The 144,179-nt window shown below is 41.4% G+C and overlaps 2 protein-coding genes across 3 annotated transcripts; one reads left to right on the top strand and one right to left on the bottom strand.

Moving 5' to 3' along the window:
- Positions 1–26,193: 26,193 nt before the first annotated feature.
- si:ch211-125o16.4 (neuroblast differentiation-associated protein AHNAK) lies at positions 26,194–59,513 on the top strand. 2 transcript variants are annotated; one of them, XM_052011299.1, is made up of 7 exons: positions 26,194–26,311; positions 40,842–40,880; positions 42,049–42,205; positions 45,720–45,877; positions 46,008–46,560; positions 52,040–53,521; positions 54,770–59,513. In XM_052011299.1, the coding sequence occupies exons 2-7, from the start codon at positions 40,878–40,880 to the stop codon at positions 57,961–57,963; spliced, it is 5,547 nt and encodes a 1,848-aa protein (XP_051867259.1). In that variant the 5' UTR covers positions 26,194–26,311; positions 40,842–40,877; the 3' UTR covers positions 57,964–59,513. The 2 variants fall into 2 exon arrangements, with proteins under 2 accessions (XP_051867259.1, XP_051867258.1); XM_052011298.1 differs by having other exon boundaries at positions 52,040–59,513.
- A 189-nt stretch (positions 59,514–59,702) lies between these two features.
- edaradd (EDAR-associated death domain) lies at positions 59,703–124,435 on the bottom strand. Its single transcript, XM_052011335.1, has 6 exons — positions 124,306–124,435; positions 76,097–76,149; positions 74,037–74,085; positions 69,628–69,707; positions 63,732–63,783; positions 59,703–60,662 (listed from the first exon to the last, which is right to left on the bottom strand). Exons 1-6 carry the CDS (start codon positions 124,430–124,432, stop codon positions 60,274–60,276), a joined length of 750 nt encoding a protein of 249 aa, XP_051867295.1. The 5' UTR covers positions 124,433–124,435; the 3' UTR covers positions 59,703–60,273.
- Between the last annotated feature and the right edge of the window lie 19,744 nt (positions 124,436–144,179).

Here is a 144,179-nt window from a genome sequence, read left to right as displayed (position 1 = left end):
AATCATAAACTAAACATAAATTATACCCAATTTTTACAAGACAGAACACAATCAGAACAAAACAAAAGTCCATTGTAGTGCAAGGTGATCAGAATGTTCCTATACTATAGCGATTAGGGTTGTGCTGGTTGGTTCAAGAACTGAATGGTTGAAGAGAAGTAGCTGTTATTGAACTTGGTGGTGTGGGACTTGAGGCTTCTGTACCTGCTGCCTGATGGTAGCTGTGAGAAGATGGAATGGCCTGGATGGTGGGGATCTTTGATGATAGATGTTGCCTTCTTGAGGCAGCACCTGCTATAACCCAGCTATATCCCAAGTACTCTCTGACAGTGAACTGTTCACAACACTGAGAAACATATAACATATAAACCCAGGCCCACTACATTCTTTGAGTCATTTTGTTTCGTTGTATCTGGGCTTTCTCCAAAAGTTAGTTCTACCTTATGCCTGCCCAGGAGCTCTGTTTCCATGTCAGACAGCTGTGCCATCTTTCTGTGCAATCTAACCGGCTGATACTGTGTAGTTTGAATGCGTTGTGGCAACAGGTGGAGAAGCTCTTAGCAAAAAAGATTTTTTTTTCAATTTCTATTCTATTTTCGTAGAACGTGTATGCTGCTTGTGTGTTTTTGTCAGCTGTTGCTCATTTGAAAATTGTTAATAGAAGATTCCGAGTTCAAATTTCACTCCAGAAACTTGAGCACAGAAATCCAAGGGTGCCACCTTCCAGATGATTAATTAAATCAAGATCTTGTTGGCCAGCTCTCCCACATGGGTATAAAACATTGCTTGACAATATTTCAAAGAGGAGCTGAGGATTTACCTTTGGTGTCCTGGCCATTATTTATCCTTGCTCAACATTTTTAAAATCCAGATTATCCAGACTCTGCCACATTGCTGCTTTGGGAACTTGCTCTGTGCAAATTACCTGCTGCATTTCCCACATTTACCACACTTCAAAGCACACTATTGCCTTCAAAGTACCTTGGGACATTCTTAAAGGGTTGTGAAAAGTGCTACATCAATGCAAGTATTTCATTCTTTCCTCTTTAGGACTTGAAATATCAACTAGTCTTACCTTGACAGGCTGGAATGCTGCTGAGTAATGTTCTCAACACACTGATGTAAAATTTGTGTAAATCTAGTTCTGCACATAATCTGATGTCACAAACCTATCAGCTGTGGCTAAAATATACAAGAAACAGGAAATGTCAAAGCAACACGATTTATTTTCCAAGGACCTGCATTCCAAAGACGTACAGGTTAGGAAGTTGTGGACATGCTATGTTGATGCTGGAAGCGTGGCAACACTTGCGGGCTGCCCCCAGAACACTCTACGCAAAGATGCATTTCACTGTGTGTTTCAATGTACGTGTGACTAATCAAGATAGCTTATCTTATTATTAGTGAATGGACAAGTGCAGAAATAGTGTCCTTGTGATAATAACCATCCTAATCACACAATTTTTATACAACTATCCAAATTCTGTAGGAAATTGCTTAGGATTCTGTTTCCTGTGGGGAAATAAAGCAGATTGAAGCACTTCTTTTGCTCATTCAGATCCATGGCTGTAAGTCTGTGCCAGGAAACATGCAATTATTGAGGAGGATGGCCAACAAATAAGGTAACTGAAGGTTATTTCCCCTTTAGTCTTGCCCAACCTCTTAAAGTTTTGAAATCCAGTGAAACAAGAGTGGCGTTACACCCAGCATATGTGATAAACTGTAATATACCTGGTCTTTTTAAGAATTAGGTATGATTCTGAATCTCTCCTGTGCTTGAGGCAAAAAGGAGCTACGTAGGATTATTACTGTGGCTAGCAATGTGATGCTGCATACCAAGTTCAGAAACAATCAAACCTAATTGATTATCTGTTTTGACAACAAAAATTAATAAGAGATCAGAATTCCTTCATGACTGGTGACTTTGGCCATATTCTCTTATTTTGTGTCATGATTAAAACAATAGTCAATGCGGAGAGGAAAAGAGTTGCACTTATATTTTTTTATGAGCTGCTTTCTTGAACCACTGCCTCTTTTGGGGCAGGTATGACCTGTACAACGAGGACAGGTTGCACTTGAATCCCAGGGGGACCAATATCCTGGCGGGGAGGTTTGCTAAGGCTACTGGGGAGAGTTTAAACTAGAATTGTTGGGGGGTGGGATCTGAACTGGAGAGACTGGGGAAGAGGTGTTTGGCTCTCAAATAGAGAAAGCTTGTAGTAGGTACGAGAGGGAGGATAGGCAGGTGATAGAGAAGGGACGTGTTCAGATCGGTTTGAGATGTGTCTATTTTAATGCAAGGAGTATTGTGAACAAGGCAGATGAGCTAAGAGCTTGGATAAATACTTGGAGCTACGATGTGGTGGCCATTACAGAAAATTGGATGGCTCAGGGACTGGAATGGTTACTTCAAGTGCCGGGTTTTAGATGTTTCGGAAAGGACAGGGAGGGAGGCAAAAGAAGTGGGGGAGTGGCACTGTTGATCAGAGAGAGTGTCACGGCTGCAGAAAAGGTGGATGTCATGGAGGGACTGTTTATGGAGTCTCTGTGGGTGGAGATTAGGAACAGGAAGGGGTCAATAACTTTACTGGGTTTTTTTATAGGCCGCCCAATAGTAACAGGGATATTGAGGAACAGATAGGGAAGCAGAATCCTAGAAGGGTGTGAGAATAACAGAGTTGTTGTGATGGGAGATTTTAATTTCCCAAACATCGACTGGCATCTCCAGACAGTGAGGGGTTTGGATGGGGTGGGGTTTGTTAAGTGTGTTCAGGAAGGATTCTTGACACAATATGTAGATAAGCCTACAAGAGGAGAGGCTGTGATTGATTTGGTATTGGGAAATGAACCTGGTCAGGTGTCAGATCTCTCAGTGGGAGAGCATTTTGGAGATAGTGATCATAATTCTATCTCCTTTACAATAGCATTGGAGAGAGATAGGAACAGACAGACTAGAAAGGCGTTTACTTGGACGAAAGGGAATTATGAGGCTCTCGGGCAGGAAATTGGAAGCTTAAATTGGGAACAAATGTTCTTAGGGAAAAGTACAGAAGAAATGTGGCAAATATTCAGGGGATATTTGTGTGGAGTTCTGCATAGGCATGTTCCAATGAGACGGGAGTCACGAGGGGATACAGGAACCGTGGTGTACGAAGGCTATAATGAATCTAGTCAAAAGGAAAAGAAAAGCTTACAAAAGGTACAGAGAGCTAGGTAACGTTAGAGATCTGGAAGAGTATAAGGCTAACAAGAAAGAGCTTAAGAAGGAGATTAGGAGAGCCAGAAGGGGACATGAGAAGGCCTTGGCGGGCAGGATTAAGGAAAACCCCAAGGCGTTCTACAAGTATGTGAAGAGCAAGAGGATAAGATGCGAAAGAATAGGGCCTATCAAGTGCAGCAGTGGGAAAGTGTGTATGGATCTGGAAGAAATAGCAGAGGTACTTAATGAATACTTTACATCAGTATTTACTACGGAAAAAGATCTGGGTGATTGTAGTGAGGACTTGTAGCAGGCTGAAAAGCTTGAGCATGTAGATATTAGGAAAGAGAAGGTGCTGAAACCTTTGGAAAGCATCAAGTTGGATAAGTCGCTGGGACCGGATGAGATGTACCCTAGGCTGCTGTGGGAGGCGAGGGAGGAGATTGTGGAGCCTCTGATGATGATCTTTACATCATCAATGGAGACAGGAGAGGTTCCAGAAGATTGGAGAGTTGTGGATGTTGTTCCCTTAGTCAAGAAAGGGAGTAGAGATGGCCCAGGAAATTATAGACCAGTGAGTCTTACCTCAGTGGTTGGTAAGCTGATGGAGAAGGTCCTGAGAAGCAGGATTTATGAACATTTGGAGAGGTATAATATGATTAGGAATAGTCAGCATGGCTTTGTCAAGGGTAGGTCCTGCCTTAGAATCCTAATTGAATTTTTTGAGGACGTGACGAAACACATCAATGAAGGGAGAACAGTAGATGTAGTGTATATGGATTTCAGCAAGGCATTTGATAAGGTACCCCATGCAAGGCTTATTGAGAAAGTAAGGAGGCATGGGATCCAAGGGGACATTGCAATGTGGATCCATAACTGGCTGGCCCACAGAAGGCAAAGATTGGCTGTGGAAGGGTCGTATTCTGCATGGATGTCGGTGACCAGTGGTGTACCTCAGGGATCTGTTCTGGGACCCTTACTCTTTGTGATTTTTATAAATGACCTGGATGAGGAAGTGGAGGGATGGGTTAGTAAGTTTGCGGATGACACAAAGGTTGGATGTCTTGTGTATAGTATAGAGGGCTGTCAGAGGTTACAGCGGGACATAGGATGCAAAGTTGGGCTGAGAAGTGGCAGATGCAGTTCAACCCAGTGGTTGATTTTGGTAGGTCAAATATGATGGCAGAGTATAGTATTAATGGTAGGACTCTTGGAAGTGTGGAGGATCAGAGGGATCTTGGGGTTCGAGTCCATAGGATGCTCAAAGCAGCTGCACAGGTTGGCTCTGTGGTTAAGAAGGCATATGGTCTATTGTCCTTCATCAATCGTGGAATTGAATTTAGGAGCCGAGAGGTATTGTTGCAGCTATATAGGACCCTGGTCAGACCCCACTTGGAGTACTGTGCTCAGTTCTGGTGGCCTCACTACAGGAAGGATGTGGAAGCCATAGAAAGGGTGCAGAGGAGATTTACAAGGATGCTGCCTGGAATGCGGAGCATGCCTTATGAAAGCAGGTTGAGGGAACTCAGCCTTTTCTCCTTGGAGTGACGGAGGATGAGGGGGGACCTGATAGAGGTGTATAAGATGATGAGAGGTATTGATTGGGTAGATCGTCAGAGGCTTTTCCCCAGGGCTGAAATGGTTGCCACAAGAGGACATAGGTTTAAGGTGCTGGGGAGTAGGTATAGAGGAGATGTCAGGGGTAAGTTTTTTACTCAGAGAGTGGTGAGTGCGTGGAATGGGCTACTGGCAACGGTGGTGGAGGCGGATACGATAGGGTCTTTTAAGAGACTGTTGGATAGGTACATGGAGCTGGGTAAAATAGGGGGCTATGGGTAAGCCTAGTAATTTCTAAGGTAGGGACATGTTCAGCACAGCTTTGTGGGCTGAAGGGCCTGAATTGTGCTGTAGGTTTTCTATGTTTCTATGTTTCTACGTTTCACTGCAGTTTTCCCGGTGAAGGAATTCCCAGAGCGCTGTTGGCTGGGAAGTTTAAGGAGATAGAAGCAGCAATGATTATTTCCAAATGAGCATGCATTTGATTTGGAGAGGAACTTGTAGGGGGTGGTGACCCCATGTTCCTGCTGCCCTTGTCCTTCCATGTGGGTGAAGATACTGCTTTGGAGGGGCTATTGGGGTAATCTTGGCAAATAGCTGCAGTTAATTTGGTATTTGGTATATACTGTAACCACAATGCGTTGGTGGTGGAGGGAATGAATGTTTAGGGTGGTGGATGGGGTGCCAATCAAGCAGGCTGCTTTGTATGGTGTCAAGTTTCTCTGGTGTTGGATTTGCACTCATCCAGGCATTGAAAGGTATTCCATTACCCTCTCGATTCGCTTTTTTATGACCTTAGGACATGCCAAAGCATTGTGCTATCAATGAAAAGATTTTAAAATGAGGTCCCATTTGTAATGTAGGAAATGTGGCATTTTACAGTCTCGCTCACACACTGGTTCCCACTCACTCATACACCCGCAATCACACTCATATTTTCCAATATGCCTGGGCCATCCTGATGCAGGGTCTCGAACCGAAATGTCAATCATCCCATTTCCTCCACAGATGCTGCCTGACCTGCTGAGTTCCTCCAGCAGATTGATTTTTGCTCTGGATTCCAGCATCTGCAGTCTCTTGTGTCTCCAGGCTCGCATTCACACTGATAACATGCTCAGACATAAATACATAAACATTTCCTTCCATATGTCTATGCCACAAGTGCATCTGTGCGCCACACAAATGCACACTCACACAAATGGGCATAGCAGAGATCATTAGTTCCTGATCAGGAAACATACCTTTTTCTATTTTATCTACCTTAGACTGACATAGATCCCAATCACAAAGCTTCTGCACTAAACTAACTCACTTCAAAGAATATATTGAACTCAGGAGATTGAGGTTTACCAGGATGCTGCCTGGAATAGAGGGTATAAGCTATAAAGGAGAGGTTGGACAAACTTGGGTTGTTTTCTCTAGAGCACCGGAGGCTGAGGGGAGACTTGATAGAGGTTTATAAAGTTATGAGAGGCATAGATAGGGTAGATATGTCCATTATTAGAGGACATGCATTTAAGGTGAGAAGGGGTAAGTATAAAGGAGATGTGTGGGTCAAGTTTTTTTTACACAGAGTGGTAGGTGCCTGGAAAAAGGGGGGAGTGGTGGAAGCAGATACGACAGTAGTATTTAAAGAACTGTTGGATAGACACATGAATATTCAGGGAATGGAGGGATATGGATCATGTACAGGCACAACATTGTGGGCCGAAGGGCCTGTACTGTGCTGTAATGTTTTATGTAAAAGAGATTTAGTTTAATTCGGCATCATGTTCAGTGCAGACATTGTGGGCCAAAGGACCTGTTCCTGTTCCTGTGATGTACTGTTCTATGTTCTTTGTTCATGAAATTAATACTTTGCTCAGAACTAAGACGGTATATATAATGGTTTTCTAAGGATACAGCTGGACATTGATCAGCTGGAAAGTTGGGCAGAGCGGTGGCAGATGGAATTTAACCCATACAAGTGTGAGTTAATGCATTTTGGATAGTCAAATTCTGGTAGGACATGTGAAGTAAATGACAGGGAGTTAAGGAGCATTGATGTACAGAGGGACCTTGGGATGCAAGTCCATAACTCGCTGAAAATGGTGACACATGTGGACAGGGTACTGAAGAAGGCATATAAAGAGTTGAACATCATGTTGCAGCTGTACAAGTCATTGGTTAAATTGCATTTGGAGTATTGTGTGCAGTTCTGGTTTCAACACTACAAGTAGAATTTGATAGCGATAGAGTGCAGAGCCATTCACTTGGATGTCGGTGGCATGGAGGGCTATAGTTGCACTGCATGGACCTGCACTGCACTTTCTCTGTAACTGTAACACTTTCTTCTGCATTCTGTTATTGTTCTTCCCTTGTACTCCTTGATGTACTGATGGAATGAAATGATCTGTATGGATGGCATGCAAAACAAAGTTTTTCACTATACCTTGGTACATGCGACAATATTGTACCAATTTACCAATCAGGTGCAACCCAAAAGATGTGAAAGGAGAGATTGGAGAGGCTGGGTTTATTCTTACCGGAACATAGGAAGCTGAGGGGTCACCTGAGATGTCTATAAACTTATGAGGGATGAGGCAAGTTTAGCTAGTCAGTGTCTTTCTCCCCAAGACAGCGGAGTCGACAGGTAGAGGGCACAGGCATAAGGTGAGAAGGGAAAAACTTAAAGGATATTTGAGGGTAGGTTTTTCCACACAGGGTAGTGGTGATCTGGAACGAGCTCACATGGTAGAGGCAGATACAATTACGGTGTTTAAAAGGTATTTGGATAGGTACTTAGATAGGAAAGGCATAGAGGGATGCTGGGCTAATGTTGGCAAATTGGGTTAGCATGGATAGGCAGAGATGAGGTGGACCAAAAAGCCTGTTTCTGTGCAATATTGTTCTATGACCATTAGGCTTGAGGTGTGTTTGTGAGCTCTGGATTACTGTTTTGGTTTCTTCTAGATGAATGAATGCTTGGCAATATTGGGTGTGGACTGAACAGATATAAAGGCTACTACTAGATTAATGTGTTTTGGGGAGTCCTACTTGTGTATTTTGCTGTATTCTTCTGTGAATATATTACTGATAATAGCTGCATAAATACTCCCACATGTCAAACTCCTTCCTTATTTTATTGTTGACTGGCCTGACTGTAAGATTTCTGTGGCTGCAGTCTCAGGTGACCAAATGTTTAAGGCGTCTCTCTAGTTACCAAAGAGAACAAAAACATTTCTGGCATCCAGCAGTGCACCACTCCCAGAAACTCTTTATGGAATGAGAAACTTAGTAACAATTGTATCTAATTTCTGATTTAGGTTATCCGAAGATTAAGTACCTTACTATTTCATTGGCCAACTAACTGGCTTCAGTGCACAATGTTCACATCAAGCCCCACTCATAGGGAAAGATCACACTGGAGGCTATAAGTACATAATAGTCACTAATTAATCTAACAAGGAATTTAGAAGCTGCTGCTTTATCCAGAGAGTGGCTGGAATGTGGAACTTGTTATCACAAGCAGCAGGAGAGGCAATACACTCTTAAAAGACTCTGTAGTTAAACTGATAGAGCTCAAGTGAGAGGAGGTTTCTATACAGCTGACACAACACTGTTGAGGCTGGATGGCTGCTCTCACTCACTGCCCATATTCCACCTAGTTCCACGTAAAAGAGACTGGATTTACTCACTGCAGCTTGTCAGGTAGCTGTGTCAAAGAATGCAGTAATTTTCTATGTGCATGAGTCATAATGTATGAGCAATATGACAGGACTCAGGAACAGTTAGGGAACACCCTTATCCATATTGCAATAATCCAGTCGACCCATATTTACCACAGTCATTTGTTAAACAATTTGCATCCTGTTGCCCGGGTGAAGAGGATGGGAGGTGACAAATCTCCAGCAATATCACAGAGAACATTGGGTCGTACAGCACAGAAACAGGCCCTTTGGCTCACTATATCCATGTCGACCATTTTACTTATCTGCACTAGTCCCAATTACCCGTGTTCGGTCTGTAGCCACCTATGCCTTGGTGATAGTGCTCGTCCAGATGCTTAACTATTGTGAGAGTACCTGCCACCATTACCTCCTCTCAAGCAGTGCATCCCAGATTCCATTCACTTTCTGTGTGAGAAAATTCCCCCTCAGATCCCCCCTAAACCTCCTTCCTCTCACCTTGTACCCCATCTTTCTTTAGATAGCCCACCAAGGGAAAATAATTTTTACTATCTATTCTATCTATTCTTGTATAAGTCCATCAGGTCACCCCTCAGCCTCCTCCATTTCAGGGGAAAAAGTCTCAGCCTATCTAATCTCTCCTTATAACTGCAATGTTCCAATCCTGACAACATTCTGGTGAATCTCATCTGCACTCTCCCCAATGCAATCACATCCTTCTCATAGTGTGGCAACCAGAACTGCACGCAATATACCAGGTGTGGCCTAACCAATGTTTTATAAAGTTGTAAAATGAAGTCCCTCCTCTTATATTCTGTGCCAGACTGATGAAGGCAAGCATCCCATGTGCCTTCTTCACCACTCTATCTACCTGTGTTGCCACTATTAGGAATTACGGTCTCTCTGTTCATCAATATTCCCTAGGGCTCCAGCATTTACTGTGTATGTCTTACCCTTATATGACATTCCAAAATGCATCACTTCACACCTGTCTGGATTAAATTTCTATTACTCTGCTTAACTTTCCTGCCGATCAATATCATGCTATAGCCTAAGACAATCATTCTCACTATGTACAACACCACAAATCTTTGTGTCATCTGCAAAATTTCTAATCATATCTCTGATATTCACATTCAAGTTGTTCATGTGGATCACAAACATCCAGAGTCCCAGCACTGATCCACTTGGCACACTACTGGTCACAGACATCCAATCAGAAGAGTATCCCTCCATCACTGCTCTCTACCTCCTTTTACAAACCAATTTTGGATCCAATTTATCAGCTTGCCTTGAATGCCATGGGCTCTAACCTTTTGGACCAGCTTACCGTGCGCCATCTAGGGCCTTGTCAAAGATCTTTCGATAGTCCATGTAGGCAACATCTACCGCACTGCCCTCACTAATACACATATTTACCTCTTCAGGAAATGCAATCAAATTAGTGAAACACGATTCCCCATGAACAAAGACACACTGACTATCCCTAATCAATCCCTGCCTTTTCAACCATAAATAAATCCTAGAATTTCTTCCAGTAATTTCCCTACCACTGAAGTAAGACTCACTGGTCTGTAGTTACCTGGTTTATCCCTGCTGTCTTTTGAATAAAGGAACAACATTAACTATCCTCCATTCACCTGATACCTCACCTGTGGCAAATGAAGATGCAAAACAATCTCCATCAGGATGCCATTTATCTCCTCCCTTGCCTCCCATTGCAGTCTGGGATAGATCACATCAAGCCCTGTGGATTTGTACAGCCTTAATTGTTCCAAGACATCCAATACCTCCTCTTTCTTAATGCTAATGTGCCCTAGAACATCCACGTCCCTCTCCCAATGATGAGAGGTATTCATTAAAGACTTTACCCACATCCCCTGGCTCCATGCACAGATTGCCCCTTTGATTCCTGAGGAGACCCATTCTTTCCCTGTTACCCCCTTGCTCCTAATATACTTATAAAATGCCTTGGGATTCTCCATAATCTTGTCTGTCAGTGATATTTTGTGGCCCCCCCTCTTTGCCCTCCTAATTTCTTTTTTAAGTTCTCTCCTGCACTCTTATATAGTCCTCAAGGGTTTCTCCTGTTTTCTGTCACCCTATACCTGCCTTTTTCATTTTAATTTCTTTATCAAACCCTTGATATCCCTTGTTATCCGGGGTTCTTTAATCTTGCTATCCTTTCCTTTCAGCCTTAAGGGAACACATAGGCTCTGAACTCTCACCATCTGACTTTTAAAAGACTTCCACTTGTTGGAAGTTGTTCTACCCACAAGCAGCTGCTCCCAATGTACGTTTGCTAGTCCTGTTATTGAAATTGGCCTCTCCCCACCCCTATTAAGGACCTTAACTTCTAGGCCATCCTTATCCCTTTCCATAATTGCCTTAAACCTTGCAGGATTATGATCACTATTCCCAAATTTCTCCCTCACTGACACTTCCTGGCCTTATTTCCCAAGACTGGCTTCAGTACAGCCCCATCTTTGTTATCATTCAGTATCCTGACAGGCACATGGGCATTAGGAGTGCCTGACTTTGTGACTTCTCCCTTGTGGTTGAGGACAAGAGGTAGTCTCCCATTGGTCTCGGATTTGATAGGCATGGCCTAGACAGGAAATTTTCCAAGTGAGAAATATGGATGCAAATGATCTGAGAGACCTTATAATTAAGCAGCTCATGTTTGGGATGGCACAGTGGTGCAGCGATCCAGATTCTATTCTGACCTTTGGTATTGTTCTTGTGGAGTTTGCACGTTCTCCCTGGGATGCCATGGGTTTCCTCTGGGTGTTCTGGTTTCCATCCACTTCTGAAAGACATGCTGTCTGGCAGGTAAATTGCCCACTCTAAACTACCCTTAATATATAAGTAAGTGGTAGAATCTGGAGAGATTTGATGGGAATGCAGGGAGAACAGGTTATAAGAAAAATTAGTGGGGGAAATGGGATTGTTCTGTGAGCTAGCATAGATTCAATGGGCTGAATAGTCTCCTATGTCATAAGGGAATAGGGAAAATTTTCACCCCTGTAGTCTTTGCATTCAATGAGTTATCCTTTTCAAGTTTTGCCACTTTCAAAGCAACTCCACCACCAGACACCTGTCCCCTCCACTCCCCTCTCAGCATTTTGAAGAGACCATTCCCTTCTTGACTCCATGGTCTGCTTTTCCATCTCCACTTCCCTTCTCATAGCTCTCCCCCACATAAGTGCAGGTGATGCAACATCTGTCCTTTCCCTCTTCACTTCCCACCATTCAGGGACCCGAGCTGTCCTTCCGTACTTGCCCTTATTCCTATCCATTGGACTGCATTCGGTATTCATGACATATTTTCATCTTCATTGGAGAAATCACACACCGCTTGAGTGACTGCTTTGCAGAGCACCTGTGTTCAGTCCACACAGGTAACACTGAGCTTCCAGTTGACTGCCACTTTAATTCTCCATCCCACTCCCACTCTGACCTATCAGTCTCTGACCTACCTTGTTACAATGAGGCCCAGTGTCAAATTCAGGAAGAGTAATGCATGTTGCAGCTTCCAGTCTCTATATCCCAGACACAAATTCTACACTTTCAGGTAACTCGCTTTCTCAGTCCTTATGTGTACCAGCCAATCCACCTGTGATAAAGGCTCAGGTTTTTCCCTCTCCAAAAGCATTTAGTGTGGTAGATGTAGAACAGGCGTTTCCATGTGGAGGAGATAAAAGTCAGAAGCCGTAAATATAAGGTAGCTACTAATAAATTTAATATAGAATTCTGGTAAAACTTATTTACATAGAGAGTGGTAAGAATGGTACTGACTACACAAGGAGTGATTGATTGTGAACAGTATGGGTGCACTTAAGGGGAAGCTCGATGATTATGTGTGGTAGCAAAGGTCATGCTGATGAGATTAGATGAAGCGGTGGGGATGGGGCGGCAGTGGTGGGGCATTAGGAGGCCAGTGCAGATGGGCTGACAAGGCCATATTACCCAATCCTGTGCTGTACATTTTAGGTGCTTAACCAGACAGTGAATGCAGGGAGTGAGAGTTAATTGACCAGTCACCCTTTGACCACTCTTGTAATTCCTCAAAGCAATGGTCACTAAAACCCAACAGTAGGTCATCGCCCTTGGTTACAGATGCTGGACTTGTAGAGAATAACATGAAATGTAAAGGTCTTTCTCCCTAGTTATCCAGAAGTACCTTTACTGTGCACGTTGCTTTGCTCTCAATAGGACTCACATAATTAATAAAAGAAAGCGATTGGCACGCAGGCAGTTTAAAAGGCAAAAAAAAACAACTTCGGCGGTTTCATTTTCGGGTTGTTTCGGTGGACTTCGGACTTCGGAGCAGCTAAGTTTTTTTTCTCTAAATGGGAATAGTGGGGCAAGACTGCAGGCGCGTGACGTAAGCGTTTAGCACGCAAGCAGTTTAAAAAGCAAACCGCCATATCCAGCGGGCAGCGTTTGGAGTGGGCAGCGGAGTGAGAGGGAGCAGAGTGATTGGGCTTTGGCTCAACGGGCTTAGGCGTAAAGGGGCAAGGCGGGTGAGTAGCTGGTAGGTAAAGGTAAGGTTTACCTGTTACCTGTTATTATAAATTTTAAGTAGGATAAAACTAGGTAGGGAAAGAATTAGTTCAGATGGAGGACATGGTGGTGTGCTGCAGATGCTTGATGTGGGAGCTAGTGGACCCCGCTGTGGTGCATGGTGACCACATCTGCAGTAAGTGCTGGAGGCTGGAGGAACCTCAGCTCAGAACTGATGAGCTGGAGTTACAGCTTCAAACAATGCGAAGCATCAGGGAGGGAGAGAGTTATGCAGATACTGTGCAATGGGAGACAGTCACCCCCCCTTAGAGCAGGTACTTCTAGGGTCCAGGAAGCAGATAGAAGGGTGACTGTCAGGGGAGAGAAAGAGAAAAAGAAAGGGAACAGGCAGATAGAGCAGAGGACCCTGGAGGCTGTTCCCCTCAGTAACAGGTTTTCCGCTTTGGATGCTGTTGAGGGAGATGACCTGCAGGGATCAAGCAGCAGTAGCCAGGTTTCTGGCACTGGGACCAGTCCTGCTGCTCAGAAGGGAAGGGAGGAGAAGAGGAGGGCAGTAGTGATAGGGGACTCGATCGTCAGGGGAACAGATAGGAGGTTCTGTGGAAGTGAGCATGAATCCTGGATAGTATGTTGCCTCTCAGGTGCCAGGGTCCGGGATGGCTACGATCAGGTCCACAGTATTCTTGAGCGGGAGGGAGAACAGCCAGAAGTCGTGGTACATGTTGGTACCAACGACATAGGTAGGAAGAGGGATGAGGTCCTGAAAAGTGCATTTAGGGAGCTAGGCAGAAGGCTGAAGAACAGGACCTCGAGGGTAGCAAAATCAGGATTGCTGCCAGTGCCACGTGATAGTGAAGGTAAGGATAGGAGGAGATGGCAGATGAATGCATGGCTGAGGGTTTGATGCAGGAGGGAACATTTTAGATTTTTGGATCATTGGGATCTCTTCTGGGGAAGGTCGGACGTGTACAGAGAGGACAGGTTACACCTGAACCTGAGGGGGGGCCAATATCCTTGCGGCCAGGTTTGCTAGGGTGGTTCGGGAGGGTTTAAACTAGTTTGCGAGGGGGAAGGGAACCAGAGGAGTAGGTCAGAGGAAGAAGTGGATGGGGAAAAGTCAGATCTAACATGTAGAGAGGCTTTGAGGAAGGAGAAGCAGAATACAGGCTATAAAAGTAGAAAGGTGGATGGGCTAAAGTGCATTTACTTAAATGCAAGAAGAATCAGGAATAAGGGTGATGAACTGAGAGCTTGGATTAGTACATGGGACTATGATATTGTAGCTATTACAGAGACATGGCTGACATCAGGGCAGGAATGGATATTGAATATTCCTGGATTTCAGTGTTTTAAAAGGGATGGGGGGGGAGGGGGAGGGGTGGCGTTACCGGTCAGGGATACTATTACAGCTGCAGAAAGGGTGGATAATGTAGAAGGATCCTCTCTAGAGTCAGTATGGGTGGAAGTTAGGAACAAGAAAGGAGCAGTTATAGGCCTCCCGGTAGCGGCAGGGATACTGAGGAGCAGATTGGGAGGCAGATTTTGGAAAGGTGCAAGAACAACAGCATTGTTATCATGGGAGACTTCAACTTCCCAAATATTGATTGGCACCTTCACAGTGCCAAAGGTTTACACAGGGCGCAGTTTGTTATGTGTGTCCAAGACGGATTCCTGTCACAGTATGTTGACAGGCCGACTAGAGGGAATGCCATATTAGATCTAGTTTTAGGTAATGAACTGGGTCAGGTGACAGATCTCTCGGTGGGTGTGCATTTGGGGGACAGTGACCACTGCTCCCCAACCTTTAGCATTGTCATGGACAAGGATAGGAGCAAAGAGGACGGGAAGATATTTAATTGGGGAAGGGCAAATTATGAGGCTCTAAGGCTAGAACTTGAGAGTGTAAACTGGGATGACATTTTTGAAGGGAAATGTACTATGGAGATGTGGTCGATGTTCAGGGATCTTTTGCAGGATGTTAGGGATAAATTTGTCATGGTGAGGCAGAGAAAGAATGCAAGGTGAAGGAACCATGGGTGACAAGAGAGGTGGAACAACTAGTTAGGAAGAAGAAGGCAGCATACATAAGGTGTAAGCGGCAAGAATCAGATAGGGCTCATGAGGAATATAGAGCAGCAAGGAAGGAACTTAAGAAAGGGCTGAGGAGAGCAAGAAGGGGACATGAAAAGTCTTTGGCGAGTAGGGTTAAGGAGAATCCCAAGGCTTTTTTCACGTACGTGTAGAGCAGAAGGATGAAGAGAGTAAAGGTACGACCGATTAGAGACAAAGGTGGGAAGATGTGCCTGGAAGCTGTGGAAGTGGGTGAGGTTCTCAATGAATACTTCTCTTCAGTATTCACCAAAGAGAGGGGCCTTGATGACACTGAGGACAGTGTTGGTAAGGTTAATGTTCTAGAACATGTAGATATCAAGAGAGAGGATGTGTTGGAGCTGTTAGAAAATATTGGGAAAGATAAGTCCCCGGGCCTGATGGAATATTCCCCAGGCTGCTCCGCGAGGCGAGGGAGGAGATTGCTGAGCCGTTGGCTAGGATCTTTGAGTCCTCGTTGTCCATGGGAATGGTACCGGATGATTGGAGGGTGGCGAATGTTGTCCCCTTATTCAAGAAAGGTAGTAGGGATAGTCCAGGGAATTACAGACCAGTGAGCCTTATGTCTGTGGTGGGCAAGCTGTTGGAAAGGATTCCAAGAGATAGGATCTATGAGCATTTAGAGAATCATAGACTGATTAGGGATAGCCAGCATGGCTTTGTGAAGGGAAGATCACGTCTCACAAGCCTGATAGGGTTATTTGAGGAGGTGACCAAGAAGATTGATGAGGGTAGTGCAGTAGATGTGGTCTACATGGATTTTAGTAAGGCGTTTGACAGGGTTCCACATGGTAGACTTCTTCAGAAGGTCAGAGGGCATGGGATCAAGGGAAGCTTGGCTGTGTGGATTCAGAATTGGCTTGCCTGTAGAAAACAGAGGATTGTGGTGGAGGGAGTGCATTCGGATTGGAGGGCTGTGACTAGTGGTGTCCCACAAGGATCGGTTCTGGGACCTCTACTTTTCGTGATATTTATTAATGACTTGGATGAGGGGGTAGAAGGGTGGGTTAGCAAGTTTGCAGATGACATAAAGGTCGGTGGTGTTGTGGATAGTGTGGAGGACTGTTGAATATTGCAGAGGGATATTGATAGGATGCAGAGAAGTGGCAGATGGAGTGTGAGGTCGCACACTTTGGAAGGACAAACTCCAAGGCGGAGTACAAGGTTAATGGAAGGATTCTGGGTAGTGTGGAGGAGCAGAGGGATCTGGGGGTTCATATCCACAGATCACTGAAAGTTGCCTCACAGGTGGATAGGGTAGTTAAGAAAGCTTACGGGATGTTAGCTTTCATAAGTCGTGGGATCGAGTTTAAGAACCGCGAGGTAATGATGCAGCTCTACAAAACTCTGGTTAGACCACACTTGGAGTACTGTGTCCAGTTCTGGTCACCTCATTATAGGAAGGATGTGGAAGCGTTGGAAAGGGTGCAGAAGAGATTTACCAGGATGCTGCCTGGATTGGAGAGTATGGATTATGAGGAAAGACTAAGGGAGCTAGGGCTTTACTCTTTGGAGAGAAGGAGGATGAGAGGAGACATGATAGAGGTATACAAAATATTAAGAGGAATAGATAGAGTAGCCAGCCCAGTGCCTCTTTCCCAGGGCACCAATGCTCAATACAAGAGGGCATGGCTTTAAAGTAACGGGTGGGAAGTTCAAGGGAGATATCAGAGGGAGGTTTTTCACCCAGAGAGTGGTTGGTGCATGGAATGTGCTACCTGGGGTGGTGGTGGAGGCAGATACACTGGTCAAGTTCAAGAGATTGTTAGATAAGCATACGGAGGAATTTAAAATAGGGGGATATGTGGGAGGAAGGGGTTAGATAGTCTTAGGCGTGGTTTAAAGGTCGGCACAACATGGTGCTGTATTGTTCTATGGTTCTAAATACAATAATCCTGCTTTTGCAATTTAGACAAAAATGAGATTGTTCTGATCCAGTTTGCAGACATACCTGGGATGTCGTTTAAGGAAGGGATTGTGCTGAATTTTGATACCCAAAGACAACAACACAAGTAGACACGGGTACAGCGAGAGCTTGTCAATGAGGACTCTTGGCTGGACACTGCAACTCAACGTAAAAGGAAAAGAGCTGGTGACATCCTGTTGGAATTGTTACTTTAGCAGACAAGTCCTTGGGATTCCTGTCCTACTCAGTTTTTATAATCAAAGTCCATAATAGGAACAGAATTTTCCTGGAACTTGGAAGACCAGTCTTTCATGATAGTTTTTGATATTTAAATGCAACAGACTCTGGTTTGGTTTCTTGCTAAAATTTACTCCTGAAATTAAAAGAACAAGGTCAGGCATTGTTACACCATTGTCTTTATCAGCAGTTGATAACACATATACTTCTCAGCCAGAAGATTCTGGGCTTGGGTGTGCCAGACTTGAGTACAAACATCTAGGACGATTACAATGAAGAAGAGCAGAAAATGCTATTTCTTTAAGAACAGATATTTAGCCAAGGATCTGTTTGCCTTTTGGCTGTACGCAAGGATTGCATGGCATTGTTTGAAAGAAAAGAAGGGAGTAACCTCAGTCACAACACACAGGACTGATGAAGGGTCTCGACCCGAAACGTCGACTGTTCATTTCCCTCCAGAGATGCTGCCTGACCTGTTGAGTTCCTCCAGCATTTTGTGTGTGTGTTGCTCCAGATTCCAGCATCTGCAGGTATCTCTTGTGCCTGAGTAATCCCAGTCACCTGGCCAATATTATTCCTCAATTAACACCATATAATAAAAATCATTCTCATTTTGCCATTCAGGTCATGCTCTGTGCAACTTGGTACGTTTCCTACAACAGTGACAAACATTTAAAAACCACTTCATTGACAGTAAATGACTTAGGGCAACCTAACACTTGAATGTTCTACATATAATAGAAGACTTCCTTTGTGTATTCATAGCTTAGTCTTAAGGTATGTTTGGCTGTGGTCTGCCAGCACATTTGCTTCATTCTTGCACATCAATCTCTGTAATGCACAATGAAACAGGAAGGATATTTTTTCTCTTGATTTTCATTCTTGATTTTAGAACATAGAACATTACAACACAGTACAGGCCCTTTGGCCCACAATGTTGTGCTGACATTTTATCCTGCTCTAAGATCTATCTAACCCTTCCCTCCCACATAGCCCTCCATTTCTCTATCATTCATGTGTCTGTCTAAGAGTCTCTTAAATGTCCCTAATCTATCTGCCCCCACAACCTCTGCCAGCAGTGCGTTCCACGCACCAACCACTCTCTGTGTAAAAAACATATCTCTGACATCCCCCTAGTACCTTCCTCCAATCACCTTAAAATTATGCCCCTTTGTGTTAGCCATTTTCACTTGGGGAGAAAGTCTCTGACTGTCCACTCGATCTATGCCTCTTATCATCTTGTACACCTCTATCGAGTCACCTCTCATCCTCCTTCTCTCCAAAGAGAAAAGCCCTTGCTCACTCAACCTATCCTCATAAGACATGCTCTCCAATGCAGGCAGCATCCTGGTAAATCTCCTCTACACCCTCTCTAAAGTTTCCAAATCCTTCCTATAATGAGGTGACCAGAACTGAACACAATACTCGAAGTGTAGTCCAACCAGAGTTCTATAGAACTGCAACATTACCTCGCGGCTCTTGAACTCAATACCCCGACTAATGAAGGCCAACACACCATATGCCTTCTTAACAACCCTATCGATCTGTGCGGCAACCTTGAGGGACCTATGGATGTGAACCCCAAGATCCCCCTGTTCCTCCACACTGCTAAGAGCCCTGCCATTAACCTTGTATTCTGCCTTCAAATTAGATCTTCCAAAGTGTAACACTTCACACTTAACTGGGTTAAACTCCATCTGCCACTTCACTGCCCAGCTCTGCATCCTATCAATGTGCTGTTGTAATCTACAGCAACCTTCTACAATATCCACAACACCACTAACCTTCATGTCATCATCAAACTTACTAACCCACCCCTCCACATCCTCATCCAAATCATTGTTAAAAGTCACAAAGAGCAGGGGTCCCAGAACAGATCCCTGTGGAACACCACAGGTCACCGACCTCCAGGCAGAATATACTCCATCTACCACCACCCTCTGTCTTCTATGGGTGAATCATCATATTATTTTATAATACTATTTGCTCAGTGTCAAATTTAATTGGCAGCAGTGCATTCACTTGTCTGGGCCCCAAACTCTAGAGTTTCCTTTCTGAATATTTCCATCTCTCCAACCCTCTTTTGACTTTAGTGTCACCTCTTTAACAATTGGTCATATCCTTTCCTGATATAGTTTCAGTATCAGTTTTTATTTTATTAAGTGTCTGGAGATATTTTCCCTCTGTTTAAAGTGCTGTATAAATACAAGTTGCTGTTGGTTTTTACTCTCCTGAAGACACTTCATCGTCATTGACTCCCAAGTAAACTGTCTGAAGACATTGTTGATGAAGCAAGATGATTTTATTGACAAGTTGAGAGGAGGAACCAACGCAACGTCAACCCAACAGGTAACCCATGACAAGAGGCACCAACTATCAACAAGAAGCTACAGTAGGTTTAAGAAAAACCCTTGTGTAATGAAAATATTTTAAAATTTGTTCCCTGTTCTTTTCTGATTCAGCAGCAAGAGGTATTCACAAAGGAGACACTAGACGTGTTAAAGGTTATAAAGAAACTACTTTTATTCGGATGATATAAAAACTACTCATTAACCACTTCAAAAACGACAGAACGATGGAATACAAAGAATACTTATCAACCACTCAGTGAATTGATCTACACAGTGCTAGAGGGAACCCAGGTGTTTGATAGTCACTTCCACTTTCTCTCTCTCTCTCTCTCTCTTTCTCTCTCGACTCCAGCCTCAGGCGAGAGTACCCCTGCACAAAGAAGTAGCCCCTTTCCATACCTTTAAAACCCCTTCCTCTAGTACCTTCCCATGGGTATGATACCTAGTCCTGCACATCATTTTCCTTTCCCAGATGAGCATGTTTTTCATCATTTTCTACTCTCAAGGCTGTGGACTGGTACCCTTTTACTTTCTCAAGACATTCCCACATTCCAAGCTAACACCATTTTGTCTTACGACCATCATTTTGTGTTACACATTTTTGCATATACCAAGGAGGAATCAAATATGATTTCCGGCAAATTGTATGGTGGTATAGTGGTTAGTGTAACTCTATTACTGCGCCAGCAACCCGGGTTCAATTCCCACCGCTGTCTATAAGGAGTTTGTACATTCTCCCCGTGACCTGCATGGGTTTCCTCTGGGTGCCTCCGGTTTCCTCCCACATTCCAAATATGTTTGGGTTAGGAAGTTGTGGGCATGATATGTTGGTGCCAGAAGCGTGGTGACATTTGCGGGCTGACCCCAGACAATGTGTGTTTCGATGTACATATGACTAATAAAGAAATCTTATCTTTCCTTACACCTTGCCAGGGAATTCTTGTACAGGAGTGCAGTACCTGGCTTTGCCTCTCCCTCAGACCACCTGTGCTGAGGTTATACTGAACTCTGTTCCCATGACCTCCCAATATCCTAAGGTTCTGGACCTACCTGCAACTTGCTGCCAGTTCAAGTATGCCTCTCCCCTCCTGCATTTCCTCACTTCATCACTTGACTGAGCTCAGATATCTCTGTACAATAAATGCTCAACAAACTAAGCAATGAGAAAAAGCTGAAGAATAATACTAGAAACTGGATAGAACTGCAAATTCCACGGGATAGAAGGAAGAGAAATGTTTTGCTAATAGGTTGGGTCTTCAGTGGAGACATCAACATTGTTTGTGCTGTTATCTAACAGCTGAATCCCACTGCAACACTTGTTTCCTCCTCTCCTCCCTGACCAACAACTGGGAGCCCACCAAAGAAATCTTGGAAAGATCACTGTGGTCCAGATGAACTCCTTGAGTTAGTGGATCCTACAAGTCTCAACTGGCAATCCCATTGGTCAAATAAATCCTGTTCACCTGCTTAGCAAATTCTTTAATGTAGTTTGTTTTTAAAAAATAAAGCTGACTTTATTTTGTCAGTGTTTCAAGCGTTTGTTGCCAATGCGATTTGTTTGTTGTAATGCAGTTCTCCAGTCTCAGAGGCACTTTCTTTAAACACCTTTGATGGGTAACATTTCTGTCATTACAGATGTGTTGTGTAACAGTACAATGTAAAATTATCCATAGGATTATATGGTGTGTTTAGGATTCTCTGCTAAGCTGCTGTTGCTAGGTGTGGCAATAGTTTGCATTTTTATTTATAGTAACAGAATGTGGTTGAATGAATTTTTGCCCCATTTGCTTTGGAGAATTACACAGACCTTTAACTTCTCAGAATTGTTCACTTATTTGGCCCTTCTCATGTGAATCCATCCTGTTTCATTAATCAGAAGAGTTGTAAAATTGAAGGAACTTCAGCAGAGGGAGGCCACTTGGCCATCATTCAGGTTCCTAGCTCCTCATTTAATACAGCTACTGTAACAACCACATCCCTGTTTGTACATCCACTGGCGGTACTTCATTGTGGGTAAAGCGCTGCAGGACAATCTAATCTCATGAATGATGCATCTCTGGGCATCTATCTCTCTTAGCTCCATTCTACTCCTGTACTCTTTTCTCTCTGTCTGATCTGATTCCCTCATTCTTTTTTGTCCTTTTCTGGTCCTTTAATTTTTTTTTTCTCTTTTCACGGGTATCAAACTGAAATTTCCAACCAGCGGTGGAATGGAAACTCTTCGGTTAACAGTAACACACAGAAGAAGCTCTGTGTTTTGTTCATTCCATTGCAGAAATCAAAGGAAACGCTAATATTTTTTTCCAAAACTAAACTTTAGTTTATGAATACAGAATAGTACATGGCTGTTTATACATTAATGGTGTTGTCAAGTCTAATCATTTATAGTGTCATCAAGATCATGCATTCGATGTACAAAACACCAATGCCATTCACGTGGCCTCTGTGAATAACGCACCCTTCAAATGTTTGAAAGGTTGATATACTGGACTCAGCCACCTGGTGTCTTGTGGCAGCAGGACCTTAGATTACAGTCCTTACCCACAAAGCTTTTATATCAGCTGCACTAAGTGTCCCTTAGCCTGGAATGTACCAGGCGGTAGCATTCCCTTATGGACATCTCGCACTGGAAGACCAACAAGTTTCGAACAGACCAAGGTGTGTCTTTCAGCAAGCTGTTGATCTTCCAGCAGCATTTGATGTTTGTTTTGGTATGGTTCCCTGGGAACAGCCCATAGATCAGAGAGGCCTCTGTTACACAGGTGCTTGGAATGGACCTCGATAGGGACTATTGTATCCTTTTTCAGACTTTCACAAATGCACAGTCTAGAAAGAGGTGGTCTCATGCTCATCGCAGCCGTCTCGAGAGCAGTTTGCATTGGGAGTGAGACTCTGAGCAAGGGAAATTCCATTGCGGGCATGTGGAATATATAATTCTTGGAATTTGCAAATGTATCCACTGAGATGATTATCAGGACTGCCCTCCCAAGTTTCTCACATAACTTTCAACATCTGGTGAATGGCATCCCTGGGCTGCAGAATGTGCAGCAGGCTTGGAGGGAAGTTCAGCATGTACCCAGCAGCAGAATCTTGTCACACACAACCTGTAATTACCAGGATTGCCTTACAAACTCCCAAGTTCTTCCCCAGGAGTGCAATGAGAATATACACCTGCCATCAATTTAGTTTTAAAACCTATTGCAAGATGTACACATTCCACAGTACTGAAACAAAAAGGTGGCATGAAAAGAATGGAGTGGGGGCAGGGACAGATGGTGTTGGTAGGTTGCGGAGATCTCTTTCAATTTAATCACAGGACATAAGACTCAATGTACTGCTGAGCTATGAGGAACGTGAATATTTCAGATTTGATTTGGGTAGTGGTAAGATATCTTACCTGCATCAAACAAAGCCCATGTAATTAAGATTAGTATCTTTTGATCCAAGGTAGCAAAAAATATGATTTAGGCTGTTTTCTGTTGCAGGATGGCAGGTGACCAAATAGCACACAGAAATAACAGAACTTTTACTCACAATTAATAATCCTTTAGAAGAAGGTGTAGTACTAGGGCACTGACAGGTGGGTTATGTAATATGTTGTGATAACTTCAGAACTTAAGATCTTAAAGGAAAAGTAGAAAAATACTTAGAAATCAAAACAATAATGAATATCCTTCACGGATTTTAAAAGTGAAATTCTTGCTAGATCAACCTCATTGAATTCTTGGAAGCAGTAATAGAGCAGATCAGAGTATTACAGAAATAAAATTTACCCAGATATCAAAAAAACCCTTGATAAGGGGCAACTAAATGCAGAGAGTGGGTTCAAGCAGCAGTTTGGGCAGCTTCGAGTCAGAATGGAGAGACTAGGGGAAAAGGATGTCCTATGAGATTAGGAGAAGTTTAAAGTGGGGTCAGACATCAGTGTTACACCATAATCATTTAATGGAATCAAATCACAAAAATTGTGGATGGCACTAAATTGCTTGGTGTGAGGTTCAGGGAGTTTTGTGAGGGGTGCAGTGGGGGTGAAAATAAGAACCAAGGAGATCTTCAACAAATTACACAAAGTCATGAATAAAGTTAGTAAGTGAACTTCAAAGATATTTGTAATGTATAGCATTTTGATAAGAAAGGAATTAGGAGACCGCATATTAGGCTTGATCATCCAATCTACAGACTGGTACTTAATTGAGTAATTGCTGGGAGTTACCTTTGCTTGTAGTCGGGATGTGGTCAGATGGGCGGAGTCACCTTCTGACTGCCCATTCCCTGATAAATTTGGCCCCTTGCCGTGCACCCAGGAGCTGGAATCTCTCAGCCTTTGCATCAGCAGATAGCCTCAGCCATTCAGATATCCTGCTCCACCAAGAAGTTTCAGCACAACTGAATGGTGTGAGACCTCTGGTTGAGTGAGATCCAAGAAGAACCAGATCTCTGTCTCTTTCTCTGTATGGCTCCACTTTGGCTCTGTCGGAGTCTCTGGGCTGCTGGTGCAGAGGACTTGGTTGACATTGCTCATGTAATTGTTTAACCAAAATACCAGCCAACAACGCAGAAGTATTTGGCTCTAATTTTTTTTAACATATTTTAAATACATTTCATACTCCTGATTTCTCTCAGATGACTGACATAAAAACCTCAGTGACATTTCTCAGCTGTGTTCTTGTCTGAGGCAGAGGGCAGGTATGAGGCCCACTGCCATCCCAAAAACAGACATGGCTGAGAAACATCACCAAGTATTTCCATGTCAATCACCTATGAAGAGATGGAAGTGATGTCATCAGCACACCTGAGGTCAGGTCAGATGACTACTCCCACATTCTGATGAACAGCATTGCCCTGGCGAACTCGGCTAAGGGTTTGGCAGGTTTGTCAAAGTGTGCTGAGCAGTGCACATGGTGTCTGCAACTTCCTTGTGATCAGTGGGCAAAGATCAGGACAGATTATCTGGCCCATTCACATTACTTGGTAAATTTGAATATAAGTGTTTTTTTTAGGAACAAAATGATCTTAGAGTACAATTGTACACATTTCTAAGAGCAGCACACAGGTTAATGAGGCAAAAATTAGCAAGAGGGGGTTGCTTTTGAGGAATAGTATTGAAAAGTAGAAATGATATGCTAACCTAAGTACATCATTGGTTAGCTTACACTAAGTACTGGGTACATTGCTGGTTGCCAAATTATACAAAGGAATCGAGGTATTGGTGAGGGTCCATCAGATCTGCAGAATGGTAGCTGAAATTATATCTGTCAGCAATGGATAGAATGGGTTGTGCCTCCTGAGAAGAGAAAGATGTTAAATAAAAGAAAGGGCAGAGGGGCTTGTGAATAAATGTGGCCTTGTTGCAGGTTCTGGCCTATCTGTTTCCATGACAACAAGGGAAAGATGTTGCTCACATACAGGATGATGGTTACTGCCTCTTACATCTCCGTGGCCTTTTTTAAATGGACAGACCAACTTGAACCTTATTAGGCCATAATCTGGATCAAAACAAAAAAAAATAAGCAAAATTGCTTTGGGTTGGGAATTTACTTCAGATTTCATAATAGGAGCAGGAGTAGGCTACTTGGCCCCTCAAGTCTGTCCCGCTATTTAATATGATCATGTTTGATCTGCCCTAGGACTTGTTTGCTCTTCTGTGCTTCTTCCCTGTAGCCCTCAATTCCCCGACCTTTCAAAATGTTACCCTCTTCCTCTTCAACTACCTGAACAGCGCTAGCCTCCACAACTCTCCAGGGTAGATAATTCCAGAGATTCACTACTTTCTTTGAGAATTCTTAACATTCATCGGTCAAGATTTAATTGCCTGTTGTTGTGCAGGGACTCATGTGATTAAGCTGACTCTGGACTTGGGTTTTAGTAAACAGTAATCTAAATTTGCAAATAAAAGTCATTTTACTCAAATTCTTCTGATAATGGTATTTAACACTTGCAGGGTGGGAGACAGGAACCAGCCACAGTTAAGTTTCAAGTGCTGAGGGTGAGTGATCAGGCCTCTGTAGGTCAGGCAGCAGGAACGTTTCTGCCAGCACTGCCTATGTAAGAGTATTCAGTTCACTTCGGGAAAGCTTCCAAGAGCTCTGGAATAACATTACCATGGAGTATACTTCAGGTCATTCTGTCATTCATTAAGATCATTGCTAATTTTTAAACTCAGCCCCACATTGCTGCAATAAGCACTTACACATTGATTCCAAATAATGATCAGGGAAGACATCCCACCTGATTCTTTTCCCCCTGCTGAGCCTGGAACATTTTCGACCTGTTGGGTTCATTTACCCTTGCAGTGAGGGAGTGTAGAAACAATTGCTTCGTAACAAGCAATTGCTTCGTAACTAGTGTAACAATTGCTTCGGGCCAGAAATTTCCATATCAGGTGCTTTGTCAAGTATATTCTCTGGTAATTTTATTCCAGAGCTTGTAAAGTTTTCCTTAAGTGAACTATGTGAAAGAAGAATCTTGCTGTCCAGTGGGAATAGACAAATTAACTGTTGTGTTTTCAGAAGTTGCCTATGTTATGTTGAATTCCTCAATGACTAAACCAGAGTACGTGTATCTGTGTGTGTCCAGGCCCCTCCTTGAGGGGATTTAAAAACACACCTACCCAGTGTACTTTCTGATAAACCTGTTGGATGACTTTCGAAGTTGATAGAGACGGCAGGTAAAGAGCGTTACTGGTCCAGAGCACCTGCAGCATTGGAAGGAACAACACCCTACAGCGGAGGAGAACTTAGTGCTGTGACTGCAGCAGGTAAGAGACTTTTTTGTACCCAATGAAATCTTGTACTTTAGGTGAATATTGACCCCATATCATTCAGTAACTACTAAAGAAATGTGTCATAGCTGGCATGTAAAAGATTTTTTCTTATGACTGTAAAGGCAAATAGTTTTTATCTTAACTTTGGACTGTTTTAATTCTGGCTTGGGTTCAGTAGCAAACTGGTTGAATACCTCATTATCTGGTGTTCTGTCCATTCACTGACTAGGTTGACCTATTTGATTCCTTTGCCAAAGTAAGGGTGGGGATTTAATATTTCCAAGTTGTAGTGGTGATCTGTTGGAACAGAAATTAGTTACTTGTTAATCTATTTAAGCAGAAAGACAGAAAGGAAATAATTTACTATGCCTTATAGTTTCATAACCATAAAATTGATATAACCTGCAATACCAAAGTCTGTGGAAATAGTTTTAAGGTAGGGCAAGTTTCATCATCTTATATTAGTTTGGGAGAGATGAGGTGGATGTAAATGTCTCACAAGTGGCCGAGAAATATATTGTTAACCTAACAAGTGGTGGCATTACTTAATACAACATGAACAAAAAACAAGCTATTGGAGGAACTCAGTGGGTCAGGCAGCATCTGTGGAGACAAAGGGATAGTCAGCATTTCAGGTCGAGACCCTGTATCAGAACTCCTGCCTGACTCGTTGAGTTCTTCCAGCAGCTTGTTTTTTGCTCTGGATTCCAGCACTGGCAGTCTCTTACATCTCTATTAATACAACATGACTTTGTTTTTATTTTATTTTCCCTTATGCCTGCTGATTTGGTCCCTGTTCTTCCTCAGATGGATGATTATGTGTTCTCTAGACATCTATTTGTTGGTGATAAAATGAACATTAAGAATTCCACTTTCTATTTTGGGGCAAGTGCTACACATATAAGCTACCCTGTCAATGCAGACCCAGGATTGAAGCTGGAATTTTTTTTACCTATCTGTTATTTATTGAGTTTGCCTGCCCACTACCATGTAAGTCTACACTAAGAGCATACATGAGTGTGCCCAGATGTTATCCTGAGTTGTTTTCAAATTGACAAGAAAATCCATCAACAGTTTTGTCAACTAACTCTTTTGAAATAAACCTAAGTGAAGAATTAGTTAGTTTGAAGGGAGAAAGACTGAGACTGAGAGCTCCATGTTCCATGAAGTATAATTGTTTCTGCATTGCATGAACCCCAGAATCCGCAGCAAGCCTGGAAAGCAATGAGACTAGCTTAAAATTGGAGGTGAATGTGTCGTATTGTAAGACGGTCTTTAATGCAGTTTGTAGTATTATCTATAATTTATACAAATGGAGACAGATTTCCATACAAATTGGCCTGTTCCGAAACAGAGAGAGTGATTGGAAAAATTATAGCACCATTAAAAAAGACAAACCAAATATAACTTTGATATATACAGGCAACTTAAAATTCAAACCTCTGAAATAGGCTAGGCAACAATGAAACTAGCCCCAGGGATAAACCAATATATGCTATTGCCTTTCAAGTTTAAAAATAGCACACATACCTAAAGCAAACCCCATACACAGGATTGTTAAATTAAATATTCCTGAACCATCAGTCTGGGTATAATTTACCCAGCCTCGGAAGCAAGGCCCCTAATTACTAAGCATGACAGCTTTTTCAACAACACCTACCCTCCTTGTATGAAACAGGATATTTAGCCTGAGCTCTCTAACCTGAGTCTGGAGTGGATAAAGGCAAGTGGAATTGGACTAAGGGAATAAAGACTTGGGTCAGATCAAAGTGAGGCTAATAATCTCGGATGATGAGAATAACAAACACAAGAAGGACAATTGCCCTGCAACCTGCAAATTGGCTCCCCAATGTATTTATGTAATTATAACTACACGTGATAGAGCTCTTTATAGGACAGATAGAGAATAACCTTGATAATTAAATGGATTTCTCACTTATTTGGAGATTAGCAGCATTGGTTAGAAACACAACCTTTATCCGAAGTGCTAAATGCCCTTCTACATTTCAGTTCCCTTGACTTTTGTAAGCACAGTAGAATACTCAGCTGCTATTATGATGCATATTGCCTCCTGCTATTGACAACAGGGAAATTTCTTCTCCACATCTTTCTTTTTCAAAAAATTTGCAGTCCTGTAGCAATATTAACTTTAATAATAATGTCATAACTGTATCTTAACTTTGCAGTAACTGCTGATGATATTCAGATGGTTTTATGTTAAAACTTCCAATGATAGGGTAGAGGTCTTCTGTGGGAACTGTGCTATCATTAGTTGTATCCACAGAGCAATGGTGGGTCAATCTACAGTGAAACAATGAAACTAGCCCCAGGGATAAACCAATATATGCTATTGCCTTTCAAGTTTAAAAATAGCACACATACCTAAAGCAAACCCCATACACAGGATTGTTAAATTAAATATTCCTGAACCATCAGTCTGGGTATAATTTACCCAGCCTCGGAAGCAAGGCCCCTAATTACTAAGCATGACAGCTTTTTCAACAACACCTACCCTCCTTGTATGAAACAGGATATTTAGCCTGAGCTCTCTAACCTGAGTCTGGAGTGGATAAAGGCAAGTGGAATTGGACTAAGGGAATAAAGACTTGGGTCAGATCAAAGTGAGGCTAATAATCTCGGATGATGAGAATAACAAACACAAGAAGGACAATTGCCCTGCAACCTGCAAATTGGCTCCCCAATGTATTTATGTAATTATAACTACACGTGATAGAGCTCTTTATAGGACAGATAGAGAATAACCTTGATAATTAAATGGATTTCTCACTTATTTGGAGATTAGCAGCATTGGTTAGAACACAACCTTTATCCGAAGTGCTAAATGCCCTTCTACATTTCAGTTCCCTTGACTTTTGTAAGCACAGTAGAATACTCAGCTGCTATTATGATGCATATTGCCTCCTGCTATTGACAACAGGGAAATTTCTTCTCCACATCTTTCTTTTTCAAAAAATTTGCAGTCCTGTAGCAATATTAACTTTAATAATAATGTCATAACTGTATCTTAACTTTGCAGTAACTGCTGATGATATTCAGATGGTTTTATGTTAAAACTTCCAATGATAGGGTAGAGGTCTTCTGTGGGAACTGTGCTATCATTAGTTGTATCCACAGAGCAATGGTGGGTCAATCTACAGAAATTGTCTGGTTAATGGGAGGAGTATAGTGGATGGAAAACCTTTGATATTGTATCACACGGGTGGCCACTGCAGGCAAGTAAAACTGGTTGGATGGGAAGAAACAAAGTTGGAACAAAGTGCAGTTTTCCAGTGTAGTTGGTAATGGAGTCTAATGGGATCCAAACTTACAGGCAATGTCAAAATTAGAGCCATTGGACAAATGACTTAAGAACAATAGGAAACTGGAAGAGCATGCGAATAAGAGAATGGTGAAATTGTCAAAAAGTGGCAGGTGTCAATTAGACAGCCATAAAAAAAGGAAAACTACTGAGGCAAAAGGTGACTAAAAATTGTATTGGTAAATCAATATAAAACTTTAAGCACCCAACAGTAGGAATAGGAACTTCTGTGCTTCACGGAACTGGAAGAGTGCTCAGGCGATAGATTCACTAGGATGGTACCTGGGATAAAGAAACATAAAATAGTGAGGTACATTCGATAAATCAAGAAAAGTGAAAATAAAGTGTGATTTGATGAAGGTGTTTAAAATCACACAGGAATGTGATTCTTTGAGGTTACTTCCAATAACTAAAGGGAACAGAATGATGAGGATGAGAACATAAGAACAATGATGGTACCTATCAAGACCATGAGCTATCATAAAGTACTTTATGATGATTTTTGCAGTATAAGTTACAACTATGGCAGCCAATTTCCAAATAGCAAGCTGCTAAGGAATGCATTGTTATAGTTTGTTGAGGAATACTATTGGACAGGGTATCAGGGACAGCACTCTGTGAAAAAGTGCATTGGGATTTTTTTTACATCCACCTGGGGGCTTTGGTTTAAAATCTAATCCAAAATACAGCACCCCTGACATTATTGTAGTGCAGATTTTGGAGCACTAGATACTGGGTGAATTGTTCCACTGGAGGGAAAAGGCTGATTGAATTAGAAAGGGGCTTCCAGTCATTATTCAGCTTTTCTTCTAATGTAATATTACAAATAGTTCAGTTTATTGATAAAGTGTGATCTGAATGCTCCATGTATTAATGGCTACAAAGAGAACTATTATGCCAAAATACAAGGTTAAAGCATTTAGAGAGCTCACGTATTAGTAAAATACTTAATTTTTTAATTTGTTTGTTTTTCCAGGCAATAATTGATACTGTAAACTTTTCTATGTATGTTAGAAAGATAATTGCTATGGTTAATGCAGTCATTTGGGAGTTGTGAGTCAGTTAAATGATGTTTCTTTCTCTCCACTCTCTGTGCACATCTCACCCTGGAATGTCTTCACAATGGATGCACTCAGCATTTGCGGGTGGTGCAACAGTAATGCAGCTCACATAGCTGAGACTGAGCAAGAGATGGTCTTGTAACAAGTAGGCAAACTGTGACCTTCAGGCTGGGAGCCAAGCTGTGACTGTGTTTACTTAGGATCTTGGAGTTTATTGCCTTAATTCTCTCTCTTTTTGGCTTAAGTAAAGGTAGCAAACTGAACCTTGCCACAAGAAGAAAAGAAATAGGAGCAAGTGGGCCATTTAGTCCTTTGAGACTGCTTCTCTAGTCAATAAGAACAGTTATATTTTACTTCAACATTACTTCCTAAAGTTTCCCCATATTCCTTGGTTCCCACAGTATTAAATAATCTGTTGTTCTCTCTCTCTTAAATATGCTCGATGTCTGACAATAGACATTGGGGTAAAAAAATTCCAAGGATTCAGAGAGACATAGGATCTCAGAATAATTATGGTGCAGTAGAAAGCCATTTGTCTTATCATGAATGGGTTTGCTCTCTACCAGATCAACTCTCTAGTTCCTTTCTCTGCAGCCTTTCAAATTTTTCTCCACCTCTTAGAGGCCACAATGGAACATCATCTGTAGGTGGTGCATTCCAGATTCCAATACACACTGCTAAAGAAAAGCTTTTCCTCATGTCACCCTTAATTCTCTTCCCCTTTATTTTATATCTGTGACCTCCGGTCCTCAACCCCTCTACCAAAGGGAACAGTTTCCCTCTGTCTAGACCCATCACCATTTTATATACTTGTATTGAATCTCCTTTAGCCTTCTCTTCTCAAAAGGAAATAGACTCTGACTCTCTAATCAATCCTTTTAATTACAATCCTTCATCTCACGAACCATTCTCGTAAATCTTTTCCGGGCTCACTCCAATTCCTTCACATCATTCATCTAATGTGCTGACCGAAATGAACACAATACTCCAGCTGACGCTGGACCGGTCTTTTATTAAGGTTCAGCATGACTTCCCTGCTTTTATACACCATGCCTCTATTATTAAAACCCATAATTGTGTGCGCCTTATTAACTTCTTTCTCAACCTGATCTGCCACTTAATTTTCTGCACACATACCCCAGGTATCCTGCACCCCTTCTAGAACTGTATGCTTTATTCTATATCCTCCCCTCATTCTCCCTACCAAAATGCATCACCTCGCATTTCTCCACATTAAACTTCATCCGCCACTGTCTGTCCATTTAAATCCTACTGTAATTTATTACTACCATTTTCACAAAACTGCCAAGTTTTGAAGCATCCTTAAATTTAGAAATTGTGGCTTGCAATCCCAAGTCCAGGTAATTAATATAGCCCAAAAAGCAATGACCCAAGCACCAGTCCCTGGGAAATTCTTTTATTCATCTTCATCCAGTCTGAAAAACAACCATTCACTAATCCCCCGCCATCCAAGGAACCCCAGTTTTGTGTAATATCCTCATTAAATAAGTGTTTAAAATATAAATACACTCCATTGTCTACCCTGAAGGTCTCAACCTCAAAAAACTGACACATGTGTCAAACACAATTTCCTTTCACTAATCAATGTTGACTTTGCGCAGTATTATTATGACTCACTGGGTGCTTTATTGTTATTCCTCCAATAAAAGATTCCAGCCTTTGATCAAAAACTGATGTGTCAACTTCGATAACACTCCTTAGATTCAAATCCCATTTCACAGACATGAGCACAAAGATCTAGATGCCACTCTGGTGAATTATTAAGTGATTGCTGCATTGTAGGCAGTTCTGCCTTTTGAGTGAGACATTAAATTGAGGCACTGTTAATCTCTCAGGTGAACATAAAAGATCCCATGGCATAACTTTGAAGAACAGGGGAGTTCTCCCTGACATTTAGGCCAATATTAATCCTTCTGGCAACATTACCAAATGATCATTACGTCACAATCACAAAGCTGTTTGCAGGAACTCAGTGCTCAAATTGGTTACAGCATTTCCTGTATTGTCTCAGTGATCGCAATTCAAAAGTATTTCATAACTTGCCAAGTCCTTTGGGACATCCTAGATGGGATTAGCAGGCCATTTTATAAACTCAAGTCATTCTCTCTTTCCTTTGGAGCCTGGCCAACTGGCCTATTTTATCTCTTCAGTGGCTGGGTAATGTTGCCATCTTCCAATCTATGGTGATCGTTCTAGTATCTGGGAAATTCAGTAGGATCATTAGGAGTTCATCCACATTGTTTTGGCTACTTCTTTCAAAAATACTTGTCTGAAGGAGCTGGTTCGGGGGAGCTGTATGGATTTTAGTCTCATTGACCTCTCCAGAACCATTTCCTTTCCTAACACTAATTTCTACAACTTCCTCATTCTAAGCATACTCTTGGTTCTCCACAACATCTGGAGTGTTTTTTTGTCTTCTCCCATGCAGACAATTACCAATCATTAATTTAATCTCTTTATTCCCCATTACAATTTCTCTTGCCTCTGCATGTATGAAACCTAAGTTTAATTTTGCTTCAATTTCCTGTTTACACACCTATTGAAGCTTCTGTAATTTTTATATATATCTTTTGCTGATTTACCTGTCAATTTCATATTTTCCCTCTTTATCAATTTCTAGGTCATTGTTTGGGGAATTCAAACTTCCTCCCAACGCTTAGGCTTATTATAACATCTGGCAGAACATTAATGCTGGAATTCAGATTTAAAACAGAATGTTAACCTTTTGTAATTAAATTTACCAGTTGCCACAGTGGGGCATAAACTTGCGTCTCTGATTATTAGTCTTGTAACAAACTGCTAGGGTACTGTACCCTAGTCCACAATGATCTGCCTTATGTACTACACTTGATATCTAAAACATCCTATGATACTGAATGATTAATTTTTAGAAATACAAAAAAGTTACGCTATGCTGTGTTTCTGCTACAGAATGTATTCTAGCCTGTCTGCATCAAGTAAGAGACCAGAAAAGATTACAATATCGACACCTAACCACTGACTGCAGCTTTAAACTTAGTGTTCTGCCGCTGTGGAAAACACGGATAAACATGTTGAATTTCAGAATTCCAAGAGGCAGCCTTTTTCACTGAGTGTGGGCTTGTGAAGATGTCGACTGTTCATTTCCCTCCATAGATGCTGCCTGACCTGCTGAGTTCCTCCAGCATTTTATGTATGTTGTTCCAGATTCCAGCATCTGCAGAAACTCTTGTGTCTCAGTGTTTTTCCAGTCTCTTGCTCAAGGACCAACTGGAAACATGCTGGATGGTCGGGTTCTGTGCATAAAATAATATCTAAAATGGTAATTACATCTACCTGCTTCAGGCAAAAAAAGAAATCTGTTTCCAACCCCCTTCCCCCGACACCACTTTCCCCAGTGAATTTAGTTCCTTCAAATGGGTCAATGTTGCCAGTGGGCACAAAGTGGTAAAACCAATGAGAATTTTGGTGGGGACTGGGTGGGGGTGTGAAGAATGTGGGAGGGTGGAAGACTATCCACTGACCTAGTACAAATGATGGTTTTGGTTGTTGGGAGCCAATTATCTCAGCCTCTGGATATCATTGCCAGAAATCTTCAGGGCAGTATCCTGAGAACTTATGGCCAGTACATCCAAGAAGGTGAGGCACACTAGCCTCTCCAAAGCTGGATAAGGAGCATGAATATCTAGAAAATTGCTTAGGCTCTTGAAGTATTGGTATTGGTATTGGTTTATTATTGTCACTTGTACCGAGGTACAGTGAAAAACTTGTCTTGCATACTGATTGTACAGGTCAATTCATTACACAGTGCAGTTACATTGAGTGCAGTGCAGTTACATTTAACTGTTTTTTCCATACAAAAGGCTGGAGGAACACAGGAGGTCAGGCAGCGGGTCAATGTTGGCAGTTACCATGAGGATTGTCCTCTGAAACATCACAGTTCCTTGAATTAGAATGGATTCATAAAAAAGATGGGAAAAAAAATAAACACTCGCCATTGTATCTGCCCCTTCACATTCCTCTCAGAATGTCCCAATATTTGTGACAGCTAATCAACTGAATTTTAAATTTGTGACGTAGGAGACCTGGCAGCCAATGCATGCACGTCACGCTCCCACAAGCATCAATTGATCTGGATTTCTATTTTAATAAATTTGATTGAGAGATAAATATTGGCTGGAACACTAAGGATATCTCCACTCATAATCTTCAAAATAGTGCCATGGGATATCTTCCATTTACTTGAAAGAGCAGGCAGGGCCTCAACCTAATTCCGGATCCAAGAGATGGCCCCTCTGAACATGCAGCATTCCTTCAGTACTGCACTGAAGTATCAGTACAGATTTTGTCTAAGAATCTTCTGGCTTGGGTGGAATGCCATCAACTGATTAGAGAAGTACAAGGTCTGAGGCTAGAGTGAGGTAGTTTTAGGTAAATTTACTGAAGTATACAAAGAATTATTAAATCCTATACGTGGATAAGATGAACCCTGATTGTTCGTTCCAACTGGACTTAGAAAGTGGGACCAGCGGATGCAAGCTGAAACCAGCAACTGATAAGTTTAGAACTGATAACCAAGAAAAGTTCTTTACTCAGTAAGGACAATAATCTGCCAGTGAAGTAGTAAAATAAAACATTTGGCTAAATGATACGATGGAAATTTAGTTTATTAAGTGGGTGAATTTCCATGGTTGAGTGATCTTCTCTCATCCCTGATTCGCTGCTTCCTTTATTTGAATTCCCAAGGAGAATCCAGTCAAGTAGCAAAGTGCCACTGTGCAGTACAATCAGGTCTTTCAGACTCTGCTATTCGATAAGGCTTCCCAACAAAACAAACAAGACTTACTCCACATGTTGATGTAGGGCAGGAAAGAATGCTGTAAATCTCGTTACACAGGCGACATTCTTCTCCTTTTAACAAACAATCTCAGATCCCTTTCAGCAACACTGGATTATATACCAATCATTTTCCTTCTTCTCTGCAGGCAGTCCCTTGAAATTGAGGATATGCGTTGATTGTACAGATTAATAGATTAATAATATTTTTCTTTGATTGGAACACAGTGAAAAATGAAAATTGGGGAAGAACTGTGAACAGGGGGCAGTTCATTTTCTATGTTCATGAGGTTTTAGCATTTTTCCCAATTTTCTTTTTCATTGTGTGTATTTACGCTATGATGCATCACCAGAATGATCATTCTTTAACTTATTGAGTCACTGTACAAAAAGAAACATGATTTAATTTGAAGATTTAGGATTAACAATTACATTTGAAATTAAACACCCCAGAATTAATTAAAGAGCAGAGTATTTGGTTGTAGATTAGATTAGAACATTGAAATGGCTAATAGCTTCTTTAATGTAAAATGAAGGATCTGGCTGTTTATTCTATCATTAGCTTCCAGTATTGTTCAAAAATAAATTTCCTTGTTTAGAATATGTGAACTTCTATCATATAAAATCATCCTCGTTGGTGGAAAGATGATCCATGAAACAGATTCCTAGGGAAAGTCATTGATTTGATTGCCATCTAGAAGTGAGTTGGATTGACAACATCACTTCTTTGCTTTGTTTCAGGACAGGCAACAGAAGGAAGTTAATGCCCCAAAAAAGAAGGTATCAATTGATGTTGGCATTAAGAGGAAGAAATTCCATGGGCTGGGATGATAAACAGTTCACACTTTGGACACTTTTATGCTCCTATGGATTTAATGCAAACAGACACAATTTTTCCTTGTGTTTCCTTAAACTTGTCTAGCTCCATACCTTCATCTTGTGTGTGTAAACCCCTTTATACAGAGATGATGGGCAGATGGAAGCCAGAGGGGGAGGGGATTAGAGAACCAGAAGGTTTAGTGTGTGTGTGATAGGCAGATAGAAGCAGGCAGGGGAGAGGAATGAAACTGGGTGATGGGCAGAAGCAGGAGAGAGGAGAGAGAAAGGAGCACAGGGAATGTGGGTTACCTGAAGTTAGAAAATTCGATGTTCAAATTATTCTACTCAGGTGCAATATGAGGTGCTGTTCATCTCACGTTTGGCCTCACCCTGATGATTGTTAATGTTTTCAGGCCTCACTTTTGGGAATGTGAAAGGATGCAGGCTGATTAGGTGTTAACACCTTACAATGTGATGTTCTCTGACAACAAGCTATTGCTATGGGGATGAAGAACCTGGACAATTGAAGGGGTCACCAGTGGCAATGGAGAAGAAGTCAGTGCAGTGTACAATCATGTCCGCTGATTTATGTAACAGGAGAGATCCAGTACAAGCTGTGTAAAATTCTGAGCAAAATATTTCCTGAATATTAGAATTTGGGCCAAATTAGAAGGAATTGTCATTGCAAAATTTATGTGCACACTTGTTCTCATAGGCAATTATACAACTTCATTATTTTAACATCTCTGGTAAGCAAAATAGGTTAATAGCAGCAGTAAAATAACACCAGCAATAGTAGTTGGTTGAGTCATAATCACAGAGGGAGACAGCACGGAAACAGGCCCTCCAGCCCACTGAGTCCATGCTGACCACCAGGCATCCATTTTTGTACTAATCCTACCCTAACATTTTATTCTCCCCACATTCCCAGGTCCCCCATCCCCATCAGATTCTACTACTTATCTATAATCTATAACTTACAATGGCCAATTAACCTACCAACCCACACATTTTTGAGATGTTGGAGGAAACTGGAGCAACCAGGAAAACTCCACATTGTCACAGGGAGAAGGTGCAAATCTACACATACAGAACTGGAGTTTAGGATTGAACTTGGTTCACTGGAGCTGTGAGACAGCAGCTCTACTGGCTGCATCGCTGTGCTGCCCAGTGTGATCATAATTCCTTTCTTCATTGCTTTTGATTGTGCAGCTTCAATAGTATCTCACAACATTGACACCAAGGTCTTTTATTGGCCAACGGTACCCAAGGTTCTACATTAATGCTATGTTTTATTTGCACTTCATCAGTGCACACAACCCAATACAAAAATGGTGATAAATATAAATGGATAATATAGAATTGGCCGCTGACTGTACACTTTGCCAGCCTCCGCAGATGCTACTTGACCAGCTGAGCTCTTTCAGCGTTCTGTGTTTGTTCCTAAACCTTGCCAGATTTCCTGTTTCTTCTTCCTGTCAACCAAACAGGCAACTAATGTACAAAGGAGTAACTTTTCTTTTGTTGTTCTTTGTCTACCAGTTTCTACTGCTGAAGTCCACGCTACATCAATGTAAAGTTGATGATTGGGACAGGGGAGACATAAGAGACTGCAGCTGCTGAAGGAGCTCAAAGGGTTGAGCAGGCAGCTGCAGGGGCTGGGGGAGGAATTGTTGAGAATTCGGGGTCGAAATGCTGCAATCAACTTAAAGTTGATGATAGTTTCCTGACTTGGCTCTTGCTCGCTAATGTAAGGCCTCAGTGTGGCTTGGAGACAGAGACAGGCTGGTGGGTGATAGTGGAACCAGATAAGGGGGGGGATGAAGGGCAGGTGGATCCGGGTGGTGGATGGGATGGGATTGGAAAGGTGAGCCAAGAGAGAGGAAGGAAGGAACCCAGGTGATAAGTATGAGGGTGATGGGCAGAATAAATCAGTGGGAGAGGGTGAAGAGTCTAGGTATATTGGGGGGGGGGGGGGGGAAAAAGGGGAGGGATGGAAAAGGAGATGGAACCTGCAAGGACAGGTGGGAGTGGGAAAGGAACACAGGGAGCGTGGGTTACCTGAAAGTTAAAAGTTCAGTGTTCGTACTACACTATATGTACGCCTATCTACGCAAATCCTATTTACCTGCATTTGGCCCATATCCCTCCATTCCTTTCCTATCCAGGGATCTTTCCAAATGTTTTTTAAATGCTGTAATTGTACCTACCTCCACCACCTCCTCTGGTGGCATGTTCCATATACCCACCACCCTCTGTGTGGGACAAACTTTCCCCTCAGGTCTTCTTTAAATATTTTCCCTCTCATCCTAAGCCTATGTCCTTTAGTTTCAGGCTCCTCTACCCCGACTATCTTCTATGCCCCTCATTATTTTATAAACCTTTTTAAGGTCACCCCTCAGCCTCCTGTGCTTCAGTGAGAACAATCCTAGCCTAATCCAATCTCTCCTTGTAACTACAAATCCTCCATTCCAGGTAGCATCCTGGTAAATCTCTTCCGCACTGTTCTAGCGCTACTCATTTCACCTGTTTAAATCACAGATCAATTTTTTGTATCCCTACCATCAACTTACCTGGATAAGTTAATGTACCTCAGATAGACTCAAAAAATGCTGAAAACACTCAGCAGGTGAGGCAGATTCTGTCGAGAGATGAACAGTTAATGTTTTGGGTTTGTCAATCATAGCTCGTTCATCTTCATAGCATATCTCAGTGTTGGGATCAATCTCAGAGGCTTTCATGATCTGCATAGGTCAGTTATTCACAGAATTAATCTGCCTCATCATCTGGTGATCCCATCTGCTTTTCAACAGCCTCCTCTTTCCCTTTTAAAATCTTTTGAATGGGAGTTAAACCATGGTCCTATTTGCTCTCTCAGGTTTAGGTGTCATTAGTTAATTAGTTTAGGCCGAAGGGCCTGTTCTCTGTGCCGTCCTGTCCTATGTTCTATGTAAAAGAACCCAAGGCAACCATTTTAACGAAAGGGCATTATCATCAGATGACCTGACTAATATTTACTTCCTAAAATAGATTATCTGGTAGGTTTAGGGTTAGGGTTAGATTTGTGGGAGCTTGTTATGCACTGCTGTATTCCAAGTTTGCAACAATAACTACATTTTAGACAAACATAATTGGCCTGTACAGACTGTCCCTGGGTAATGAATGGGTTCCATTTTTACAGATATCCATAAGTCAATAGTCCATAAGTAGGAAAATACACGAAAGTCACCTGATATGGTAACCATATTTCCACAGTATTGTAGTGAATGACATCAAAAGCACCTAAGATTAATAAGAAAGTAGAATTACTACAAGTGGAGAGAGAGAGAGGAAACTAGTTCTGCTGTTTATAGGAACCAAGATATTTACATATGTTGGACTTCTGAATATAATAATATTATGGGAGCTCATTCATACATAGGCCTCCATAAGTCAGGCGTTTGTAACGTGGGGACAGCCTGTAATGTGCTGAAGACATCGTGAAAGGGATTATGTTTTATATTAAAGTTCATGTATTTCATTTACCTTTTTACTAATGTCCCAGGTGATATATATTGAACAGATGAAAGCTGTTATTGTTTACATTAAGAAATCATTTAAAACTGATAGAGATATATTTGCACTGTCTAGTTCAAAATGTTACCACAATCAGTATTTCTCACCTCTAAAAATACTGTGTACCTGTGCATCAGCATTTAATTGTGAGCAAGCCATTGTCAATGTAGTACTGCCACCCAGTGGACCATGAAGTATAACACTGCTTCTCTGAGAACAGATAAATCCAAGGTGCTATCCATTCTTCCCTCCACTCCTGAGTAAATTAACATTCCCATTCTGATAGCCATAATCCAGTGTTCACTCTCCTTCCATCAAATTTAAATTGTTTCTCTCTACGGACAGAGGATATTGGAATGCTCTGTTATCAAATTAGTACGTCCTGGTTATTAAAAACAGCGAGACCTTGTACAATCATGGGTTAGTGGGAGGAAAGTTAATGTAAACCTGAGCTTTCCTTTACAAACTGTAGTTGGTAGAATTTAAACCCTCAATAATGACGAGAAAATCAGAGGTCTTAATATGCATTGGAGAACAGACATGATCCATGAGAAATGAATAATAAAAAATGTCTTGATTTGGATAGTAGATGCAGAACTGAAGTATGATGGTTTAAAATTAATCAGTTTGCAGGAAATCCGGAGGTTGGACTTCTTTTAATCTAAAGGTGGGTGAATTTACAGCAAATACAATGCAATCAAACTGCTAGACCATGTGAGGTTCACATGTGATATCCCCAACAGGCAAATAGCTCAATGATAATCAGCATTTAAACTCACCTTTGAAGAAATGCCACAAAGTACCAGAAGGCAACTGATAGTTGTGGAATGAATCAATAGCTTCAGGAAAATAGGGAGGAGTTTGGAAGCAAAATAATTAGATGTGATGTTTTTAAATAATGGACAAGATTTCATTCTGTTTTTCTGTCTTCAAGGATTTATGTTGGAAGAGAAGCGACTGAGATGATAAAATGGTATGTATCATTTACAAGGCAACCACCAAAGTATTATTGAAGATATAGGTTTGTTATTTGTCTGATAATTCTGATACTTTCTGTAGTCCATTGATTCACACCCTGTATTTTTCAGCAAAAGTCCTTCTGATTTATATTTTCACCCATATACTAATGGTAGAAAGATATCCCTCACCAAATAAAAGTCACAATAATGAGAGCCCTCCTTCACTGGCATATCATGGTTAAATTGTTTGTTCTATACATTCAACTCATTGCAGTAATTCTTCAACGCTGTTTTGAACACAACTCCCAAACCTTTTTTCTCTGAGTAGGACAAAGGAAGTTGATGCAAGGAGGCTACACTGCCTCTGATTTCCCATGCAAACTACACACCATTTTGGATTGTATGTTTATTGCTGCTTCTTCATGGCTGATAGGGTCAAAATCACCCAGGGACAATGAAAGCATTAATATAAGATGCACAAATATGTGGTTAAGGTGTTGGACTTAAGATCCAATGGACGTATGTCTGCGTGGATTCAAACCCCACTCCTGCTATTAGGATTTTTAGGGCAGGCATGGTAGTGTAGCGGTTAGCGTAATGCTATTACAGCGCCAGGGACCCGGGTTCAATTCTGGCCTCTGTCTGTAAGGAGTTTGTATGTTCTCCTCATGTCTGTGTGTGAGTCCTCTGGGTGCTCCAGTTTCCTCCCACATTCCAAAGACGTACGGGTTAGGAAGTTGTGGGCATGCTATATTGGCGCTGGAAGCATGGCGACACTTGTGGGCTGCCCCTAGAACACTCCAGGCATAAGATACATTTCACTGTGTTTCATATGACTAATAAAGTTACCTTATCTTATAATATGATTACCAGTTAACCAGAATGAGATGCCAGGTTTATTCTTTCTCGCACTATAGGCACAGATTACGGGCGGGGTGGGAATGGGAGTAGGCATTTTGTATATAACTTCCCCTTCCTATCCCTCCGCTCCAACCTTTATAACCATTGACACCATGAAGTGAGATTTGGAGTGGGGCTGGAGGTGGGGGAGGGGGATTATTTCTCTTTCAAACTGTGGACCATAAGCAAAAATACTCATTTTACTGATGATCATTGGATGAACGGTTTTACTTTCAAAGGATCACTGCAAGCACTTACATCTGATCTTTCTTCTTAAACTAGAATTTCAGCATGGACACTGGCACGGCAGTTGTTCTGCCAAGGAGTGAAGGGGCTCTCTCTGATGATCTTACCCTTACTGACTCACCTGGCGGAGGTGTTATAATTGGGGACATACAGCAAGACTCACCAGTTGCAAGAATTGGTACCCTGAAGAAAGGTAATTGTTTTTAAATGTGTGACAATATGAGTAGCGAGGTAGCCTACAAAACAAAACTAAGTCATTGCAATGGGAAGGAAACATTTAAAGAAAAAACACATTAGTCTTTTGGTTGGCGGTGTGCCTGTTTTCAGGTTCAAAATAGGTACTTGTGTTCAATATGTCCAGTAGGACAGATGCACACAGTCCCTTCCTCAGGATGCCATAGAATGTAGCTTCATTGCCTTGTGTTCTTTTTATCATAATGCTATTGTATTTCTATGGTGGAAAGGCTTTGGGTTCAGGAGATGAATCCGCTGGTCCAGTTGAGTTTCTGGTCAATGGTGACCCTCAGGATGTTGATGATTTTGGACTTAGTGATGATAATGCCTTTGGATATCAAGGGTAGCTGTGTAGACTGTCTTATTGAAGATGGTGATTTTGTGGTAGAAATGTTATTTATTATTTGTCACTTATCAGCCCATGCCTGAGCTGTACTGTGGAATGAAACTGAACATTCTGATGGAAGGAAGGTCATGGCTGACCCTAGAACACTGCCTTGAGGAACACCAGCAGTGATGTCCTGCAGCTGGGATGATTGACTTTCAACAAAGACAACCATCATCCTTAGTACAAGATATGACTTCAACCATTGGAGTTTGTCCCCTTGATGTCCAGTTTTACTAGGTCATCTTAATGTCACACTCAGCCGATTGCTGCCTGGATGTCACCGTACTTTTTAATTTCAGCTTTTTGGTCCATTTTTGGACCAAAGGTGTGATGAGATCTGGAGCCAAGTAGTCCTGGCAAAAACCAAACGGGGATCTGTAAGGAGGTTATTGATGAGTAAGTGCTACTTGATAGGATTATCAATGACGCCTTCCATAACTTTGCTGATGATTGACAGTAGACTAGCTCAGTGGTAATTTGCTGGATTGAATCTACCCTGCATTTTATGATCAGGACATACCTGGTTCCACTTTGTTGGGTAAATCTCTGTTGTTACTGCACTGGAACAACTAGGCCAGAGGTGGAGTCAGTCCTGGAGCAGATATCTTCACTTCTTGTCTCCATAGCCTTAACTGTATCCAGTGCTCACAGCTATTGCTTAATATTACATGAAGAATATAGAACATAAGAAGTAGAAGGAGGACAAGGACATTAAATCCCTCACTCCTGATCTGCCATCAATCAGATCATAATATCGTGGCCACTCATTTACCTCAGTGCCACTTTCTGGGAATGGGAAGGGGAGTTAAAATAGCATGCCAACCAAAAGCTCACAATGGCCATTACAAACAGAGGGCAGATGCTCTGTGAACCAGTTGCCTTATCTTGTCGATGTAGAGGAGGCCATATTAGGAGCATCAAATGAGATTGGATGAGGTGCACTTGAATCTTTGCCTCACTTGGAATGGGTGTTAAGGTCCCTGGATGGTGGTGAAGGAGGAGGTGTAGAAACAAGCGATGCACTTTCTGTGGTTGCAGGGGAGCATGCCATCGTGTAGGGAGAGATGAGTGGGGAGGGAGTAGTGGACCAGGGAGTCACAGGGAGAGTAGTCCCTGCAGAAAGGGGTGGGAGGGAATTTCAGATATCCTGGAATGGAAGGCCTCACTTTGAGGATGGGAATGTTCTTGGAGCTTCTTCCTTTTGTTATTTGTTTAATTGTCCACCACCATTCATGACTGGCTGTGGTAGACTTACAGAATTTTGCTTTGATTTGTAGGCTGTGAGATTGCTTTTCACTGCCTATTGATTGCTGTTTTTCTGTTTAACATATACATAGTTCTGTTTATCAGCTTCACCAGGTTGGCAACTCCTGCATGCATCAGTGAACTAGGGTTGATTCCCTGGTTTGATTGCAATGGTGGGGTAAGGAATAGGCCAGAACAGGAGGTTACAGATTTTGGTGTACATTTATGGGCTACACTGTCTCATGGATGCCCAGTTTTGAGCTGCCAGATTTGCTCCATCTACCTCCTTAGTAATATTATAGTGTCATTTGACATGATGGTGGGTGCCTTTGGTATGAAAATGGGACTTTATCTCCGCAAGAACCTCTACCAATGCTGTCATAGACAGAATAATCTGCAATAAGAAGACAGCTGAGGATAAGGCCAAATAGGTTCATTCCATGAGACACAAGAGACTGCAGATGCTGGAATCTGGAGCAAAAAATAAATTGTTGGAACAATTCAGTGGGTGAAGCAGCATCTGTGAAGGCTAAGGATTGGTCAAGGTTTCTTGTCAAGACCCTGCATCTTATTCCTCACATTCCTTTGCTCACTATTTGTTGTGGACCCGATCTAGTGGCCTTTGGTGCTCCTACCAAGTCACTTTTATTGATGGACACCGAAGACCCCATCCATAGTACACTCTGTGCCTTTGCTACTTTCAGTGCTTCTTCCAACATGGGCAAGCAAGAGTTCCTCAGGGCTGCAAGGCCCAATGAATTCTACTGCTTGATCAATATCCTTACTTTTATCATAAGCTCAGAAGTGGGGATGTCCGCTGACAGCATAATATTCCATTTGATTCACAACACCTCAACAAATGAAGCAATTCATGTCTGCACACAGCAAGTCCTGGACCACAATAAGTTAATGGGTGATAAGTGACAGTTGGCTTCTACACACAAAAGCACCAGGCAAAGTCCATCTCCAAAAAGAGAGAATCTAATCACCTGCTCTTTCTAATCAATAGCCTAGTTATTATTGATTAGAAACTCAAGTGGACCAACCACATAAATACCGCAGGTCTGGGACTGGATTTCCTGCAGCAAGTGACTCATCTCTTGACTCCCCGAGGCCTATCTAGACAAGTAAGGAGAGATGGAATACTCTTCACTCGTCTGAATGAATACACTGCCAACAATTCTCAAGAAGCTCAACGACATCCAGGACAAAGCAATCCACTTGATTGGCACCTGGGCAACCACCCTAAACATTCATTTCCTCCACCAGCACACAGTAGCTGCGGTGTGGATCATCTACAAAATGCACTGTGGTTACTTGCCCAGGCTACTTTGACAGCCTCTCCTAAAGCTGGGATGTCTACCGCCAAGGGAGACAGTTCATGGGATGACAGTAATGGCGTCTGCTCCTACTTAACCCAATAAATGCTTGAGAAGTATCAACTAACTGCAATAATCTCTAAATGTTGTTATTAACTTCCATAAGCCTTGATTCAAATGGACTATAAGCATATGTAAAATTAAAATAATAAAATATATCATTCCCTTTCTCTTGAGTTACCTTCTGCTCTTCATTGTCATTTTCCAGTCACTGCATGAGTTTCAATGCTTTCCTAAAATTAAAGACTGCTTGATAAGCTTCATGTTATGTAATGATTATGCATTTGTGTAAAGTATTGAGCAACGTGTCACAGTGTATGCTAATGCTGGTGTTTTTGTTTCCGTATTAATTTTTTAAACAAATATAATTAACAAATATATTTTAAGATTTTAGAGAGATGTGGTACATGTTAATGTCACTCAAATATATTTAAACAAAACTTACCATTATTATTTTGTAGGTGATCAACTGAGTGCAGTAACAATACATTTTGACAACCTAAACAGTGAAGAGGTTGGCAAAATACTGAAATATACTGAACCATACAAAACAAGTCTAAAACTGAATGCAAAAGGTGAAGTCAGAAGTCCAGATTATGGATTAACAAGTTCTTACATGGTAAAAATTCCTAATTGCTTTTGATCTATACATATATTCAGTTTATGAATAAATTATTTATATCCTTAAGCAAATCAGAATTCTGTATGTTTACATTAAAATCACATTAAGAGTTATTCTGTCCTTTCAGGGAAGTGGTGATCAAACATATTTAAAGTTGTACAACAGCAAGATCAAGCCCCATCTTAAGCTAGCAAACACAGGTACTGGTGTTAGTGGCCCAGGTATCAATGGAAAAACACCTTCAATTGACATAAGTGGACCCAAGAATTTTTCTCCTAACTTTGATGTGAACCTAAAGGCTTCACCAACTATTGATGTGGAAACCCCTAGCTTTGATATCAATGGTCCACACGGTAAAATACAACTGACTGATGTTAAACCTTCGAAGATTGGAGCAGGATCGATAACCTCAGATTTTGATATTAAATCGCCAAAAGGGGCCATTAAGACGCCAAATATGGAATTCAAAGGTCCAAGTTTTGAAATGCCATCATCAAATTTGAAGACTGACGTAGATGAACCTGGGATTGAGGTTAAATCTCCAAGAGGGGGTTTTGATGTCAATATGGCAAATGCAAAGCTACAAGGACCAAAGTTTGAAACTCCCTCAGCCAATTTCAATGGACCAAATATCTCAGCACTTGATATGGATCAAAACCTGAAAGCACCAAAAGTCAAAGGTAACAATGAATTTTCTCCAGATTTAAAAACATGTCCTAACATTCCTATCTTGCATTAAATACATGTAATGAAGGAAATAATGGGTAAATAAATCATGAAAAATTGCCATTAGTCAGTACAGCTAAACATACAATTCAGTAAGGAAGGTTGGTTGCACACCACTTTGGAAATTTGGTTCCATTGAAGACAGCCTTTTAAAGTGCTATTCAGTGATAAAAGATCTGATAAGGATTTGGATGCTAATCTTTTAAAACCTAGTGTTAATTAGTGGATTGCATTATTACTAAAGCATTACTACAAAAGGCCAAAGAAAGATGAAGAACATGAGTTAGAAATTGAAATTGTTGATTTGGAATAGGTAATGTTAAAAAAAAACTTTAATTTGTATAAGAAACTAATCTACAGTACTGTGGTTGAGGTAAACTCTGAACAGCATTATAGCTCGAGCAAATTCCTGTTTAATATTAAGTTTCGAAATTGATCTTTTTCTGACCAATTGGACCTGATACATCAACACCAGGTACTTGTAATGAACTAAAGCTGGTCCTTGCCAATTTATTCGAAAATCATATAGGTGTAACTAGAGCGAGAACGAGAGTGGGAAGCAGTATGAAAAGGTCGGCCCGTTGTTTTTCTTGTTGCTCTGGTGAGTTGATAGGCCTGTTGATTAGCTAATTGGATAATTAGGCAGCAGCTGCCAATAAAAAGAAGTTAGGGTCAAGTGAAGCGGCCATTGTGTGAGTGGACAGTGTTAGAGTGAGGAGCTGAGGCTTTGGCTAAAGAAGCTTCGGCGTGAAGAGGCGGAGTAGGTGAGCAGAGGCTTCTCGTAGGTTCTCTTTCTTTAACTGTTATTTGTAATTTTCTTTGTATAGAACAGTGGGAATGGCAGTCAGGGCAGAAGTATGCTCCTCCTGTAGGATGTGGGAAATCAGGGAGACCTCCAGTGTCCCTGATGACTACACCCGCAGGAAGTGCGTCCATCTGCAGCTCCTTACAGACCGCGTTAGGGAGCTGGAGCTGCAGCTGGATGAACTCCGGATCATTCGACAAGCAGAGGAGATGATAGATAGGAGTTACCAGGAGGCAGTTACATCTAGGATGCGGGATGTAGGTAGTTGTGTGACTGTTAGGGGAGGGAAAAGCAATAGGCAGTCGGTACAGGATACCCCAGTGACCATTTCCCTGGATAACCAGTATATCATTTTGGATGCTGTTGGGGGGGATGAATCACCAGCGGAGAGCCACAGCAGCCAGGTCTCTGGTGTGGAGTCTGGCTCTGTGGCTCAGAAGGGAAGGGGGGGGGGGGAAGAGGAGTGCAATAGCGATAGGCGATTTGTTGGTTAGGGGGACAGACAAGAGATTCTGTGGACAAGAACGAGACTCCCAGATGTTATGTTGCCTCCCAGGTGCCAGGGTCAGGGGCATCTCAGATCGAGTGCACAGCATTTTTACGGGGGAGGGTGAGCAGTCAGAAGTTGTGGTGCACATTGGCACCAACAACATAGATAAGGGATGAGGTCCTGAAGAGCGATTATTGGGGTTTAGGAAGGAAGCTAAAAAGCAGGATCTCAAGGGTAGCAATCTCTGGATTGCTGCCTGTGCTATATGCCAGGGAGGGAAAGAACAGGAAGATATGGAAATTAATTAGTGGTTGGAGAGTTGGTGCAAGGGACAGGGGTTCAGATTTGTGGATCATTGGGATCTCCTCTGGGGTAGGTACGACCTGTACGAAAGGGACGGGTTACACCTGAACTGGAGAGGGACGAATATCCTTGCGGGCAGGTTTGCTAGAGCTGTTGGGAAGGGTTTAAACTAGGTTGGCGGTGGATGGAAACTGGAGTGTTAGATTAGAAGATGGATCAGTTGGTGTAGAAGTAGATGCGATGTGTACAGAGAAGGTGAGGAAGGATAGGCAGGGGACGGGGCATAAATGCAATCAGTTAGATGGGTTGAAACGTGTTTCTCTTAATGTGAGAAGTGTTAAGAATAAGGGTGATGAACTGAAAGCATGGTCAGTACATGGAATTACGATGTTGTGGCCATTACAGAGACTTGGCTGTCTTGAGGGCAGGAGTGGCTGTCTGAGGTTCCGGGGTTTAGATGTTTCAAAAGAGATAGGGAAGGGGGTAGAAGGGGTGGTGGGGTGCGGCATTGCTAATCAGGGATAATATCACAGCTGTAGGAAGGGAGGACATCATAGAAGGATCATCTCTTGAGCCTTTGTGCGTGGAAGTCTGAAACAGGAAGGGAGTGATCACTCTCTTGAGAATATTCTTTCGGCCCCCAAATAGCCATTGGGACACTGAGAGCAGGTAAGTAGGCAGATTTTGGAAAGGTGCAAAAATAACAGGGTTGCTATCATGGGTGACTTCAACTTCCTTAATACTGATTGGCACCTCCTTAGTGCAAAAGGTTTAGATGGGGCAGAATTTGTTAAGTATGTACAGGAAGGATTCCTGAAATAGTATGTAGACAGGCCAACTAGAGGAGAGGCTATGCTGGATCTGGTGTTCAGCAATGAACCTGGTCAGGAGAAAGACCTCCCGGTGGTCTAGCATTTTGGGGAAAGTGATCATAACTCCCTGACCTTTAACATAGTCATGGACAAAGATAGGAGCAGACATTATGGGAAAATATTTAATTGGGGGAGGGCAAATTATGATGGTATTAGGCAAGAACTTGGGAGTGTAAACTGGGAACTGATGTTCTCTGGTAAACGTTCCGCAGAACATGGAGGTTGCTTAGGGACCACTTACATGGGGTTCTAGATAGGTTTGTCCTGCTGAGATAAGGAAAGAATGGTAGGGTGAAGGAACCATGGTTAACAAGAGAGGTGGAAGTTTCTTCAAGAGAAAGAAGGAAGCATATTTAAGGTTTAGGATGTAAAACTCAGGGCTCTTGGGAGTTATAAGGTAGCCAGTAAGTAGCTTAAGAAGGGACTTAGGAGAGCTAGAAGGGGCCATGAGAAGGCCTTAGCAAGTAGGGTTAAGGAAAACCCTAAGGCATTCTACATGTATGTGAGAAACAAGAGGATGACCAGGATGAGGGTAGGACTGCTCAGGGGTAAGGGGGGGGGGAAATATGTCTGGAGGCGAAGGAGGTAGGGGAGGTCCTGAATGAATATTTTGCTTCAGTATTCACTAGGGAGAGGGATTTAGGTGAATATGAGGTTAGCGTAGAACAGACTAATGTGTTGGAAATGTCGAGGTTAAGAAAGAAGCAGTTGTTGGAGCTACTAAAAAGCATTAGGATAGACAAGTCCCGGGGGTTGGACAGGATATACTCCAGGTTACTATGGGAAGCAAGGGAAGAGATTGCTGGAGCATTAACGTGATCTTTGAGTCCTCGCTGGCCACAGGAGTGGTACCAGAAGATTGGAGGATGGCAAATGTTGTTCCATTGTTCAAGAAAGGTTAAAGGGATAATCCCGGGAATTATAGACTAGTGAGTCTAACATCACTGGTGGGCAAACTATTGGAGAGGACAGGACAGGATTTATGAGCATTTGGAGAAGCATAGTTTTATTAGGGATAGTCAACATGGCTTTGTGAAGGGCAGGTAATGCCTCACGAGCCTAATAGAGTTTTTGCGGAAGTGACAACACAAATTGATGAAGGTAGTGTGTTGGATGTGGTACACATAGATTTTAGCAAGGTGTTTGACAAGGTCCGCCATGGTAGACTCATTCAGAAAGTCATGAGGTATGGGATCCATGGAAAATTGGCTGTGTGGATTCAAAATTGGCTTGCCCACAGAAGGCAGAGGGTGGTTGTAGAAGGGGTGTATTCGACCTGGAGGTTAGTGACTAGTGATGTTCCTCAGGGATCTGTTCTGGGACCCCCTGCCTTTGTGAATATTTATAAATGCTTTGGATGAGGAAGTGGAAGGATGGGTTGGTAAGTTTTCAGATGACATGAAGGTTGGTGGTGTAGTAGATAGTGAAGAAGGTTGTAACGGGATTTAGATAGGATGCAGAGCTGGGCAGAGAAGTGGCAGATGGAGTTCAATCCAGAGAAGTGTGAAGTGATACAGTTTGGATGAACAAACTTGAAGGCAGAGTACATGGTTAATGGCAAGATTCTTAGCAGTGTGAAGGAACAGAGAGATCTTGGGGTCCAAGTACATAGATCCCTTGAAGTTGCTGCACAAGTGGATAGGGTGGTTAAGTGGGCAATGGTGTGCTGGCCTTCATTAGCTGGAGGATTCAGTTCAGGAGCCGAGAGGTAATGTTGCTGCTCTACAAGACTTTGGTTAGACCACACTTGGAATATTGTGTTCAGTTCTGGTCACCACGTTATAGGAAGGATGTGGAAGCTTTGGAGATGGTGCAGAGGAGATTTACAAGGATGCTACCTGGGTTAGAGAGCATATCTTATGAGGATAGGTTGAGCGAGTTAGGGCTTTTCTTTTTGGAGCGACGGAGGATGAGAGGAGACTTGATAGAGGTGTATAAGATTATGAGAGGCATAGACAGAGTGGACAGCCAGCATCTTTTCCCCAGGGGGGCAATGGCCAATGCTGGAGGTCACCCATTTAAGGTCCATGGAGGGAAGTTCAGGGGAGATGTCAGAGGCAGAGTCATTTAAGAGACAATTAGATAGGCACATGGACGAAAGAAAAATAGAGGGTTATGGAAGGTGAAGTAGAGGGGGGATAGACTGAATGGGGGTAAGGTTTATATAGGTTGGCACAACTTCATGGGCTGAAGGGCCTGTACTGTGTTATACTATTCTATGTTCTATGTTTAAGAATGTAAAATTTGTCTGCCCTTTCAAATTTAGAATTGAGAGAACCTGTAGAATTTCAATACTACAATAAAAATGCTAGAAGCTAATGTGTGTGTTCAAATGTTTAAGGGTACGTAAAAAGTCATAAACAACAGCTATTGATAACCTGGGCCCAAAAGAGATATAGTGATTAATATTCTAGAGGGTCTACTTAATGGAATATCAATACACCATCTTCCTGTGAAGAAAATTGGAATTAGCAGGCTGAGTTACGGAGAGGCCTTCAAGGCAAGTGCAATTTGATTATACTAGGGATTAACTAAAATTTACAAAGCTGCATTCTTCACCTTTCAGCAAACATTTTATCTACTGGTGGCAAAATGATCAAGATTTTAGTCATTACAAAATACACCAATACTAAATATCCCCAAAATTAAATGTCCCCCTAAAAATACCAAGAAATAAAATTGCTACTACTCTTTCAGCAACAGGTGCAATTTATAGGTTCCAATTTTAACCTCAGGATAAAATGAACAAACAGGAAATTAGACACAAAGCAAATATTCAATTTCTGATACAAAAGCTACAGGTGGTTCAGAAGAGAAAAGAACTACTGACATAGACATTTCAGTAACCATGATGAGTGCAAATTGTGCAATAATGACATAGGAACATGAAGCTTTAACTGCAAAAGAGTCATAATATTAAAAATATCTTTAATTAACATGTCAAAAAATTATTTCTCTTTCAGATGTTGACCTCAGTTTATCAACACCAAATATAGATCTTGAAGCTCCAAATATCGAAACTGATGACTTTGGTGCAGCAGGTAAAATAAGGTTCCCAAAATTTAAGAAACCCACATTTTCACTCTCTGGAAATAAACCAAAGGGGCCTGAAGTGGATGTGTCTACACCAGAGATGAAGGCAGGTTTAAAGACTCCTGATGTGGACCTCAAAGGTGAAGTGGATCTTCCTGAAGCAAAGGGGAAATGGAAAATGCCGAGCTTGCAAATGCCCTCCTTTGGATTATCTGGACCTAAAGGACCAGATGTGGATTTTGATGGTTCAGTAAAAGCACCCAGTGTTGACGTGTCAGGTCCAGATCTTAAGGGAAATTTTGAAACTCCAGATATTGACATGAAACTTCCAAAAGGGGAAATAGATGCAAACTTGCCAGATGCAGAACTTACAGGAGGAAAGTTTAAATTACCCGGAGTAAAGTGGCCAAGCAGTAAAGTGTCATTGTCAGGCCCTGATAAAGGACTGAACCTACCAAAAGGTCAGATAGATCTTTCTGCTCCTGACATTCAGGGGGATATCAGAGGTCCCAGCTTTGATGGCAAAGGCCCAAATATTGACATTAATGCTCCAAAAGTTGATGTGCCAGATGCAAAGGCAAAGTTCAAATTGCCAAGCTTTCATATGCCTTCATTTGGTTTTTCTGGACCCAAAGCTCCAGATCTGGATGTTGATGGTTCCCTGAAAGGCCCTAGTATGGATGTGTCAGGTCCAAATATTAAAGGGAATTTTGAAACTCCAGATATTGATTTAAATCTTCCAAAAGGAGACGTTGATATCAACATCCCCAATGCAGAAATTCAGAAACCGACATTTAAAATGCCAAAGTTTAAAAAGCCAAGTGCAAATCTGTCAGCTCCAGACACCAGCCTTAATTTAAAAGCACCAAAAGTGACAGGCGATTTAGATGCAAAACTGAAGAAACCCAATTTAGAAATGTCAGGAATTGAAGGACCTGATGTGAATTTAGGCGGTAATCTTAACATTCCTGATGTAGATATTTCAGCTCCAGACCTTAAAGCAGGAATTGCATCTGCTGGTATAGGTTTTAATAAGCCCAAAATTGACGCAGATTATGATATGCCTGACATGAATCTTGAAGTTCCTGAGGTAAAACTGAAAGGCCCAGGCCTAAAGAAACCTTCACTCAACATGTCTGGAGCAAATGTTTCAGTTCCAGAAATAGACCTAAACTTATCAAAACCAAAGTTAGATTTCTCTGCTCCAAAAGTGCAAGGAGATTTCAAAGGTCCAAACATTGACATAAATGCTCCAAATGTAGATGGCTTTGGTACAGAAGGAAAATTTAAGTTCCCAAAATTTAAGAAACCCACATTTTCACTCTCTGGAAATAAACCAAAGGGGCCCGAACTGGACGTGTCTACACCGGAGGTGAAGGCAGATTTAAAGACTCCTGATGTGGACCTCAAAGGTGAAGTGGATCTTCCTGAAGCAAAGGGGAAATGGAAAATGCCGAGCTTGCAAATGCCCTCCTTTGGATTATCTGGACCCAAAGGACCAGATGTGGATTTTGATGGTTCAGTAAAAGCACCCAATGTTGATGTGTCAGGTCCAGATCTTAAGGGAAATTTTGAAACTCCCGAAGTCGACTTGAAGCTTCCAAGAGGGGAAATAGATGCAAACTTGCCAGATGCAGAACTTACAGGAGGAAAGTTTAAATTGCCCAGAGTAAAGTGGCCAAGCAGTAAACAGTCATTGTCGGGCCCTGATAAAGGACTGAACCTACCAAAAGGTCAGATAGATCTTTCTGGTCCTGACGTTCAGGGGGATATCAGTGGTCCCAGCTTTGATGGCAAAGGCCCAAATATTGACATTAATGCTCCAAAAGTTGATGTGCCTGATGCAAAGGCAAAGTTCAAAATGCCAAGCTTTCATATGCCTTCATTTGGTTTTTCTGGACCCAAAGCTCCAGATCTGGATGTTGATGGCCCTAGTATGGATGTGTCAGGTCCAAATATTAAAGGGAATTTTGAAACTCCAGATGTTGACTTAAATCTTCCAAAAGGAGACGTTGATATCAACATCCCCAATGCAGAAATTCAGAAACCGACATTCAAAATGCCAAAGTTTAAAAAGCCAAAAGCTCCAGACATCAGCCTTAATTTAAAAGCACCAAAAGTGACAGGCGATTTGGATGCAGAACTGAAGAAACCCAATTTAGAAATGTCAGGAATTGAAGGGCCTGATGTGAATTTAGGCGGTAATCTTAACATTCCTGATGTAGATATTTCAGCTCCAGACCTTAAAGCAGGAATTGCATCTGCTGGTATAGGTTTTAATAAGCCCAAAACTGGTGCAGATTATGATATGCCTGACATGAATCTTGAAGTTCCTGAGGTAAAACTGAAAGGCCCAGGCCTAAAGAAACCTTCACTCAACATGTCTGGAGCAAATGTTTCAGTTCCAGAAATAGACCTAAACTTATCAAAACCAAAGTTTGATCTCTCTGCTCCAAAAGTGCAAGGAGATTTCAAAGGTCCAAACATTGACATAAATGCTCCAAACGTAGATGGCTTTGGTACAGAAGGAAAATTCAAGTTCCCAAAATTTAAGAAACCCACATTTTCACTCTCTGGAAATAAACCAAAGGGGCCCGAGCTGGACGTGTCTACACCGGAGGTGAAGGCAGATTTAAAGACTCCTGATGTGGACCTCAAAGGTGAAGTGGATCTTCCTGAAGCAAAGGGGAAATGGAAAATGCCGAGCTTGCAAATGCCCTCCTTTGGATTACCTGGACCCAAAGGACCAGATGTGGATTTTGATGGTTCAGTAAAAGCACCCAATGTTGATGTATCAGGTCCAGATCTTAAGGGAAATTTTGAAACTCCCGAAGTAGACTTGAAGCTTCCAAGAGGGGAAATAGATGCAAACTTGCCAGATGCAGAATTTACAGGAGGAAAGTTTAAATTACCCGGAATAAAGTGGCCAAGCAGTAAACCATCATTGTCAGGTCCTGATAAAGGACTGAACCTACCAAAAGGTCAGATAGATCTTTCTGCTCCTGACATTCAGGGGGATATCAGAGGTCCCAGCCTTGATCTCAAAGGCCCAAATATTGAGGTTGATGCTCCAAATGTTGATGTGCCGGATGCAAAGGCAAAGTTCAAAATGCCAAGCTTAAAGCTTCCTTCATTTGGTTTTTCTCGACCCAAGGGACCAGACGTGGACTTTGATGGTTCTGTAAAAGCACCCAGCGTTGATGTGTCAGGTCCAGATCTTAAGGGAAATTTTGAAACTCCCGAAGTTGACTTGAAGCTTCCAAGAGGGGAAATAGATGCAAACTTGCCAGATGCAGAACTTACAGGAGGAAAGTTTAAATTACCCGGAATAAAGTGGCCAAGCAGTAAAGTGTCATTGTCGGGTCCTGATGAAGGACTGAACCTACCAAAAGGTCAGATAGATCTTTCTGGTCCTGACGTTCAGGGGGATATAATAGGCCCCAGCCTCGATCTCAAAGGCCCAAATATTGACGTTGATGCTCCAAATGTTGATATGCCAGATGCAAAGGCAAAGTTCAAAATGCCAAGCTTAACGCTTCCTTCATTTGGTTTTTCTGGACCCAAAGCTCCAGATCTGGATGTTGATGGCCCTAGTGTGGACGTGTCAGGTCCAAATATTAAAGGGAATTTTGAAACTCCAGATGTTGACTTAAATCTTCCAAAAGGAGATGTTGATATCAACATCTCCAATGCAGAAATTCAGAAACCGACATTTAAAATGCCAAAGTTTAAAAAGCCAAAAGCTCCAGACATCAGCCTTAATTTAAAAGCACCAAAAGTGACAGGCGATTTAGATGCAGAACTGAAGAAACCCAATTTAGAAATGTCAGGAATTGAAGGACCTGATGTAAATTTAGGCGGTAATCTTAACATTCCTGATGTAGATATTTCAGCTCCAGACCTTAAAGCAGGAATTGCATCTGCTGGTATAGGTTTTAATAAGCCCAAAACTGGCGCAGATTATGATATGCCTGACATGAATCTTGAAGTTCCTGAGGTAAAACTGAAAGGCCCAGGCCTAAAGAAACCTTCACTCAACATGTCTGGAGCAAATGTTTCAGTTCCAGAAATAGACCTAAACTTATCAAAACCAAAGTTTGATCTCTCTGCTCCAAAAGTGCAAGGAGATTTCAAAGGTCCAAACATTGACATAAATGCTCCAAACGTAGATGGCTTTGGTACAGAAGGAAAATTTAAGTTCCCAAAATTTAAGAAACCCACATTTTCACTCTCTGGAAATAAACCAAAGGGGCCCGAGCTGGACGTGTCTACACCGGAGGTGAAGGCAGATTTAAAGACTCCTGATGTGGACCTCAAAGGTGAAGTGGATCTTCCTGAAGCAAAGGGGAAATGGAAAATGCCGAGCTTGCAAATGCCCTCCTTTGGATCACCTGGACCCAAAGGACCAGATGTTGATTTTGATGGTTCAGTAAAAGTACCCAATGTTGATGTGTCAGGTCCAGATCTTAAGGGAAATTTTGAAACTCCCGAAGTCGACTTGAAGCTTCCAAGAGGGGAAATAGATGCAAACTTGCCAGATGCAGAACTTACAGGAGGAAAGTTTAAATTACCTGGAGTAAAGTGGCCAAGCAGTAAACTGTCATTGTCGGGTCCTGATGAAGGACTGACCCTACCAAAAGGTCAGATAGATCTTTCTGGTCCTGATCTTCAGGGGGATATCAAAGGTCCCAGTATTGATATGAAAGCAGAAAAAATTGACATCAATGCTCCAAATATTGGTGTTCCTGAAGCAAAATCAAAGTTTAAAATGCCAAAAGTTGAATTGCCTTCCATCCGAATGTCTGGTCCCAAAGCACCTGACCTGGATATTGATGGTTCAGTAAAAGTGCCTGGTGTTGATGTGTCAAGTCCTAAAATTAAGGGGAATTATGAATCTCCAGACTTTGGAATGGAAGTTTCAAATGGAGACATGGATATTCAAATCCCACAGGCAGATCTGAATAAACAACATTTTGCAACACCATCAGTCAACATGCCTAGCACAAAGGGGTCAAGTCCAGATGCTAACTTCAGTCTGAAAACACCAACAGTAACAAGTGGAAAATTGATGGTTCCAACGTTCAAAGAGCCCAATTTGGAAAATTCAGGAATTGAAGGACCTTCTGTAAATGTAGGTGGTAATCTGAAAGTTCCTAAGGCTGATATATCAGCTCCATCTCTTAAGGGAGGTATAGACCTTAAAAAGCCTAAAACTGGTGTAGGTTTTGATATGCCTGATGTGAACCTTGAAGTTCCTGATATAAGTGCAAAAGGCACAGGTTTGAAGAAGCCTTCGCTCAATGTGTCTCCAGGAAATGTGGACCTCAATCTACCTACAGCAAATATAAAAGGAGGTGCAGGTATTGATACAGCATTTCAAGAAAAAGAACTGAAGGGAGCAAACATAGGTGTTAAAGATACAAAATTTAGTGTTAGTTCTCCAAATCTGAATGGTGAATTCCGTGAAGTTGCTGTTGATGTGAGCACACCAATTCCTTCTGCTCAACTGAATGTTCCCAAACTGAAAGTAGGTACAGATGAGAATGTCAACATGCAGAATAAATTTCCAAGAGAAACATTTAAAGTTAGGTCATCCTCTGTATCTGATCTTGATGATACAACTGCACAGGGAAAATATGATGCCAATTTACAAGCAAAATCTTCCAGCACAATAAATGTCAATGATAACTCAATAAGTAAAAAAAGTAAGTTCAAATTCTCAAAATTATTTAATTTTAATCATAAATCAAAGGGATCAGTTGATTTCACAAAGGCCAGGGAAGCAACTTCTTCTGGGACATTTACATCAAAGTCTCTATTCCCAGAGCTTGAATTTTCTGTGTCGAATGACTGAGGATAAATTGTTTCTGTTACTATTAAGGCATGATTCATTTCAGCAACAGATACACAATCCTTTTAAATCAGCTTCAGTAAATAGAAATAATCTTTGATATTTTTCTACAATACTATTGTATTCAGTTAGACTTAATAAAAACAAAAACATTATTAAATTCAGAATGGCAGTAAATTGGGCTATTCTGGAATACTGACTTTTTTTTTATGGATTCACATTCAATGTATGTAACAGACACAGTGGTGCAGCTGGTAGAGCTGCTTCCTCACAACAATAATGAGCCCAGGTTCTATCCTAACCTTCGATGCTGTCTGTATAGAGTTTGCAAGTTCTCCCTGTGACCACGTGACTTTCCTCCAGATGCTCAGGTGTCTTCCCTCATCTAAAAGACATGCAGGTTGGTGGGTGAATTGGGGACTCCATATTTCCGCTTGTGTGTAGGTGAGTGAGTTGATGGGAATGTGGGAAGAATAAGATGGATGCTCTGTGGTTAGTGCGGTCCTGGTAGGCCAAATTGACCGTTTTTGTGCTGTAGGATTCTATGACTCCATTTCTGGCATTTTGGTGGGCTATAGCATGAGACTTGCATGAAAGGATGTTTACTTAATGAACGTATATGTATAGGTAACCCCCTGGAGAAATACATCATGGAAAAAATTGCTTCTGGAATCACACTGATTCCCTACTTCCATCCTTATCTTTGGAGATTAGGTCTTTTTCAGTCTTTTTTTCCCCCAGGATCTTTTGCTTATTCTTTTACCAAATTTTTGTGGCGATAGATATGTAGAACCCTCTGAAAAAGACCCAAACTCCAAAGAGATGAGTCATAGAATCATTCAGAGAAGGCTACATATCAATCAGAATAAACCTTAGTAGAAGTTTAAAAAAAGAACTAAAACAGTAAGACATTCAAATCAATTCTGACATTCTCTGAAGGTTATATTTCTAAACTAGGAACCTGCTTGAAAACATATTTCAACTTCCACAGTCTCCTAAAATTTTGCAATTTGTTTTATTAACATGACTGGAGCCTAAAATTATACACATCACATAGAACATAGAAAATCTACAGCACAATTCAGGCCATTTGGCCCACAAAGCTGTGCCAAACATATTTAATGTGAACTTTGAGCAAAGGTTCACTTCATCAAACTTACATGTAATATAAGTGACTGTACCAGGTAATAACATACGGGATAAGCTAAAGATATCTACTTAAAATAGAGAAGTATATATGTATAGATCAGGAGTGTACAGGGTTTACTTAATTCTTCAATATCAGATTCATTGTATAAAATAGCTTTTAAAGTTTTGAAAAGGTAAACTTTGAAATATATTAAATGGTCTTGAATAGTCAGTACTATGTGTTAAATGTTATTGTTTTATTCTAACATAAAAGACTCCATTTTATTGAAGTAAAAATGCAATAAGGATATTTATGGGAATATTAATATTAACTATCCATTGGGATAATTAGCTTTGTCGGTCTCTTTGATTATCATATTTTGTACTCAGTTTTAATATGTTGCCTGCACTTTATCTGTACATTCTTAAGTGGATAATATAAAGGTTTTTCTTCAAATTTTGTTCTGAATTCATTGATCTATTACTTCATGGAAGTGTTTCTGAAAATGAGTGTCGCAATGCAGGGGATTAATGTTAAACTGAAAATGGGGCAGTTTTGAAGAGCCACTTCATATTACAGATTTCTGTCATACTTTTTGCAACAAGTACACAAAATCTTCACAACCATCTTACTTTCATTGGTTTCAAATGTCAGATTTTTAGATGCATCAAGAATTCCCTCTGATAGGTTTTTAAGTTACGTTGACATGATTGTGTTGATGTGCTTTCAAAGTTCTATGCATTGATGCAAAATGACAGGAAATACGCACTTTCAGTCTTTCATGTTATAGTTTAAAACAAGCAGCAAAACAAAGTTCTAAGCAGAAAGGTAACATTTTAATCCATTAAGACTTAAAAATATTCCCAAAATTTCTCAGACCCAAACAAACAAATACATTCAGCCTTACCAGAAATTCAGCCTGTTTGAACTGCCCTGATGTTTCCAATGTAAAATGAGCTATATTTTTAATGGGTAAAGAAACACTCAGAGCTGCAGAGGAATAGACAGACACACAAATACACACAATTCTTTCAGCCTTCCTATTGCTTCCTCAATTCTATCTATCACTGTGTAATATTCCCCCTAAAGTTTTAGCACTGAGCAGTAAAAAGCACCAAAACATCAGAGATTTGTCTACATATGTTTGACACAAGTTGACAGAAGAAAAAACTTTTAACTTTGTTTTATTTTGTATGCCACTGTTTAGGCCACTCTTTCTCTACCCATGCCTCCAGCACTTTCAATACATCTACCCTCTTGTAAAACTTGCACAGGTCAATCAGCTGTGCTACAGTTCGGTCACTGTTCTTCAGCAAGAACTCTAAAGTTGGACTTTGTTGTTTCTGCTCCAAGAAACACAGTTCGTCATAGGTCATGCCCCATTTGCTGGCAAAGTTCCTCCAGTTTTTGATGGTTGGGTGGTGTGGATCCAGCTTTAACCTCAGTGTGTATAGCAAATCTTCATCATTCATCATGTCACCAATGCAAGGAGGAGGAGTGATGCATTTTGAAGTTAACAATGAGTTTCTGCATGTTTCTAAACAATATGTGCACGATTTACTGTCTTTCATATCTGCAAATGAGAAGTGGAGAGTAGCTTTAGAAAACTGCTCATCACTTAACATTGCCTAGTGCTTGCACTTATCACTGAAAATACCATATATGAAATAATATCTGCTGGAAAGTGTGCATCCACTGAAAACAAAATTGAGTGATTTCTGAAATACCCTTCAAACATGAATATCTAACAGGCACACAACATTTAGGCTTGAACACAAACAATAGTTAATAGGACACCTATTAAACCCATGCTACTGGGTTTAGGGAGGGATTTTCAGCTTGCCATAGCATTGTCCAAACCATAAGGTGATTCTTAGCCTTCCTGGTGCCTCCTCTTGGTTTTGGAAAAACAATCACTCATGGCATTCTGGCAATCTGCCATTTTATGTCGATATTTCCACAACCATGGTAACAACATATCTTAAGAGATTCACAGCTTCTCATGTCACTCAAGGAGGACAAAGATCCAAATGTAAGAAATAAGAAACAGAAAACAATAGTAGGAGCAGGCCCTAAAAGTCTGCCCCAGCATTCAATAAGATCATGGCTGATTCAATCTTGGCCTCACCAACACTTTCTCGCTCTCTCCCAATACTCCAATTCCCTTGTAGTTTAAAAGTTTGTCAAACTTGTCCTTGAATACATTCAATGACTCTGCCTCCTCAGCTCATGCAGTCATAGATTCAAGCAGCACAGAAATGGGCCCTTCAGCCCACTGAGTCCGTGCTGACCATCAAGCACCCATATACACTAATCCTATGCTAATCCAATATTATTCTCGACACATTCCCATCAAATCTCCCTAGATTGTACAGCTCTCCTACACACTAGTGACACTTGGGTCACTGGAGCTGTAAGGCAGCAATTCTACTAGCTGCTCCACTGCACCAACCTAACCAGCTCAATAGTGTAGAAAATTCCAGCGAGATAAAAGCTTCCAAGGGAAGAAATTCCTCCTTATTTCTATCTCAACTGGTTAACCCCTTATTCTGAAACTATCACCTCTAGTTCTAGCTACCTTTAGACAGGGAAATATTCTTTCAGCATCCAATCTGTCAATCTCCCTCACAATTTTGCATTTCAATAAGATCACCTCTCATTCTACTGTACTCCAATGAGTATTGGCTCACTACAGAGTCAATCCTTACTGCATTGCTCAACCCTTTCACCCTAAGATCAACCGAGAGAACCTCCTCTGCACTGCTTTCAACGCAAATACATACTTCATTAAATATTAAGTGTAAAACCCCAGCCAAACACACCAGAGCCACATGAAAACACACTAGATATCAGGAAAGCAACCTCAAGACTGTAAATATACCCCAGAATCCAGGAAGATAGGCCACATTATATAAATCATAGAAATAATACAATTGAAAAAGGCCAGATGACCTTCAAGCTGTGCCAGTCAATGAATAGCGCTCTAGCCAAAACCCACCTTCTAATGTCAGGTCAGTAGCCTGCAGGTCATGGTTCTTCACTTACACATCTAAGTACCATTTAAATGTGACGTGTGTCTATCTCTACCACCCCATGATGCAGTGAGTTTCAGACCCATATCATCTGTCGAATGAACAAAGTTTTCTTCATCTCTGCTCTAGCTTATCCAATCTTTCCTCATAGCTACAACTTACTAGTTCTGGCAACATCTTCCTAAGTCTCTTCTACAACCACATCTACCTTATAAAGCAGAGAGTAGAACTACTGTATATGCAATACTCAAGTTGTTGTCTAACAAGCTTTGTATACAGTTCTAGCGTAACCTCCTCGCTCTCATATTCAGAGCCTACTCCTGAAAATGCCTGAATTTGCAGCAGGACTGGAAAGAGGGCTTGCCGTGTCTGGATCCTTGCCAAAGTTCCAGCCCTCTTTTCCTTATCCCACATTCTCCAGCAACCTGAACTTCAAGTCAATAGATGTGGCAAACACCCTCCTTCCCATAAATCTAAAATATTTCAAAAATATTTGGACCTATTATACTTTGAAGCAGCTCACCAAGGAAGTCTATCTGTACAAAGCTTCCCTCATTTTTCTTTAAAACACTGACATCGAAAATTACAGATAGGCAATCAACATTCCACCCAATGTACTGTATCTGTTGAGGGGATACCAGCAGTTGCGGAGAAAAGAAAGCAAAGAAGGAGAAAATCAATTATATTGATAGAAAAAATAAATATAACCTAACACTTTTAGTTCTCATCCACTTTTTAGTGACTGGTTTTTCAAGTATCTTGTACTGTGAATGCATATAGAGGCTCAAATGGGATAAGGAAACTGAATGTGTCAGAATATTTCATCAATGGTAACAATAGTAAGCAAAATAATCTGTACATTATAGATTGATTACCCCCATCCTATTGTAATCCAAAGTGCATCACATGCTTTGTAGGCCAATCGCATACCTGAAGTTTCTGTGAGTATGAACATTGCTGGTTCTCAAGGGCCTCTGTCATGAACTCTGAAGTTACGCAAGACTTTGCCATGGCTTCCAATTGGTGCATACATGTCTGACATTGAGAGAAGTATGGAGATCTGGTTGACATGGGTGGGTGACTGTGCATGTGCTTCCAATGTTGGGGCAAATGCACATGCACCATTTGAAATATGAAAGGTCTTGGGAACCACATTTGAAAAGGTCTGAGTTTTCAAGCAACATCAATATACAATATGTTGTTATTGCCCTGAACATTGTTGCAGCCTACCTCTCTAGTGGCACCCAAAGCCACTGCTAGAAGGAGAAAGTTGCTGCACACTCCAGGACACAGGAGTTAAGACTTTATACATGATTTCTCTGGTTTATCCAGTACATGGTTTATCCAATTTCTCTGGAACTTTGGATCCAGAGAACAATGAAGAAAAGTAGTGCAAGCAACCCAAGAACTGAGTAGCGAAAAATAAAAGATTAAAAACCTGAAACTGCAGAAGAAATAATGAGGATGACAGCTAGTTTAAACAAAACTTTGTTTATACTTTTAGTGTAATGTTTGTCAAATTACATTTGATAATGTGGCACTCTATTTCAATCTGAATAAAAATGGGTTTTTAGTTATGACTATGGAATTATAAAATTGGTTCATTTTACCTTCTTCTGATAAACATTCTCCTTCAATGTATTGACTCTCATTCTCTTCAGGCTGAATGAAATTACAGAACAGTGAAGTTAGTATTATGGTAAGAGTATACAAAATGGATTTGTAGTTTGGGGAAGAATACTTAAACAAAAGAATACAAATGCATTGTTTCACAGATATCTTTCTTTCAACATGCATGTGTGAGATCAGACCAGCTGTAATTTATTGACACACAAGATCCACTGCATTCAAATCACTGCAAACAAATTGTCATCTGTGAGTAAATCACTCCTTAAAAAAAATGCAAGGGACATTTTCAATAATAACGTTGGGATACTGGGGAATTCTCCATTTCATACAAGTCAGCTTAAATAAATAATGTTTGTACAAAAATGTGGTTTCATCCAATTATCACTTATAACTTTTTTTATTCTTCAACCTATTCCACAAGCAGTCTAATTTCATGCAATTTGTACCTCAATTCTTCTGTGCAGCAGTCAAAAATCTGACATTGTGTTGACAAAAATGGTGTTAACAATTTTCAGGGGAGCCATTTCTGAATGAGTTAACAACACTCATTAATAACATATAGACATTTTGGTGCAAGAATTGTACTTACCCCAGTGCTGTTTTTCTGACTTTCAGCTCACTCAATTGACAATAACAGTTGTGCAAAGCCCAAAGTTAGTTTCTGATAAGATTTTCAACTACATTGATCTGTAACTCAACTGTTGCTGTTCACTCATGGAAGAATCAGTTTCTAATCACACTGAATGCTCAAAATAAATGTTATTTAAAGGGTCAGATGCATCAGTCCTGCAGTCATCTCTGCCAAACAAACATCAATTTGATTGACCCGATTTATGATCCGAGTAACCATAATCCCTCACATTTCCAGTCAAAATTAAGTAGTCAGAAACAACAGATGAAAATGCTATACAAAATCCTGCAAAACAAAAGTGGTTCCATCTTCATCAGGTGAGAATTAAGTAAAAAAAAAGAAAAAATTGACAAACTGGTTGGTACGCAAGGAAGGAAGTTGCCAGAATGGCGTTTGTAAGTGCCTATGTTATTAATGTATGTCTGCACTTTTTGGATTCCTGCATTGCAGCCAAATGCCTTTTTCAAGTGTGAATGAAAAGATTGCATTTATCAAAATGGAATGTCTCTCACTCTTCTTGACTTCTGCAATGCAAGAGTCCTGAGGCAAGGTTTCTGAGAATGAGGGCAACCTTGAATTCCACTGTGAGAGCAATGTAGGCACTTATCTTGTTTGCTACTAGATTTTTTTTTGCAAGGAGGCTCCTTCTCCATACATGGTTCTTCAGAAATTTGGACCATTCCTCTGCCCCTGTGAGTATTTTGCCATCATTTCAGGATGCACATAACTTGTCAACACTCTCTAGTAATCAAACACAGGCTGGTTGTATTTGAGCGAGATCCTTTAAGAGGTACTTTCTAATGTTAGTGCTATGATGAAGAGTGCTACAAATGGAGGAAATTTGCCATCTAATGTCTGCTATTCCTGAAACAGAGTGGAATCACACAAGGCAGCTTGCTAACTCTGTTTCAGAACTGGTGCTAATGAAGTATGTCATTTTTAGTAAAAGATTTTTGAAACAGCATTAGGAAGATTGTTAATGCTGTTTTAATGCCAGAAAAGTGGCATGGACATATTTCTAGGCCATGACCTTTATCTTTGTTGTTTCCAAACATTGCCCTCTGCTGATGTTAACTTTATGTTATTAAATCATGAGAGAAATTTTGATTCACCTTCCTGTGGCAAATGCTGCTTGTAAAATAAATGCAGGTATTCCCTGATTTGTAAAAGGATTGCATTCCTGAAGGACTGTTTTGTTAAGCGAAAATTTATAAATTGAAATGTGTGGTTGATGGTTCGTGTGCGCTCGGTGGGCCAAAGATTCCGTGCTGAACCCTTTCATATACCAAGTGAAACATACAAAAACCTTAGTGGTGTTGACAGGGTGGATGTGGAGAGGATGTTTCCTCACTTGGGAAAACATGAAACTCAGAGTCACTGTCTCAGAATCCAGGCTCACCTATTTAAACAGAGATCTGTGAGTTTTTGGAACTCACCTCCTCAAAGGCCAGTGGAACCAGAATCTTTTTTGAGGAGATTCTTGATAAGCAAGAGGGCAAATGGTTACCACGAGTAGGTGGAATGCAGAGTTGGGGTTGTAATTAGATTAGCCATGATCTCACTGAATGGCAGGGCAGGGTTCAAGGGTCAAGTAGTCTATTTTTGCACCTAATTTGTAACTTCTTACCTAAGTGGTAATGGTGGCTTTGCATGGTGTGGCAGCGGGAACAGCGGGAACTAGTGTTCAGATACTGATTGTGGTGATGAATCAGAGTCTGATAGAGTTTTTGACATTGATGTTGGAGAATGTCCCTGTTTACCATTTTTGGGTGGCTGATGAGCAAGACTTGATGGAACTTATTTGATAAAGTTTCTTGTAACAAAGCACAGCAATTTCTATCATGTGGCCTTATTTAGTAATGCTGAGACTCATACTGTCCTTCAAGATGGCAATCTCTTTCTCAGTGTAGAAAAACGCCTCTGAAATCCTTTTTATAGTTAGTTGTTTTGGTGGTGATACTGCTGCATTGGTGGCTTCTTGTTCCTCTTATGATCACTGTTGCTGAAGCTTGTACAAATCCTTATCTGTAAACTCTTCACCATGAAATTTTGATAACTTTTCCATGGCATTCCACGTTATTTCATTAAACTCGGCCTCATTTGCCAACTTGCCAATGTCTTCTTGGAGAACTTGCAGATTTAAAAACCCATGGGAGTTGTGTATGTACTCTTGTTATGATTTCTTTCATTTGCCATCTATTAATGCATTGTTTACATCATCCCAGGAAGCACTGATATAGCTTATAGCTACCTTGATATTGTACCTCTCACAGATTTCCAAAATGATGGGTTTGTCATTGCCACTAAACTCCAAATGACTTGACTCATTATACGCTGCCGGTATGAACCCTGAACACAGTGATGGTATTCTGGTCCATGGTTTGTAATAATGAAATGGTGTTAGGGAACAGAAACACAACCTGAATGTTATCAGCATCACCTTCAATGCTGAAGGGATATCTGGTGGTGTTACTGATGTTGGGCAAGACTCTATTGTCCAAGTTATTCCTTGCATTCAATTCATTCATTCAATGAAGGTTGAGAGATATGATACAATCTTGGATGACCAGCAAGTCTTCTTGACAAATTGCAACACCACTGGAAGATTGGACTTTAAGAATCCCTTTAGAGATGTCGAGTTCTCTGAGTGGCAGATGAAGAGAGGCCTAAGTTTTCAGTCCCCCTTGGCATTGCCTCCTTCTGACTAAAGCAACCTTTGGTTGACTTGAAGCCTGGAGAAGTTTTCTCATCCTTCAAAATGAATATCCGTAAGGGTATCCACTTCCAAAACAGCCCTGTCTCATCCATGTTAAACATTGATATAAGAGAGTAGGCACCTACCTCAATGATTCATTTGAATTCCTTTGCAAAGCTTTCTGCAAGAAGTGTATAGGTCTTCCCCAGGTTACAAATTCTTGACTTATGGATGCCCCACACATACAAATGCATTTGGGAGATGTGTGGGATGGATAGGAATGGATTTGCTGGCTGTTGCAGGGCTGCAGGCATCTTCTGCCAGGGGGGAACAGAGCATTCCCATGTGCTTTCACTCCCTAACACCCCTCCCTCCACTAAGCCACGACAATATAGGGGCTAGGGTGAGCCAAGCAGAGCTGGGAGCGCTGATTGGACCTGCTCATTCATTCACTGAGCCAGTTAGGCCGGCTAGCAGATGCTCTTCCAGCTCTTCCCATTGCCTGCTTGTTCTCCTGTCACAGCTATTTCTGTCATTACCTGGGGACTGCCTGCATTTGTGTTTGCTGTCTCCCTGCAAGATGAATATTATGCATCTTTCTTGAAATGTTTAAATCAGCTATGGCCAGGTTTGAGTGTATCAACATTTTCAGAAGCTCCATCATCTGCCTTTCAAGTCTTGTCTAAACAACCTTGCTTTTTCCTAGATGATCAAACTTATGGCACATTCTATTGAATCTGTTTTTTGACATCACACTGAACCCTTTTTCCTTTTTCTCAGTATTAACACCTCTGTTCTTCATAACACATAATGCACATACAGGAGTAATATATATTCGGCATTCATGTTTTAATTTGTCCATGTTATTAACATCGTTCTCATCGCTGACAGTTACAAGATTTAACAAATGGCTGATGTTCACTGAATGCTCATCTTTTTCGCTTCCGGCATGGTATTAAGGCTATCAGCTTGCTGTTATCTCTTTGAGGAGATACTGTCTTCAGAACTACTGAGCATTTTGAAGTCATCCCAAAGGATGTACAGAAAAAGTTGTGATAAATTCCGCTAACAGCGAAACTCTGTGACCTTGAGAAAGACAGAATGTCTTGGAAGGGCGTACGAAATTGAGGTCAAGCACCCTAAAGGTGTTGTAGCAAAAATTCATAAATCAAACATTCGTAAATCAAGGAATACCTCTGATCCCCAAACTATACATCCAACTATACCATGATACAATATACTCTTTACTTGATCATTCTCTCAACTGTATATAGAAAACTAAAGGAAAATTTTAAGTGATAAAATCATAGAATGATACAGATCACTTGTGCCATGACTTTCTCCATGTAACCCACCTGGTTTATGTCTCTACCCATAGTCTTTACTATTCATCCTTTTCATGCAACAGTTTAGGGAAGGATTCAGGGACTCAACAACACCAGCTGTAGCAAAGAATTTTGCTATAGAATTAAACATCCTAAATGCCCTTTTAAAGAAGAAGTTTTTTTATCATCTTGAATGTATTCTCTTGTATTAATGTCTCAATCAATTAAGTGGCATATTTCTGTTGTTCCATTATTTTATTAATATTTTCAAAAAATTATGTCCTTATAACCTCCACCAGACCTTCTTTTAATTCTAGTAGTAAAAACCACTAACTTTCCATGTCTCTCTTCACATCATTAATCCCTCACCTATGGTGAGATTGCATTGTAAAGATATTGTGTGTTTTTTCTGTTTTTTTTTATTCTTTCTGATCCATTGGTGTTATGCTGGATCAGACTTGAAATGCCCTAAATGCTTAAAAGTATTTTCTATAATTTCTGAAGTTCAGCTTGGCTCTGAGACAACAATGAATGCTCTCCACAGAAAAAAAAGATGGGAGATATGCCATAAAGAAAGCAGATAAACAACTGTCAATGCAGAAATATATTGAATGTGCAGATTGAGAACAAAGGAAAGAAACTCTGAAAACTGACAGTAAGACCCAATGGGAAAGATGCCTTTGGATGTGATTTACGTGTACTTGAGAAAGAAGACTCGCTCTCAATTCTCCAATAACATTCCATATTAAATATCACACTGTCTCAAGCAGGGCATTTTCTTGAAATTAGATACCATTTTCTTATTTAATCATTCCTTACCCAAAGCAAAAGACAGGATTCCCCAAGGCCAATCAATGCAGAAATTAGGAGATGCACAAAATCAAGTTGCTTGCCATTCAATTTTCCTTTTTCTATGACACAGTACACAGATGTGCTAAAGAGCCTTTCAAATGCACTGTAGGCTGTTCCAAAGGTTTTCAGCACAAGCTGGCGTTGCCATTCTGCTGTTCACATTACTTTGAAGCCACCTTATTTTAATATCTCACTTCAGAGGGTGAACGAGGTGGTATTGTCACAAGACCCTTGGGCAGATTGTGGGAGGGGAGAGAAATTAAAGCATTTTTTCAACAAGCTGGCTAAACTGAGGGCAGAATACTTTGAAACTTAATCTCTGCATAAGCTCATAACTAAGGAAGGGAGTAAAGCAGAGATAAACTTGTCCCTACCCGTTTTGTCGTCCAAGGCTTTGCAATTAATTGCTCCAGGTTAACTGTTGCTGTATCCTGTACTGGGAGATCTGAAGAACCTGTCAGTGATATTAATTGAGCATTAGTATATGCTGATAGGTGGCAGTACTCAAAAACTGTAATAACTTCAGTATGAAATACACCCACTCCCCTCAACATCTCCCAACTTCAGATACACTACACAGGGAATGAATATTTCTTGAAAAGCCTCTCTTGATAAAATCCAGAAACGCCTCCATGACACCACCATGACATTTTCGAGCCACAGTTTACACACTTCTGCTCAGCAGACGACATGGTAACAGAGCATTGTGGAGCTTGGGGCTCCAATATTCTGCACTATAATCTGACAGCTCATAGGTTAATGCATGCAGTTCTGCACAATGGCAAACCCTGACACAGTAATACTGTGAATGAGAAATAATGAATGATATTTCATTACATGTCGGAGAGGAAGCTAGAAAGGGAGAATTTTTTGCAGCTTTCATGTTTCTCCATCTGCTCTACCTTAGTGCTAGGGATTGTCTGAAAGAAAATCCACTGCCTGACTTCTTCATTTGAAGAGCTTATGAAAAGAGTGAGGGTTGGATGGATTGGACGAGGGAGCAATACAAGAGATTGAAAGTAAACTGACAGTAGGAATTAACAGGTCTTTAAGTAGCTCACCAGAATGAAAATTATCTAAAAACTGGAACATTTCCACTCATCTGGCTTCAGAATCATGCACTTTCAAAACAGGTACTGTCAAAGGTAAACAATCCTTGCAATTAAGAAGCTCCTTACAATCCCAGCATCACATTTCTATTTCCTACATTTGCCATGTTTGTAGCCTCTCTTTTTAGTAAGTTGTGACTCAAGGACCTCAACATTATACACAAAGCAATCTGTATGATTGTGTGATCTACAGCCTATCATGCACATCAAAAATCCAGACCTATCATCAGTGCTCCATAGGCTCAGTGCATGTGCCTTTAGGAAGAACTGCAGCAACTTACCAAGGCTTCTTCAACAGCACCTTCCAAAGCCTGGACTTCCACCACCAACATGGATAGATAGGAAAGTGCATAAGACAACATCACCCCTCAGCAAGTCATACTACTTCCAAGCTTCGGCATGTATCGCTACTTGTTCATTGCTAGTAGATCAAAATCTTACAACTCCCTACCCATCAGTGTCACATGGACAGCAACAGCTCAACAAGGTGGCTCACCACCACCTTCTCTAGAACAACAGAGGATGAGCAATGAGTGCTTCTTTACTGGTGGCACCTGTTGAATTAAAGGTGCAGTGCCACATTTATTGCAAAGAATCACTCATTTCACACAGCCAGCAAGGAACCAGTATGTGAGATCTTCAATAATGTTCCAAAATGCCACCTATTTACCAAACACATGCTCACTGATGCTGGTGAATATTTTTTTGCTCTCCTTGGTTGGACAATGATTGAAAACAAGTGGAAACTATACATTGCTATTATGTTAATGGCATAGTAGATTAATGGCTTAATAAAACTAAAAAGTGAGTAAAAACTAGTTAGAGTTTAATAAAAATGACAGAGCGTTCTAACAGCCTGAAAAAGACCCATTAATTCCCACTCTGTTTTCTGTCCTTTAAGCAATCATTCATCCATACTAATATGTTGACCCTAAATCAATTGCCCATATTTTAACTAACATCCATTGTAGAGATTGAGAAACCAAAAAGAAAACAAGAAACTAACAGGATAGAGACACATTGCTAAAATTGTTTCAGATGACTATTTTTCCAGGTTGTGTTAGAACCAGTTAATCAGTTACAAGGGGGTGGTCATTTAAAACTGAGGTGAGTAGGGATTTTCTTTTCCTACAGAGGGTTGGTGAATCTCTGGAATTCTCTACCCCAGAGGGTTGTGGATGTGAATTCATTAGGGCAAGTAAAGAGGAAGTAATTGATATCTGGAATGAGCTGCCAAAGGAGGTGGTGAAAGCAGGCATAGTAACAACATTTAAGAGGCATTTGGACGAGTACTTGAATGAGTAAGGCATGGAGGGATATGGAATTAATGCAGTCAAATGTGATTATATAGATGGATGTGATGGTCACATAGATGCTGTGGGCCAGAGGGCCTGTTTTTATGCTGTACAACTCTATAAGTAGTTACAATTATGGAAGGTCAGGTAACTGATGACTATGGGGAACTAACACAGAAGAGATGAGATCTGGGGCTGATCAGCCATGATCATTTTGAATGGGGGATAGGCTAGAGGAACCAAGTAGCCTACTCCTGCTTCTGTTTCGTTATGTTCTCAATTCTGATGCAAGGTCATTAATCTGAAAAGGTAACTCACTTTTTCTTTTCCCACTGATGCTACTTTACCTTCTGGATATTTCCAGTATTCTCTTTTATTCCAATAATTTCTGTGTTCTGTATTGCCCTGTTCCAATGTTGTTCTTTATTCTCACTCCACTGTTCTCATTCATCTCTCTCAATTTAAATTTCCTCCCGACAGACTAATAAACCTTCTCCTCTCTCAGGCAGCATCACCATACTTTGTGTCATTCAGTGTCTTTTGGCCTTCACTCCATCATAGATCTTTTGTCCCTCCTCCTTCTCGCAATTTAAAACATGCTTATTTTCTCACTTTTCCTAGTTCTGATAAAAGGCTTCTTTCTCCACAGATACTGCCTGACTCGCAAACTATTTTCAGCATTTTCTCTTTTTATTACCCAATATGGAGGTGTGGATGAATGGTGACCAAGGTGGGAATTAAATTATTCAGATAGGGAATGGTACCTGAAAGAAAGGACAAAAAATTGGGAAGTACTTAGAGGTGAAGGGATGGGAGAGATTATCCTGATAATATATTAGTCACAAGGAATAATCTTCACAAAGTGAAAAAGGAGGAGCAGTGTGGGGAAAAAAAATTGTGGATCTTATAATTTGCATTCAATTTCATTCACTTGGATGCTGGAATCACATACTTAAATAAAGCCATTGGGAATATCAGAACATAAGAAGTGGGAGCAGAAAGAGGCCTCTGATTTTCTGAGCTTGCTCTGTAATCATCAAGAGCATGGCTGATCTTCCACATCTAAGCCATTTTCCAGTGCTATCTCCACCGCCCTCGATTCCCTTATTAGCCAGAAATCTACCTTACTTTGTTTTCACTGAACTCAATGACCGTATCCCCAAAGCCTCCTGAGTAGAGAATTTTAAATATTCACCACTCTGAGTAAAAAAATTAGTGCAACATAGATCAGCTGGAAAGTTGGGTGGAGTGGTGTAGATGGAATTTAATCCAAATAAGTGTGAAGTAATGCACTTTGGGAAGTCAAATTCTGGTAGGACATATAGTGAGAATGGTAGGTACCTTAGGTGCAGAGATGTACAGAGGGACCTTGGGGTGCAAGTCTATAGCTCAATGAATATAGCATCACAGGTGGATACGGTAGTGAAGAAGGCATTTAGTATGCTTGCCTTCATAGGATGAGGTATTGAGCATGAGAATTGAGACACTGTGTTGCAGCAGTACAAGTCATTGGTTAGACCGTACTTAAGAGTATTGTGTACAGTTCTGGTTTCCACCCTACAGGAAGGATGCGGTAACAATAGAAAGACTGCAGAAGGGATTCACCAGAACGTTACCTGGAAGGGAGGGCTGTAGTTATAAGGTGAGTTGATAGGCTCACTGGAACGGAGGAGGCTGAGGGGTGATCTTACAGAGGTTAATGAAATTATGAGGGGCATAGGTAGGGTATGTATTCAGAATCATTTTCCCAGGTCAGGGGAGTCTAGAAGTAGAGAGTGGAAAAACTTAAAGGAGATCTGAGGGAAAAGTTCTTCACACAGGGGATGATTATCTGGAATGAACTGCCAGAGGAGGTGGTAGAGACAGATATAATTACAATGCTTAAAAGGCATTTGGACAGGTACTTGGATGGGAAAGACATTGAGGGATAGAGGCCTAATGAAGGCAAATGGGATTAAGTGTAGATAGACATCATGGTTGGCATGGACAAGGTGGGCCAAAGGGGCCTTTTACTGTGCTGTACAATTCTATGAATAGGCAGAGTTAATATGGTTTTTGAAAGAAAATTAGTGTTTTATAGATCTGATTTTTTTTTGATGATGTAACTAGCAAGGTATTGATGGGAAATCTTATCTTTGTTTTTTCAAAGGGTATTTGATAGTACCAAAAAGATCATAAATAAAATAAGGGTTGATTAGTTTGGGGACTACATATTTGCATGGTTAGAGAATTGATTGAAGGGAGGGAGAGCGAGAGAGAGCGAGAGAGAAGAAATAACCTGAAATGACAGCTTTCATTCCATGTAAAACACATTGCAGTTGTCTCATTAGGTTAGGTGAAATTTGTCTATATGTGTTCTTGGGTCAAGAATATGGATACCTTTAATGGAAACACTGTGATCTGTAGCTTGAATAGGGTATTTTTCAATCTGTGGACAGAGAAAGATAAAAGTATTAATTTACACATTTTCAGTCTATCTTCTTGTCCTCACGTTGGTTTAACAGTGTACAGCTGCTGCCACTGGTATATGGCCCAAAAGAAGACTTCTTTACATAAGTGCATGGAGTGTATAGGAAACATATGAATGAATTTTGGGTACAATTCAACTTAGTTGGTATGACAATAGCCATTAATGAGACATGGCTAAAAGATGGGAACCTTAACTCAATTATAAGGTCCATGGGAAGTATTTGGAATCTAGTTAAGTGGAAAGAGTATCTTTGGTGATTATGCATTAATTTACTTAACAGTTAGAGATCACAGAACAAAAAGGAAGAAGCAGCAGATATTTTATGTGTCGAATTAAGAAACAGAAAAGTATTTAAGATTGTAGTAGAAGCTGTGTACAAGACCAGATGAAAAGTGTCAGATTTTATTCATCAAGAGATTAGATAAGCACGTAGTAAAGGCAAACTGGTCTTAATAGAGGATTTTAACTTACTTACAGCTTGGGATAAATGAAAAAGCTAGTGAATTTCTTGAGTGATCAGGATAGTTTTCAACATGCAAAGTGTGCTATAAGTTTGACACTTCTTTTCGCAAATGGCAGTTGATACGTCACTTGTGCCAATTGTTTATTTTAAATCTGAGATTTATATATTTCTTCAAACCAAGAATATAACGGAATGTGGAATAAGGCCATGAATTGCATGTGAGTGAATCTAGGAAAATAGAATTACATCAGGGATCAGTGATGATCCTGTTGGAGAACGCAAAAAAGCTGCAGAAGTTAAATGGTTTACCTCTATTCCCATGTCCCTAATGTTTGTGCTGGAAGACAAAACATCCTTCACTGAGGGAAAAATATGCAAAGTCCAAGTGCCATTGACATTATTTTGTAGTGTGGCAATGAAGAAGCGGTATTAATATGACACCTTTCATATCCTCAATATGTTTTCCCCAAACTAAAGATTACCTTTGAAGTGCTATCATTGTTACTTTACAAATCAGGCAACCAAATGGTGCACAACAATTTCCATCAACTCATGGTCCACCCTTCTGCTCAACCCTTAATTCCCATTGTGATCAGCATTAATAAGGTTGGCAATTGCCAGACATGTCTCCAGAAGAAAAGAAAAGGGGAAAAAAAATCTTGGACAGCACAGTCACAAAGTTATGCACTTCCTCAGAGTCAACTAGAAATACTGTTGATGAAAGTTATACCCAGTGATACTTGCATGAGAGAAGGGGAAAGAAAGTATTCTAAAGTTTGTAGCTTTTCCTCTATTTAACAAATGTCCAACTATGGATCGTTAACATTCATAGCTTCTAATAATACATTAAGCATCAAATAACAGTGGTGCAAACATAGAGATGCTATTCTTACCACTGGTTCACACCTGAATAAGTACTTTTAGGATAAATCATCACTGCCACAATGGTTTGGACTTCATTGGGTGCATAAGTGCCAGTAATTTTCAAGAATCCTGGCCGCACTCCACTGACTATTTTCTGGCAGTTCTACACTGCTGGACTCCACATGGTAAGTTGCAATCTTAAAAAATGTTTTTGAGCATCAGACACATTTGGAAACATTACAAACTTTTAACACCTTTGACAGCCAGCAAAGTTGGGGGTGGGCTTTTGTCAGCTGTCAAAGGCTTTCTGGAACGGGTTTGTGGGCAGAGCTCATTCTGATCTACATCACTCCATTATATTGTTTAAAACTCTATCACTGTTTGTGTTTTGACAATGGACTCAGTGATCATCTGGGTAAGCATGGTCAGTCCCTAGATTTGGGGCCATCAGGATTTGTGAGTATGGATCAATATCCTTTATGCAAATTTCTTACATCCAGAAGTATTTTTTATTTCACAAGCATTATGGAAGCTGACAATTCAACATCAAGGCAATTAAGTGAATTAAGCAGAGTCCACACAATCCATACGTATTAAATGGGCAAGTCCTGAAAAAGTTCATGATGGATACATTAACCATACCTTTTCTGAAGGGACACTGGGATCTGTATCCTCAACAGCAACCCGGGGAACTTCTGTTAAAAACAAATAAGAAAACAACTCATCAAAAAGAATGATTTTTATAAATATAAAACAACACAATTGTGAAAGTTGTAACAAAATAAGCATATAAATTTACAAACTCTCAATGCAGTGTGCTGGAATTGAGTTTAAACTTGCTATTAATCTCAGGCATATATTCATAGAGGGTAGTGAAGAGAATCAGAGATCTTCCACAAAGTAGAGATGGAAAATTATAAAGATTCCTTCAAACCAGCAGACATATGTTTCTTTGACCACAATTTTGTAAGATTGGTGATGGTGCACAGGCAGATCATCTGACTGAGTTGTGCTGGTATGGGAAAAACTAGAACAGGAGAAACGTCAAAAATAATTTAAATAAAAATCAATGGGAAATGTGAGAATATATACTATGGAAAGATAGACCATGAGAAATTGGGATTGTCAACACCTACTTCCTGAGCACAACAAGTGCAATTAGAGCTCTGAAATGGTACTCATGGCATAGAACCATAGTACAATACAGCACAATACAGGCTGTTCGGCCCACCATGTTGTGCCACCCTTCAAACCACACCTAAGACTATCTAACCCCTACCTCCCACATATCCCTCTATTTTAAATTCCTCCATATGCTTATCTAACAATCTCTTGAACTTGTCCAATGTATCAGCCTCCACCACCACCCCAGGCAGCGCATTCCATGCACCAACCACTCTCTGGGTGAAAAACCTCCCTCTGACATCTCCCTTGAACTTCCCACCCATTACCTTAAAGTCATGTCCTCTTGTTTTGAGCATTGGTGCCCTGGGAAAGAGGCGCTGGCTGTCCACTCTATCTATTCCTCTCAATATCTCGTATACCTCTATCATGTCTCCCCTCATCCTCCTTCTCTCCAATGAGAACAGCCCTAGCTCCTTTAGTCTCTCCTCATAATCCATACTCTCTAATCCAGGCAGCATCCTGGTAAATCTCCTCTGCACCCTTTCCAATGCCTCCACAATCCTTCCTATAATGAGGCAACCAGAACTGGACACAGTACTCTAAGTGTGGCCTAACAAGAGTTTTGTAAAGCTGCATCATCACTTTGCGGCTCTTAAACTTGATCCCCCGACTTATGAAAGCTAACATCCCATAAGCTTTCTTAACTACCCTATCCGCCTGCGAGGCAACTTTCAGTGATCTATGGATATGAACCCCCAGATTCCCTCTGCTCCTCTACACTGCCAGAATCCTGCCATTTACCTTGTACTCCGCCTTGGAGTTTGTCCTTCCAAAGTGTACTACCTCACACTTCTCTGGATTGAACTCCCTGCCACTTGTCAGCCCAGCTCTACATCCTATCAATATCCCTCTGCAAGCTTTCTACAAGCCCTCCACGCTATCCACAACACCACCGATCTTTGTGTCATCTGCAAACTTGCTAACCCAGCCTTCCACCCCCTCATCTAAGTCGTTAATAAATATCACAAAAAGTAGAGGTCCCAAAACCGATCCCTGCGGGGCACCACTAGTCACAGCCCTCCAATCCGAATGCACTCCCTCCACCACAACCCTCTGCTTTCTACAGGCAAGCCAATTTGAATCCACATGGCCAAGCTTCCCCGGATCCCTTGGCGCTCTGACCTTCTGAAGAAGCCTACCATGTGGGAACCTTGTCAAACGCCTTACTAAGATCCATGAAGACCACATCCACTGCACTACCCTCATCATCTTCCTGGTCAACCTCCTCAAAGAATCCTATCAGGTTGTGAGGCAAGATCTTCCCTTCACAAAGCCATGCTGGCTGTCCCTAATTAGTCCGTTTCTCCAAATACTCATAGATCCTATCTCTTAGAATCCTTTCCAACAGCTTACCCACCACAGGACGTAAGGCTCACCGGTCTGTAATTACCCTGGATATCCCTACTACCGTTTTTTGAATAAGGGGTACAACACTTCACCACCCTCCAATGCCTCCGGTACCATCCCATTGACAACGAGGACTCAAAGATCCTACACAGGTGGTTCAGCAATCTCCATCCCTTGCCTCACGAAGCAGCCTGGGGAATATTTCCATCAGGCCCTGGGGACTTATCTGTCCTAATATTTTCTAACAGCTCCAACACATCCCTCTCTCTTAATATCTACATACTCTAGAACATTACCCTCACCTACACTGTTCTCAGCATCATCAAGGCCCCTCTCCTTGGTGAATACTGGAGAAGTATTCATTGAGAACCTCACCCGCTTCCACAGCTTCCAGGCACATCATCCCACCTTTGTCTCTAATCAGACGTACCTTTACCCTAGCCATCCTTGTGCTCTTTACATACAAGAAAAACGCCTTGGATTCTCTTTAACCCTACTCGCCAAAGCTTTTTCATGTCCCTTCTCGCTCTCCTCAGCTCTTTCTTAAGCTCCTTCCTTGCTACTCTATATTCCTCACGAGCCCTGTCCGATTGTTGCTGCTTACACCTTATGTATGCTGCCCTCTTCTTCCTAACTAGTTGTTCCACCTCTCTCGTCACCCACAGTTCCTTCACCCTGCCATTCCTTTCTGCCTCACCGGGACAAATTTATCCCTAACATCCTGCAAAAGATCCTTGAACATCGACACATCTCCATAGTACATTTCCTTTCAACATGTCACTCCAATTTACACTCCCAAGTTCTCGCCTTATAGCCTCATAATTCGCCTTCCCCCAATTAAATATCTTCCCGTTCTCTTTGCTCCTATCCCTGTCCATGACAATTCCAAAGGTTATGGAGCAATGGTCACCGTCCCCCAAATGCTCACCCACCAATAGATCTGTCACCTGTCCCGGTTCATTACCTAAAACTAGACCTAATATGGCATTCCCTCTGGTTGGCCTGTCAACATACTGTGACAGGAATCCGTCCTGGACACACTTAACAAACTGAGCCCCATCTAAACATTTGGCACTAAGTAGGTGCCAATCAATATTGGAAAGTTGAAGTCTCCCATTATAATAACCCTGTTATTTTTGCATCTCTCCAAAACTGCCTCCCAATCTGCTCCTCAGTATCCCTACTGCTACCGGGGGGGGCCTATAGAATACTCCCAGGAGAGTAACTGCCCCTTTCTTATTCTTAACTTCCACCCATATCGACTCTAGAGAGGATCCTTCTACATTATCTACCCTTTCTGCAGCTGTAACAGTGTTCCTGACCAGTATCGCCACCCCTCCTCCTCTTCTCCCCCCTCCTCCTCTTCTCCCCCCTCATCCCGTTTTAAAACACTGAAAACCAGGAATATTCAATATCCATTCCTGCCCTGATGTCAGCCATGTCTCTGTAATAGCCACAATATCATAGTCCCATGTACTTATCCAAGCTCTCAGTTCATCTCCCTTATTCCTGATGCTTCTCGCATTCAAGTAAATGCACTTCAGCCCATCCACCTTACTACTTTTGTAGCCTGTATTCTGTTTCTCCATCCTCAAAGCCTCTCTACCTGTCAGATCTGACTTTTCCCCATTCCTTCTTCTCTGACCTACGCCTCCGGTTCCCTTCCCCCTCGCAAATCTAGTTAAACCCTCCTGAACCACCCTAGCAAACCTGGCCGCAAGGATATTGGCCCCCCTCAGGTTTGGATGTAACCCGTCCTCTCTGTACATCTCCCACCTTCCCCAGAAGAGATCCCAATGATCCAAAAATCTAAAACCCTCCCTCCTGCACCAACTTGTCAGTCACGCATTTATCTGCCATCTCCTCCTATGCCTCCCTTCACTATCAGCGTGGCACTGGCAGCAATCCCGAGATCGCTACCCTCGAGGTTCTGTTCTTCAGCCTTCTGCCTAGCTTGCTAAACTCACTTTTCAGGACTTCATCCCTCTCCCACCTATGTGTTGGTACCAACATGAACCACGACTTCTGGCAGTTCTCCCTCCCGCTCTAGAATCCTGTGGACCCGATCAGTGACATCCCAGACCCTGGGCACCTGGGAGGCAACAAGCCATCTGAGATTCATGCTCACTGCCACAGAACCTCCCTGACTATCGAGTCCCCTATCACTTCCGCCTTCCTCTTCTCCTCCCTTCCCTTCTGAGCAGCAGGACCCGGGTCCCAGTGCCACAGACCTGGCTACTGCTGCTAGGGCCCCGGCAGGTCATCTCCCTCAACAGTCTCCAAATCGGAAAACATGTTACTGAGGGAACAGCCTCCGGGATCCTCTGCTCTATCTGCCTGTTCGTTTTCTTTTCCTTTTCCCTCCCCAGACAGTCACCATTCTATCTACTTCCTGGACTCCAGAATTACCTGCTCTAAGGGGGGGGGGTGGGGGGGGGGTGACCGTCTCCTTATGTACAGTATCTACAAAACCTCCCCCTTCCCTGATGGCTGCACAGTGTCTTGAAGCTGTAACTCCAGCTCATCTAATTTGAGCCGAAGTTCCTCACAGCCTCAAGCACTTACTGCAGATGTGGCCATCGTGGACCGCAGCAAGGTCCACGGGCTCCCACACCAAGCAGCTGCAGCACACCACCCTGTCCTCCACCTGAACTAATTCCTTTTTCTCCCCCTAGTTTTTCCTACTTAAATACTTATCACAGATGTGATACTCACAGCATGTGAGCACTTCTGTGGGATATCTGCAGAGGCAGTGGTTATCCCCTGGAAACATTCAGAGCAGAGAGGTCACGTTGATTAAATTACATTGATTTGATGCTACCATTGCTGGTTTGGAGTCAAACCTTCTGTCTATGCCCTCAATGTGCTTCAGGATCTTGAAGGACCCTCCACCAGCACCACTTAATGGTGTTATAAACTACTTAAAGGGTGGTTGCCAATTGAGATTTTCCAGCAATTTCTAAAGTTCTGCTGATTTTGGCGCTCACAGAAATCTAAAGTAAGTGTGCATGAGAAAGTCTGAAGAACTTTCTTGCCAACTTTAATCTTTCAATGCGAACCAATGGCTCTTGAATGGAGTGCATTAGGCGGCATTTACCTTGTATACAGTAGAACTGAGGGAATAATTGGGGCACACAGAGCAGACAAAGCACTGGAAAAGGAACACAGAGGGAAAGGGCTCTCAGCAAGTGGCCACATCTATCCAGTAAGTTCAGTAAATAAATAAATAACACTCCTATGTGAACAACATGCAAGGTTTTGCATTTCCAAAAAGATATCTTCATTGAAATCTGCTTCTTGGTGCAGCCTCAATTGCAGGGAAGCAAGTGCATTGCCAGTGCCAGTCAAAGCAACAATGGCAAAGAATTTTCATGTATCTGGCTCCTTCCGGGTTAGAGCTGGAAATATTTGCAATTCCCAAATACTGACATACACAGTTGTATAAGTGAGCTCACTGAGGCTCCATGTGCAAAGAAACCCAACTATATTTCATTCTTTCTTTCTAAGACAGCAGAAGCCAGTGTGCAGGCACGGGAAGCGGCAGCAGTGGGAAGAGAGCGGAGAGTCACCTGACCCGGCGAGTTTTTGTTTCTATCTCCATTTGCTTGGAGTTTTTAAACCAGAAAAGGGAGGTAGTGTCCAGTGGAGCGGCCATCGTTGGAGCGATCTAGGGTTTGATTGGGAATTTAGAGGCTTTGACTCAAGAGGCTTCGACGAGAAGAGGCTGAGTCAAAGAACAGGTAAGGAGGGTAAGTTTGTCCTTTATTGTTGATGCTGTGGCCTTGATTCCCTTAGTACAGTGTAGGCAGGATGGCAGATACGTCAATGGAATGCTCCTCCTGTAGGATGTGGGAATTCAGGGAGACTGATGACTACACCTGCGGGAAGTGCAGCAAATTTTGACTCCTGGAAGACCGGATTAAGGAGCTGGAACTGGAGTTGGAAGAACCGAGGAGCATCAGGGAGGCTGAGCAAATCATAGACAAGACTTGTGAGCAGGCGGTTACACCCAGAGGGCAGGATTCAGGAAGTGGATGGGTAAGCACCGAGAGAGGTAGGGGAAAAAGAAGTCAGTGCAGGGTCCCCCTGTGGCCATACCTCTCAGCAACAAGTATACCTCTTTGGATACTACTAAGGGGGATGACCTATCTGGCACGGCGGCAGCAGCCAGGCCAGCACTGTGGTCAGCTCTGAGCTCAGAGGGAAGGGTGAAGTCAGGCAGAGTGATAGTCATAGGGAACTCCATAGTTAGGGGGACAGACAGGAGCTTCTGCGGCCGCAAAGAGACACCGGGATGGTGTGGTTGCCTCCCGGGTGCTAGGGTCCTGGATGTCTCGGAGCGGTTGCAGAATATTCTTAAGGGGGAGGGTGAGCAGCCAGAGGTTGTGGTACATATTGGCACCAATGACACAGGCAGGAGAAGGGTAGAGGTCCTGCGCGATGAGTATAGGGAGTTAGGAAGGAGGCTGAAGAGCAGGACCTCGAAGGTAGTAATCTCTAGATTACTTCTGGTGCCACAAGCTAGTGAAGGAAAGAACAGGATGATAGCACAAACAAATGAGTGGCTGGGGAGATGGTGCAGGGGGCAGGGTTTCAAGTTCTTGAATCATTGGAATCTTTTCTGGGGAAGGGGTGACCTGTACAAGAGGGACGGGTTGCACCTGAACTGGAGGGGAACCAATATCCTGGCAGGGAGGTTTGTTAATGCTATTGGGGAAGGTTTAAACTAGCTTCGCAGGGGGATGAGAACCAGAACAACAGGTCAGTAAGTGACGAAATGGGCAGGAGGGCTGATGTCAGGGAATGTAGTATTAGGCAGATTCCTGATAACAGATGTGATGGGACGAATGATTTGGTGTTTGTACTTTAATGCTAGGAGTATTATGGGCAAGAGTGATGAACTTAGAGCATGGATCAGTACATGGAACTATGATGTTGTGAACATTACAGAGACTTGGTTGAGGGAGGGACAGGAATGGGTGATCGATGTACCAGGGTTCATTTTAAGCTGGACATTTGAGCTCAACGTAATGTTTCTCATAGTTTACAAGAAGTTAAGCTGAAAGGAAACTGCTGGGGCCTTGACCAGTATCTTTGTGTCCTTTTTGACCATGGGTGGTGTCTCGGATGACTGGCGAGTGGCTAATGTTGTTCCTCTATTTAAGAGAGGAACAAGGGAAAATCCAGGGAACTGTAGACTGGCGAGTCTCAAGTCAGTTGCAGGGAAATTGCTGGAGAAAATTCTTAGAGATAGGATATATGAGCATCTGGAATCCAATGGCTTGATTAGGGAAAGCCAGAATGCCTTTGTGCGGGGCGGTCATGTCTTACTAACCTGGTTGAGTTTTTGACAGGCTGACAAGAGAGGACTGTTGAAGGTAGAGCTGTGGATGTCATCTATATGGACTTCAATAAGGCATTTGACAAGGTCCCCACATAATCGGTTAATCAAGAAAGTTCGGATGCATGGGTCAGTGGAGAATTGGCTGTGTGGATCCAGAACTGAGTTGGCTGTGTGGATCCAGAACTGGTTTGCCTGTAGAAGACAAAGGGTGGTGGTTGAAGGGACTCGTTGGGCTGGAGGCCTGTGAGTAGTGGTGTGCTGCAGGGATCCGTGCTGGGACCTTCTGCTGTTCATGATATACATAAATGACCTGGATGAGTATGTTGATGGATGGGTTAGTAAATTTTCAGACGATACCAAGATTGGTGGAGTTGTGAATAGTGTAGAAGACTGGCGACGAATACAGTATGATATAGATCAGTTGCAGATGTGGGCAGAGAAATGGCTGATGGAGTTTAACACTGATAAATGTGAGCACCTTGTAGGACTAATGTCAAGAGGCAGTACACTCTAAAGGGCAAGACCCTTAACAATGTTGCAGAGCAGAGAGACCTTGGGGTGCAAGTCCATGACTCATTGAAAGTGGCTACACAGGTAGACAGGGTGGTTAAGAAGGCTTATGGAATGCTCACATTTATTAATCGGGGTATTGAGTATAGGAGTCAAGAAATTATGATGCATCTCTATGGAACTCTGGTTAGGCCGCATTTAGAGTATTGTGTGCAATTCTGGTCACCTCACTATAGGAAGGTTGTCGAGGCTTTAGAGAGGGTGCAGAGGAGGTTTACTAGGATGCTGCCTGGATTAGAGGGCATGTGCTATCAGGAGAGGCTGGACAAACTTGGGCTCTTTTCTCTGGAGCGGCGGAGGCTGAGGGGGTGATCTGTGGAAGTGTATAAAATTCTGATGGGCATAGATAGGGTGGACAAGCAATATTTTTTTCCCATTATTGAGTGATCCAATACCAGAGGGCATGCATTTAAGGTGAGAGGGGGGTAGGTTCAGAACAGACCTGAGGGGTACGTTTTTTACTGAGAGAGTAGTGGATGTCTGGAATGCGTTGTCTGATAGGGTGGTGGAGGCAAATTCATTGGGGCTTTTAAGAGGGCACATGAATGAGAGGAAAATAGAGGGATATGGGCATTCTGTAGGTAGGAAGGAATAGCTATGTCAGCACAAACATTGTGGGCCGAAGGCCTGTTTCTGTGCTGTACTGTTAAATGTTCTATGTAAGAGACCAGCAAATGGAGAGAACATGTGGCTTTGATTGGATTGCAGACTTCCCATGATGAAGGATCCCATTGGTTATATGCACATTACTTTAGAGGTGGCACACATCAATATGTTATGCCTTGTGCCAGAATTGAATGACATTTCATTGCTGTACAAATGCAGAGCTGTGAATTATGCCAGTTAATATTTGGTATCCTAGCAGCAGTCTTGATACCTTCAATATATGAGAGTCCACTGTGCCAGCAGCTTTTGATCTATCCACTGATGATATGGCTACTATATATCACATCAAGTTATTCTGTTACAACAGCAGACCATTACTGTTGTGAGACATTACTTCCACTGCTTGGACCCGACACCTGGCTCCATCTGCCCATCATCCTTTACCCCCCCCCCCCCCCCCCCCACTTTGGTCCACCTTTCATCTACTGGCTCCTGTCTCACCCTTCCCCTCTCCCTCATTATTGGCTATCTTCCCTCTACACTTGGATTGGAAAGATTGATAAGGTTATGGGCCAAACGCTGGCAAATGGGACTAGCTTGGATGGGCATCTTGGTTGGCATGGACCAGTTGGGCCGAAGGGCCTGTTTCCATGCTGTATGGTTCTATGATTTCTCTGCACACTCTCACTGTCATTGTATTATTGACCCTTACCTGGCTTGCTTAAACTTTATTATACTTCACACCTTCACTTTGGTAAGCTCAACATATATTTTATTGTGAAGTGTGGCTGGCATTTTTCTAGGTGAATGTATGATTGCCATTAATCATATGCTCTGTTTTTCTGCTATTCACCCTTTTTAACTGTATATTTCTCGGTCAGTATTTATCATGGGAAATGCAGCATTCAGACTTGTGATCAACCCTGTCTGTTGTATGATTAACAATGAAGGATTGTGTCCACTTGCTATACCAGAATATGAAACTTTAGTATTTGGTATTTGCCTTTATATTTAGATACCATGGAATGTTTTCCTTTCATTTGGAGAATATATAACCAACTTAATATTTGACTTGTTCTGCTTTCAGCTTAACTTCTTGTAAACTATGAGAAACATTATGTTGAGCTCAAATGCCTAGCTTAAAATGAACTTTCACCCAAATGTCCTTTCAAAAATCATCCTCTGAGCCACATCTATAAATATTGACAGTGAAGGTTGTGTTACAGAATCAAATCAAACCAAAGAGCAGCAAGCAAGTACACAGGCAGTAAGGCTTCTAAACTATTCTCAACAAATGGAAGGGTTCTCCTCACATTTCCAGACACTTTTTTGCTCCATCCAATATCTTTTTTTTCTGTGGTTAGCAGGTATTCCACTAGTCAAGGTAGAACTTTATCAACACCAAATACTCCTACTGTCACGGAAGCAGTGCCCTTTTAAAGAGAGTGGCCTTTCAGATTTCCCAATCCTGAGCCAATCAAATTGCTGGTCAGGTTTTCAATGCCAGATTTACATATACAAGTATGCAGTGAGCATAACCTTATCAACTTTGAAGTGATTGGATTTTTCTGCATCTACCACTGACTGTGCACCTCAAATGCAATCTTTGCGAAATCAGAATTTAAGACTTTTCCATTGCTTTAGTACTAAGTTGTATATAGCTTCTGTTCGATGTATCTGGGCCAGTGCCCACAAAACAAATGCAAGTATCTTTTTGCTCCTTGGCCTAAAGATCTGTTGCTTCATTTTTATATAAGGGTGCTGGAGTTTGTAAAAAGGTAGGATGATTAATGCTCACCCTAAGGCAATACTGATGGTTTGATGTTTCATTTTTCAGAAATTAGAAAGTTGTTAAAATATATGGAACTGTTCCACAGAGTTATTTTGTAAATCTGCTTGATGATTGATGTTGTACTGTGCTGTCTGATGGAGTGAAGAATTAAACCTTCAGGGCAAGACATTTGAGAATACAGTGAATAGTGTGCTTACAACATTACAAGAGCAGCCACCATGGGATTTGGACGCTTCTGTGAAGCATCTGAGTTTGGTATGCATCCAGAAAAAGCTTCTGAATTATCACAGATTTGCCTTATTGAGATTAGCTATCAGCCCTTTCTAAATAAATAAATAGATAAATAGAATATGGAGATTGGAACTGGAAATGTTGCAATGCAAGGCCAGTCACTCTAAAAAAGAGAGTTTAGGTGGGACATCAGGAATCACTTCATGATACCAGCTTAAAGGGTCAAAGATAGTGCAAGTCCTAAGGAAGTAGAGACAGAGCAAAAGCACTGAATAAGACTTGATATGAGGCTCATAATTATAATACACCTTTCACATCCCTTTCAGAACATTCCAAAACACTTTTCGGACAATAAAGTATCTCTGAAGTGTATTCAAAATTATAAAGTATAAAACCATGGCAATAAATTTACAAATAGCAAGCATCTCCAGCAATGGGGCATAACCAGATAATTTAATTTAGTTATGATAGGTGAGTATAATTATTGGCTGGGAAACTGGGGATAACTCATTTCTTCTTCCTTCGAATAGTCACCGAGATCCTTTATGCTCATTTTGCTTCAGCATCTCATCTGATAATAGCACCTCTGATGGTGCAGTAACCACCTAGTAGTGCGTCGCAAGTCAGCATAGTTGGTTTTTGCTTGAGTTTCTATAGTTTGACTTCTACCACAACTTTCTCAGAAATGTGTTACCAATTAACTGATAGCTCAAAGTAAAAGGAAATTAAACAGACCAGCAAAACTAATGACCACTGTAATAAAGGCTACTTGCTCATAGGAAGATGCCAAGAAGATAATGTTGGCAGATATAAAGGCAAGGAGTAGGTATCTATATTGGAATTAAGACTGATGATGCTCTAGCTCATGCAGATGTCCAGATATGCACGGCATGACTGGAATGCCTTTCAAATGAACTTCATTTATGCCTTGTATGGCTTGTAGGTACTCAAGCAGAAGCTGGTCTTTACCACAAAGGTGAACTTCCTTCAACAAACCTTAAGGGGACCAGCTGAGCAGGTTCCAGCCTCATGGAATCTGGCACAGAGAACTGGCTTTATGTAGATAAACCTTGACTTAAATTCATATCCTCTGCTCTTAAGGATAAGGGAGGGCCCTTCTTACCAAGTTCTAGTGATGAGACATTCTGCCAAATAATTTTGGCATCTGCTCAGGGTTCCAACTGACAGGATCCACCATTTCCTTCACCCAGGGCCTTGGGGACTTTTCATGCAGACCACAGACTTTCAGTCAAAGGTGCTCTTCTGCTTAAAAATTTCTACAAAGGAAGAAGTTGTGAATGGTTCAAATGAATGGGATATTCCATGGCAACATGGCAGATCCATTCTTAATGAAAAGATCCTCAGCATGTAGTAATATTTGGTACTTATGTGCTGAAAGTCTACACACAGCCTGATGCAGCGATACAAAGAGGTAGCCATCAGAATGAAGGTCTTCTTGGATATATTTTATCTTTACGAATATGAACCCATTATTAATCTCCAGCGGAAATGGAAAGGGTGACTGCTGCAGTGCAGGATCAGGCTACAGGGCACACTTGCACCACATACAGCAACACTGAGATCATCTTGCACTGAATGACCAGGTTCTTTCCTGCAACTGAGAAGGAACACTACTCTCACAACCCCTGTTTCTGCTTTACCTTGGCTATCCATTCCACCCAGTTCTTGGTGCATGCTCCAACTCCTCCAAACCACATTCCTAGCACCTACAGGTGATCGGACTTGACAGCGAAGAGAACAAAGGACTGTTAAGATAAATTATCAAAGAATATGGCCTCCCTGTTGCTAGGATTCATTTTGACAAGTTCAAACCAGTTGCAGAGGCTGATCAATCTTTGAACTGATTATGAATCTGAGTATATGATGGTGATACTGCCTCCATGTACGTGGAGAATTTAACCCAAGTGCCTCGATTTCCTGGAATCATCACCCCTCATATGCCTGCAATCTTCTTAATGAATTTGACAAAAAACTCGATACAACACACAAGTAAGACAGAGGGGAGAGGGCAGCCTTGCCTAACTGCATACCCATTCAGGGATCTTTCCATTTCTCACCCAATAATGCAGTGGGGATGAAATTGTCATATATCTCCTTACAGAATTCAAGAGGATTGGAAATAGATACAGTGGTCTTTGTCAAGGTCGCCACATAGAGCTCCATATAAATGCTCTATGAGCTGTTCCCAGGGACCAACTGTTATTGTACAATTATCAGCTTGCTGAATGACACAGTTTGGTCTGGCCAAAACCTGCATGTTTCCCAACATCAAAGAATTTACTAGATTATTTCCTTTGGCAGAGAGATTTGTTTATCTGTCTTCAGACATACTGAGCATTGAGGAACTTTCCTAACACTACTCAATAACTTTTCATGAATCACAGTGAGATTGGATCCTCTTAAAAAATGAAGTGATCTATGAAATGTAGAAATTGATAAACGGTTTGATTAGTTCATTCCCTGCACCTGATTTGTCAACTCCATAATGACTACCTCCTTATTACACCACATGCTGAGAAACGACTGGATTGGAAGACTATAACAAATGAAGATAGAAATAATGGGAGGCAAGGCACAGCAACAACAAAATTACTTTGATGATAGAAGCCTGACTCCTTAATATTCTAGTAAGCCTTTATGTGTTAACTTCTTTGGATTTACTGCAAATAGTCTGGATTAATGGCAGGACTGAATAACATAGGAGTCTGAAGGTTAGGTAGGTAAATTGTAAAAGGAGTTAAAGTGCCAATTATTTCAAATGCAATCTATTCTTTTAGGTGACAAATTGATTTATAGCAGGCAGCTATTAACCGGACAAAAGAAAAACACTGCAGACTTGGGTAGTCTGTAAATAAGAACATGAAATGCTTCAAACCCTCAGGAGATTACACAATCAATTTCAGGTTGATAATCTTTCACCAGATTAATGTTATTATTTGGAAGCTGCTGACAATCCAAAGGGTTATTCCTAGTAGCTGCTGGTATTTCAGTGCAAATGATAAGTGAAGCCATTTTGTGTAGCTATTGAAGTAGAGAACATCACAGAAGCAATGGGTGCATTGGTCATTTACACACTAGATTTTAGATGTCATCTTCAATTAGAAGATGGCAGAAAAGTGACAGCAACTTTAGCAGGTTGTGGTTTGTACTCTTTGTTGTACTAGAATACTATGAATTAAATGTTTTCTGTGACTCCCTTGCAGAAAGTGGACTATAAGCCTCTAGTGGATGGTGTGATTAAAAGCCAACAAACTATTTTTCACAAAATACATGAATAAGCAGAATCAAGTAATCCTACTGCTTTTTCAATCATAAAATAATAAAAAAAATTGGCACCTCTATAGGTTATATTCCATTACCAAACCTCATACTAGGTGAGGGCAGTCAGAAAATTAATGTGCACTTAAATCTTTCATTCTTATAGGGCTAGTCAAGTTTAAGATGTGTTAAGTGGAGTCTGGTGTGGGTCATGACCAGTTTAGAGAGGGAGTGGGGGATGCGAGAGGGAGTGACATCGCTGCTCTTTAGGACTGCTTTGATCATGGGTCTGTGGCTGTTACTGTACAATCGTTGCACACTTTCCATCACACACTGTGGAGCAAGCAATTTCTAGGACTGAAACTGGGCTTGTTGGTGTGGTGAGAGAGGGGGAGAAGAGAATGTCACGTTTGTGGGTTGGCCAGAAGTTGGGAGCTGAGTCAGGGACTGGTGCGACTGTGGCAGTGACCTGGCTGCACAATGAGGACCAAAGTGAGTTATGGGGAGAAGAGTGGATGGAGAGGCAAAATATTTGGGGAATCTGGACTTGGGCCAATCAGCAGGGTATTGGGAAGAGATTGGTCAGTGAAGGGGGAAGGAGCCAGAAGTAAGTAAGTATACATTGCATTCGGGGTAGGACTTTCACAGTGAATGGTAGGGCCCTGGGGGGTGTTGTAGAACAGAGGGATCTAGGAGTACACGTACATGGTTCCCTGAAAATGGTATCACAGGTAGACAGAGTGGTGAAGGCGGCTTTCACCAGTCAGGGCAATGAGTACAGAAGCTGAGATGTTATTTTGCAGAAGACATTGGTGAGGCTGCATTTGGAAAATTGTGTTCAGTTTTGGTCACCCTGTTATAGGAAAGATGCCATTAAGCTGGAAAGAGTGTGGAAAAGATTTACGAGGATGTTGCCAGGACTCGAGGCACTGACTTGTAGAGTGAGGTTGAACAAGCTAGGACTTTATTCATTGGAGTGTAGGAGAATGAGGGGTGATCTTATAGAGGTGTATAAAATCATGAGGGGTATAGATAGGGTGAATGTGCTCAGTCTTTTTCCCAGGGTTGGGGAATCAAGAACTAGAGGACATAAGTTTAAGGTGAGAGGGGAGAGATTTAATAGGAACCTGAGGGGATAACTTTTCACCCAGAGGGTGGTGCATATATGCCAGAGGAAGTGGTTGAGGCAGGTACGTTAACAGCAATTAAAAGGCACTTGAAGTGGTACATGGATAGGGATGGTTTAGATGTCTATGGGCCAAACATGGGCAAATGGGGACTAGCTTAGATGGCCATCTTGGTCAGCATGGATCGGTTGGGTTGAAGTCCTGTTTCTGTGCTATATGGCTCTATACATATCTGAGCCAGCACCTGGACAAATATCATTGTTAAAAACTGATTGTTCCATGAATAGCCAATGATCGGTCAATGTTGTCTTGGGATGACCTGTGTTCCCAGCAGCACTCCTAAAGGGTGCACGACATTATTTGATGTGTGTCTGTGATGGAAATTACACCAGATGCATGAATTCTAATCAGATGTACCTTTAAATTTCTAGCATGGCACATTTCAAAATGTTCACAATCATTTTTGATCTTGGGTGGAGAAATAAAACTAATTTTCAAATGTATACTGCTGATAAAAATAGCACCATGTGCAGATTAGGGACAATCACTTCGTCGAGCATCTCGCTCCGTCTGCTGTGCCAGCCAGGATCTTCCAGTGGCCAGCGATTTTAATCCCACTTCCCATTCCCACACTGACACCGACGCGTCTGTCTACGGCCTCCTCTACAGTCAGGTCGAGGCTAAACGCAAATTAGAGGAACAGCACCTCATATTCTATCTGGGCAGTCTCCTACCTGACAGCATGAACATCGAGTTCTCAGACTTCCAGTAACGACTCCCCTCTGTCCCTTTTCCCCTTCCTCCTGATCGCACTGGCCCCCATCACCCACACACTCCTCCTACTGGTTCCTCTTCCTACCTCCCTCCCCCTAATCCATGCTCCACTGTCGCCTCTTATTAGATTCCATCTTCTTCAGCCCTTTGTCACTTCCACCTATCACCTCTCAGCTTATGACATCATTCCCACTTTCCTCCCTCTCTCATCTGCCTATCACCCCCCTCACCTGGATCCACCTATCACCTGCCAGCTCTTGCTCCACCCCTTTCCTCCACCTTTTATACTGGCTATCTCCCCTCTTTCTTTCCAGTCCAGATGAAGGGTCTTGACACGAAGCGTCGACTGTCCGTTTCTTTCCACAGATGCTGCCGGACCCACCGAGTTCTCCCAGCACTATGTGTGTTTGCATCATGTGTCCCAATTTCTAGGTCACTGGCTGAAGAGCAAATGCAGCTGGGGTCTCATTGGCATTCTGAGCTTTTTGTTTCTAAAAAATTCTGAACATGTTGATTTAGTTACTGCCAACAGATCTCTCTTCCTCTCACCTCTGGTTCACAACAAACTTTAAGACAGACAGAAACAAAGACTTTTCTCTGATCCAGTCTACAAATAAGCATATTAGGGATGACATTAAACAGTTAATGAAATTTATCACACTGAATAAGAATCTGCCTCTTCAGACCAACTTGCAGCATATCTATGTCTATTCAGCTTAATATCTTCTGTCATAATAGCAAGAAACTCTTGGGCCAGAAAAAAATGTTGATGTTACACATGGTTGCTAGAAAATCTAATATTTCATAATATACACCATCCTAAACAACAGTGAGTAGTTTGTGCATGCTTGGGAAATAATCCTGCACAAATAGAATTTCAAGTCTTAACAAAATTGTAAAATCAAAATAAATTCCTTTGCAGGCCGATGGTCACAATTATATTTGACCTGGAAAGTTGCAAAATTGACCAGTTGACTTTCAGAAAAGTAGGAAACTGCCACAATCAATTATTCCGGAAAACATTAAGAGTTTAGAACACAAGAACATTAGAAACAAGCTCAGGAGCAAGCCAATTGGCCTCTTAAGCCTGCTCTGCCTTTTGATCTTGGCCTCAACATCACTTTGCCACATTCTTTCTAAACCATTTGGGGTAATAAATTCAAAGATTCATGACTCCCTGAAAAAAGAAATTTGTCTTTTTTTGAGACGGGCACCCCTAATTCTAGATACCCCCACTATAGAAAATGTCCTCTCAGCATCAATCCAGTTATTTCCCCTCAGAATCATTTATGTTTCAATAAGATTACCTTTCATTCTTCTATACTCTAAGGCAGAGGTTTTCAACCTGTGGTCCGCGGACCCCTGGGGGTCTGCGGCAGGTTGTCAGGGGGTCCACGAGCAAGCCAAGAAAAAAAATGGAAAAGCGACCTGTTACAAAGACGTAGCTTACTTGTTTGCTCCAGTTTTCCACTATTCAGAAAATCGGCCATATCTATTCTATTTGTTATAGGCGACAATCTTGGAGACTTAGATGGTGTTCCCTTCTGGTAAGCTGCCGCTTAATATTCGATTTGTGTAGTCAGAGTAGTCAGTAGTGTTCACTACTCACTACTATTCTGTTGTGCACTGTAGTGTTAGCGAGACTGAGTGACGTTGTTGGTGTGCCTTAATGATATTGCTTACTTATCGTGCATTTATGCCACAGTGATGTCACTGTTAAACGAAAAGTGCGCAAGCGTGTAAATTTTAGATTAGTTTTGATAATTTTGTTTATCAGTAATAGTAATTAAACTGTCCAGCGGGTATTGCTGAGTATGGAGAAATTTCTGAAGAGAAAAGCTGACCAGAAACCGGAAGATTCTGATGACGAAGGGGATAAGGGTGACCGAAAGAGAAAGCAACGCAAGTACAATCCAGAATACATTTCATATGGCTTCATCGCAGTGGGGACAAATGCAGACCAATCTCTGTGTTGTGTGTTTGAAAACACTGTCCAACGATGCAATGAAACCAGCGAAATTGAAGTGCCATTTAACAACAGTGCATCCAGATATTGCCAGTAAGCCGAAGGAATATTTTGAGCGGCAAAAGAAGCTGTACCTCAAGCAGAAAGGCAAAATGACAGCCTGCGCCACTGTAAATGAGAAGGCTCTTTGCGCATCATATTTGGTAGCATTACAAATAGCACGTTCCAGAAAGCCTCACACAATTGGAGAAGAGCCTATACTGCCTGCAGCAGTAGATATGTGCGAAGTTGTACTGGGAAAAGAATCCAGTCAAAAACTGAAAGCCATTCCACTGTCTGATAACACAGTAAGCAGAAGAATTGGCGATATGGCAGAAGATATACAGAGCCAGCTGATAGCATGTCTTCAGCAAATCAGATTTGCGATTCAGCTCGATGAAAGTACTGATGTTGCCAGTGCTGCGCAGTTGTTGGTTTATGTTCAATATTGCGGGGAAGGAGAGGCTTTGGAAGACTTTTTGTTTTGCAAGGCACTCCCAGGGCGTACAACCGGTGAAGAACTTTTCCGTGTGCTTGACAGTTTTTTGTACCATCGGCATTGGCGTGGACACAGTGTATTGGAGTATGCACGGATGGTGCTGCCACAATGACGGGACGGAAGTCGGGTCTAGTCGCATGAGTGAAAGAAGTAGCTCCACATATAGCAGCAACCCACTGCATGATTCACCGTGAGGCTTTGGCTGCAAAGGATATGGATGAAAATCTTGCAGATGTGTTTTCCACATGCATTAAAACCGTTAACTTTATCAAAGACAAGCCGCTCAATCATCGTTTGTTTGAAAACATATGCCGTGAAATGGAAGCCGAGCATAAGCATTTGTTGCTACATACAGAAGTCAGATGGCTGTCACAAGGCCGTGTTGTGCAGCATATATATGAATTGCGAGATGAACTGCTCATTTTTCTAAATGAGCATAACGGATCATTGGCACAGTTCTTGACAGATGAGACGTGGGTTGCCAGATTAGCTTATTTTGCAGACATTTTCAACATTTTGAATAGCTTAAATCTATCATTGCAAGGACCTGGCTCAAATGTTCTGAAAACGCATGACAAAATCAATGCCTTCCAGAAAAAACTCCGTATCTGGAAGGGAAGATGCGAGCAAGGCGTCTATGATATGTTTCCGTTGATGGCTGACTTTCTGACAGTGAATGAGACTAAGATAGAGGCCATTGCAAGCACCGTTTTGAACCATATTCAACAGCTGTCACATTATTCGCATGAGTATTTCGGTGACGGTGACACGAGCATGTTTGATAGAATTCGAAATCCGTTTGAATGCATGCTTACTGATTTAACTGGACATGAACAAGAAGAATTGGCTGAAATGTCATTTGACAGGACTTTGCACTTGCAGTTCAACCGAATATCACTGTTGTCGTTCTGGATAGCATGTTCCCAGGAGTATCCACTGCTGTCCTGCAAAGCCGTCAATGTTCTGTTACCATTTGCAACCACTTACTTGTGTGAAATAGCATTTTCTGCAGTCACTACCATGAAAACCAAATACAGATCAAGACTGAATATTGACATACGCGTAAGTTTGTCGCACATACCACCACGTTTGGACAAACTCTGCAGTGCAAAACAGGCACAACCTTCACATTGAACTGAACACTGAAAGACACCGCTGGTAATTATCGGTGATTGGTCACTATTTCAATAGGGCCTATGTGCAGTAACTTAAGTGTTGTATGTATGAATTATCAATTGTTTGATTTTGTGGGCTTTGGGGGTTCGCCATCTAACAAGGACATGTTCTGGGGGGTCCGCAGCATGAAAAAGGTTGAAAACCACTGCTCTAAGGAGTGTAGTTCCAGTCTACTCCACCTATCTTCATACATCAACCCTTTCATCACAAAAATCATCCTGGTGAACCTTCTCTGCACTGCTTCCAATGCAAACACATAATATTTAAACTCTGAGATCAAAATTGTATGAAGTACTCCAGGTGTATCAAGATATCTCCATTTTTATACTTCATACCAGTTGCGATAAAGGCCATCATTCCATTGGTCTTTCTTGCCACTTGCTGTACCTGCTTGGTAACTATTTGTGTTTCATGTACTACATTTTGTAGATTCAATCCATTTAAATTATAATTTGCATTAGGGACTATATACAGTAGTTTTATGATCTACCACCATTATACCAGTGCCCAAAAAGACACCTGTAACCTGTCTAAATGACTACCGTCCCGTGGCACTGACACCAGTCATCATGAAGTGCTTCGAGAGGTTAGTCCTGCAACACATCAAATCCATTCTCCCCCCCCTCACTAGACCCCCTTCAGTTTGCATACTGCCCCAATCGGTCAACCGAAGATGCAGTGTCCTCTGCCCTCCACCTGGACCTGTCTCACTTAGATCAAAACGACACTTACGTTAGGATGCTCTTCATAGACTTCAGCTCTGCCTTTAACACTATCATCCCACAGAACCTCATAAGGAAGCTACACCTACTGGGCCTTAGCACCTCCACTTCCAATTGGATTCTGGACTTCCTCTCTGAAAGGCCGCAGTCAGTTTGCATTGGAAATACCATCCTAAATATCACCATGCTGAGCACTGGAGCCCCCCAGGGCTGCGTGCTCAGTCCACTGCTGTTCACACTGCTGACCCATGACTGCTCTGCCAACTCAGGCTCCAACCACATCATCAAGTTTGCTGATGATACAACAGTGGTGGGCCCTATCAGCAGGAACGATGAAACAGCTTACAGAGAGGAGGTGGAGAGGCTGGCGGATTGGCGCTCAGTCAACAATCTCTCCTTGAACATGGACAAAACAAGGGAGATGATTGTTGATTTTAGAAGGGCCCAGGCTGACCCCTTACCCCTGTGCATCAATGGCATCATTGTACAGAGAGTCAGCTGTTATAAGTTCTTGGGAATACATATAGCAGACGACCTGTCCTGGTCAACCAACACCTCCTCCCTCGCCAAAAAGGCACAGCAGCGTCTCCACTTTTTACAGCAGCTGAAGAGAGCAGACCTGCCCTCCCCCACCCTCACCATATTCTACAGGGGTACCATTGAGAGTGTCCTGACCAGTTGCATCTCTGCCTGGTATGGTAACTGTTACATCTCTGACCGTAAGACTTTGCAGAGAATTGCGAGTACAGCTGGAAAGATCATTGGAGTACCTGTTCCCTCCATCCTGGATATCTACAACACACGATGCACACGCAAAGTCTGCAGAATCATAGATGACCCTTCTCATCCCTCCCACAACCTATTTGTCCCACTGCTGTCTGGCAAGTGGTACTGGAGCATCTGGGCCAGAAATACTAGACTGTACAACAGATTTTTCCCCCAGGCTGTCAGGCTCCTGAATACCCTAGAGGCAGTTTCAGACAAATGCTACATCAAAAGCCTGGTTTGCACAACAGCGTATAAGAACTTTGGCTGTTGCTGAACATGTTTATACAGAACTCAGCGTGTTGCACTAAGTGTATTTTCTTCATCCAACTCGATTTTGCACTAACCCTGTACTAATTTTGTATTCTGTATATACCATTTTTTGTACTACTTGCACTTGGAAAATTTTTTTTGTCTGTGTCTATTGTATGTCCTCTGTTCTATGTATGTCCTCTGTTGTGCGAGTCTGGGGGAAACGACACTTCGTTCCTCCATGTGTTTTTACAGCATATGGGTGAGTGACAATAAAGTATAACCTGAACTTGAACTTGTTTTGTTTTGCTTTTCCCAAGAGGTACAGGAAAATGGAGATAATTGATAGATAATGAGATGTGAAATGATTGAAGCAATCATCTTTGCTTTTTTCAGGTTCAATAAAAGCAAAAATAAACTTAAACTAAAACTCATGACTAGCCAATGAAAGAAGACCATATGCCAAATCTGCACAAGATGCCAGTGTACTTTACCGGTGCACAGATTTAAAGATCTTGTGCCCAGAAGTGAAGCACAGAAGTTTTTCTGGGCAAAACATTGGTAAAAGGGAAGTACAGTTTTCAACAGATCAAAATTCTCTCATATTAATTGGAGTTAAACCAAATCAAGACAAAATAGAGTCATAGAGTCACAGAGAGATAGAGCACAGAAACAGGCCTTTTGGTTCACCAGGGCCGCACTGACCATCAAGTTCCTATTTTTACACCAATCCTACCCTAACATTATTATTCTTTCCCCCACCCCCCAAATTCTGCCACTCATCTACACACTAGGGGTAATCTACAGTGGCCAATTAACCCACCAACCTGCACATTTTGGAAATGCTCATGACTTTTGTTTTAGTGTTGAAATTTTTAAACTGTGGTCATAAGGGGATATCCAGACAGCAGTAAGATTTTGGTCCCTCCATCAGGTTTCCTTACTTCCTGCATTTGCTAACTAATCAGCTCGAAATACTTGAATATGTGTAAATAAAAATGCTTTTTTCTGCAATCATATTTTTCCCCATTAAGTAGTTGATTTTTATTTCCAGAAATTAGGTGTCCCAGATTATACCAATATTTCTCGGACTCCTAACCAGTATATATAAAACTCTTGAAATATACACAATACTGACAAAGTTCAGAGACTTTATCTTCCCAAATATGCTCTTCTACCTAATGAGTACTTTAACATTTTCTGTTTTTATTTCAGATTTCCATCATCTGAAGACTTATTTTTAGCCAAATATAGCCTGTTCTAGTTTATCCAAGTTGTTGGTGGCTATACTTGCTCTGTAGCCACTACAATCCCAGTGTTAATATTGGTTCTATAATGATGAATAGAACCTGGCTAAAGAATGGCATATCTGTCCAAGTCAAATAGAATGTACTGCTCTTGTTAGATGGTATTGTTCAAGTGAATTTGTTGACATACTGCAGTGCACTCAAGAAACAGAATTTACCAGAGCCACTGGACATTTTTACTGGGGGCATTGGATAAAGTTGAGGCAGGAAACTGATCAAGTGAACTACTCTGTCCTGAACGTTCTCACGTTTTGAATTGTCTAGTGGCACCCACCTAGGTGAATGTTGACTATTCCATTCCACTCCTGACTTTAGTCAAAGTGTAAGGAGAAACATCACATATTACTCAAGTTTCTGACCTGATTCTTGTAGACATAGTGTGATTTGGCTGGGAAAGATATTTGTCAATGACAACACTTCATCACATGCTTAATTATATTCGTGGTTAAAAAGACCATAACCTGTTTTTCATTTGTGTGTGGAACTTTGCTTGGCAATACTTCACATGGCCAATACCAATATCCTAATTCCATTTGTTTTACTTCCCCATTCTACTGGATGTTTTGATTACTTGATATTTGATTACTACTCCCATCCCCATGCTATTGCAATGGCATTAGGACATATGCTGTAAAATGTTATTTGCATCACATCTACAACTGAGTTATGGCACGTCAAGAGGTAGTAGGTTCCAGGAACTGTCATACTTTCAGGAGGTTGCATGCACAAAAATTTGAAAACAGCAGAGTGAGGAAGTGCACCCCAAGAGGATACAACCTGTTATTCTGGTTGAATAACCAAAACGCTTCAGGAAAAAATGCATTTTATGCCCTTAATCCACAGTTTTCATAATTTTACACTTTCTTGCTCACCAAACTAATATACCCTAGTGCCATCTTCTTTTCAAGGGACCGACTAGATCATGTTGCCTTTTCTCGAAAATTAAGTTCAACAGTGAATGGCTACAAGCTATTTAACTTCAATGGCAACAAATAACTCTAATGTCAAAAGAATAAGTGTTGCCATACAGCAGCTGGAAGCAGAAACTGTGTGATATTTCCTCTAAACTGATAGCCAATTATCGAACTCTTGTTACCATCTCAATTGTGAGACAAACATACAAACAAGATCAACTGCGATATCCAACCTGTCCCAAAATGTCACGATGCTTCACATATCACAATGTCCAACCAGAGTCATGTAATCTGGGAGAGAGAAAACACACAGATAAAACCCCATACCAATGAAAGGGTTTGGGGGGTGGGGGGGGGGGGGCAGGTTGTAGTGGTGATGGTAATCAGAGGAACATAGAACACTACAGCACAGTACAGGCCCTGCAGCCCACAATGTTGTGCCGACATTTTATCCTGCTCTAAGATCTATCTAACCCTTCCCTCCCACATAGCCCACTATTTTTCTATCATTCATGTGTCTATCTAAGAGTCTCTTAAGTGTCCCTAATGTATCTGCCTCCACAACCTCTGCTGGCAGTGCGTTCCACGCACCCACCACTCTCTGTGTAAAAAAACTTACCCCTTACATCCCCCTTATACCTTCCTCCAATCACCTTAAAATTATGTCCCCTCGTGTTAGCCATTGTTGCTCTGGGAAAAAATCTCTGACTGACCACTCAATCTATGCCTCTTATCATCTTGTACACCTCTATCAAGTCACCTCTCATCCTCCCTCTCTCCAAAGAGAAAAGCCCCAGCTCGCTCAACGTATCCTCATAAGACAAAGAAGGAGATATTAAAAAATTCCTCTCATCCTCCCAGGCAATCAAAGCTAACCCCTACTTATATATCCTTCTCCTAAGCCAGAAACAGTCCCAGCAATTACTTAAAATGCACAGAAATTGAGTAGTCACCATGCAAGCGGTTGGGGTTAAACTATTCAGTAAATCAACATTTGTGCAAGAAATGCCTAGCATCCAATCTACTTCTGCTATTGCAAGACTTGCATGACTACTGGTCCTTTCGAATCTACTTGATTTTTATAATTTGTTCAGGTGAACAAAATTTAATTCTTTCATTATGTTGATCAAATTACACCCACACAAATCCTAGTTTTCTCTAAAATAAATATACCATATCTGTGGAAAATCAAAACATTAAGTGAAATAAAGTGACTGTGGTATAGCTGAAGGCCCAGAGACAAAGTGCATTTGGTCCCACAGTTCAACACATTCATGTCCTGCTTCTGGACCCACTGCCAAGTCCAGTGATGGCGCAGAATGTCACATGTGCTAACAATAGATCTCCATTCGTTCATAAATTCTATGTTACAATGAACAGGCACCAAACATAGGAACAAGTTGATCTGTGCACTGCAGTGTGCTGGGAACATCATTTATGCCATTTTAACTGCACTTTCTGACATATCCTTCATTGAAGCACATTGGCATTTCCCTACTTCATTCACAGTTTACAGTCTTAACATGAGATGAATATCTTTTGAGAGAAGAGTTCACATCTATACAGATGCTTTAGTACAAGTGCTAATGACTAGGTGAGCACTACAAAGCAAATAAAATTTGGATGGTGGAGGCAAGAGAATAATATATGACCTGGTAATACATGTGCAAAATGTACATGAGACAAGTACTGCTTTGTGTGGATATACTGTATATAAATATAAAACACAATCTTGTCCACTTCCATTTTACATCTTGTACCTCCCAAACAAATGAAAACCAGAACTAAAAAAGCAGTAAGATTTAATGTCAAGAAAGAATCTTTAGATAATTAGAGGTTATAACTGCAATATGTGGATAACAATACTTGGCCAGTCCACAGCATAGTTCCACTTTTCATCTTGAGGCATCTTAAATGAGTTTAAAATGTACAAAAGACTCAGTGATATTAGTTCCATTGAGTGCAACAGCTGGGAAGGCCAGAGGATAATGGCCATTCTCAGATGAGAAGTTAAATTATTCATCTGGTAGTTGACATTCAAAATCTTGCACTGCTATTCAAAGAGCAGAGATTTAATTCCATTGTTCTGACCAAAATTCTTTCAACTGTTATTGGAAATTTGTTAATTGGACATTATCCCAATTAGATATCAGTAACTGAGCAAATATTTTGGCGGGGAGTTGGGGGGTGTGTGGGGTGGGACAGTGAGGAGGGAGGAGGTCTGGTATTTGGTATGGAAGTTAGAAAGTTAAAAAGAAAGGACAAGGTGCTGGTGTGGAATAGCAAAATGGGTAATAACCATACAGTATCATAGGAAGGCAGAGCATGTAAGCATAAGAATGTAACTCCTGTTAGAGTCAGAGCAGGGAAAAATGTACAGGACAAAATTAAAAGTTTTCTATGTCTTCTCTGAAAACATATACAAAATATTTGTTTATTTTCTCTGGTCTTTTTCAATTCCCCAACATAATTACTCTATCAAGCACCCAATTACAGTAATCCTACATTAATTCCATTCTTTTTATTCTTGCCATGTTCCCATCAGTTTTCCCCAGATTCTACTACTCACCTGCATACTAGGGGCAATTTTACATTGGCCAATTAATCTTCCTACCTGCATATCAGGAATCCAAATACTCCTTCCAATGAAGCAGCAATTCAGTTGCACATCTTTCAATTTGGTGAATTGCATTTGGTGCTCATGATGTGGCCTCCTCTACATTTGGTAAATTGTTTTATAATTGTCATATGTACCGAGGTAAAGTGAAAAACTGGCCTTGCATACCGTCCATACAGATCAATTCACTACAACAGTGTATTGAGATAGTATAAGGTAAAAACAATAACAGAGTGCAGAATAAAGTGTTACAGTACAGAGAAAGTGCAGTGCAGGTAGATAGTAAGGTGCAAGTTCACAACAAGGTAGATTGTGAGGTCAAGAGTCCATCTCATTGTACAAAAGAACCATTCAATAGTCTTATAACAGCAGGGTAGAAGCTATCCTTGAGCCTGGTGGTATGTGCTTTCAGGCTTTTGTATCTTCTGCCCCAGGATAGGGGGGAGAAGAGAAAATGTCTGGGGTAGGTGGGATCTTTGGTTATGCTGGCTGCTTTATCGAGGAAGCGAAAAGTGTAGACAGAGTCCATGGAGAGGAGATGGGTTTCCATGATGTGCTGAGCTATGTCCACAACTCTCTGCAGTTTCTTGCAATCATGGGCAGAGCAGTTGTCTTACACTAAGTGCAGGTTGGGTGACTGCTCTGCAGAAGGCCTCTGTTTTGAGCTTCTGTCATTGATCTCCCACAGTTTTCCAATGAAGCCCAACTCATGCTCAACGAAGAATAGCTCATCTTTCGCCTAGGTGCATTGCAGACCTCAGGACTCAATATTAAGTTCAATAATTTCAGATAACCTGTCTTTCCTGTTTGTGTTACAGCTCGCCAGTTTTGATGCAAGGTCATCCACCTGTAACATTAGCTCCAGAGATGCTGTATGATCTATTGAGTATTTTCAACATTCTCTTTTTCATTGGATTTCCAGCAACTGTTTTGTTCTGCATCTCACTGTTCCAGCATTATTTATGTTTTTCTCCTTCACCTCATTGGTATTAGTTTATTATTGTCACATGTACCGAGGTACAGTGAAAAGCTTGTCTTGCATACCCTTCATGCAGATCAATTCATTACACCGTGCATTGAGGTAGTACAAGGTAAAATAACAGAATGCAGAATAAAGTGTTATAGCTACACAGAAAGTGCAGTGCGGGTAGAAATAAGGTGCAAAGTCATAAGGAGATAGATTGTGAGGTCAAGAGTCCATCTTATTGTACTAGGGAACTCTCTCTACTCATAATCCTTCAAACAGATGAGGTATGGTTAACAAGCATTCATCATCCTATCACCCTCGCTTGGGTGGTGTCAACATTATTTTTGTCACACAGACAACCTTGGAGTCCACTATATCACAGATTTTCTCTTCATTCTCTCTACCCACCCAGCCCCCCACCGCCCCTCCCCATCCCCTCCGCAATCTGAAACATGCTCATTTTCTCAGTTTTCCAGCTTAGATTAATGATCATTGACCTGAAACGTCAACTCTACTTGAACCTCTAAAGATGCTGTCTGACCTGCAGAGTATCTTCAGTACATTCTGTTATTGTTTTAGAATCCCAGCATCTGAAGTTTTTTTGGCACTTAGATTATTCATAAATCCTTTCTCATTGTACAATATTAAAATATATCTCAACACACTGATCTATAAAAACACTATGAATTTATCCTTCGCACAATTACTGCCAATTTGGTTTGTCCAGTATATATGAGAGTTAAGGTCTTCCAAGATTATTATATTACCCTTATCATATACTCTTCTAATTTCCTGATTTACACCATGCCCTTCATTGTCCCTTTTGTTAGGGTGCCTCTATTAATGTCCTTTGTTGTTTCTCAACTCCATCCAGTCTGACTCCACATCCTAATTTTCTGAGCCAGAGTCATAGAGCACTACAGTACAGAAACAGGCCCTTCGACCCATCTAGTCCATGCCGGCCTGGTTTTCTGCCTATTCCCATCTACCTGCACCCGGACCATAGTCCTCCATACCTCTCTCATCCATGTACCTATCCAAACTGCTCTTAAATGTTACAATTGAACCACATCCACCACTTCAGCTGGCAGCTCATTCCACACTCACACCACCCTCTGAGTGAAGAAATTTCCTGTCAGATTCCCCTTAAATGTTTCACATTTCACCTTAAGCCTATGACCTCTAATCTCAGCCAATCTGAGGGGAAAAAGCCTGCATGCATTCACCTTATCTATACCCCTCATAATTTTGTATACTTCTGTGAGATCTCCCCTCATTCTCCTGTGCTCCAGGGAATAAAGTCTTAACCAATTCAATCTTTCCCTATAACTCAAGTCCTCAAGTCCCAGCAACATCCGTGTAAAATTTTCTCTGCACTCTTTCAAGCTTATTGATGTCTTTCCTGTAGGTAAGTGGCCAGAAATGCACACAAATACTCTTAAGTTTGGCCTCACCAATGTATTGTACAACTGACATGTTCCTTCTCCTCTACTGTGTTTACCTCATTCTTTACTATCGGATCTCCTTTTCCTTATACATCTTGGTTATCTGTTATATAAATTAAATACTCCAGATTATTTAACTTTTAAGATAAGAATCCCAGAGTACTTAATTCCCAACTTTGTTCACTTTGCAAATCACTTCTCTATAATGGTTATTAGATAGTAACCATTTATCACCATCTCTTTAAAAATGCTGGATGTATTCAAATTATAGAGTGATAGATATTCAGAAATTAAGGGAATCAAGACATATCAGACAAGTGCATTTAAGTGCTGTTGAGGTAAAGGTCAGCCATAATCCTACTAAACAGCTTATTCCATTTTGTTTTTATTTGGTTCTTTGTAGAATATTGTTGAGTGCAATATGGCTGTTGCATTTGCCCTCCATTTCATTCTATCTGAAAAGATTTAGAATGTCCTCAGTGATACAACATATTGACATATAAATACGAGTTTTCCTTCTTGTAGGTCTTTCACATGTACGTCTTATCTGGGTTCTGTAGGTAGATACACAAGTTAATTCAGGATTTGCTATTTTTGTTGCCTATTGTGTTATTTGTTACATCAGGAGATTGGTAAGAGGGTAGTGGTTTATTTATGGGTATTGTTTCCAATTTTTCCAACTCAATTCATCCCGTGGATCAAATCTAAGCTAGATGATGGTGCCATGGATATTAATGAGATTTGCAAGCAGAATAAGTGTGAACCTGCTGGCATCTAACCGAGTAAGTAACTAGCATTTAGTGATACAAATCTGTTCTAAGTGTCAAAATCTATATAATATTGAAGCATTTAAAGTGTGTTCTGATGAACATTCTGCACAGGAACTAAGATACAGTTCTGTATTTTGCAGCTTCCATGTTCCTTTGTACATATCTTCTCTCTCTAAATGCCCTCATCTCACAAATCTTGATTCTTTGTGTTCTCTCTAACTTCCCTCATTAATCTATCAGCCCTTAATCAATTTTCTTAATCAGTTCTTTAATCAGTTTTCTTTTTCCACTGATGCTGCTTGACCTGCTGAGTGTTTCCAACATTTTGTGTTTTTTAAGTTACCTATTAATGCCTTCTTATATTTAAAGTTGGCCATGCCGAAACTATTTTGGTCTTCAGTGCAAATTTGCATATTGCACGGTGATAGAGCTATTTTCAATAATCCTTGCAACATAATTCAGTGCCTGTTCCCATCCTCTGGAAAATCCCCTGGGTTGCATTTTATGCTAAGGCAAATAAATAAACTTTTATGTCATTGCTAAAGTTATTTTTCAAGAGATTGCAAGACATTGGCCATTTTCATTGTACATTCAATCTGTTTGCTGGTGCTTTTTTCCCTACTAATCTTATCTATCTTCTTTCTCCTTTTGGTATGAATATTGTTGGTCTATGAGTTTCATGATGAGTCACCCTACAGTAGCTTGTCTAAGTGTCTATTACTCATGTATTAAACCTGTCAGCAGATACTTTATCCATAAACACATCATAACGAAGGCCGAACCCTTCTTCATCTAATATCCACATGACAACCTTTCCAACAGATGTGGGTGCCTACACCGAACATCAACAGAAATCAACACTTTAGAAAAGCAGTAGGAAAGAAAGGTGCAACATAAATGTTGCAGTATCTTGTAAGGTTGGGGCAGGGATTAAGACTGGAGATGAGAAAAAACTACACAATCTTTGATCATGAAACATATTTCTCACCATCAATTAAAACTGATTGTATAAATGCACTTTATAAAAGGAAAAGAAAGGTGCTTATGGCTTTATTCATGTTCTAACTGCACTCTATGGATTAACATGCTGCAGTTGAAAGCTTTCGTTTTACAGGTTTCCACATGTCAAAATCTTTGAAGTGAGGAACATGAGCTGTGAAGAAATGTGTTTGCCTGACTTTGAATTATCTGTAGAACGCAAACAATTGGTTAACTCTTCAAATACTGTATCACCATTACAATATCGAAACATAAGACCTGATTTTCTCTGTCATGGTACAGTTTTTAAAAACCATGTTATAAATTACATAATGTTCAAGAAAGATCTAATAGATCTTGGCTATAGTACCTTAACAGTACTTAACTCAGGCAATGATTTAGGATGGTCTAATCCAACCTAAATTGATGTCCCAGAATTCTTCAGGCAAGAGAACAAATCATGGCTCAATTATTTTTAAAAGTCAGCCACATTGTGTTGTTATTGATGTTTTCTAAAGAGCATGTAGGAAGGTGGAAATGAAAAATACCCAGTAATTTACACTTTTACTCAAGGTGAGAGATCTATAGGGAATGAAACATGTGTCATTTTTAGCCGGTGTACGAATCAAAACCATTTTTAAACCAGATATAGTGGCAAAATAAATCTCCAAGGGTGATTCAGCCTAAATTTAAAACTGCCGTTACTGTTACACTACAATTAGTTTTTCCACTGTAAGCCAAACATTTTCACAAAGTATGCTTGCAGCTAAATGAGAAGGTTTTTATCCTTTTATTTTGTAGTCATTTGTACATAAACTACCCAACAATTTGGAAAATTGCCTTGATTTGATCTAAGTGGAAGGCAAACCAGCTAATCAAATTCAGGTGCTAGAAGTGAAAATATATAGTGTTTTTTAAAATCTAATAACACTAGCTACTTCCCCTTATGTTTCAATGCAGATGCTGAAACAGAGCAGGTATTGCCATGGAGGGGTTGCATCAGAGCTTGGCATTTGTAAACGTTTGTTAGGATTAGGGAGGGTCAGCAGGCGATGCTGAGATGAGGTGGCACTGAAGGGGGTTGGGGGTGTGGTGGGACGGAATGGCAGTGTGCTTTCATCAGTTTCTTCCCGATCCTGTAAAGGGTTTGGTGTCAAAAAAACTTTTGGACTGTTCAGTTCTGAACATGTATTTAAAGAACATTGTTTCTTTCTCAGATTTGCTTGGATTTGTATTTTACTTCCTTAGGTCTGTACCGGATCCAACTTGGGTACAACTTCTTGATTGAATAGAGGTGCTGTCTCACAGATCCCGACCTCTGGTGCTGTCTGTGTGGAGTTTTCACATTCCCCTGTAACTGCACGGGTTTCCACCTGTTTCCTTTCACATTCCAAAAGATCTGCAGGTTGGTAGGTTAATTAGCCACCGTAAATTGTCTCTAGCTTGTAGAATCTAGATAGGTTGATGGGAGTGTGAGGAGAATAAAATGGGATTAGTGCAGGAGTAATGTAAATGGATGCTTGATGGATGGCCAGTGTGGTTTTGTTGGACAGAAAGACCTGTTTCCATATTGTATGACTCTATGAATGGCTCAATATCCAGACTTGGTGGATCCCTAAAAGCGATTATCATCTGGCTTCAAATGAAGAAGCCAAGAGTTCTGCTGGAATAGTTAAGGAAACTCACGAAGCTTCAGATTTTGTCACCAATTTCAATCAAGCCTTTCTTGATTCCACAACCCTCTACCATAGCTCCTATATCCTATGTGTGTGACCTCAACTTGCTTGACGGGGTAGTTTTATTTGAAACTGCATTCTTTCCAAATCACATTACAGTTACATGTGTGACTTAACTGTTTCGGTTTAATTCTTGAAACCAAAAATTTGGTTGAACAATACTCAAGCGTATTCTAAATCCTCTCCTCAAGAAGATTTCTGCAGGTGATGTATGCAGATTTGTTGTGTACTTCAGCAAAAAATTGGCTAAGCAATGTTTCACACTGAGCTTTGATTATTTCTGCTTCTTGAGAGCCTCCTTAACCATTCCAACTCTCTTGGATTCTCCATTTGAAGCCTGATGATATGAGAATGTATTTGCTATCATTTAGTTTCATAAAGTTTGTGAAAACTATAGATTGAAACTCAGGGCCATTGTCAGAAACAAGCTCCTCAGGCAAACCACACCATGCACATAGACCTTAGCCTATCTATAGTAAATTCATGCATGGTACTTGTTCCATGTGTTTCATTTCAATTCCCTGTGAATGTCTGTTGATTAGTATCAGGACATTGTCATTCCCTTTTTTCACAACAGTCTACATGTACATTCTGAAAATGTCTATTAGGCCATTCCATGACATCAAAAGCTTTTTGATGACTTGTTCCTACAACTTTGGCAAATAGTGCTCCCAGGACACCTCTCATACTCTCTACCATTTTGATAACTTCCAGTTCCCTGGTCCCAACCAGCTCACCTTTACCATGGACATTCAGTCTCTCTACAGCTCCATCCCCCATCAGGATGGTCTTAGGGCCCACAGTTTCTTTTTTGACCAAAGACCCAACCAGTTCCCCTCCACTAACACTCTTATTTGCTTGGCAGAAATTGTCCTCCCTCTCAACAACTCTTTTTATTCCTCCCACTTTCCAAAGATTAAAGGGGTAGCCATGGGCACTTGCATTGGCTCTAGCTATACCTGTCTTTTTGCTGGTTACATGGAATAGTCCTTGTTCCAAGCCCATTCTGGCACACTCTCAACTCCTCCTCTGCTACACTAATGACTGCATCACTGCTGCCAACTGCACATGCAGAACTCATCAATTTCACCACCTTTGCCATCAACTTCCACCCTACCCTCAAATTCACTTGGAACATCTCTGACACTTCTCTTCCTTTTCCAGATCTCTCTATCTCCATCTCAGGAGACAGAGTCACCACTGACATCTTCTATTAACCCAGCGACTCCCACAGCTACCTCAACTATACCTCCTCGCTACTGAAGGATGCCATCCTTTTTCTCAATTTCTCTGTCTCTGCTGCATCTGTTCTCAAAATAAGACTTTCTGCTCTAGAGGTTCTGAGATGTCCTTCTTCTGGAAGTGTGGGGCTTCACCTCTGTCATAGTCAATGAAGCCCTCACATGTACTTACTCCATTTCCCACACATCTGCTCTGACTCTCCAGGAAGAAGAGCAATAGATGAAGGGTCTTAGCCTGAAATGTCGACAGTCTTTTTCCCTCCACTGATGCTGACTGGCCTGCTGAGTTCCTCCATTGATTTGTGGCTTGCTTCAGATTCCGGCATCTGTGTTTATTGCTCTTCTGGAGATACAAGAGAGCTTTCTTGGTCCTCACCCTTCACCCCACCAGCCTCCACATCCAAACATCGTCCTCTGCCATTTCCACCAGCTCCAATGTGATCTCACCAGCAGTCACATCTTCCCCCCGTTCTGCTTGCCACAGGGACCACTCTCTTTGTGACTCCCTGGTCCACACATCTCTGCCTGTCTCCTGGCACTTTCCCCAGCAATCATTGGAGGTGTACAACCTGTCCCTTCGCCTCCTGCTAACACCATCCAGTGCCTTAAAGAGCCCTTCCAAGTGAGGCAGGGATTCACCTGCACCTCTTTCAACCTGGTTTACTGCATTTGGTGCTCATGTCCTCTACAGTGGAGAAACCAAAAGTAGACTGGGCAACAATTTTATGAAGCACCTGTGCTTTATCCACAATGGCAATTTTGAGCTTCTGGTTGCATGTCATTTTAACTCTCACCTTTCCACAATCTACTATTCACAATGATGGGGGAAATCCCAGAAAAAAAAATCTGGTTTTGTGTGCAGTAGAATATCCAAGCCTGGCAGCTATTGAGCAGATTAAGCCACCATGCATGTATTCCAATAATATGACCCTAACCTTATCACAATCATTAGGGCAAAGTATCTGCCTAGTAAATACAGAATTTCTTGACTGTTACTCCTCCAAGTGCTTCCTTCTTAATTAGTGCACAATTTCACTTACTGCTTTTGACAGTGCAAGCAAAAAGCAAAAGCAACTGGGCTTAACTGTTCAGCTTTATAGTTTGTAACCTGGCATATCACCTGCCAACTTCAACTTATATTACTACTGTAATGAACAAGGAAAGCTTTATTTGCTAAGCTTTTCTTGCAGTCACCATAGGCACTTCATTGCTCCTTTCCACACATCCATTTCACATCCTTTTTCAACAAATGATTGCAAGATCCGAAAAGAATTGCATGTAATACTGCTCCAACTTTAGGTATATTTTCAGACTCTGGTGAAATTGTTAATGGATTCCACTTTCTCCCTCAGCAGTTGTAAATCAATGGCATCAACCTTCAAACCAAGATATGCTGCTTCTCATTGTACAATGCAGACTTGTTTGACTTCAACTTCATATTGCACTTCTGTAATAAAAAGATTTTCTTCTTTTGTGCTCATGGCAATCAACTGGTTGTCTTGGTAATGTAGGCAGTGAACTTATTGAACAATTGCCTGATTGAACAACCTAGACCAAAAATTGATCAAAATCTATCCAGCATGTTAAGAGACACCATGAGACCTTTCCTTAAAGCAATGCTTAAAATAAAAGGCTGTGATGTGAAGTATATTCCTTTTGCTCACAAAGATTAACCCAAAGACACAATCTACATTTTTTTTTGCCACAGCCCGTCTGCAGAATTTCAGTAAGTAGATTCCAGGATTCTTGCCCATCAAAAGAACTATTCAGTTGTCAGGATTGATGACACACGAGAAACTGGGTTAGGATGCAAGGACTTAAGAGGAATAAATGGGATATGGAGGGACAATCACAAAAGGAGGGTACTGTGTCAATTTCTTATCACAGGTCTGATTCTTATGTATTGTAAAAAGGAAACATACAGGGAAAAATGTGGGAAACTAACAAGGAAATTTGATGAATAGGACTAACACCACAGTGAGTTGCATCTAGAATTAGAGTTATGGCTAATGACCTAATTCGGATAATTAGCTGTAACTCGTTGAAGGAGTTGAAGTTACAACTAGTTAAGAGTTAGAAAACTGTAAGTACCAAAACTGCAACAGTACATGGCACTTTATGATAGCTTGTAATTTTTATTTTAATCATACAATCCTGTTTCACATAATTCTTTTATAGTTCTTGTAATACCTTGTGTTATATTATTTATTATATTTTACATTATATTAGTAGCAGTGTTATTTCATTTAAATAAGTTTTTTTTTAAAAAGAGTTCTGAGTTACACTGTTCTACGAGTCCTGGCTAGCTTCATCCCACCCCAAACAAGTAGAGGATCAAACACAGATAACATGTATCAGGGAGGACTTCTTTAGTTACAAAAGCAATGATTCACTCCTTGCAAGATTTTATTCATCCTAAGTAACATTTAAACGTTACTTTATAGAGTAACGTTTGTACATATTGATGGTCGTGCTCTACTGACTATCTTTGTTGATATTCATTGTGTAGACATGGTAGAACTCTAATACTTTTTAAGTATGTCCTGTTTACTCTGCATTCTTATACTGCCTGAATATTTTTTGTCTTGGTAATTCAATGTAGAAATCTTGCAAAGTGGGTAGCAGATATTGTTCAACATTTTCAGCTTGATATATGGTCTCTGTATAGCCATATGATTTTTACTTGTCTTCGGTGCAACCACTCATGGCATGACTTCCGTTTTCACATGCACTCCATTTCCATGCAAACCTTATCCTGTTCCTTCTCAGCTTTACTCTTAAGAGCATCTGGGACTTGTCTGGAATTGCACTAGACTGGTTTTGTAATTGATCTAATGCAAATGTGTGCATTGTATCCTGTTATAGCAGTATTGCTGTCATTGAACATATCATTATTTCCAACAATGTGTTAAATGCATCTTTGAAGCAACTATGCTGCACAGTCTTCCAATTTAATCTTTGTCTCAGGCAGTCCTTCTCCATTAAAGTTGACGTCCTTATAAATCAGTATAATGATGGGAAGCTGTCCTCACTGTCCATTGTGTAGCATTGTATTGTCCATTATTGAGCAGTTTGCAGCAGTACCAATTCATATGCCAATGCACTGCTTGTTGATCAACATCTTCATTCAAAATCTATTTGCCACCATTAATGTTTGTGGCACAGTTAGTGTATAATCCCTGTTCTTTGTTGTTTGAATGAACTTCCAAACTATTAAGTTCTTCTGGCTATTGATGTTTACAATTGCCATCGAAATTACTTCTGTTGCTCCCTAGATCTGCAGGCTGTCAAAATGTGACTTTTCTTTTGGCAACTGAAACATTTGGTTATTCTAAACCGACAAGGATGTGAAAAGTAATGACCATTGCAACAATAGCAATTAATTGAACCAGTCTTACTAGTATACTTCAGATATGACTTTGCAGGCTAGGATTTAGCTACAGCTTTCTAGTTGTGGACTGTAGTGATACCAATTAGATGAAATCCTCTAGAATTCTTGGATGCCATTTTGACTAACACAGTACTGTTACATACAATTTTTGTATGCTCAACAGCTTTGACTCAATTAGTTCATCCATTAATCTGCACACAAACTTATCATGTAAGACATATCAGAAAAATGCACCAAAATTGCTTTGCATGCAATATGTAGGGTCCTAGAAATATACAGCACAGAAACAGGCCCTTCAGCCCACAGCATCTATGCTGACCATCACACCTATCTCTACTAATCCCACTTGCCTGTATTAATTGCATATCCCTCCATCCTCTGGCAGCTCATTCCAGATACCAATTTACTCAGTGCTAGCCTAGCCAATCCCTCCTGATAACTCAAACCCTCCAATCCATTCATTTCACCATTTCTGTCATACTGTTTCTGGCTCCTTTTCCCAGACTTATATCTTTCAGCTATTTCTAAAGCTTTTGGATTAAAGTAATCTTCCATTTACTTCACAACATCTATAAACTTATCACTCACATTGTATAGTGCAAGACTATTTGATAACATGCCATAGCCATCTGGCCAAATCTTGGTTTAGAATATCTCAGTTTACAATATCTCGGTTTACACTTGCATATCACATCATTTTGGGCTCTCACAATATCCCTCTCTCCTTCAGCCTCCAAGATATTGTTTGCTTTAAATAACAGGTCCTCTTCCTCAATATATGAGCGGAACGGTTCTTGAATTCAGTTATACATGCCAAGGCTCATAATGTAGTCAGTTGCAGCAGCTATTTTATCCTACTCCTTTTCAACAGTGACACATACGAAAATTATGCAAGCAATTGTCCAGTGTTGACCCTTGCCACCGTGGCTTGTGACAATATGCAGTTATATCGGTACATTGGAAAGATTTACACAAATGAAATTCCATCTAGTGGTTGCAAGAAAGCAGAATCAGAATTATTATCACAGAAATATGATGTGAAATTTGGTTTTGAGGCAGTAGTTCAGTGCAAAGACATAAAAATCTGTAAATTACAAAAATAAATAAATAGTGCAAAACAAAAGAGTAATGAGGTTCATGGATCGCTCCAAAATCTGATGGCGGAGGGTGCGGCACTTTGTGCTGGTGTCTCATTCCTCCAGCAACTCAAGTTCAATCCTGAACTCTGGTGCTTTCATTACAGACTTGGCACATTCTCCCTACGACCCTGGAATTTTCCCCGTGCTCTGGTTTCTTCTCACATCACAAAGATGTCCTAATAGCTAGGATAATTGGTTACTGTAAATTGCCCCTATTGTAGCTGGGTGGTAAAAAAACTACGGTGGAGTTGCTGGGCACATGAGCAAGAATGGGTTATACCTAAGTGGGAGAACTTAATTTATGGGAATGCTTTGAAAGCCAGCATAGACTCAATGGGTGAATGTCCTCCTTCTATGTCACATGGAAATATGAGCAACATATAAAGACAAGTCCTTTAACAATCCACCTGACATTATTTGCCATCTATAAACTGAATTGTAGTTACTCACCTGGACTACTCCAACAGAACCTCCAAAACCTGTGACCTGTATCACCAAGACTTACAAGATCTGCAGGTTCCCCTCCACATCTTTGGAAGTATATTGTTATTCCTTCATCATTGCTGGGTCTAAATGCTGGAACCACTTATCCAATTGCATTGCAGGTATTCCTTCATCGGAAGTATGGCTGCAATTCAAGAAAGCGGCTAACAACCACCTTCTCAAGAACAGTTAGAGATGGGCAATAAATGATATTTTGTTTAAATTCTGAAGGAAACATACCATTCCCAATGCCAATTTATAATGTCCTGAGAGAGGCAGAGTATGGCATTATATTTCCAAGTATATAGCGATTCACTGGCAAGGTAAAGATCTATGCCATTTCCATGTTGAGAGTTTAATCTGTCAGACTGAATATTTGTTATGTAACACAATGCTACCTCTACCTAACTTTTTCTGTTCAATCAGGATCACAGTATGAATACACACATGGATAAAGAGACAACAGCACGTCCAAGCTCAGACACTGCATAACAGAAATGGTCAGTATCTCTCTTAATTGAAAAGCTTTATGCAGTTCAATTTCCAGGCAATCACATACAGCAGGAACTGCAGGAACAGAACACTGCATTATTGTTAACAGCCAGTCTATGCAATGTACAGCTAAAAAGGATGATAATACAAACCCCAATTAAGAGATAAAGTGACTGGCCTGAAAAGAGTCATCAATGTTCAACCATTCCTATTAATGGCATGTCCAAGACATACTTGAGTGATTGATGCCATTGCTTTACATAGCATTACACTGGGGTCTCTGCATTTCCAATCCACACTAGTCAGGCCTGGCATTGAAATTCCAGCATCTGCAGTCTCTTTTGTCTTCAGGCATAGAAATGCCTGTTCATTTCAAGGGAAATTCTTGGCTTGAAGAATAGGGCTGATCTTTCTTCAATTATTTTATTTCAGTTTAATATTTTTTGTGAAATGTTTTAATATTCTTTTCATTTCTTTTATATCTTTTATTATCTTAGAATAATTTTGTTCATTATTTGTCACTTGCAATATATTTTTAAATAAAACAATTTTTTAAAAACCTCACTGGCTTTGATTAGAGACAAAGATATGCCTCCTGACAAATATTATCAGGCTGTTTTGAGTGAGGGAGAGGTGGTGGGGAATGGGCAGACCAAGCTCTATGCCACTTGAGGACTATTCAATGCTAATATCTTGCTACACCTCACAGGCCCACTTCTGGATTTGTAGGGTCAGCAAGGTTGGCCTTCTACATAAAGTTTAAATGCAGGTGAGGACTACAGGTGTCATTTTTCAACAGAAGACTGGGTTCATTATGATTCAGTACAATTATTTCAGAAAAGTAATTGATCACAGAAAACACAGTTAAAGACAAACATTGTACGTGGAGACATCCTAACTTCAGAGAATTAAGGAGTAAACAGAAATGTAGAAAACACTAATCATAGAATCATAGAATTATAGAACAGTACAGCACAATACAGGCCCTTCGGCCCACAATGTTGTGCCGACCTTTAAACCTCGCCTAAGACTATCTAACCCCTTCCTCCCACATATCCCTCTATTTTAAATTCCTCCATATGCTTATCTAGCAACCTCTTGAATTTGACCAATGTACCTGCCTCCACCACCACCCCAAGCAGCACATTCCATGCCCCAACCACTCCCTGGGTAAAAAACCTCCCTCTGATATCTCCCCACCCATTATTTAAAGCCATGCCCTCTTGTATTGAGCATTGGTGCCCTGGGAAAGAGGCGCTGGCTGTCTACTCTATCTATTCCTCTTAATATTTTGTATACCTCTATCATGTCTCCTCTCATCCTCCTTCTCTCCAAAGAGTAAAGCCCTAGCTCCCTTAGTCTCCCTTCATGATGCATACTCTCTAAACCAGGCAGCATCCTGGTAAGTCTCCTCTGCACCCTTTCCAACACTTCCACATCCTTCCTATAATGAGGTGACCAGAACTGGACACAGGACTCTAAGTGTGGTCCAACCAGAGTTTTGTAGAGCTGCATCATTACCTCGCGGCTCTTAAACTCGAACCCACGACTTATGAATGCTAACATCCCATAAGCTTTATAAACTACCCTATCCACCTGTGAGGCAACTTTCAGGGATCTGTGATCTTTTCCTTAATCAGATGTTCTTTGATGTTCTGAGTATTTCCACTATTTTCTATTTTTAATTTAGAAACAATATAAACTTAACATCAAAAGAAAGTCAAGAAGGATCAATGAAGTACAAACACAATAATATAATTAAACTGTAGAAAGAAAAACAACCTAAATCTGAGCTCAACTGACAGTCCAGTTTAAGAAAAATAATTAAGTATTTTTGAGTACACTTTTGGGAAGAGGGTGTGGTACATTTCTTGTTATATTTTCAACATCATCAGATTCTACTTATTTTCAGCAGGGTAGGGCACATTACTGTAATCTGGTGTATAATTATGCACTATTGTGGTTTATGGGGTTAATCTTAAAATCCCCTTACCTTTTGAGCTGGTTACATTGATTTGAGGTATATTACACCAAAGAAAAGGTTCAACAAGGTGGAAAATCCAGGCCATAACATTATTTATTCTAAGCTGATAAGTTTCAATTTATAGAAAATACTTCCCCCATCCTCATCAAAAGTTTATGAGTAATGACTGAATTTAATCACATATTCCATATTACAATGTTGGAAGAGACACAGGCTCATACAGAAAAGACTTTTTATAACTTAAAAAAATATAAAATCAATTTTCTCCGCCCATAAAGGTAAATATTGCATTTAGCTATACAAACAGATCATTTGAAATACAAAGATACACAGTTTTATTTAAAATGTACATTGATTTTAGCTAAATACATATCGGAGAAAATTATAGAGTCATGGAGGTACAATGTGGAAACAGGCCCTATGGCCCACTGAGTGCGTGCTGATCATCAATTTTTACATTTTTACACTAATCCTACCCTAACTCATTTTATTCTCCCCACACTCACATTAACTGCTCCCTGCACCCCCCCCCCCAAACCATATTCTACCACTTACCTACACATTAGAGGCAATTTACAGTGGCCAATTAGTCTAGCAAATTGTTGAATTCAAGTTGCACATTTTCTGATGAGATGAGACACTGGAGACAGTAAATTTATTAACAATTGAAATATGTTTCCCTTTTTATTTTCCTTCATCTTTTAGAGGTTTTTGAAGAGGTAACCAAGAGGATTGATGAGGGTGGGGCAGTGGATGTTGTCTAAATGGACTTTAGCAAGGCCTTTGACAAAGGTCCTGCATGGAACGCCAGTCTGGAAAGTTAGATTTCATGAGATCAAGGAGAGCTATCCAAGTGGATACATAATTGGCTCGATGGTAGGAAGCAGAGAATGATGGTGGAAGGTTGTTTTTCAGACTGGAGTCCTGTTACTAGTGGTGTGCCACAGGGATCAGTGCTGGGCCCATTGTTGTTTGTCATTTATATTAACGATTTGGATGAGAATGTACAAGGCATGTTTACAGATGACACTAAAACAGGTAGTATCAAAAATTACAAGGGAATCTTGATCAGCTAGGTAAGTGGGCCAAGAAATGGCAAATGGTGTTCAGTTCAAATAAGTGTTGCACTTTGGGAAGTCAAACCAGTGTACGACTTTCACAGGGAACAGTAGGGCCCTGGGCAGTGTTGTAGAACAGAGGGACCTTGGAGTACAAGTACATAGTTCCCTGAAAGTAGACAGGGTGGTGAAGAAGGCATTTGGCATACTGGCCTACATCAGTCATGGCACAGAGTACAGGGGTTGGGACATTATGTTGCAGTTGTACAAGACATTGGTGAGGCTGCACCTGGAGTATTTTGTTCAGTTTTGGTTACCCTGTATTAGGAAAGTGGCCATTCAGGTGGAAAGGCTGCAAAGAAGATTTATGAGAATATTGCCAGGACTTGAGAGCCTGAGTTATAGGGAGAGATGCCAGGACTTTATTTATTAGAGAGTAAAATGCTGAGGGGTGACCTTATAGAAGTGTATAAAATCACAAGGGGCACAGATAGGATGAAGGCACACAGTCTTTTTATTAGGGAAAGGGAATCAAAAACTAGAGGGCAAAGGTTTAAGGTGAGAGGGGAAAGATTTAAAAGGAACCTGAGGGGCAACTTCTTTACACGGGGTGGTGCGCATATGTAACGAGCTGCTAGAGGAAGTAGTTGAGGCAGGTACAGTACCAGCATTTAAAAGACACAGATAGATACATGGATAGGAAAGGTTTAGCAGGATATGGGCTAAACATGGACAAATGAGTCTAGCTTAGATCAGCATCTTGATTGGCATGGACGGATTGGGCCGAACAGCCTGTTTCTGTGCTGTATTACTCTACGACACTCTCTTTCTGTATTTTCCAAAACTTGTTTTGCTCATGTATTTATCTTCTTATCTCATCACATCTTTTTCAGCTGTCCTCATTCTCTATGCCCTGCTTTCGACTATTTTAGTAACACTGTAATCACAGTAACAGCCAAATCACAGTGAAAACCACCCCAATCTTGCACAACATATAATACCAATGTATAAAGCAAAGCTGTTTTGAACCAGTGAATCCATAGCACAGAACAGTCAACAACTTGACAGTGATTCACAATTATACTTGTGGAAGCTCTAACAATGAAAAAATGTACACAGGTATATAATGCATTTACTCTTCTAGCATTGGACTAAAAGTTCTACTTAAGAAATATTAAAACAGGTTTTAAATGGAGTATAAATAGGGCAATGCTGTGGTATAAAGGAAGTGACCTGTGTGTCCCAAGTTCAGGGAACAATGCCTTGTAAGACGTTTTTAATTCACTGCCCTGAAGGCAAAAAATACTGCTGCTAGCTCTTGGGCCTAAACTTTTATTTTGATAGAAGCAGATTGAATACTTTGTCCATGCATTCACGCCCACAATGTGACTTTCAGATTGTTGGATTGAAAATAACCTTCCTCCAATATTGAAAATGACTGCAGGGAGAATGTCAAAGTGGAATATGTAGGCATGCATTCTGACTATTTGTAATTGTACTGGTTTTGCCAAATCCATTTATTGCCTCAGATCCAGATAATCTTGCTCGATCAAAGGGCAAGCAACTTTATAAGATACTGACATTTTTCAGGTGTAAGCTACCTTTGGGGACACTGAATGATAGAAAAGGGTAAGTGTTTCATTCTAAAGCTAATTTTGAAATACTATCTAAAACACTTACCCAAAAAAAGTCTAATATCAAGGTATTATAGAGAAACAGCTAGTCATTACACCACTGGTAAATTATACAGTTCTACAGACATGTCATCAGTAATTTATTATTTAACACATCTTTCAACAGTCTTCACAAAGAGTTTGCATTATAGACACCAACTGTTCCCTTGATCTCTCTTCAGTAAACTCCAACCCAACTTTGCATACTATGTCAACTTGTACATGGCATAGTCACCATGTCAACTATAATTATAACAATTGCTTGCCCTTTGAAACTTTCCTCTCCATTCAACTATACTGTCATGTTTCCTTTCACAGAGGATGGAGAAAATAGAATGCAGATCCTCATTATGTATGACTCCTTCATCAACCATTGAGTTTGTAATTCTGCAAGGATAGAGGCACTGCTAATTCTGGTTATCAGCAACAAAATAAATCTATTAGAGGAATTAAGTGATGGTAAATTAACCTGGGAAAGTAACTACAGCTTAAAATATAAGGTGAAAAATTGTCCAAAAACTTGTGGCCACATCCTGGGCTGTAATTGCCAAGACATTCAAGATCACTGCCCTTGCACTATTGTACTTGAATGCTGAGAACTGTGCACTTGTATGGTTTGGATGTGCATACATGAAGATGGTAAGCCTTGAATGTAACATTCTGATAAGAACTGTCTTTAAAATGCTGAAATTAAACTAAATGAGTGGATACTGATCCTGTGTGGCATCTCAATTCCTCAGGATTGTGAAGAATCTTATCAACAGTAAACTGTTAAATGAGCCCAGGCTTTCAAATCTGAAAAACTCACAACCTCCATTTAGATAAGAGAAACCATTGTGGAACTGCTCAATGCCATTAACTCACCAACATTCAATACAGTGGCTTGACAGAAGGGGTTCAGGGACAGAAATAATATCCTCAAAAACACCTCATGGCCAGTCACAGGAAAATGCCACTAGGCTCAGATTGCCAGTGAGAATTCAGGTATCCATCACAATGCCAGACTACCCATGTGAGAATCAACTATCTCCTTGGTTGCCAGAAGCAGAAATCCAATTTGCATGCAACTACAGATGACTACACTTTAAACAACTGCCAAGATGAAGTTTGCTAGTAGTTTCCAAATCTTCAGTTAGGCAAAACCCACAACCATAATCTGGTTTGAAAACCTGTATGTGTTGTGCTGGCCCATTGAGGAGTACAAAAGAGAAAAGTGATTTTTCTTAAGCTTATTTGTCATCAGAACTCTAATTTTGTAAGGGGTCAAAATTAGAGCTCTGATGATGAATAAGCTTAAGAAAAATCACTTTTCTCTTCTGTACTCAATGGGCCAGTGCTTGCTGGCACTGGCCTGCTTTGTACAAACTCCACACAACTGCATTGGAGATCAGGACTGTGAGGTAGCAGCTTTACTAGCTTTGTTACTGTACTGTCCAGTAATTATGAAGTAAATAATTAAAAACTAAGAATTATTGAATTGTTTTAAAAAATAAAATGAGCCAAAATACTAAAAATACACTTCAAGATCAACATAATTGAAATAATTAAAAATAATCATACTTTCCCTTTTTTACAGCCCTACAATATCAATTAAATCAATGTAGGTGCAGCTCTTAATCCAAGTCTAACTTGTAATTTAGCAATAAGAACTGGAACCTTCTTTGGCTTGATCCAAGTCTAAACTGATGCAGGATCTGAGAGCTAATTCATCACTACAAATGCTGAGGAATCTCCACAAGATTGAAATCTGCCACTGGATTCAATGGGAAGTCCAGTTGTGGAGGGTCTTGACAGGTGCACTGCTCAGCATTGTTGAGTAAGTTCTGGACTTCCACATTTGACTATATACACACAGAAGTCCTGGAGTTGCTTCTACTTAACTGGGTAAATCCTAGCAGTCCTGAACAGACCATTGCCACTCTCTGAAGAGCAGCAGGAAGTGAGCCAGAATATATTAATGTTAAAACAAGTCAAGGCTGTGCGAAAGATGGTTCCAGCTATCAATGCCAAATTGCACGTTATTCAAATTTGCTGTAATGGTCACGCACCAAAGCATTTATAATGGCATGGAATCAAGTTAGAAAAATGGGGTTAAGATATAAAACAAACATAATCTAATTGAATTGACAGGCCTGAGAGTTAAATGGCCTTCTCCTGTTATGATATTAAAGATTGAAAGTAAAAGTTTCCATTATTTTCCAGAAAAGGGTGACACAGAGAGAAATGTGGTTTAATTGTAGCAAATTGCCATGATAAGACTCAGGGACATAAGCACTATTCACTGGTACTAAACTAATTGAGATAAAGAAGCAATCATTTTATGAGAATTTCTATGCACAGTTGACAAATACTGGTAAAATCCTGTTGAGATAACAATGCTTGCTCAGCATTCCTGTTTTACAGTAGTTCAAATGAAAATCACTTTCTTACAGTTGGCAAGGAAGAAGGTAAGGGTGCAGCAACTTACTGCTATATAAACAACAACCTCTGATGAGTTTTGCAGCTGTGATTACTCTCAGGAGGTTATCTTACTAACATTTTGGAGTAACACACAAAAAATGCTGGAGGAACTCAACAGGTCAGGCAGCATCTATTGAGGGAAATGAACAATCGATGTTTCAGGCCGATACAGAGCTTGTATTTTCTTTTTCTTTAGCTCATTGTCACCCGTGTAATATTTTAGGCCTTCCTGGAGTGCAGAGTTGTGTAGAGCATAGAAATGGAACATAGCAGCAAGACAATTCTATCTTACCCTCAGGCATATTTATTCAAGTAGATTTTGGCTGTTTTTTTTATCTTAACCCTATTTACCTACCATGATTCCATGTGATTATAAATGCTCTGAACCCTGACCATTGTGGCAGATTTGACTACCAGTTTAAGAGCATGTTTGTTTATCTGTCACAAAGTTGTCTCGTAACTACACCTGGCTATGTTACATAGATCTCCTAACTCAAAAGGATCAGAGCCAAGAAAATTCAGGGCAATTTAACAACATATTTGAAACAAAATGGTATGTTTACTGGAAAAATGAAATCCAAATAGAAGGTGCTGGAAATACTCATTGTTAAGACATTGTGGTGTCTTACAGCACAGAAACAGGCTCTTCAGTCCATCCAATGCATGCTGACATTCTAGCACCTACATACACTATTCCTACATTACTACTTATTCATACACTACTCCTTCCAGATTCTATCATTCACCTACACACTGGGGGCAATTAGCAGTGGCTAATTAATCAACTAATCCTCATGTCTTTGGGGTGTGGCAGAAAACCAGAGCACCCAGAGAAAATCTATGCAGTCAAAGGGAGAATGTACAAGATCTGCACAGACAGCAGCAGAAGTCAGGACTGAATCTGGGTCACTGGAGCTGGAAGGCAGCAGCTCTACTAGCTGTGCCACTGAGTGTTTCCAGATTTTTCTCATTTTAATTCCATATATATATTAATTACTAACATCCTACTGCTGTGAGCATTGTATTAGCCACAGTCAGAAATATTTCTGGTAGTAAAATGAGGCTGCCTTTCTTCATGTAGAGGTTTATACGTACATGGAAAGCAATTTACAGAATTATATTCTTTTAACCCAAAGTGCCTCTAAGTGGTCCTCAAAAATCACTAATAAACTATACTCTGTAGATGGGCTATTTTCTTCTGCTGGGAGGAACAAAAATGTCAGAATAGACCAACACTGTTATGCAGCAGAGTACAGGTGAAAATGAAAGTTGAAATGAGAACTTTCACGTGATATAGTCTGTGAAAAAGTACTACAAAGTGAAATCTGCAGGAAAGGGCTAGGGTACATGCAAGCTCTCAAATATGCACTAAGAAAGGTAACATCATTCATTCCATCAAACCCAAACCAAACTCCCACAAGAGCAAAACAGCTTTTCCTTGATAACCCTGCTTTTTTTTCTTCTTCAAACATCTTTCCAATTTCCCTTTGAAAGCAACAATTAAATCCACTTCCCTTTCAGGCAGATAAGCCATTTCCCTCATGACACCCTGGCTCTGTTGCCAGTCACCTTAAAAACTGTGTTCTCTCATTCTCAGCTCTTCTGCCAATGGATACCGTTTATTTTGTTTCACTTTGTCTAAACACTTCATGAATTTGCACATCTCTGCCAATCAGCTCTACAGCTTCTATGCTCTAAAGTGAATAATCCCAATTTCTCCTATCCACATGATTGAAGTCCCTCATCCCTTGATGTATTCTATTAAATCTGCACCATCTTTTTCGCCTTCCTATCACGTTGTAATAAAAATTGTCTCCAACAATCTAATTGCAGCCAAAATTATCCGTTGGTCCGACCAAAACATTTGACTAGAGGAACAGCTACATTTGTTTTATGTTGGGGTAAGTTACTATATGCAACAGTAGTATAAAAGAATGACATTCTCTTCTGCCAAGTCACAAGCAATCGATTGGAAGTTACTAAAAATAAAAGGAAACTTCCACTGAGTACTTAGCTGGCAGATTGCACTTAAGAACAATTTATTTCTATTTTATCAGAGCAATAAAGTTGTATTAGAAGATTAAGTGCTGGAGAGCAACAAAGTTCTAAACAATTCCTTTCAAGAAAAGATAATGAGGAAAAAGTTTTAAATCTATCATAATTTATTTTAAAATTTGGATTCAAGAAAAAGTGCAATATCAAATCAAATACAAATTAATTCTTGTACAATCAATCACCAACACACGACTTGAGTTAATTAAAATAGACGATCACTTTTACAAATTAAAAGTGATCATATTCGATGCTAGATCGCTAATATGCATTGGAATCAAAATAAACTCCAATAACCGCTTTATAAAAAGAGCAATTGAAATGTCAGACTTACTGTAAAACCATAAGCATCAAAATATAACGTGGCTTGTGCGCATTGTCTTGTCGTTTTTTTAAAACCCCTGGGGAAATAAGATAAAATCAAACTGTGACACACACACAGCAACAGCTGCAGCACAAGTTAACATTACCTTCAGACGCTTGGCCGTCCAGTAGATCAAGGGTCGCCATGCGAGCGATCTCTGATGAGGCCGGTTGGAAACGTTGCTGTAAGTGAAATGAAGCGAGAGTGGGGGGGGTGTGGAGCAACGCGTACATGAGCGGCGCTCCACTTCCTGGCACTTGATGGTTCGGTGCGCAATGTGTTCACGAGAGGTATTTTGGTGGACGCGCCCTCTCTGCGGGTATGTCACTCAGGTGAGTGGAGTCTAGCAAGCTAACGCTGTTGCCTTAACTCGAATTATGAAACCGCACGGAAGTAATACCCTCCGCGAATTACTCCATTTCATCGTTTCAGCGTAAATAATTCCCGTTACGTGTCCGTTGTTGTTTATTTTTCAATAACCTTTGTTTCCCTGCCTCGAGACGGAAATCGCTCAAATCCCCCTGGTCCTTTTATCCCGTGAGTAAATGAGCCCTAAGAATTTGACTAAAGATGTTGGGACTGTTCTGAATCTCTGTCGCAAGTTATTTTGTTTCTCATTGTTTTGTCGAAATACTAATGTAGCAGATTTCTTTTTCTAGTATTTTTACCCGAAAGTCCAAAATCCTTCGTAACAAAGCTCACAGTAGAAACATACTTCTGAGCTTACTCTATTATATTAAAAACAAAAATGCTGGAAATAATCAGGTCAGGCACTATATATATATGGAGAAACAGAGTTAATATTTCAATGGTAAAGTTAGAGAAAAATTAAATCCTAGAATGCAAGGAGAATGAATAGAAGGAACAAAAAGGAGACCTGTGATAGAATATGAGAAATATATAGGTATATTTTGTTACGTACCAGCAACGACAGAAACATAAAGAGCCATGTATGAATCTGTTTATTAATAACTACTTGTAATACTAAGAGAAATAAAAATGTTAGATATTAAACATCGACCCCAAAAATAAATTCGAAGTGTGTGTGTGGCAAATTCCCAAACCCCAAGTATAAGAATAGTCCTCAAAGTTCAGTTCAGCAAGTCCTAAGGTAGAAATATGAGCAAAGGCTTTTGCAAAACCACAGTAGATTGTAGAGAGAATGTGGATTTCGTAAATTCTCTCTACAAGTTCCACGATGGAACCAATATGACACCTCAATCGCCAATGATCTCCATTGCTTTGTTCCAAAAGTATCTGCCCATACCGAGGGCATTCGATATATGGCCACCCACAGAAATACCTGCTTTCCAGTACAGGTTAACGACAAAGTGGACTCCACAGATTGCTCCAAAAATCCATACGTGGATTGTATAGTGACAATCACAGCTATTGTTCTTCATCCATAGATACAGAGACCAGCAGTCAGTGTCTCTATCTCTCTCTCTCTCTGACTCTCTCTCTGTGCAATAGCCAATACACTCCAATTATAGTCTTGCAGTCCTTAGATAACACCACACACATACTACTACACTACTGTCCAGGTGCCTTAAAGGGATTTTCACCAAGTAGCAACCTGGCTCATAACAATGCATATAAGCACTTCTCCTGCTGAAAACTAACTTGTTTTCTCTCTTTTCCCAGTTCTGACAAAGGGTCTCGACCTGAAACATTAACTGTTTCTCTTTCCACATATGTTTCCCTGGCCTGTTTAGTGTTTCCAGCATTTTCTCATTGTATTATGGAAGGTGGGAGAGATTAAATGGCAAAGTGATGATGGTGCAAGGGAAATGGAGGTGGTAAACAGACAGTGGGGGAAAAAAAAAGATGTGTCTAGAGGAGGTGTAAATGAAATGGCAGAATCATCATCAGAAGATGTTGCACTGAGTTTTGACTCACTCTATCTGCAATGTTGCACCTTATTTTCAACAAACTTCCCACAGGAATGGAGATCATTTTCAGAACCAATGGGAAAGCATTATTTTGATGGTGGTTGGACTCTAGAACCCAGGTTACCCGAACCTCAGTAGTCAAACTGCAGAATGCAAATAACACGACTGTTTTTGCGCACTGGAGGCTGAGCTCCAATTTATAGTCAACTTGTTCACTGAACTATCGGAGAGGATGGGCCTTACTTTCAAGGCAAAGGTCCTCTTCCAACCTACCCACACTGCACCACAATGCCCTCCAACAATAAATATCCTGGAAAACGCAGACCATGTTCTATATCTTGAGATTCAAATACACTATGTCCAGTAGTTCCTCCTTAATATACTCTGCTAGTCACATCCTCAAAGTACTCCAGCGGATTAATCAAACATGATTTTCTGTTCATGAACCTAGGTGAACTCTGCTCAATCCCAGTGTTCTCTTCAAGGTATTCTGTTATTTTATCCTTCATTATTAGATTTCAGCATTTTCCCTGAACTAGGCTAACAGGTCATTAGTTCCCTGTTTTTTCTCTCTCTCTCGTAAAGTGGGGTCACATTGGTTACCTTGCTATGCAGAAGTCCATATTTATTATGTCACTCTAAGCTACTGAATATGATCTTCCTGACTCAAACTAGGTAATCGTACACTTTTAAGAATTACTCTTAGAATGTAGGTTTCAAAAATATTTATTGCCAAGTCCCAGTTTTCCAAATAGTGATTTGATATAACTGAGTGGTTTGGTCACTTCAGAGGAAAAATAAGTATAAACCTCATTGGTGGAGAATTTCTCTGGATCAAAAAGGTCAGGAGGGGATAAAGATGTCAAGTTTCTGTTTGTAGCAGAAATTGAAAAGGATTGGTGAACCAGCTGCATTTTTGCAAGAGTGATGGTCTTTATACTACTATATAAGTCAAAATTTTGCAGATGATACCACCATAGTGGGTTGTACCTCAAATAATGATGAGTTGGAGTATGGGAAGAAGATAGAGAGCCTAGTAACATGGTGTCATGACAACAACCTTTCCCTCAATGTCAGCAAAACAAAAGAGTTGGTCATTGACTTCAGGCAGGGGGGTGGTACACATGTTCCTGTCTACATCAAAGGTGTTGAGGTCGATAGGGTTGAGAGCTTCAAGTTCCTTAGAGTTGTTACATACCAGCAACAATAGAAGCACAATGAGTCATGTTTAAATGTTAGAATCTATTTATTAATAACTACTAGTAATAATAAGAGAAATAAAAACATTAGATATCAGACATTGACCCCAAAATAAACCCAAAGTGTGTGTGTGACAAGTTCCCAAACCCCAAGTCTAGGAACAGTTCTCAAAGTTCAGTTCAGCAAGTCATGGAGCAGAACGATGAGCAAAGGCTTTTGAAGACCACATTAGGATGTAGAGATAATGTAGGGAGAATGTAGAGAGAAGGTGTTTACGAATTCCACAAGTTCCGTGATGGAACCAATACGACACCTCAGTCACCGAAGATCTCCATTGCTTTGTTCTGAAGTATCTGCCACACCGAGGGCACTTGATATGTGGCCGCCCACAGAAATACCTGCTTTCCAGTACAGGTTAACGACTAAGTGGACTTCACAGATTGCTCCAAAGATCCATACATGGATTTTAAAGTAAGAGTCGCAACGATTGTTCTTCATCCAAAGATACAGAGACCGGCAGTCAGTGCTACCAGCTCTCTCTCTCTCTCTCTCTCTCTCTCTCTCTCTCTCTCTCTCTCTTCCCCCCCCCCCCCCCCCATCTGTCTGTGCAATTGCCAGCACATTCCGGTTACAGTCATTTTTTTTCACTCACAGTAGTCAGGTAAAGCCACACACACTACCACTCAGGCATCTTAAAGGGACACTCATCAGGTAGCAACCTGGGCTTGTAATACCTCCCCCCAAAAGAAAAATTTTGATCTGCAAGAGCAAAATTTTTAACTGCATATAGAATTAGAAAAGCAATGCGTTACAACTATCGCATTACATGATTATAGATGAGAAAAAAATTACATTAGTAAATATACATTTCCAACTTAACATTTGGAAAGGCAATTACTGACTGCCTTCAATGTGAGCTACCGTGAGATTACACTCTTGCAAAATTAAACTCCAATTTAACCATTCTCTAACATATACTCAATCTCTTGGTCAACGTTTACTCTTTTCTACACTCATTCAATATGGGTGCTGCTTTATTGGTTCTGCATCTCCAACATCAACATCATGGTCAGCTACTGTGGTTCTCTTTGGAACATCAGGGAATAAATCTCTAAATTTTAAAATTAACCTCTTTATTTGCTGTTTTTGCTGAGGTTGTAAATGAGCCAATTTTTCCTCAAGGTTTTCCAAAACATCTTCATTCGACAGTCTTGCTGAAACAATGTTTGGTCTAACATGACATTCGCCAGAATCAACTCGTGAATTCCCAGACAATTTAGTGTCAACAGCCATTAACACATCTGTGGATTTTTCATAATAAGGTTTAAGCATGTTTACATGACAGAGCTGTGTATGTCTCCTTCTGTCAGGTGTTTTAACTACATAATTTACCTCATTAACCTTAGATTCAACTTCGTAAGGACCATGAAATCTCGCTTGAAAAGGGTTTGTCTGAGTAGGGAAAAACACCAAGAACTTATCTCCCAATTTGAAAGTCCTTGAGCAGGCGTGCTTATCATACCATGTTTTCATCTTATTCTGAGTAGCTTTTAAATTTTCCCTTGCTAACTGGCAAGCTTTCTGCAATCGGTTTTTAAATTTCAGAACCTAATCCAACAAATTCAAATGCATGTCTTCATTAACCCACTGTTCCTTTAATTATACTAAAGGTCCTCTAACCTGATGTCCAAACACAAGTTCAAAGGGACTAAACCCTAAGGATTCTTGCACCGACTCCCTTACAAACAAAAGCAAATGAACTCCTTCATCCCAATCCTTCATGTTTACAAAATAAAGTGTCTTAAGCATATTTTTGAGAGTGGAATGGAACCTTTCTAAAGCCCCTTGAGATTCTGGATGGTATGCAGACGATACAATCTGCTTAACTCCCAGCTCATAAACTAACTGTTGAAATAGCCCTGACATAAAATTATTTCCTTGATCCGACTGAATTTCTTTAGGCAAACCAACTAAGGTGAAAAATTTTAAAAGAGCCTTTGACACAGTCTTGGCCTTAATATTTCTGAGTGGTATTGCTTCTGGAAATCTAGAGGTTGTACACATGATGGTTAACCTTAGACTTTGGCAATGGGCCAACACAATCCACAATCACTTTTGAAAAGGGTTCACCAAATGCAGGAATAGGCTGCAAAGGAGCCACAGGGGGACTCTGATTAGGTTTACCTACCATCTGACATGTGTGACAAGTCTTACAAAATATCACAACATCCTTCCTCACACCAGGCCAAAAGAATTGCTTCAAAACCTTCCTTACAGTTTTGTTCACACCAAGATGACCACCTAAGGGCATACTATGGGCCAGGCTTAAAATCTCATTTCTATAAATTTTAGGAACCACAACCTGATGAACAACTGCCCATTCCTCACTAGCAGGAATATCAGGAGGTCTCCACTTCCTCATTAACTCTCCATTTTTGAAATAATATCCAACTGGCACTTTCTCAATCTCATCACTTGAGAGTGCTTTTTATCTCAATATCATGAGCTCAGGGTCTTTGGTCTGCTCCCTTATAAACTCTTTCCTGGATAGAGACAAATTTTTACACTCAGACTCAACACAAGGATCTTGATCCTCAAATGAAGACAGAAAAGTCTCTGACAAGTCATCATAACTTGAATCCTGTTTTGGGCTGTCACAGGGAATAAAATCAGGCTGCATAGGACAATCTGCATTGGCCAATTCCTTAGCTTTAGCTCAAGTCACTGCACAGGATGGATAAACATCTGAATCGATCTTTGACTCATCAATAATTGGTTTGGTCGTTAGCTGTACCACAGGGTCAACTTCACCACCTGCAAGGTCATTCCCTAATAACAAAGAAACTCCTTCCGGTAGTAAACTAGGTTGTAGCCCTATCTTAATAGGTCCTTCTACTAACCCTGACTTCAACATTACCTTGTGCAGAGGTACAGACAGTGTCACCTGTATTGCCTCGCACTAGATTTACCTCACCAGTGTCAGTCTCATCACCAAACTTTAAAACACTGCTTAACAAGATAGACTGGAAAGCCCCAGTATCTCTAAGGATTTTCACTGGCACTTGGGGTGACCCATCTTTCAGTAAGACAAAACCCTCTGACACAAAAGAACGGAATTCATCCCTAACCCCATCCAACATCTCAGCATTTGCCTTTGGCCAGAACCCTTTTGGTTTTTAGTTGTTTCAAATATTTGCAAATAAGCATTTGGCACTACCTCCTTTTCTTTCTTTTTCTTCAAGAGGGAACAATTAGCTATCACATGACCGGGTTTCTTACAATAGTAACAAGTACATTCAGCAGGTTTCTCCAGCGCTTGCTTCCGATCATCCTTCCCCTTGGTACTACTTCCCAATTTAGTTTCTGATTTACCTGGATTATCCCTATAACTCTTTTGGAAGGTCTTAGTTTGTCCCCACTTAGACTTGTGGTCTAGGGGTATGATTCTCGCTTGGGGTGCAAGAGGTCCCAGGTTCAAATCCCAGACAAGCCCCCAATTTGTTACGTACCAGCAACAATAGAAACACAATGAGTCATGTTTAAATGTTAGAATCTATTTATTAATAACTACTTGTAATAATAAGAGAAATAAAAACATTAGATATCAGACATTGACCCCAAAATAAATCCAAAGTGTGTGTCTGGCAAGTTCCCAAACCCCAAGTCTAGGAACAGTTCTCAAAGTTCAGTTCAGCAAGTCATGGAGCAGAACGATGAGCAAAGGCTTTTGAAAACCACATTAGGATGTGGAGAGACTGTAGAGAGAAGGTGTTTACGAATTCCACAAGTTCCACGATGGAACCAGTACGACGCCTCAATCACTGAAGATCTCCATTGCTTTGTTCCGAAGTATCTGCCACACTGAGGGCACTCGATACGTGGCCACCCACGGTTTTCCAGTACAGTACAGTAACCTGCTTTCCAGTACAGGTTAACGACAAAGTAGACTTCACAGATTGCTCCAAAGATCCATACATGGATTTTAAAGTGACAGTTGCAACGATTGTTCTTCATCCAAAGATACAGAGACCGGTAGTCAGTGCTACCAGCTCTCTCTCTCTCTGTCTCCGTCTGTCTGTGCAATTGCCAGCATGTTCCTGTTATAGTTGTTTTTTCTTCACTCGCAGTAGTCAGATAAAGCCACACACACTCAGGCAGCTTAAAGGGACACTTGTCAAGTAGCAACCTGGGCTCATAATAGAGTGAACATCACCAATAGCCTGTCCTGGTTCAACCACATAGACGCCATGGCCAAGAAAGCTCACCAGCGCTTCTACTTCCTCAGGAAGCTAAAGAAATTTGGCATGTCCCCGTCAACCCTTGCCAATTTTTATGGATGCATCATAGAAAGCATCCTATCTGGATGCATTATGACTTGGTATGGCAACTGCTCTGCCTGTGACCTCAAGGAACTGCAGAGTTGTGGACACAGCTCAGCACATCATGGAAACCAGCCTCCCCTCCATGGACTCTGTCTATACTTCTCACTGCCTCAGTAAAGCAGCCAGCATAAATAAAGACCTCACCCACACTGGACATTCTCTCTTCTCCCCTCTCCCACTGGGCAGAAGCTACAAAAGCCTGAAAGCACGTACCACCAGACTCAAGGACAGCTTCTATCCCACTGTTATAAGACTATTGAATGGTTCCCTAGTATGATAAGATGGACTCTTGACCTCACTATCTACCTTGTTATGACCTTTCACGTTGTCTACCTGCACTGCATTTTCTCTGTAGTTGTTACACTTTATTTTGCATTCTGTTATTGTTTTACCTTGTACTACCTCAGTGCACTGTGTAATGAATTAATCCATCTGAACAGTATGCAGAACAAGTTTTTCACCGTACCTTGGTACATGTGACGATAATAAACCAAATCCAATTCCAAAATTTAAATTCTTCATTGATTTTATGTGATTTGAACATACTCATTGATTAATTTTATTAGACACCTGATTATTTACTCCAGTTACAAAGCCATAGCCAGATATCTATAGAGGGCTATTTGCTGTTTCTCAAATGTGCTTTTGATTGACTGCTGCAGAAGCTAAAATTATCTTCATGCTAAATACACAGAATTCTGCAAGTGGTTACTTGCTCTTTAAAAGAAATGTTTTCTTTACTGGACAAAATATTTAATTAAATCACCTCATAGATATAGATTTACAGATTTGGGAGTTTTAAATATTGCTCTTTGAATGTAGGTTAACAAACTTCTTTGAGTAACATAAATATTTAATTATGAAAAATATTACATATACATTTGTGCAGTTGAAAGGTATCACTTACTGTAGTTGCTAAGCTTTCAACAAGGGATGAGTCAGAACAGTATCCATTATGTATCATCCCTTTACAAATGATTTAATTCAATACATCTTTTCCAAAGAACCATTTTTTACAATAAATAGTTGTCAAACCTCAATCATTTTCTTAAGTAAACACTGATAATACATTTGGGATGTTTGACATAACGTGTAGCGGCTGCTACCACAATGTGAAAAAACAAGACACTAGTCGAAGGGTTTCAGAACAAGAACTGGTTTATTTTTCCGCCTTGTGTGGGCCTTTTAAGAGAGCCTGTTCCCGCCCACTCAAAACGGCAATGACGTATATGCTACGTCATGAAATCTTTCCCGCGCACGGGTTCTCCCTGTCGCTCGGGGAAGATGAAGGCCCACCGCCATCTTGGGCCTCACCGCTCTGACGACGCGCGACCCGACCGCTGAGCCGGTTCGCTTGTTCGGACGGTGAGTCGCTACACAACCCCCCCCCCCCACCCCCAGAACCGGCGATACGGTCTGTGGGCCGTGTTAGCCGTTGCTTAGGAGGCCGGCCTCTGCGTCGCGGTGCTGGAACCTCGACCGGTTGTTGTAGATCTAAATGGGCTGGTTTGAGGCGGTCTGTCATGAAGACCTCTTCCTTGCCCCCAATGTCCAAAATAAAGGTGGATCCATTATTCCTGATGACTTCGAACAGCCCCTCGTATGGTCGTTGCAACGGTGCCCAAGGTATGCCCCTGCGAACGAAAACAAACTTACAGTCTCGTAGTTCTTTGGGCTTACAGGATGGGGCTTGACCATGCCGTGAAGTGGGAATCGGGGCCAAGTTGCCGAGCCTCTCGTGCAGTCTTTGCAGGACTGCCGTGGGTTGTTCCCCTTGGTCCCGAAGGGCGGGTATGAAATCCCCTGGGACGACCAGGGGTGCCCCGTACACAAGTTCCTTGGGGGCAGTGCGTATGCCAAGCAGGACCCAAGACAGTTCGTCAACCCAGTTAGGACCCTTCAGGTGGGCCATCAAGGCTGATTTCAGATGGCGGTGGAAACGTTCCACTAACCTGTTTGATTGAGGGTGGTAGGCCGTGGTGGTGTGCAGCTGTGTCCCAGCATGTTCGCTATTGCAGACCAGAGGCTGGAGGTAAATTGGGTGCCTCTGTCTGAAGTGATGTGGGCCAGAACACCAAAAGGTAAGATCCAAGTTGTGAGCAGCACCCAGGTGCAGGAATCAGTCGTGATGTCAGATAGAGGGGTTGCCTCTGGCCACCTCGTGAACCGGTCCACAATGGTAAGGAGGTACCGGGCTCCTCTTGAAACTGGCGGAGGGCCAACGAAGTCAACGTGGATGTGGTCGAACCTTCTACGGGTAGGCTTGAACTGCTGTGGCGGGACTTTGGTGTGTCGTTGGATTTTCGATGTCTGGCAGTGCGGACAAGTCCTGGCCCACTCACTGACCTGTTTGCGCAGGCCATGCCAGACGAACTTGCCGGCAACCAGTCGGACAGTTGATCTGATGGACGGGTGCACCAACCCATGTATCAAGTCGAAAATGCGTTTCCACCAGGCTGCAGGAACTATAGGGCGGGGTTGACCTGTTGCGATGTCGCAAAGGAGGGTCTGCCGACCTGGACCAACCAAGAAATCTCGGAGCTGCAGGCCCAAGACTGCGGTTCTGTAGCTGGGCAGCTCGTCGTCGGCTTGCTGTGCGTCAGCCAGGGCCGTGTAGTCGACACCCAGGGACAGGTTGTGGATGGTTGGTCTGGAAAGTGCATCAGCAACGACATTGTCCTTTCCGGAGACATGTTGGATATCCATTGTGAATTCGGAAATGTAGGACAAATGTCCCTGTTGACAAGCTGACCAGGGATCGGAGACTTTGGAGAAGGCAAAGGACAAAGGCTTATGGTCAGTGAAAGCGGTGAAAGGCCTGCCTTCTAGAAAGTACCAGAAATGCTGGACCGTTAGTTACAGTGCTAGAAGTTCCCGATCAAAAGCGCTGTATTTCAGTTCGGGTGGTCTAAGGTGCTTGCTGAAAAATGCCAAGGGTTGCCAACAGCCTTTGATTAGTTGTTCCAGTACCCCACCAACTGCAGTGTTGGATGTGTCCACCGTGAGGGTGGTTGGGACATCTGTCCTAGGGTACAAGCATCGTGGCGTCTGCCAGGGCGTCCTTGGCCTTAACGAAGGCAGCTGCAGCCTCGTTGTTCCAGGCGATGTCCTTGCCCTTGCCAGACATCAGCGAGAACAAAGGGCGCATGATACGGGCTGCTGCAGGGATGAATCGATGGTAAAAGTTGACCATCCCCAGGAATTCCTGCAGGCCTTTGACTGTGTTCGGACGGGCAAAATGGCGGATAGTGTCTACCTTGGCGGGTAGGGGTGTTGCTTCTTCGCTGGTGATTCCGTGGCCGAGGAAATCAATAGAGTCAAGTCCGAGTTGGCACTTGGCCGGGTTGATAGTGAAGCCGAAATCACGGAGACGGCAGTACAGTTGGCGGAGGTGGGAAAGGTGTCCTTGGCAGTCACGGCTGGCGATTAGTATGTCATCTAAGTAAATAAACACCAAGTCCAGGTCTCGGCCTACCACGTCCATCAGCCGCTGGAAGGTCTGCGCGGCGTTCTTAAGGCCAAACGGCATTCGAAGGAATTCGAAAAGGCCGAATGGGGTGATAATCGCAGTTTTGGGGACGTCATCCGGGTGGACCAGGATTTGGTGGTATCCCCGAACGAGGTCCACTTTGGAGAAGATGCGGGCCCCATGTAGGTTCGCTGCGAAGTCCTGGATGTGAGGGATGGGGTAGCGGTCTGGGGTGGTGGCTTCATTCAGCCTGCGGTAGTCGCTGCAGGGCTTCCATCCACCGGTGGCTTTGGGGACCATGTGCAGGGGGGAGGCCCAGGGGCTGTCTGACCTGCGAACAATCCCCAGCTCCTCCATGCGACGGAACTCTTCCTTTGCCAGGCGGAGCTTGTCTGGAGGTAGTCGTCGTGCTCGGGCATGAAGGGGTGGTCCTGTGGTAATAATGTGGTGTTGCATCCTGTGTTTGGGCCTAGAATTTGTAAACTGAGGTGCCAAAACTGATGGGAATTCGACTAGGAGCTTGGTGAACTCGTTGCCAGACAGGGAAATGGAGTCCAGGCGCGGGGCTGGTAGGCTGGTTTCTCCCAGGGGGTAGGTCTGGAAAGTTCTGGAGTGAACTAACCGCTTCCCTCGCAGGTCGACTAACAGGTTGTGGGCCCAAAGGAAATCAGCTCCTAGGAGTGGTCGGGCGACGGCAAGGGTAAAGGTCCAGGTAAAACGGCTGCCGCCGAATTGTAATTGAAGTGTACGGGTACCGAAAGTCCATATCGTTGTGCTGTTTGCGCCATTGAGTACAGGACCTTGTTGCCTGTTACGAGTGTCGCGGCCGGTCGGGGCAAAATACTGACCTCTGCTCCAGTATCGACAAGGAAACGCCGCCCAGACTGCTTGTCCTGAATGAATAGGAGGCTTTGTCGGTGGCCAGCCGCCGTAGCCGTCAGCAGCGGCTGGCCCTGGCGTTTCCCTGAAACTTGCAGGGTGGGCAGCATCGACGGGCCTCTGTGCCCCACCTCTGATGGTAGAAACACAGCTGGTCGCCAGTGTCGTTGTCTGTGTTTCTGGGGTGTGGTCGCTCGGTTGCTGGGACTGGTTGAGGCGGGCGTTGGGCTCGCGGCCTGGCGACTTGGCCGATGGACGAACCGCTCTCGGGCAGCTACCTCACGTGGGTTGCTGAAGTCGGCGTCGGCTAACAGCAGGTGAATGTCATCGGGTAGTTGTTCGAGGAAGGCCTGTTCGAACATTAGGCAGGGCTTGTGTCCCTCGGCCAATGCCAGCATCTCATTCATTAGGGCGGATGGGGATCTGTCCCCCAGGCTGTCAAGATGAAGCAGGTGGGCGGCGGCACGCTCGCGACGGGAGAGGCCGAAGGTTCGAATCAGAAGGTCTTTGAAAACTGGGTACTTATCTTCCTCCAGAGGAGACTGGATGAAGTCTCCGACCTGGGCGGCTGTCTCCTGGTCCAGAGACCTGACCACATGGTAGTACCTTGTGGAGTCGGAGGTGATCTGCTGAAGGTGGAATTGTGCTTTGGCCTGGTCGAACCAGACACTGGGATGAAGTGTCCAAAAGGTGGGCAGCTTGAGTGCCACTGCGTTGGCTGCTGCGTTGTCGTCCATTGTGCGGGTCCAAGATCTGTTTGGACCGTTGGGGTCACCAATGTAGTGGCTGCTACCGCGATGTGAAGAAACAAGACACTAGTCGAAGGGTTTCAGAACAAGAATTGGTTTATTTTCCCACCTTGCGTGGTCCTTTTAAGAGAGCCTGTTCCCGCCCACTCAAAACGGCAATGACGTATATGCTAAGTCATCAAATCTTTCCCGCGCGCGGGTTCTCCCTGTCGCTCGGGGAAGACAAAGGCCCACCGCCATCTTGGGCCTTGCCGCTCCGACGACACGCGACCCGACCATCGAGCCGGTTCTCTTACTCGGACGGTGAGTCGCTACAAATGGATAGTTTAAGACAGTGATTACAGTTCTAAGAATGTGTCAATAAAATGAGAAACTTTACATTTGATTGAAATCTTTCCAAAACAGCACAGAACTAACAACAAATGATAATAATGAATACTCAAAACAAGTATGTCTGTACTAAGATACACGAAAGTTTGTTGCTCCAGTATGTGGTTTAAGCATTGTTGATAAAGAATGCAATGTGCCTTTTTCTGTAAACAAATTAAGATTTTAATAAAGAATACTTTTACTGTTCTTTGGCTGTGGGTAGTGCAGAAAGTAGAATATCCAAATGAAATTCAAACAAGTATATCATCAACTTTAAATGAATCTCTTACAACTATGAAAAGACCTGCATGTGATTCAAATCTTCATTTTTGTCCCTGACCTTTTTTTAAACCTTATTTTGAGTTATTTTTGTTGAATAATGTATTTTTTCAGACAAAAGTGAAAAGATTACACCTGCAATGTCATCAGAATAAGGAAGAGAAAATGAATCATGCTTGATGCATCAGCTATTATTATTATTCTCATCAGAATACTTGAGTGTGTAACCACCAAAACATACAATTACATTAGAAGCAAAGGAGCCAAATAGTTTACAGAATGAATTGAGAAATGAGATGAAAGAAAGTGAGAAGGTGCAGGCTGTTGGAAAACACCGAAGACTGAATTGTCATAAAAGATTATATCAATGATTTTGGAAATAGCACATATTCCCTGTACACATCACCCCTACTTCCTCTGTCACAATATCTGAGTGATGATTTGCATGCCAACATTTATAACAGGAAAAACCTATAGATATAGCTCTCTGGACAATCCTAAGTGAACTCTGATGAAACCCAAAAGATTAATACTTTTAGTTCAGTTAAATGCTTCACAGAAATTGCATCAAAGGGACTCAGACTGAAAGGTAATAAATATTAATCGGAAAAACATACTTGAGATTAATGGACGGATCTACATTTTCATTGAATGAGTTCAGGAAGAAAAATGTATAATATTTTAATGAGATGCCAAAGTCCTTCTCTGGCTTTCTCAACAAACTGCACTGGAGCAGTTGAGTTTCTCATCGATGATGACCCTTCAGAACGTTAATGGTAGGAAAATTGATGAAGATCATGAAATTTGGCTTTTTTGTTCATTTTTGGATGGAATCTGCACTTTGATTTAAATCCCAGTCATTTTGGCAGAATCCAGATTTATTACTGATGAGAGTGAATAGCAAGTAGAATTCCGCAGAAGTTTTCTTTTCCAGGTTTCCTTCCAAGATAGGAGATTTCATAGGATCTTGAGTCAAATTTGAAAAGTGGGGTGGGGGGGGTGGTGGTGGTGGTGGTGGTGGTTGGGGGCTGGACAACCCAGAGATGGTGTCAGAGGAATCTTGAATGTTTGCCTATAGATATGATTCTGTTAAAAGGATTATGTCAGGAGAGTGACTCATTTCTGTAACAATGCTCACAATTAAACATCAGACTTAGGGTGTCAATGAAAAAATTTTTATAGAGTTGATTGGGTGTGTCCTTTTTATATATTGATTCAATTTATACTATAGCAAGGTACCTCCTTTTACTAAAACTCTAAAATTCATGTTAGAACATGGAACCATAGAACACTACAGCACAGAAAACAGGCTATTCGACCCTTCTAGTCTGTGCTGAAACATTATTCTGCTAGTCCCACTAACCTGCACCCAGTCCATAACCCTCCAGACCTCTCCCGTCCATGTATCTATCCAATTTATTCTTAAAGCTTAAGAGTGAGCCCGCATTTACTACATCAGATGGCAGCCCGTTCCACACTCCCACCACTCTCTGAGTGAAGAAGTTCCCCCTAATGTTCCCCCTATACCTTTCCCCTTTCACCCTAAAGCCATGTCCCCTCGTACTTATCTCTCCTAATCTAGGTGGTGTTACGGACTCAGTGAATGTCCCTTTAAGATAGAGAGTGTGTGTGTATGTGTGTGTGGGGCGTGCTTACGTCAATAGAAGATAAAGGACGTAATGACATTGTTGAAGAAGTTAGAAGAAGAAGAAGGAGAGAGAGAGAGAGAAGGGAGAGAGACACCAGCCTGCTTGTTTTCTCTATCGATGGATGAGAAACAATAACTGTGTTTGCCACTGAAATCCATGTATGGAAATTGGAAGTAATCCGGTGGAGTTCACTTTGTTGCTGACCTGTAGAAGGAAACAGGTATTTGTGTGTGGACGACCACGATTCAGATGCTTTTCGGGGTGAGGAAGTCACTACCGAGTAAACACTGAAGTGTCGTTTGGGTTCCATCGTGGAACATTTGGATTTCGTATGTACTCCCTCTCTGTTTTTCTACATCTACGTCTTATCTTCTGACAACGGTGGTTGTTGAAGAAGCCCTTGCTCATGTTTCACCTTATGGCTTGCGGAACTGAACTTTAAGAACCATTCCGGAACTGGGAGTTTTGGACTTTGCCACACACACACATGAAGAGTTTAGTTTTGGGGTTAACGTTCGAGGTTTAACATTTTTGAATTCTAACATACTAACATTTTTACTTTTATTTTACGTATTATCATAAGTAGTGATTAATAAAATAGTTTTTAACTCTGAATCATGCTCAGTGTGTTTCTTTTGTTGCTGGTTCGTGACAGTGGGAAGAGCCTACTCACATTAACTCTGTCTATGCCCCTCATAATTTTGTAAACCTCTATCAAATCTCCCCTCATTCTCCTACGCTCCAAGGAATAAAGTCCTAACCTGTTCAATCTTTCCCTGTAACTCAACTCCTGAAGACCCGGCAACATTCTAGTAAATCTCTGCACTCTTTCAATCTTACTGATATCCTTCCTATAGTTAGGTGACCAGAACTGCACACAATACTCCAAATTTGGCCTCACCAGTGACTTATACAACCTCACCATAACATCCCAACTCCTATACGCAATACTTTGATTTATGAATGCCAGGATGCCAAAAGCCTTCTTTACAACCCTGTCTACCTGTGACGCCACTTTTAGGGAATTATGTATCTGAACTCCCAGATCCCTTTGTTCCTCTGCACTCCTCAATGCCCTACCATTTACTGTGTATGTCCTACCTTGATTTGTCCTTCCAAAATGCAACACCTCACACTTGTCTGCATTCAATTCCATCTGCCATTTTCTGGCCCATTCTTCCAGTTGGTTCAGATCCCTCTGCAAGCTTTGAAATCCTTCCTCGCTGTCCACTACGCCTCCAATCTTACTGTCATCAGCAAACTTGCTGATCCAATTTACCACATTATCATCTAGATCATTGATATAGACAACAAACAACAATGGCCCCAGCACTGATCCCTGAGGCACACCACTAATCACAGGCCTCCAGTCTGAGAAACAATCATCCACAACCACTCTCTGTCTTCTCCCACACAGCCAATTTCGAATCCAGTTTACAACCTTTCCATAGATACCTAGTGACTGAACCTTATGAACTAACCTCCTATGTGGGACCTTGTCAAAGGCCTTACTAAAGTCCATGTAGTCAACATCCACAGCCTTTCCTTCATCTACTTTCTTGGTAACCTCCTCAAAAAACTCTACAAGATTCGTTAAACACGATCTACCATGCACAAAGCCATGCTGACTATCCTTAATCAGCCCTTGGCTGTCCAAGTACTTGTATATCCGATCTCTCAGAACACCTTCTACTACTACTGATGTCAGGCTCACTGGCCTGTAATTACCTGGTTTACTTTTAGAGCCTTTTTTAAACAACAGAACAACATGAGCTACCCTCCAGTCCTCCGGCACCGCACCCGTGGCTAAGGACACTTTACATATATCTGCCAGGGACCCTGCAATTTCTACACTAGTCTCTCTCAAGGTCCAAGGAAATACCTTGTCAGGCCCGGGGGATTTATCTACCTTTATTCGCTCTAAAGCAGCAAGCACCTCCTCCTCTTTAATCTCTATATGTCCCTATTGCTTGTTTCCCTTCCTTCCATATCCTCTATGCCCGTTTCCTGAGTAAATACTGATGCAAAAAAACTGTTTAAGATCTCCCCCATCTCCTGAGGCTCCACACATAGACGTCCACTCTGATCTTCTAGGGGACCAATTTTGTCCCTTACTATCCTTTTACTCTTCATATACTTGTAGAAACCCTTTGGGTTTACCTTCACATTATCTGCCAAAGCAGCCTCATGTCATCTTTTTGCCTTCCTGATTTCCTTTTTTAATATTTTCTTACATTTTCTATACTCTTCAAGTACCTCATTTGTTCCTAGTTGCCTATACCCGCTATACACCTCTCTCTTTTTCTTAACCAGAGCACCAATATCTTTTGAAAACCAAGGTTCCCTATGCTTGTTAACTTTGCCTTTAATCCTGGCAGGAGCATGCAAACTCTGCACTCTCAAAATTTTGCCTGTGAAGGCCTTCCACTTACTGAACACATCCTTGCCAGAAAACAACTTATCCCAATCTACTTTTCCTAGATCCTTTCTCATTTCCACAAAATTGGCCTTTCTCCAATTTAGAACCTCAACTCAAGGACCAGACCTATCCTTATCCATAATTAACTTGAAACTAATGACATTATGGTCACTGGACCCAAAATGCTCACCTACGCATACTTCTGTCACCTGACCTGTCTGGTTCCCTAATAGGAGATCAAGTATTGCATTCTCTCTCGTTGGTACCTCTATATATTGATTTAGAAAACTTTCCTGAACACATTTCACAAATTCTAAGCCATCCAGCCCTTTCACAGTGTGGGAGTCCCAGTCAATATGTGGAAAGTTAAAATCCCCCACTATGACTACTTTCTGTTTCTTACATCGGTCTGCTATCTCACTACTGTTTTGTAATAATTTTATACATCTGACTGACTGACACTGGACCCTTTCAATGATATTGATGTAGGGGTTATATATCTGGGCTATGTTGGGCAAAGACAGCGTTTTCTTCCCTAAAGTTTATTTGTAAACTACTTGCATTGCGCTGATTGCTGCTTCGTAATCATTGTACAGGTAAATTGTTTATTTCCAGATGGTACTGATAAACTGATGTATTTCCTGGTATCACCAGTGAACCATGTAGCATAGAAGTTACACCTTTCAAAGTTACTAACATATCTGTTCCTACTACCTTGTAACGGAGTACATCACAAATAAAAACAATTTGTATTGTTTTCTTAAAAAAACCCTGCTCCCTCACCCTTTCATTCTTTTACCAAATATCTGTGTGTTTGGTTAGTTCTTCAAAGGCAATCCATCGGAACAAGAAAAACATGCTTTTATTTAGTATTATGGGTTCTGAGGTGGCTGGGAAGGCCAGTGTGCACAGACCCTGTCACAAGAGACAGATGGGTGGGTACTTTACAAGACAATGGACTTTCTGCCATTTTCAAAGGGCTTCAACATACTGCTGACAGAAGCATACGAGGTTCTCAGTGCCATCCCAAATGGTCCTTCTCCATTTTGAGCAGCCATAGGCCAAAGCTTCCCATGGTTCAGAGCAGGTGTTACATTTTTTCAAGGAGACCTTTGTTGAATTGTTTCCTCTGTCCTTCTGGTATTCTCTTGAGATGATCAATTAAGCTCAAATTTGCCATTTTTAAGAGTAAGGGATATGAATGACGTGGCCTACACATCAAAGCTGGCTGAGTGCAATTCAGGCCTTGATGCTGGCATTGTTAGCCTTGGGGAGGATGTTAATGTAAGTCACTTTTCCTTACAGTGGGTTTGTAAGGTTTTGTGGAAACAGTGGAGTATGAGTGCTGGTACTTTGAGATCAGAATCAGGTTTATTATCACTGATGTGTCATGAAATTTGTTGTTTTGTGGCAGCAGTACAGTGCAAGATGTAAAGACATAAAAATTACTATAAGTTACAAAAATAAATAAATAGTGCAAAAGAGGATAATGAGGTAGTGTTCATGGGAGAGTGCTGTTAGGCGGGGATCATGAGTAGACCATGAGTCTTCATGCACCCTTTTGTCAGACAGCTAATGGTTTTGCTGGTGCACTGAAACAACAAATTTCATTCTTGATGTCTGCTTCATTAAGAGGTGACTTGCAAGATATGGAAAGTGGTAATGTTGGTTTGGTATTCTGAGGCAGTGGCAAGCTAGTAGAGGACCTTAGTTTTGCTAGTATTTAGTGTAAGGCCCATCCGCTTATGTGCTTCAGTAAACAAATCAACTATGACTTGGAGCTCAGCCTCCAAACATACAGATGTACAAGTGTTGTCTATTCATTGCAGCTGTTATTGGAATGCCTTGGTTTTGGACTGGATGAAATGTAGCTTGAACTGTTTACCATTCATCCTGTTAGATTAATGAGAATAGTATTGGGGTGATTATGCAGCCTTGTCTTCCAAAGGTCTGCATTGAAATTGGTCCGTTGATTAAAACATAGCTTTAATGTATCATTATAGGATGGAGATAAATTTCTGAAGGCAGCTTACCTTGAGAAGGATATTCCACTCTTACTCTCATAGTCCCTCTCAACTGAAATTAAGATTTCTTTATTAGTCACATGTACATCGAAACACAGTGAAATGGATCTTTATGTAGAATGAAAAGGTTCTTATGAGGTCAAAAAAGGCCCTCTACAGTGGCTAATGCCGCTCCCTGTATTTCTTTTGGAGTTATGAATAGTGAATATCGCATCAATTGTGCTTTTAGGATAAAATCCACAATACAATTTGAAGAGCAACACACTGGCCAGTGAGAGGGGAGGATTGGGAAGAACCTTTGTAATGATATCCCTATAGCAAACAACTGGAAGCCCCTCTGTACTTGCCACAATTGGATTTGTCTCCTGTATTGAGGATGGTAACTATTAAGGCATCTCTGAGCTCTCCAGGCATATCCTCTTCCCGGATATGGGTGATGAAGCTGCAAAGTTGTGTCTGAAATTCCTCTATATAAGCTTCAGAACTTCAGCAGCGATATCATCTGCTCCCAAGGCCTTGTTTTTCAGTTGACGTTTCAACTTATTAGTCCGAGAACAAGATTGGACTTGATACTTTGCCTCAGAGTCAAGGACACAAGTGTAAAGTTCAGAGTCATGATTGAGGAGCTCCTCAGTGATCTTCCAGCAATGCACTGACTGCCTTTCTACC

The sequence above is a fragment of the Pristis pectinata genome, chromosome 3 (assembly GCF_009764475.1).
Source record: "Pristis pectinata isolate sPriPec2 chromosome 3, sPriPec2.1.pri, whole genome shotgun sequence".
NCBI lineage: Eukaryota > Metazoa > Chordata > Chondrichthyes > Rhinopristiformes > Pristidae > Pristis > Pristis pectinata.
The sequence above is the reverse complement of the archived record's forward strand: the minus strand, read 5'-3'. Positions and strand labels throughout refer to the sequence as shown.

Coding starts and splice junctions, on each gene's coding strand:
- si:ch211-125o16.4 (XM_052011298.1), top strand. Junction 42,206..45,719: donor AATTGGTACCCTGAAGAAAG/GTAATTGTTTTT, acceptor ATTATTTTGTAG/GTGATCAACTGAGTGCAGTA. Junction 46,561..52,039: donor GAAAGCACCAAAAGTCAAAG/GTAACAATGAAT, acceptor TTTCTCTTTCAG/ATGTTGACCTCAGTTTATCA.
- edaradd (XM_052011335.1), bottom strand. CDS start 124,432: ATGTACGCGTTGCTCCACACCCCCCCCACTCTCGCTTCATTTCACTTA. Junction 74,086..76,096: donor CCAGTGTCCCTTCAGAAAAG/GTATGGTTAATG, acceptor CTCTGTCCACAG/ATTGAAAAATACCCTATTCA. Junction 69,708..74,036: donor TCACAGTGTTTCCATTAAAG/GTATCCATATTC, acceptor TATCACTGACAG/GTTCTTCAGATCTCCCAGTA.